The 144,179-nt window shown below is 38.5% G+C and overlaps 1 pseudogene; it reads right to left on the bottom strand.

The window, feature by feature from the left end:
• Window positions 1-31,892: 31,892 nt before the first annotated feature.
• On the bottom strand, window positions 31,893-98,669 carry LOC143381532 (signal peptidase complex subunit 2 pseudogene; annotated as a pseudogene).
• Between the last annotated feature and the right edge of the window lie 45,510 nt (window positions 98,670-144,179).

Genomic DNA, 144,179 nt, shown 5'->3' on the forward strand with positions numbered 1-144,179 from the left:
AAGGGCCTTGAGGTGCATCATTAAGTTGTTTATTTGGGATCACTATTCTCATTTGAGTGTAAGAATATTTAAATTTTTCTCCTGATTTTTTCTACCACCCATTCATCATTTAAATGTGTATTGTTCAATCTTGATGTGTTCATATAATTTTTATAGTTTTTTTCATGTTTACTTCCATTATGAGCTGATAAGATGCAAGAAATTACATCATTTTTTTTAATTGGTAAGAGTTGTTCTGTTACTTAAAATATGGCCTATTTTGGAGAATGTTCCATTAGCCACTGAGAAAAAGTGTATTCAGCTATTGTTGGATGAAATTGTTGGATGAAGTATTCTTTTATGTTTATTCAGTTAATTTGATTAATATTATTTTTCAGATTCAAAGAGACGTCACAGAGTTTATGTCTGTGTAATCAAACTGTGAGAGAGCTGTTTTGAAATCACCCAGTATTATATGGGGCTCTATCTGAGGCTTTAATTTGAGTTGAGTCTCTTTTATGTAATTATTTGTGCCAACATTTGGTGCATAAATATTTATTATTGTTATGTCTTCTTGTTGGATTGTTGTCATTACCAATATGAAATGACCTTTTTTGTCTCTTCTGATTAATTTTGGTTTGAAATGTCCTTTGCTAGGTATGAGAGTAGCTATTTCTGCTTGGTTTTAGGCTCCATTCACATGGTATATCAATTTCCGTTCTTTCACTTTCAGCCTGTGGCTACCTTTTCCTATAAGGTGAGCCTCTTGCAAACAACATATAGTTGGATATTATTTTTAAATTCATTTTGCCAGCCTACATCTTTTAATTGGAGGGTTGAAACTACTTACTTCAATGTTATTGTAGAGAGATCTTTATTAATTCATAATTTTTTTCCAAATATAAAATTTATTTGTTGGTACCATTTTTGTTGTTACTTGTTTTCCAAAGAGCATTGCAGTTTAAAGGAAAAAAAGTGAAGAAACTTTAGGAAAAGACATAACACCTTCAACTCCAGCTTACAGTGCAAGTTTCAATAGTCAACTTGTCACACATTTTAGAAAAGTTTTAGGCAGGTTATTTCTAACCCATGCTACATGGAACAAAAATCAGAAGAGATTAAGGTTCTCTAATAAAATAACTGTAAAGGAGACCAGCCTAAATGAATAGAATATCAATTTTATAGAAGGTCTTAAAGTGAATTTCATTTCCTGAACCAGAGTTATATATGCATACAATTAATGGCTAATGAATTCTGAAAAATAGAGGTCCTTCCAGACTGAATTTAATATAGGGAACAGGAGTATTTATGAAGGAACATACCATATAAAATTTGGTTGAACAAAATGCTTAAATAGATTAAACTTGTGTGATTAAACCTGTAGATTAAATTTGTGTGCACTCAATACATATCATAAGAGTAAGAGGCAGTTCAACCTAAGTCTGATTTCATGCACTTTCTGAATTTGTGGGGTTGAAATTGATGAGACTTTATTGAATTGAACACAAGTATTTGATCCTTCTGAGGCTGCAAGCAGAGACCTGAGTATAACATGAAATTATGTATCTTAAAAATTCCTGGAGGGTAAGTTAAGGGTAAGTTAACAGAATAAGATCTTTAAATAATACCTGACCTCAAAGGTTTGAAGAAGAAATTCTCAAAGTGGTAGAGACTTACCTATTTACTCTTTATATATAACATCCAATCTATACTAAAAGAATAAATAAATAAATTATTGAATGAATGAATCAGTGAATGGAAAACAGAAAGGCAATTCTAGTATTGATACCTGTTTTCCCCTCAAAGACTAAATAAAGTTTTATCAATAATAAAAAACCTTACTAGGACTATATTAAAACAGTTACTTTCAATTCTGGATATACATCTCAGGACAATTAGAGTGAGTCTGTATTATTGCATTCTGTAATCTGGTTGGGCTGGGGTAGGAGGGTAACTAGAATCCCTGTGGGATTTGACAAAGTGCTCCCTGATGGTTCTTAGATGCTAGTCACTATCAACTCTGGATGTAGATGCACTGCTTTAAATTTGAACATGATAAGTTATGATATGCAGTTCGATTGGAAAATTAAATAACAAATCCATAACTTTTTGATTTTCAAATGAGATTTGTTTATTTGTGAGCTCTAACATACCTCCTCAATTCCAATGATTTTTAAATTTGTTCTTTTAATTTTGTCTCAGAGTTCTTGTATCATATTTACTCTTTTTTTCTTTAAAACTGAATGTTTAAGGCTGGGCACTTTGTCTATCAGCTCTGAGAGTCTGTCTTCAGCATGGTCTACTTTATTAGAGAGCCTTTAAACTGAACATTTTATTTGATTTATTGTGTCTTTCATTTCTAAGATTTCCATTTGGTTCTTTTTTAGTATCTCTATCTCCTTATTGATCTTTTTACTAAGTTCAGGCTGCTTCTCTGACCTCAGGTTTTTCCATACCAAATCTGTCCATTGTGTTTCTCTCTGCTATCCCCCACTCTGTGGTAGACCAGCACCGCCATTGCTGCCGTTGCAGCCACTGGCTTGGCTCCAAAGTTTTCTTTCTTCTTTGTTCAGTGTAGGGTAGGCTGGGGTAGGAGGGTAACTAGAATCTCTGTGAAAATGAGTTTCTAAGACACTCTGACTCTCCAGTATTGAATTTTAGTAAAATATCCCTTTTATGCATCTTGCTGAGAAGCAGTACTTTCCACTACTTGAATCCCCCAGCCAAAGAGCAATAGATGGCAGCCTTTGTCTAAACTGCCATCTAGAATCTCTTCATCCATTTATTTGATATATGTAATTTTATTTTTTTCCCAATAATGTGGTTATATGAATTGATTTTTTGGTATTGATGTAGCCTTGCTTCCATGGAATAAGTCCATATTCTTTCTATATATTGATGGATTCTATTTGCTAAAAAAAATTTTAAGGGGTTCTGCAACAGCAAAAAGGATAAAAGCTATACTCAGAATGAAGCCTTCATCTGAACTGTAGATAAAACCAAGACTGTCTGAAGTTTCTGGCTGTCTGAGCCTTGTCAAGCCAGATCCTACTAAGGAACCCCACTGTGTCACTGTGCCCAAAAGGCTGCACCACACAATGAAAGAAAACATAGACAGAACACACATAATGAAGAAGACAAACTGGAGCATTCTCCTGTGGGCCATTCCATTCTTGTAAAAACAAATAAACAAAAAAGTTCAAGGCCTGGTGTGATTCTAAGGGAAAGGTCTTGGCCAGAGTGCTGGGGCTGCATTCCATGCTGGATACCAAGAAAGACCCACAGAAAAACCAATAAGTCCAAATAAGTATCAAAATAAAAAATTCCAGTAATTTTCATTGAACAGAGATGAAACTCTCTGTGGTCATTCAATCCCCTCAGTGATCAGTGTTTGCCCTATGTCCCTCAAGCCCACCATGACCAACCTGTAAGGACCAAGTATGCTAGAAGCTCTGTGACTGTCTCCAATCTTGGGGGAGAAGATCTCTAGGGGCCCTGGGTAGGGGACTAGGAAGACCTTTTTTCCATGTCTGGCTAAGCATACATCTTGCCTTCCTGGGCAACACAGGCATTGCTGTGTACGTAGGGCTTAACTCCACATGCTGACCCTTATAGTAGTAGCCTCACTATTAATAATCTAAGGTGACCATATCATTTATCTTCCCTAACCAAGTAAACGCTATTTTTGAAAGTGGTTGTTCCATAACAACAGGCCTAAACTTGAACTGTTTTAGACAAACTGGAACATAAATATTTTGAGCAAACTTGAACATACATATTTCAGTTTTTCTGGAACTGAGCTTTTGATTATTCTCTCCAGTCTTTATTTCCAACCATGGTGAGCATAAAAGTTTTACCTGCACCCTTTTTAAGCCATGTCCCTTCTCCTGTCTTCCAGAAGCCCCTACTGCTATCTTGCTCTGGGTCTCTAATAATTGATTGTCTGACCCTTGAACTGCACTGTGAGATCTTGATGGACTACACAGAACTCAATTTCTTGACTAGACTGTGACCTTTTGGTACCTGTCCTTTGACTTCTGTCTCAGGTGGCCTCTAGTGTCATTTTGGATTTCACTTCAATATGTTCTCTCCACTCCCAGTGACGACTCTCACTTGGCACCTCCAGGCACACACTCTTGGAAATTATTCCATCCTATTGGTGGTGGAATGAATGAGCCTCCATGGGTTTGAAAGCCAAGGAGTTTGAGCAAACCAATGTGTGGCTTTACCAGTCTCTCTACTATTTACACTGGTTGTAGTATGATTTCCCTTTTATGACTTTGATCATGTGTTAGAGAGGTTAAGGAAATGAGCTCCTATAACCCCTTGGAAGTGTTCTCAGACTGAGAAACTAGGTATAACTAGGGCGTTACTGGGTCTTCATTGCCAAGAAGACTATTAAAAATGTTTTGGACATGTCAGATACCTGTATAACAGTATACATAGAGGGTACAAACAACCCAGTGCCCATTGATGGATGAACCAATAAAACTCAGTGCATCTATAAAATGGAATATTATTCAGCCTTAAAAGGAAGAACATTTTGACACTTTCTACAACATCCATGAATCTTGATGACACTACGCTAAGTGAAATAAGCTAGAGACAAAATTACAAATATTGCACAACTGCACTTAATACCTAGAGGAGCCAAATTCATAGAGTCAGAAAGTAGAACATTGGTCTCAGGGTCTGCGGTTACATGAGATTCAAAGTTAATATTTAATGGGTACAGAGTTCTGGAGATGGATGGAGGTGATGACTGGACAACAATGTGGCTACACTTATTGTTCCTGAAATGTACACTTAAAAATGGTTAAGATGGTGAACTTATTAAAAAATAAGAAGAAATTTAAAAATAAACAATTTAAAATTTAAAAATAAACAATTTAAAAATAAAATAAGAAGAAAGTTCTGGGGCATTCTCCTTCATGTGTCACCATCTTGTTTGTCTGTTATGGACATTTCCACCCTATCCCTTCCCCCTTCTTCCCTTTCTGCCTGGAAGCCCTTACCTTCTGACCTCAAGGTGATGATCAACTGCACTTGCTGATAAAAAGCTACTCTGGTCTCTGGGGACTCCTTGGAAGTACCCAGCTGGTTGTGACAGTGCACGAAAGTCATGGTGCATTTCCTCTAAGGAGCCATACCAAGCCTCTAGAAGGCTGGAGTCGGGGATTGCTCTCAATCTTAGAAAGCTGGGAAAGGCCTGGCAGAAGGGATGCATTTTTCAATTAAGGTTTCGAGACACCATGTACTCTCTTCCTGTCCAGTTGTATAATGCTAATGATGTTCATTTCCTGCAGCAGATCTGGAGTCCAGGGACAGGCTATTTCTCTGAGAAATATTTGTCTGAGGGCTCTTCCTGTTGCTGCAGTGAATCAAGGAAGGCAGAAGATAGATAAGCACAGCACCGTGGGGCTTATGGATCCACCGCCTCTGTGTACAAGGAGAAAATGAAGCCACTGTCTTCGAGGTATCTGCACAGATGCCGAGAACTTTGGCCAGAAGTGGACCCAGCTCTCCTGATGTCATGTCCTGGATGTTGAGTGCAACTGGAGGGTTCTTGAGCAGCTAGCTCCGGGAAACAACTCAGTATTTCATGACTAGTTGAAGCATTTTGTATGAAGGCTATGTTAAAATTCTTGTCAGATTATTCTAACACCTGTATCATCTTGGGGGTTGACATCGATTGGATGACCTTCGCATTCTCCTTGAGTTTTTATTTGCTATTGGGATGATAAGTGGATTTTTAAAATTGAAATCTGGACTTTTGGGTTATTTTTAGACAATAGTCCTTATCTAAATTATGTGTTTTGGTAGGCTTCCTTTGAAATCTCTCTGGTGGATAGAGGGGGAGGTGCTGCCTCTTTATTGCCTGCCAGGGATGGAAGGCAGGTCCTTCCTTTGACTTGCTTTGGCACCTGGGTTGGGGAAGGGGATCTTTGTTGCTACTGGAAAGTAGTGGCATTCAAACTCCCTGCATGGTCTCCACTGGCAGGACAGGACAGGAGACTTGTTACTGCCCCAATAAGAATGTCAGTCATGGCTCTCAATTCAGCCTTCATTAACAGCACCTGGCAAGGGTGTTGGAATGCCACAGGTCTGCATAGAAAGAACAGAGTCTAGGTTCCCTTTTTGGTGTGAAAGGAAGTGGGGCCATAGGTTTTTGGTCTGAAAGGAGGTGGGGCCACAGGTTTTTCTGTAGAATAGAGGAGATTTATTCTAAAACTCTTCTACCTTGCTGGGTTTCCCCTTTTCTGACTTTTTGGCTAAAAGGTGCTGTTACGGTTTGATTGTGGGGTGTCCTCCAAAAGCTCACATGCGGGACAATGCAAGAAAGTTTAGAGGAGAAATGAGTGGGTTATGAGAGCCTTAACTCAATCAGTGAATTAATAACCTGATGGGTTAATTGAGTGCTAATTGAAGGCAGGTGGGGTGTGGCTGGAGGAGGTGGGGTATTGGGGGGCATGCCTTTATGGTATATATTTGTATCCGGCAAAGTATATATTTGTATATATATTTGGTATATATTTGTATCTCTCTCTGCTTTCTGACCATCACGTGAATTCCTTCCCTCTGCCACACTCTTCTGCTGTTAGTGTTCTGCCTCACCTCAAGGCCCCAGGCATGGAGCCATCTGTCTTATGGACGTAGACCTATAATATCGTAAGCCCCTAAATAAACTTTTCCTCTTCTATAGTTGTTCTGAGGTCCTTGGATCCTTCAGTCACAGTGGCAAAAAATCTGACTAAAACAGGTGCAGACTTTTCTTTTTTTTGTCTCCACTCGTTGGTGTTTCTAGGTTGCAGGTTTTTCCAGTACCCAATCTGGGATATATACGGCAGTAAGAAAACAGGAAATTCACAGCTGTGTCATTCCTTGAGTCTCGAGTTCCCTGGTTAATCTGCCTTCTTTTCTCTGATTTTTAGATTTTTAACTTTGCTCTACTTTGCAACAGGAATAGGGAAATGTTTATTTACTTCATCTTCTTTGAAAATTAAAGTTTTATCTCACAGACTTTTAGAGTTAGGATGGACTCATACCCAGGGGGAGTCCCATCCCATGTGATTCTTAGGTCTTCCCTAATGAATGTGGAATGTTCTAATTTGTGTTACCATGGGAGTCAACCCTGTAGGGACCCTCAGACCAATCCTTTGTCTTTGTGCATGTTCCTTTTTTGACCTTAAAAAGTGTTTCCTTTGGACAAGCCCCTGTTCACCCCATATCTGCAGAGTGTGTTGTCAGAATGCCTCCCAGGTACTAGTGTGGCCCCCTACAGCATAGCACTGTATTTCAGGAACTCTGACAAAAGATGCAGGGCAGTTTAAAACCCTTCTGGAATTGCTTAAACACTCAGAAAACTCTGTCATTTTCTTATATACTTGTTCACCCCTTAGCTGATTTCTCACGGTCCAAGTAAGAGGATCAGGGTTTTGCTCAGCAGAAGACAGCTTAGTGTGATTGGGAATTTTTATGTCTTAAGAAATGAACTTTCATGTTAAAAAGATTTAACATGTTACCAAAATTACAGGAAGCCCCAGGTGGGAAAAAATAAGGTAACATGCAATGTGTTTTGTTTCTTGGTCCTCCAGGACCATATCATGAGCAGTGGAATCTTCAGAATCAGCTTTCCTGACATCAGCATTACACTTGGGTGAGGTCTTTGGGAAATATGAGCTGGATTTTCACATAATTAGATTTCCTGTATCACGGGCCAAATAAAATCAGTTCCCAACATCTCTCTTGGTCCCATGCCTAGTGCTCATCCTGTGAAGAACTTTTGACAAATTCTCAAACCTGTGAGCCTCAGGTATGGGGAGGAAGGAGCAAAGCATGTGCTGCCCTAGGGATTGTCAGCTGCGTCATGGATTCCCCGATTCCTGCCTTGTGCCGATGGGTCTAGCAATCCTATAGCCCAAGTTGAACTCTACAGACTGTAGCTGTCCCTGGGCTTCCAGCAATGTTTCCTGGCAAGGGAAGCCTGCCCCCATTGACTCCCTTATCCAATTCTACCTCCTCTCTCCCTTCCTTGTGAAAGGCTCAAATAAGCAGGCCAGTCCATAGGCATGCAAAGAAATTCCCTTGTCTTAGTTTTCTGTTACTAAAAAAAAATAAATGCCCTAGGTGCCCCAGGCAGGAAATGTTTCATATATGTGTGTGTGTGTACACACACACACACACACACACACACACACATACACACATATGCATATATATTATATGAATATATATTATATAATATACATACTAAAAAAGGAGGTTTATTTGGAGAATTCTGGTGGCTGGAGGGTCCAAACAGCATTGTACTGGACTCCTATTCAAGGTTTCCCCAGACTGCATCACAACATAGCAGATGGAATCATGCGTGGAAAAGATCACACATAAGACCGGAAGCCAGAGAGATTAAGGGGCCAGGCTTATTAAAACAACCTGCTTTCATAGAACTATCTGGAGTCTCATGGGAACTACATTAATCTCTTCTGAGTCATGTACTTAATGATATACTCACCTTCTACTAGGCCCCACCTCTTAAAGGCTCTATTGCCTTTTAATACTGCCTCATTGGATACCATGCTTATAGTACATGAACTTTGAAGAGCATACTTAAACAGTATTCAAACCATAGCAGCTTCCCAATCTGTGGAGCAGAATTAGCACTCCTTCAAGGGCAAAAGGAGGATGGATCCTCAGGCTTTGCTTTATTTTTCCTCACTTAAACCCCCTGAATCTCAGAAGGACCACTTTAGACATCATACTCCAATTATATAGCAAGAGCTGGGTTGGAGGAGCTGAGTTCTATGACAGGCTTTTACTTCAGGATGGGTAGGTTCCTGGCAACAGGCCTGAAGTGTCTAGGAGGATGTAGGAAGATAGGAGAGGTACAGAACTGGAGGTAGCCAGTTGCTTTTCCAGGCCACCAAAATCAAATATGTGTGCCCTGAATTAAAAATGGTTTAGAAAGTGTAGAGCAGTTTGCCTGTGTTGGTCATGTGCTTATGGGTCGGTGAGCTGGGTAAAGAGTCGGGGAGGACATTAACACCTCATAAGAGCAGTCTTCTTCTTGTTTTTGTCTTTACCAAAATCCTCAGAGAAATTGGAGGGGAAGTTTTACCCCAATCCTTTATCAGAGAAATCTGAAAATCAGAGCCATTAAACAACCAGCTATCGAAATGTTAAGCCAAGGGTTCCCGGGTTCTGACCAATGAAAAGTTTGACTGGGTTCTTTCTCCTTAGCAGACCTATCCATTTAGGCTGTGACATGAACACCTGGGTGAGATGGGGGAGGACCAATATTTCATTGATTTCCCAAAATGCCTTCTGGACTGTGCAGAGTTGGCCATCTACAGAGGTTCTTGAAAATAGGCAATGCTTAGGAAACTGCATGGAGAGGAAAGCAGGCTTCTGAGGGCAGCACTCAGATACACACAACCCTCCCTGACTCCAGGATCCATTACCGGCTGCACCATTCTCAACCACACAGTCTAGAAGAATGACTTCTGCAATCCTGTCCTTATCATTTGTATAATGGGCACAGGGAGTGCTTATCTCATGGGAATGCTGCAAAGAAGACTGAATTGAAATAATCAACAGGGCATGCAGTCAAGTTTATAAAGTGCTACGAAGAACAAATATAGAAGTAAATACAGAAACACACATCCTTTTTTTTTTCCAGGAAATTGGTTGTTTTGGAGGTTAAGAAAGAATGAAGTCAGTGAAGGCTTTTGACCACAGGCTGCCTGACTGAAGGGCATGTCCCTAGTGCGGCCTTCATTTACAAACCTTTCTTCCAGGGTTTGCACACTGAAGAGGTCAGCCGAAACCCGTGGTAGTTAAATGTCCCAACAGAGCTCATTGCAATCCCCCCCCTTTATATTGTGCTCAAATTTTAATTCCCTTTGACCTATGGGCCATTTTATCCCTTCTGGTTTTAATTATGTCTGTCTCTGATTAATCCCTTGGTGCTCTTCGCCTTCTCTGCTATCACTGGCAGAACATGCTGCAAAGGGCAAATGCATTTTGGTGTGTTTACTAGTTTAACTGATCCCAAATGTCAAGAAGGGACTCATCCTGGAGTTGAGAACTGGAATTTTCACCTAACCATTTGAATTTCACAAGTGCTTTTTTTTTTTTTTTTTCTCTCCCCCTGCCCACCCGTGTCTTCAATAAAGACTTTGGGGCTATACTTTGACATTGTGTTTTTTGTAATTAGGAGTTTCTCTATATTTTCTGTTGTTTTCTTAAACAAGAATTGGGATAAAAGTCAAAGGCTTCATCTGCTTTTCTTCTCATAAGGATTTTTGTTAATATCTGTGCCTCACAGTCTGATGCCGCTAAATAAATCAGCAGGCAGGTTCTGACTTTCTTGAAGTCTGAGTCATGTTTCCCTCCTTAACTATGGAATCTAGAAAGAATCTGCTGCACACAGGTTTGAGAACAAAGAATCGGCATGCAGGTCTGGTTTTATATGGGTGCTAATAAAGGACCTGGACTGAATTTAAAAATGCTTTGAATTGCCATATGTGTTTAAGCTCCTCAGAAGGCTGAGGCAGGAGGTTCATTGGAGCCCAGGAGTTCAAGGTCAGCTTGGGGAACTCAGTGAGACTCCGTTTAAAAAAAATTTTTGTATTTATTAAGACATTGCTTGACTCTCTGTGTTTCTGTTTCTCCCTTTTCTTTTTCTCTCTTTGTTCATACACACATGCATCCCCAACTCCCCCCATACACCTTTGGGAAACTGATATCAGAAGTTAAATTATCAATTGCTTTAGAGGTAAAATTTGTTATTATTTACAGTTAATATGCTTTAGGGATTTGATAATAATATTTATTTGATTTATATAGACCTACTTGAAAGTGAATTCATGTGAAAATTATATACCCACATTGCATCTGTCAATGACTATTGCACTACAAGAACTGTACCACAGGCATGAAATGATTTTTTTCATAATATTTATTTATCAAATAATTTTACTATCATTTACTGCTGATCACTCTAAAAATTTTCAAACACATTGCATATTCATGTGTCATGATATTGAGTTGCTTAATTTCTTTGCATAATTATATTTGGAAACCAGATGTCAGACTTCATAGTGTTTAACATACAATTTTCTATTAATCCTCTGAGTTCTTTTATTCCATTCAATCTTCATTCTTTTTCACAAGGATGTTATTAGGGTACCACAAAATAGTTCACTATAATGTCTTACATTATCTTAACCAAAATCAAGTAATTATGTTTAAAGTAAAAGAAATTAATTCATCTCAGCCTACTGTTCAGGAATCTAGGCTGGATCTTTGTTATAACCATTCTCTTTTCTATGTGTTAATGGGTAATTGGTATTTTAGAACATCAGTTTGGAATTCATTTTATGAAAATCATATAAGTGAAATTTAAAAAATTGGGGATTTTTAAATTGGTAAGAAACACCAATAGGAATTCATGATGTATTCTTTTCTCTAAAAGGAAAACACATTTTCTAGCTCTGTCACCTAAAAACACCTAGAAGCAATGAGAAATCCATCACAATTAGTATCCTTAGGATCCAGTTTGTAGCCTTAGGTATATTTTTTCAATAAAACAATTCTGGGTTTCTTGCAGAGACAGTTGATTCCAAATTTGGAAAGAGAAAATGTGAAAAATAAGCTTCCATGTGCTTTCAACTTGAAAGACTTCTAGTGGCTCAAGAAGAGCTGATTTGAGCACCAAAATAACAATGCTGCAATGGATTGAAATTCAATACTGAAGTTTAAAAATTTTATAAATTCTAATAATAGAAATAAATATTTAAGAAATCATGGGTCACTTTTCAATAATGTTAGATCACCAGAATATTATTCTAAAAATTTATAACTAAAACAAAGGAATAAAACATTTATTCTGAATTTTCTATACAAACTGTAACCAAATAATTGCTTTTTATAGATGATGCTTATTTGTGCAAGTGTAAGAAATAGAGAAATAGCCAGGCACGGTGGTGCATGCCTGTAGCTCCGGAGGCTGAAGTAGGAGGATAGCAAGTTCAAAGCCAGACTCAGCAATGGTGAGGCACTAAGCAACTCAGTGAGACCCTGTCTCCAAATGAAATACAAAATAGGGCTGGGGATATGGCTTAGTGGAAGAGTGTCCCTGAGTTCAATCCCTGGTCCCAAAATAAATAAATAAATAAATCAAAGAAACAGAAATCGCATCTTTGTAACACCTACTGAAATAATGGAGGTGTATCATCCTTTTAGCCAATGGTAATCCATGGGTGTTAAAATCTTCAAGTCAAGTTTTGCCACCAAAATTGTTATGCTAGATAAAAGTGACAGTACCTGAGCACATTAATCAATCCATACATCACAAAAGGAAAGGCAATCAGACATCCAGTTCTTCCTGGTATAATAGGAAGTAGATCTAAAATATTCTTCGCTCACACACATACCCACACAAACAAACAAACAAACAAAAAACACTTGAACCTCTACATGATTGCAACTAAATTTATCCAGGAAATCAGAAATTGGAGTAATGAGTTAAATGACACTACAAGGAGGTCACATCTAGAGTATGGGAAAGTTTATAGAACAATTGACCTGCATTTTCTAATAAACTAGTGGTAAGAAAAAAAATTAGAGGTAAGTAAAAGATAAAAAGGGGAGAGGGTGGGACTTAAATGGAAATTTCAATGAACATAATGACCAAATGTAATGTATGAACCTCATTTGGATCATAACTTATCTAAGTCTACTGTAGAAAAGAAATTTAGAGACAGAAAACTGCACACTGCCTGGGAATTTTATGATATAAAGTTATTGATTATTTTGTTAAGTGAGAAAAGACTGCATTTATTAAAGTACTAATCTATAGGACATTAAAAAACCCTGAAGTGGGAAAAATGAGGAAAAATGCTACCTAGGGGTTGTTTTCAAATGTTCCACTGCATAGTGGGAATAATAATAAATATATGTGAGGTATATATCATTTACCATCCTATTTGGGAAAACTTGAGAATAATATGGGTACTAGTCATAATTATTCAGGCATAAACAGGCATCTACAGGCCTTGGCCATGTTTGTATGTCTGCGCAGACACGTAGAACTCTGGTCTAGACATGTACATTCAAGTCCTCATTGGAGCATCTCATGGGATGTTCCAAGAAACCTTGCTCCCAACTGGTGCTCCAACAGCCACTAGAGGCTTGATTGCAGCTGAGATGGCCCCCAGGCAAAGGAAAGGCTCTGTGTGGTTTTCAGATCTCCAAGCTTGTCTTCTTCCTTCTGTCTGCTTAGCTCAAATAGAGAACACCTTGTCTTAGTCGGGAAGACCTATGAAGAAAGATATTCATGTTCTCTCAAGTTGGTGGGATACTGGTCATGGCCACTGGCCATTATTAACAAATAATGATAGAAATTGAGGGTACCTGATGAAGGGATAGGAAGAATAGGACAATGATGAAATATCTCCAGAGTTGATCTGTGATATGAAGTTTTCCCACAAAGTACCCTAGCATTATCTCTCTCAGTATTGTTATATTTATTCCACAAATATGTATTTTTTTATTTTATTTTATTTTATTTTTTAAAGAGAGAGAGAGAGAGAGAGAGAGAGAGAGAATTTTAATATTTATTTTTTAGTATTTGGCAGATACAACATCTTTGTTGTATGTGGTGCTGAGGATTGAACCCAGGCTGCACGCATGCCAAGCGAGTGTGCTACCGCTTGAGCCACATCCCCAGCCCCACAGAAATATTTATTGAATCTTCATTTACATGTTGGGTTTTGACCTAGGGTATAGAAAGACTGAAATAAGAGACACATTCCCTATTTCCAAAGAGCTTGTGATCTAATGAGGCAGGTGGAAAAATATACAGATTATTTCCTGCAGAAAAGTATAAGCTCAGAGACATACATTGCATTAGTTCTTCCAAAGATATCTATGAGAATGTGTATCTCTGAAAGGTCGGGCATCATTTTACGCACAGGAGAAATAGTCCTGAGCTAGACAGCCACTCCTCTTCCCTGAGGGAAGATTAACATCAGGCTTGCATGGTCAGGAAGGGCTTCAGAGATATGAAAATGTTGGCCAAATCATTAAAGGAGAAAACCTGGGAAAGTAAATAAGGGCCAGAAATTCCAATCAGAGGGAATAACCCAGTCCAAAAGACAGAGGCAGAGAAAAGCTCATGCAAATGTCAGAGGGGGGAAACGTTAAATTCTCACCCTTAGGTGGATTCTGGACTTTCAGCTAATGGCCAAATGTGCTAATTGATTGTTTTATGAGCTGATTATTCCATGGACACAAGCTTCTTTCATTGAGTTGAGCAGAAGCTCAGCTTCCATCTCTGCTGAAGTTCACATCCAACCCCCGAGCCTGGGAAAGAAGTCAGAATAAATAAGACATGCCCAGGCATCACTAGACTTTCCATGAGGTTGGGCCAAGCCCTTTGGTTAGTATTGTCTTCAAGGGGGTTGCTGGGCATCAGGAAAATCTCAACATCTTTACAGGAAAGGGATTCCTTCAAATGATAAAGGAGTTATTGTCAGTAGCATAGTTTTAGTTACCTCAATTTAGCCCAAACAATCAGGAGACTCCCTAGCTAGGTTTCCAGTTTTATAAGTATTGTTTAAAGCATGCCTACTAAATCAGGGTATAGGGGCTTGGATTTAGTCACTAATTCTGTGGGTCACTAGGGATGATCAACACTGAATAAATGGTCCCACCAGAATCCATCACTTCTATCACATTTCTCCTATAACTATTTTTTTAAACATTTATTTTTTTTTTAGTTGTAGGTAGACACAATACCTTTATTTTATTTTTTATGTGGTGCTGAGGATTGAATTCAGTGCCTCATGCATGCTAGGCAAGCACTCTACCTGTTAGCTACAATCCCAGCCCATATGAACTATTTTTATAAAGCATGCTCTCTGATAAACTGGAAATGATAAAGCAAGTGGCATAAACTGAACATTTAAGCCTATGGTAAGAACAAATAGAGAGAAATAACCATTTGCATAAATTAAAGTCCAAGTAACTCTTAATGGAAGTGTAGAAAAAGCTGGTCATTGTAGTGAAACTTGTAATCCCAAAAACTCTGGAGTCTAAGGAAGGAGGATTATAAATTTGAGGTCAACCTTGGCAACTTAGGAAGAACCTGTCTCAAAACAAAATTTAAAACAGGGGCTGAGGATATAGCTCAGTGGTAGGGTGCACCTAGGTTCGATCTCAATTACTTAAGAAAGAAAAGAAAATGTAGAAAAAAATACAAAAACATGATTATATTGCAAAATTTTGCCTACCATTTACTTAGGGGATTATGAAGAATGGACAGGTTTTGGCTTCTGCCCTGACTGTGTGGAAGTCATCATGTCCATACTCACAACAAGAAAAAATAAATAAAAAAACCTGAACAACCAAAATCAACATCTCTTTTCATATTCAACAAAGAACTAAGGGCACAGGGAAAAATGACACCTATCTTCCAAATTGGAGAGAAGTGAATACAGATAATTATAGCAGAAGTTGCTGGATTCAGGTTCAGGGATCTTATATGCTAACAGTAGGCTAACAGGAAAATCTCAACATCTTTACAGGAAAGGGATTCTTACAAATGATAAAGGAGTTATTGTCAATAGCATAGTTTTAGTTACCACAATTTATCCCAAACAACCAGGAGACTCCCTAGCTAGGTTTCCAGTTTTATAAGTATTGTTTAAAGCATGCCTACTAAATCAGGGTATAGGGGCTTGGATTTAGTCACTAATTCTGTGGGTCACTAGGGATGATCAACAGAGATGTAATTCTCTGTTTCTATGACTTTGTTTTAGAAGGACTGTCTAGGGAAACTCAAAGACAACAAAGAAAATAAAAATAAAGACTCTAAAGGAAATTGAAGCCTGAGACATCTGCAGCTAAAGCAAAAGTAAACAAGGACACAATACATTCTAAATAAGTTTTTTTTAAAAAGATAAACCCTTACTCCAATTCTCATTGATCTCAGTTCCTATTATGAAATACACAATGAAACAGGTAAAATTTGATAAAAATTGCAAAGTATGCAAAAAGGCAAGAAAGAATTGAATACATTATGAAGAGATGAATCAAAGAACAGGGTCAGATTCAGGTATAATTCAGATTTTGGAAACATCGGAGCAAGAATTTAAAATAGCAATGACTGCCAGGAACAGTGGTGCATGTCTGTAATTCCAGTGACTCTGGAGATTGAAGAAGGAAGATCACAAGTTCAAGGCCAGCCTGGGCAATTTATTGAGACCCTATCTCAAAATAATAATTAAAAAGGTCTGGAGGTGTAGCTGAGTTGTAAAGTACCACAACTGAATCCAATCCCCAGCACCACAAAAGTTAATAAATAAATAAAATAACCATGGCTAATAATGATCTAGTGGCTCTAGTGGAAAAGTGCACAATATACAAGAGTTGGATAATAAAAGCAGAGAAATGAAAAGTCGGGCATGATGACATACAGAGGCTCAGGAGGGTGGGACTAGAGGGTTGTGAGTTCAAAGCCAGCCTCAACAATGATGAGGCACTAAGTAATTCAGTGAGACCCTATCTCTAAACAAAATACAAAATAGGGCTGGGGATATGGCTCAGTGGTGAAGTACCCTTGAGTTCAATCCCTGATACCCATCCCCCCAAAAAAGAAAGAATATAAAAGAATTCACAGGATATTCTGGAAATGAGAAATATTATAATAGAAAGAATGCCTTTTATGGTCTCACTAGTACATTGGCACAGCAGAAGAAAGAGTGAGCTTGAAAATTTATCAATAGAAACTGAGTGCAGAGGAAAAAAATAATAAAAATATTTAGAATACTTAAGAAAAATGAGACAATTACAAAAGGTTTTAATATATGCATAACAGAATTTTAGAAAAAGAGAAAGAACAGAAAAAATATTTGAATGAACAATAGCTGAGAATTTTCCAAAATCAGTGACATACTCCAAACTACATGTTCAAGAAACTCCAAGAACACAAAGATAAATATCACACCTAGGAATATTGTATTCAAGCTGCAGATAACCAAAGACAAAGATAAAATCTTAAAGGAAGTCAAAAGAAAAAAAACTCATAAGAGGAGCAAGATAAGTAATCAGATTTTCTTGTAGAAACCACATAAACAAGAAGAGAATGAAATGAAATACATGAAGTGTTGAAAGGAAAAACAAAACAAGACTCCATCAACCAGGAATTTTGTATTTAGCAAAATTATCCTTCAAAAGTGAAATTAAAATACTTTTATATTCCAAAAAAAAAGACAGAATTTGTTTTTGTAAACTTGGCTTGAATGGATTATCAAAAGAATTCTTCAGAGAGAGGAAAAAATGATATAGGTCAAAAATTTGGACATACATAAAGAAAGGGTGAGTGCTAATTAAGGAAAGCAATTAAAATAAAATTTAAACCATTTTACTTGTCTTATTCTTAATTGCTATGAAGAATAACTATTCATTCAAAAATAATGGTAATAATATACTGGGTGTTTATAGCATATGAATAAATGAAATGAATGGCAGCAATGTTATGAGATGTTATGAGGCATGGAAGGAATAATTGGGAATATTTTTGCTATAAGGTACCTGTGAAATGGGGCAAAGTGTTATTTGAATGGACTTAGTTTTAAATATATACAGCAAACTCAAGGGCAATTACCCAAAATAGGATGTACTAGAAGGATAAAGTGGAATTATATAAAATCTCTCTTAAAAGTAAAGAAGTTATAAACTACAACAACACAAAAGAGAAAGAATGAGGGCAACAAATAGAACTAAAAACAAACATGTGAGAGGTTAGTCCAACTATATCAACCATCACTTTAAGCATCAATGATCTAAATACATCAGTTGGAAAAGAGAAATGAGCAGAAGGGATAAAATATAAGAACAAAGTACATGTTTTCCACAAGAAAACCACTTTAAATAGAGACACAGAGAGATTAAGATTAAAGTTGGAGAAAGTACATGATGCTAACACAAGTCTAAAGAAAGCTAGAATAGCTTTATTTATTTCAGAACGATGAAAGTTATCAGGGATAAAGATGGACATTACATAGTGACAAAGAGTCGATTCTCCAAGAAGACATAGTACCTAACCTGTATGCACTTAACAGCAAAATGTCAAGATACAGGAGGAAAATACTGATAGAAGGGGAGGGAGAAATAGATGAATCCATTATTATAACTTGATATTTAATAACCTTCTATCAGCATTGACAAATCCAACAGGCAGAAAATCAGTAAGTCATAGCTTAACTGAATAGCACCATCAATTAACTGGACTGAACTGAAATTTATAAAATATTTCATCCAATGATTGCTGTAGAATACACATTTTTTCCAAGTTCTCAAGGAACATTTATCAAGATAGATCCCTTTCTGGGCCATAAAATGCATTAAAGAAATTTCAAAGAATATAATTCATACAAAATATGCTCTCAGACCACAGTTGAATTATATAGAAATAAGTAACAGAAGGATAGCTGGGAAATCACCAAATATTTAGAGATTCAACAACACACTTATTAATAACACATGAGTCAGAGAAGAAATCTCAAATGAAGTTAAAAATATTTTGAAGTAAAGTGAAATAAAAGACACCACATCAGAATTTGTGAAATACAGCAAAAAGAGTACTTAGAGGGAAATTTGTAGCGTTTAATGCATATAACAGAAAAGAAGAAATAAATAAATACCTTCTACCTTGGGAAACTAGAGCAAGAGCAATATAAACTCAAAGAAAAGAAACAACAGAAATTAAAGCAGAAATAAATGAAATTGAAAAAGGAAAATAATAAACATATCAACAAAAACTGAATTTTGAAAAGATCAATAAAATTGATAACTTCTAGCTGGGCTCCAAGGAAACAAGTGAGAGATACAAAGTGTTAGATGAAATGAAAGAGGAATGATCACTACTGATCATGTGGACACAAAAAGGATAATAAAGGAGTACTGTGAAAAACTCTCAGACCACAAGTTTGATAACTTAAATGAAATGGACCGATTCTTTACAAAGAATGCAGAAGACAACAGGTGAGGAAATGATTATTTAAATGCAAAAAAGCATAAAATAAAACTAAGATACAAATACTAATATAATAAAAACATTTCAGTACATAATTAGTTTCTTATCATTTACAATAAAATGTAATTATTTTTGATGATTACAAAGAGAATCATGAGCTCAATAAGAGTAAATAATGCTAGGATATCTCCAGTTATTTTAAAATACTATGTAACTATACAAGGGAAAAATAAGAATGCTTTGGACTATATGTCTTAATTTTGTGACAATAATCTCCTAGGAAATGCTAGAGAACAATATAATGAAATATGTTCTTTTTAATACTACTCATGGAAAAATATGTAACCGGTTTATCAACCGTGCCCCAAAATAACATTTGATAGCTTAGTCTTATCACAGTCTCAACACTGTAGTATCATGTTTGGACTTTCTTATTCAAAATTCTTATCGAAAATGAAATTAAAATCAAGAAGAAATATATATGAAATATATATAATATATTAAGATATATATATAATTTTAAATCCTCTCTCTATATTGAGAGAGAGAAGATTTGAAATGATCATACCAGGAGTAAGTTTAACAGGAACAAACAACATATTACACACCCAGTGTTGGGGGTCCCCAAAGCCACCCCTGGGTTCAGTGGTTTCCTAGGAGGCTCAGAGGAATCAGCATATAGTCATATTATAGAAATGACTTATTGCAGTGCAAGGACGCAAAGCAAAATCAGCAAAAAAGAAAAAAAAAAGAAGGCCATATGATACAAAATCTAGAAGAAACCAGGCATTATCTTCTAATTGTCCTCTCCAATGGAAATCACACAGGACTAACTCAAGTCCTCCAGCAATTTTTTCTTTCTTTCTTTCTTTCTTTCTTTCTTTCTTTCTTTCTTTCTTTCTTTCTTTCTTTCTTTCTTTCTTTTTTTTTTTGTGACAACATGTCTTCCAAATCTACCAGGAAATTCCCAGTGCTTTTGATATGAAGAGGTCATGTAGGTATCCCTCTGCCTAACATGTACCAAAACTCTACACACCAGAAAGTAAAGGACGTATTTAGCATAAACCTGTTTGGAACAAACAGGCAATGTGAGCCATTCTTACAAAAGAATGGTGGTAACCCTCATGAAATCGAAGTACCCAGAAATTTGGTCCCCACTGAGGGCCAACCTTGCAAATAAGTCTTTCTAAAGATATAAATCTCAGGCCTAATGTATTGTTTTCTGCACAGCCCATATTAAGAAGAATTCTTTGTATTAGTAGAAAGTGTGGACAAAGTATCTATTTGAATGAAGCAGATCTGATGGTTTCAGTTGACCTCAACCATGGAGCTTAGAGTATAAACGAAAAGCATGGAGTCAAAGATATATAAGCTCAAATGCCAATTTGATCACTGTCTAAACCTGAGGTATTTTCCAAGTTACTTAAAATGAGTTTCAGCTTCCTTGTCTGTACAATGGGTTATTATTAATGATAATTAATTTTGAGAATCATGGTAGAAATTATAAGTTATCTAAAGAATCTGGTACTTAACATTTGCTAGTGCTGTTAGGCTTATTATTAACCAAAATTGAAATGTAACTGGTAAAAATTAACTCACTTTGGGGCTTACTATTGGGAGTGGTGAGCAGATTTTAATCAACATTTAGAAACTATTTCCAACACTTGAGACATTAAACTATTTGATGGTAAAATATATATAAAGAGGAATCCTCTGGTAGCAAGTGAAGTTCCAGAGATCTGTGGAGTCCATTGAAGCTGAAACTAATATCCTCAATTTGAGGTGGATATTTTATCATAAATCTTCAAAAGGTGCTGGGAAGGTGGAGCATGTAATACCAAAAACATTAAAATTTGTCTTCACTCTATGCTTCATACCTTCACAAAATAAAATTTTATTTTAAATGTATCAAGCACCCTTTGGGAAAGATGAGATTATAATTTTATTTTGTGAAGGTATGAAGGCTAGAGTGAAGACAATTCTTTAGAAATTACAGGAAGATTCAGACTGACTGAAATAAAGAATGATTTGTCTGATAACTAGCTCTGTCTAACATTGGAATGGAAGGTAACTGGTAGTAATGAGTTCTTCATTCTGGGATATTCTCAAAGGGAAACCAGATGAAACATCTTGAGGAGAATATTGAAGAAGCTATTCCTCTACTTGGGAAAATGAGGTCACTCATTCTTGAGGAAAACTTTTAGGAATGCTGTAGACAAAATTAAGAATTTCCCCCTCTTGTCCTCCTGTCTTCTGTTAATAACACTCAGATTTTCTAACCCCATGTCCTCTCTATGAAATTTAATGGCATAACTCAACCCTCAGCTTTGAGGAACCATGTGACTCAGAACTGACTACCCAGAATGCTTGCATCCTGCTGGATTGAGGGGTTCAGAATTAGGAACATCCAGCAGGACAGGCCAAGAAGACCCCCCTTGAGGTCAGGCTGGACCCTCTGGGATTTCCAAAGAGGTGGCCTACAAATGGCCCTTTCTAGGATCAGCTTTTCACCTGATAGAAGAACCTACTGAGAGAATCACAAGCACAGAGGAAAGAAAAGCGACAGAGATAGGGAATGAGAGAGACAGCCTTGATAACATCTTTTAAGACCAGAGATCCAGCCATTCATCCCAGTTTTATGAGCCAATAAAAATCCTCCCACCTTTGTGTTTAAAGGAGTTTGAATCGGGTTTCTGTAAAATGCAGCCAGTGAGCCCTAATAATGTATATGTTCTTTTAGCTGTTAAACAGATACAGATATTTTAATACAGGGCAGAGTCAGCACCCTGTATCTGCTGTTGTACATCTTCAGATTCAACCAATTCAGGATTGAAAATATTAGAACAAAAATTGGATCTGTACTGAATATGAACAGACTTTTTTTTTCTTGTCACAGTCTCCTAAACAATAGAGTACCATAATTATTTAAACAACATTTACATTGTATTAAGTATTATATATAAATAATCTAGAGTTTATTTAAAGTAAATAGGAGAATGTGCATAAGTTAAATGCAAATGCTAGGCCATTTTTATATAAAGGACTTCAGCTTCCAAGGAATTTGGTATCTGCGGGTGTTCTTGAATCAATCTCCCATGGATACCAAGGGCTAACTGTACGTGTGCAAACCTATCCTCAATTCAGAGTTTGGATGCCACTTACAAATATTATAGGACAGCCTAAGTTTGGTACTCAAAAAGATATTCCAGAAAGCCCTGCACATTTGCTATAGCTGGATTGCACATTTACCTATAAGTTTCTAAGGATTAACAGAAATACATTAAGATCATCTATTACAGGACCAGCAAAAGAGGATTGCTTTTGGTGTTCACAGCACTAATGTTAGAAGTTTCTCCTGTGGGTAGTGATGAGGAGGAGATCACATACTCACAAACTCTCTATAACAAGATTAACTAACAAATGAGGTCTTCATAGTAATCTTCAGCACAGACTATGAGAGCCATAGAAAAGCTAAGGGCAAGCAATGCCCATGTATAAAACATCAAGCAACTTTGTACATTTTAATTTCTAATTCATAAGGGATGGTCAAGATGATAAATCTTGTTATATATGTTTTACTTCTTTTTCTCATATTTGGTGGGTTTTTAAAAATTTATTTATTTATTCTAATTTTTTACATACCTCCCCAAGCTATGCTTTTGTGGAACTGTGTCTACCCAGAGCTTTCTCTTGTCCAATTCGTGCAAATGTGTCTTGTAAGATAGCAGTGGGCCAGGGAATCTGTCTCATGATGAGATTTTGAACAAACTTAGGATAACAGGTTGAAGTTATAATATAGAAAGACTGGGAACAAAGTTAAGAGTCATGATGATTGGACTTCATAAAGATCAGAATTGATCTAATTTAGAAGGCCGAATCACGCAGATGTCCCTCAGGCAGTATTTGGTGAGTGGCAGGGCCTCCATATCTGACTGTTCAGACAGGTTCCCTTAAAGTGGTTTCTCAGGAGAGGGACCTGAACTGCTCAATGTCCAGCATGCTCTGGCTTAAAGGCTGCATCCCAGAGAGAAGAAATACCTTTTCCTCATTTGAAGAACAGCCATGAAGAACAAAGTTGGAAGTCTTATGCTTCCTATTTCAAAACTTATTACAAAGCAACAATAATCAAAATGGTGTGGTACTGATTATAAAGACACACATATAGACCATGGGCTAGTATAGAAAGCTAGGAAATGAATCCTCAAATATTTGGTTAAGTAATTTGGACAAGAGAGCCAAGACCATTCACTGTGAGAAAGAAGAGTATTCCCAAGAATGGTGTTGGGAATGCATACCTACATACAAAGGACTGAAGTTAAACCCTCATCCTATATACTACACACAGATTAACTCAAAATGGATCAGAGGCCTAAACTCAAGCTAAAACAAAAAACTCAAAGAATAAAAGAGAGTAAAAATATCAAGACATTGGGTCTAATGATGATCTCTTGGACAAGACAGCAAAAGGATAGGCAATAAAAGCAAAGATAGGTTAATTGGACTATATCAAAATTGAAAATGCATTAAAGGACCTACTTAACAGAGTGAAAAAGAAACCCATGAAATGGAAGAAAGTATTTGTAAATAATATATCTAATAAGGGGTTGATATAAAGAATATATAAACAACTTTTATAACTCAATGGTAAAAAAGCAAACAACTTGATTTTTTAAAGAAAATGTGCAAAGAACTTGAATGGACATTTCTCCAAAGAAGACATAAAATGATCAACAAGCATATGAAAAAGTGTTCAACAGTACTAATACTTAGCAAAATGCCAAAAAAACACAATGAAATATTACCTCACACTCATTAGGATGCCAGCTTTATAAACAACAACAGCAACAACAACCAGAAAATAAGAAGTTGGCAGGGATGTGGAGACATTGGAACCCTTGTGCTCTGAATGTAAAATGGTATAGCCACCGTAAAAAAACACCACTATGGTTCATCAGAACATTAAAAGTACAAATACCATGTAATCTAGAAATAACACTTCTGGGCATGTAGCTAAAATACTAGAAAGCAGCATCTCAAGGAGATATTTGTATATCCATATCCATAGCAGCATTATTCACAACTGCAAAAGGTGGAAGCAATAAGTAGATAAATAGAAAAAAAATGTGATATGTCCATTCACACAAAAGAATATTATCCATTCTTTCAAAGGAAGAAAATTTGACACATGCTAAAATATGCATGAATCTGAAAACCATTGTGCTAAGTTAAGTAAGATAATCCATAAAAAAGACAAGTACTATGTGATTTGTGTACTCATGTGCAGTATCTAAAGTCAAATTCACAGAAAGTAGAGTGATGGTTTCCAGAGGCTGAGGAGAGAGGAAAGTGAGTTGTTTAACAGGTACTGTTTGAGTTTTGTAAGATGAAAAAATTGGAGATTGGCTGTACAAACACGTAATTCTATTAAACTACTGAACTGTATACTTTAAAGTCATTAAGATGATAAATCTTGTTATATATATTTTACATCTTTTTCTCATATTTGGTAGGTTTTTAAAATTTTATTTATTTATTCTAATTTTCTACACATGTCTCCAAGCTATGCTTTTGTGGAACTGTGTCTATCCAGAGCTTTCTCTTGTCCAATTCATGCAAATGTGTCTTATAAGATAGCAGTGGGCCAGGGAATCTGTCTCATGATGAGATTTTGAACAAACTTAGGAGAACAGTTTGAAATTACAATATAGAAAGACTGGGAGCAAAATTAATGTTTGTTGCAAAGGAGATCAGACCCAAATGTGCAAAAGCACAAATGGTGGTTGACCTATTTTAAGGAAAATTGCAGCATCTGAACAGACTTGTTTCTGAAAAGAAGGCCATTTATTTTTTTACATAAATGGAACAAAGGGTCATATTTGAGCAGGATTAAAAAGAAGTACTGATATGCTTGAAGCACAGAACAAATAGGGGCCAAGGCCACAGAGTTCTGAATCATAAAGCGTACCTGCAATGATTCAGAAAATGTTCTGAGTGAGTATTTACAGTCTCCCACCATGACCATGAAACCTTCCAATAGTTCACCCAGAAAAATGATTAATTTTAAGCAATATCATTTCCTAATGAAACTTCAAGATAAATTAGTTGCAAAAATGTACATTCAGGTACTAAATGAGTTGACCTACAGAGCACAAATGTTAGATCTAAGTCAATTAAATGATGGCAGGTGGCTGATTTATAGTGTAGAGAAGTTGTTCTTAATACATTCTTTTGGACTGAAATTAGACACAGGGGACAGTGGTCTCTTGGGGTCACTCCAAATTTATGACTATTAATGAGAGAATAGTTCCAGTTTACCTAAAGGGGCTTAGGTAAAAGTTAAATAGAATGTAGTACAAAACACATTTTTCTTTTACCACTATATAAGATAATGTCTCACTGATAACATTCCTATAAGACCACATTTGTTTCAGTGACATTGAAAGATATTTTTATATACAAGCATCAATGTTTAAGGTCATGCTATTAAATGCCTTAAGGAAAAGACATTATGCAAGATGTTGAGTCTCCTTATTTTTCTATATATTTAAAGAGATTCAGTAAAATACCACATGACTACTGTTTCCTGAGTGTCAGGCATGGGATATTGGGGTTCAGACCCAGGGCTTCATGCATGCTATGCAAGTTCTATACCACTGAGATGCACCAATTGTACTTTTCTAAAGCTTAAGGGGAAAAAAAACCCAAAGACACAATTATAACCAGCTAAGAAAGTATAATATAAAAGTAATGGGGGATAATTTTATTAACAAATGTGAAACATTATGTAGTATATTGACAGGGTTTACTAGAGAATAAAGTTGGGTGAGAGAGAAAAGATAGCTTCATCATTTAGAAACCAAGTTTGAACTGGATGATCATTTAGAAAAAAAATAGATGTAGGTTGCTATCCCATGTTAAATTTAATTCAAAGTTGATTCAAGTTTTAAATATAAAACACAAAATATTAGTTACCTTGTGTTAATCATTTTTCCATCACTGTGACAAAATGCCTCAGAAAATCAACTTAAAAGCAGGAAAAGTTTATTTTGTCTTCATTTTCAGAGATCTCAGTCCATAGTCACTTGGCCTTATTGTTTGGGGCCTGTAGCTGTCCAGTGAATTATGGTAAGAGCTTGAAGCAGAGAATGCTCCCACGGATGCTAGGAAGCAGACAGAGAAACAGGGAGGGTCTGGGGTACCAATATCTCTTATGAGGCACACCTCCAGTTACCTAACTTCCTTCCACTTGGTTCCCCAAAGTGCCACAGTCTAGGCACCAATCCTTCAACCCATGCATCTTTGAGGGATGCTTCCATACAATAGCAGTCCTTAAACAATGTAATGAGTCTTCACATAATGTTGAGGGGATGGTGTTTCTAAATATGGCCACAAAAGCAGAATTCTCAAAGGGAGGACTTTGAAAGTTATTAGTCATGAAATATACTGATTAGTACACATTCTTTTCAAATACTCCAGAGAAGTTATAAAACAGACTATGAATAGCACACAAATGACATCTTCATAAATCCCCAACTATCCTTTGACAACAAGTGTATATTTCTAGGAAAAAAATATATTTTCACTCCCAACTCCTCATTCTCACCCAAAACAAACAAAAATTTCCAATACTTAATACTTAGAAATGTAAAGTAACTTTATGAAATGTTTGGCTTAAAACAAAATTGAAACAGAAGTTGAGAAATGATCAATAATTATGGCACTGAACAGCTACACTTATGAGAATGCATTACTTCAGGGATATTTCACAACTTTCAAAGATTTCTGTTAGTCATGACAATAAATGGAAGCCAGAGCACATTTTTTCTCCTCCCCTGCACTTCATTAATGAATTCTGAAAGAGGACACATCATCCAAAGTGAAGAGAATAAAATGAAACTATCCAAGGAAGGTCATCAGCTGATGTGGAATTTCAGAAAATTTTCAGGTGAAGAAAAAGAAAAGAAGAAGTTTAAGAATATGAAAAAGATAAAAAGCCACAACCTTAGAATCAGGTCACAAGAGGGGACACAGAGGAGGTGGGCACCCTTCCTCCTGATAGTTCTCTGGAAACCTCAAGCTCTCAGCACCCTTACCCTCTATAGGTGCCAGGTCAGTAACCTGCCCCTCACACACAATTTATTTCCCCCTCCACCTCCAATCACAGAATGAACAGCTCTATAGTATTTATGTCAATGCTAGCCAATAAAACCAAAAGACAAAACCTGAGTTCTTTTGAAGAAAATGTAAACAGTGAGCCTGATCCATTATAATATGGGTATCAACATCCCAAATCAAAGCCATCTTCATTGAGGGACTCCTCTGTGCGTATCTCACTCCTACTCTCAGTTGTTATCTCTGGGAATGAAGAAGGGGGAAGCTACTAAGCTGTACCTTTCCCTCTCAACTCTATAAAAACTGCTTGAATTAAAGATTGAATCAACCTTAAATTAGTTAGAACAAGTAGAGGATTGTTTGCCCCACTCACCAGCAGCAGAGGCTTATGAAGAGCAGTTCAGTTGGAGTCCAACTCGGGACTTGTAGTGTGAGGTCAGGAGGGAGTGTGAAGCATCTCAACCCATCTAGTAGCCTCCTTTCCTCTCTATACCTGCACAAAGGCTTTTGAGGAGCCACCTCCACAGACTGGTGTCCCTAATAACTTATATCTTTCAGTCTCTAGAAAACACATGAAAGCTGTCTGGCTTGCCAGTTTTTCCTTCTTTCCAGCTTTATTGGACAGTTCTCTCTGCTCCCAGGGATCAAATGGTCACCACACTTGATTCCACGGCTACCACCTTTGAACCATGGTTGCTAACCTTTAATCCATGGTCACCAACCTTTCTGTTCTATGATGACATCATCAATTGTCTTCTCATTCTTTAAGATCCTGACTTATGTAGGAACAACAATTTTTGCCCAATCTCCTTTCAATGTCCCTTTTCTACATTTAGATCCATGAAATTTTTTCAGTGGTCAGGAGTTACTACAAGGCCCTGGTACATTCCAGTTGATTAAGCACTGGGCTAAGAAAGGTAGATAAAATTAGGGAAGGGCCAAAAGCCAGCCCAGATAGACTGCACTGTAAGTGGAGACAGTCCATGTGGAGTTCTGAGACTTATCTCCAAGACTGCGTCCATCTAATTAGATTGCTTCTGAATGACACTGGAGAACAGAGAAAGTGGAGAATATGTTTTCCAGTTGGCCTCAAAGATCAAGTAGAGGCCAGAGCTCCAGAAATCCATCTTCAGAGATGCGTGCAACCCGCAACCTGCATAAAACTTCTGCTCTCTTGTATTTTCATTTGTCAGAAGACTGGTTGTTTACTTCTTTCTGTTTCTCTTTGTGTGACCTGGTATGACCAATTCCTAGCAGGATTTGGGTGTGGTCACTCTGTTCACACAGATAGATTGACTGCTCTGGAATTTCAGCCAGGGAATGAAATACAGAGGTTCCATCCATCCATCCATCCATCCATCCATCCATTCATACATACATACATTCCTCCATACATCCCTGAGCAGTTACTTCTTCATATACATGTAAAATAAACAACTTTAAAATTTTCTTTCTACAAAAAGAAGTTCATTTATGGAATAAAAAGAGTGATTGAAGGCAGGATAGAGTAGAAAAGAAATCGTGTCTTTCTAGGAGGTGTTTTCCAGGAGGAAAGGTGAAGGGGACACATGGAGCCACAGTAGGAGTGGGAGGCACCTGCAGCCTCAGGAAGCACCATTTTAGCCTTGCTGCATATCCAGAAAGATTAACAGATCTCACGGTATTGAGCCTCCAGCTTCTTTGTCTTCCAGAAGGCTTTGGGTAAACTGTGCTCCTGGAGGTTTCTGGAATGACACATTTGTTCAGATCATTTTCTTATATTTTTAATTTGAAAGAGTAATGTCATTAAAATCAAGAGCCTTGGCTACCCGGTGGAAATTATGCCTAAGAGAACAGAACAGATCATCAATGGCAGCAATCAAGGCTGTTTATAGAGCAATTAATGAAAGCAGTAGACCCACACCATAGAGGAAGCAGTTCCTGGAGGATGGAGAAGCCAAGGAGGTAGACCAGGGACTCTTTGAACCCCAGGAGAAAGGATCCTGCAGGGTCCTGGAAGTAAAGGTGAGTCAAGCCCTTACCATCTTTCTTAAAAGTAAAATATTCTTCTGGGTTGTTGGAAATGTCTGTGTCCACATTGTCTAACATAATACCTAGTAGTTAAGTGTAGCTGGTGAGTACGTAAAATATGACTAGTGAGACAGGAAAATTGGATTTTTAACTTAATTTCATTCTATTTAAAATGAAATAGCTACCTATAAGTAGCTACCTATAAGTGGCCACCAATAAGATAGGTCTAAAAGTCTTTGTGAATGTTAAAATGAATAGGAGCTTATTTTCATGAGTAAGAGGGAATTTTAAAATGTTGGTGTTTGTTTGTTGATATGCAACCCACAAACTCTTTCATTGGCAAACAAAACAAAGCAAAACAAAATACCAGTGCAATTACATAAGTGTCTACAAAGGCCCATGTGTTAAAGGCTTGGTACCCAAGTCTGTGGCACTGTTGGGAGACTGTGGACCTTTAGGAGGATGAACCTACTGAGGTGAAGTCAGTTATTGAAAGTGTTCATTTGAAGGGGATATTGGGACTCTTGCCCTTTTGTTTCTCATTGCTTTCTGCTCACAATGAGGTAAGCAGCTTCCTCCATTATGTGTTCCTTTCTATGACGAACTACCTTGTCACAGGACCAAAGGCAAAGGGGCCAAGCAATATAAACAGAAACCTCTGAAACTGTGAGCTAAAATGAATTTTTCATCATTTTAAGTTGATTAACTCAGGTATTTTGTTAAAGTAAAGGGAAGCTAATATATGCTCTTTGGTCTTCCAACATTATATCCTTTCCTAATCATTAAGGTGACACCTTGGATTACCTTAATGCATTGGGAGCACAGAAAACCTAGGGGGCAGTAGCCTTTCATGTATTGAAAGTCAACTTGGAAATACATGGCTTCAGAGTATTCTCTAATTCAACAGGACAAAAAAGAGCAAAGAGATAAGATCATCAGGTCTAGTGCTGCTAACATGGGAGACTGAAGATGGTAAGAGAAAGGCAGGAAGGAAGGTAGGAGGTTCTTTGGAGTTTCCAGACTGAATATCAGAAGTTTCCTTTATCTTATTCCATTGATACTTAGGGGAATACACTAACATTGTGTGAGTCCAGGGGCTAGGAATAAAGGGGTGAAATGAAGAGAGAATTCTTGCCCTTGATAAACAACCAGGGGGGAAGACAGAGTTAAATAAACCCTCATCCTAAGAGTGAATTCAGCAGGATTGTATCAGAAGCTATGAAAACACGTGATGCTGACGTAGTGGGGACGGAGAGAAGGGTAGAGTCACACGGAGGCCTCGTTTCCGAAACCATATTTTAGCTGCTACCTGAAATATGTAGGAGTTTTCCAGAAGACAGAGAGTAGGATACCTGGAAAGGACATCACCTATAGTGCTATGGTTCAAATGTCCCCTCTACAATTCATGTTGGAATTTAAATGCTGACATAACAGTGTTGAAAGGTGGAGCCTTTAAGGGGTGATTAGTCATGAGAGAGCTTTGCCATCATGATAGATGAACACCATTATTGAAGGAGTACATTAATTATCTGAAGAGTGGGTTATTCTAAAAGCGACTTTGGCTTCTTCATTATTTTCTTCCTTCTGCCTCCTCTCTCTTGAGTGTTTCCTTGCCATGTGGTATCTTCTACTCAACAAGATGGCCCTTCAATCTTAGACTTACCAGCCTCTGGGACTAATCCATTTCTTTTCTTTATAAATCACTCCGTCTGTATTTTGTTATAGCAGCAGAAAACAGACTAAGAGATATGGGAAGTCTGAGGCTCCTGTAGAGATCTGAAAGATCAGTGTGGTAGGCGGAAGGACAGGGCTACACAGTATGTGGCATGTCCTGGGATTTTGTCACCTTATTCTAAGGGATTTTCACTGTCCTTTGTCCTGAGAACATGCCTGTGTTTAGAGGGATTGCAGAGCTGTCTAGGAGGAGCACATCCTCTTCTTCAGCTACTGCCTCACAGAGGGGATGAGGGAGAGCCCAGCAGGATTGTGACACAGCACACTAGGACAGCAGTGGTGTGTCCTGGTCAACTTTGTTTGACAGAAAAAATGAATTTTGAGTCGACACGGCCCACTTTAGGGTTGCAGCAAATTTGTCCACCCTATGGCTTCCATCTTGGAGGGTTTCTTCAGGGGAAGATGGAGGACAAAAGAACATGAGTCTATAAAGGAGACTTTGCCACAGAAAACCTGGTCTCCACACTCTAACTGAACAGAAGTAAGTTGTCAATTTAGTGTCATCCAAACCTCTAATTTCTCTGGTATTGACCTAATTCTTCATGGTAGAATCACAATACTGAAATCTTCCATGATTTGATTTCCACATTCATTCTGATTTTTGTGAAGAAATGTTAGAATCTACTCAGTTATTTAGAACTGGCATAGAGGGAGTTTTATGCATTTTAATCCATACTCATTGGATTAAATTTTTATGCATTTTAATCCATACTCATTGCATTGAATTATCCAAAATGCAAATTAACTGCCAGTTAATTTGCATTTCGGATAAATAATAAACTATGTTGGAGCTTAATAATTTCCCAGGATGAGGAAATACTTCATGAGAAACATTTATACCAACAAAATCATTATTTTTTTGTTTCTCTAAAAAAATTTAGCTGGACATTCTATGTTTTGTCAATCTTATGTGTGGGTGACATTTTAAGGTCATAAATGGAAGTGGAAAAGGCTTCTGGGAAATGTTTAAAAAGGATGTTATACAGCCGGGGGATACCTTGGATGACCACAGACTTCTTTAATCAGGTGGATCTGAGATGTAACTCTAAGAAAAGACAATGTCAAAATATCAGGATGCAGATATTCTGGGATATCAATGTCAGGATGTGGAGGTGTGGAAAGAACAGGATGTAGGGGGCAACCAAAGTAGTTCTGCACTTTAGTTTTGTTGTTGTTTGATCTTATGCAAATTCCTAGATTTCTCTGAGACACAGGCCTCTTATTTTTGAATGAAGACTAATAATGTCTGTTTATCAGAGTTTAAGTAAAGATTAAAGATCATTCATGCCAGGGATGTGGCACCTTATAAATACATGAATTGAAAAAAGAAAATACCATAAAACTGGCCATAAGTATCCCATACAAAGTTTAACATGATTGAGATAATAGGCCTAATTAGAAAATTAAAGACCAGATGAAGTCAACAAGAAAGGCAGGTGTGAGGAAAACTGGGGTGGAGTAGGGTTTCAGCGGGAGGGTTCTAGGTACAGTCTCACCTTATCCAGGGGCTTTGCATCTTGTCTGTAGCTCTGGATCTTCATTGTCAGGCTGCCTGTATCTCTCAGGACATTGAAGATGCTTTTGCACTAAAATGAAGAAATTTGAAAGAGATTATATTGAAACAAATTAACAAATTGTTTGCCTGATTTTGAAAGAATTTAGGAGAGTTAATGCCATCAGCCTATTATTTGCTTTGATTTAACATAAAATTGGAACCAAAAGAGTTACTATATTTGTAGAAATAAGATAAGGTTCACCAAACACATCTCAGTCAATGAATATTCAGGAGTTTTTTTCTTGGTGCAAACCATGTACTGAGAGAGTCCCAAGATGAGCGTGTCAGGGGAGGGAGCATTCCCAAAGTTGGGCACTGTGTTTCTTCTGCATCTATGCAGTGTTTTACAGAATGTATATACATTTTTGATACTTATTCTCCTTTCCTTGAATGAAATTCTCCTTTTCTTAAAAGATAGACTGATTTGATGACTTGATTTAAAGAAACAAATTTGGGAAGAAGTGATAGTGTGTGACTTCTATAGAAACACTTGCTCCTGGAGGAGTCAGAGACCACATTGTAAGAACACGCCATCCGCCCCCCAGTGAAGCTAACAGTATGAGATACTGAGGCTTCCTGCCAACAATGGCCATGTGAGTGATTGCACCATTTTGGAAGCAGATCCTTTGGTCCAAGTCAAGACTTCAAGAGACTGCAGCCCTGGCCAGCATCTTGACTGCAGCCTCTTGAGAGACCTGGAATTGATAAATGCTTGTTTGAAGCCGATAAACTGTGTGATAATTTGTTATGGAGCAATACAAATGAATATGAACAATACATAAAATGCGTTGAGTTCTAAATATGTGTCAAGAACCTAAGTAATTTATACATATTGATTATTATTTTCTTTACTTCACAGATGAATAAACTGAGGTACTTGGAGAGACTACACAATTTTCTCAGGGTAAATGATACTTTGTGATCCACACATAGCAAGATTCTCCTTCTATATGTGTACTCTTTCATGTATATTTATACTGTCTTTTTTTTTTTTTTTTTTTTTTTTGCTTAAGTATAAATACAAGACAGGGAAAGATATTCTACCCAAATCATCAGAATCTACCAAGAATGCTTAGAACACAATAATCTTGAAATAAATATTTAGATAAATTGAATAAATAGATAATGAGGAAGTAAAATCAAGAGTCATTAAACAACAATTCTTTGCCCATGAGGTTTGAGTTTTGGCTTAACCCAGAGCCACATGTGGGAACTTCATTCTTGGGTGATAATAGTGGTCTTTCATTCAGAATCTGAAAAATTGGACCTCATTTTGTTGCCAACATTAGAGGCCCAGATTAGGGCTAGATTGAGCCCAGAAACCCAATGTTTTACCACTTTGCATTTAAATCCAAGGAATATTGGAAATAACCTAAATGCCCAACATTGGAGTTTAATAAATCATGGCACTTCAGTGCAATGAAATTTTATGCAACCACTTAGTTATGAATTTATGTTGAATCAAGAAAAATGTTTCAAACATTTAACTGAAAATAGAAAAAACAAAGTACATTTTAGACAAGTTCATTGTATGTGTATTATATAGTTATTATAAGTAATTAAGCATCTTTATTTCATCTCCATGGATGGAGAGATCTCAAAGACATTTTTCTAAGTTCTAATTTGAGTACATATGGATAGTGTTGTGCAAAATAATATTTGCACTAAAAATATAAAGAGTTCTTTCTAAAAATGGCCCCTACACTAAATGATAATTCACAAGAAGCCTGACTCTCATATGTAAATTTTGGAGCAAGCTGGCTTGTCGGTGGATGTGGTACTTCATGTACATGGCATGACATGTTGATGAGCACATAACCCAGTATAAAGAAAATGAACTGTATTACCAGATGTGAACTATTAGACCTGGATCAAGGGTGCCTGAGACAGTAGAGAAGAGTCTTAAATATTTTCCCATCAAGTCCCTTACTTTACAGATGTGGAAACTGAGGCACAGATAGGTGCAGGGTTGAATCCTAGGCCAAACTGCTAATAATTAGTGCAGAAGGCAAAACAAAACTCAGGTCACTGTAATTCCATTTGAAGGCTGCACATTCTGTAGCTGTCTTACATATCTCGTGTACATCATATGATGATATTATACTTATCACATGTGTTTTACAGATGGTAAAATTGAGATGGAGAGAGTTTAAATAATAATTTGTTGGTCCAAATGTGAATTTGTTGGATTCACATGTTTAAGTGCTGATGTTCAACTCTTTCTCATACATTTAACAAATATGCAGATTGGTAGAGTTGTTTAGTTTCTTTAAGACTTGGGGTTATCAGTGAGCCTAGTTGCAAAATAAAGGAAGGTACTCATAAAACATCTGAAGAAAACCACCTGTGCAGTGGGCATGCAACCTATTCTATATATTTCCCTGGCTTGTAGGCATGGTTTAGCCCTTCAGTGTAAGGAGTGAATAATAAACTATCCCAAGTATCTCTGCTAAAAAATAGACTTAAAGTTATCTATGAAGTAGAAGCAAAAATAGCTTTACATTATGGGATTGTTTTGAGAATCAAATGAGAAATTTTACCTAGAGCTCCTGGCAGAGAACCTACCCAACATTATAATTTAATTAAAATTAATGTGTTTTTTTGGGTTTATATATAAATGGAGAAGATTTAGAGCTGGGATTTCAAATTGATTCTATGGCCCCAACCTCAAAATTCTTTTGGTAATAACTTAGCTGTATCTGATACTAAGGCTGCCATAAATAAGGGATGTGACCTTCCATGATTTTGTTTTCCTCTGAGGGTCTTTCTTCCCTGCACAATGGGCTGTGGATACCTGTGGCTGTACTTGATGAACTCTGAGATTGCTTCTAGCTCTACAATACCATTCATTCATTTGTTTATTTACTTCCCGGTGCATTCCTTCCCGAATGTCCAGTATGTAAAATGAATGGCATGGAGGCCATACAGGACACAGAAATGGTCCAATTGTATCTTAGAAAAGATGTGTGAAGGGCACCATTACAGGAACAGGTAGAAAATAAAATCTGCTATTAGAGGGAGAGAAGGAGAGACAAGTGTGGTACTTTGCAACTTCAGAAGGGGGTACTTCACTTTCAGCATTAATTAAGGGAGGTTAATTGGAAAAGACAACTTTCAGGAAAGACCTTGAAAAGTAAGTGGACTTGGGTACATGGAATTTCAGACAGAAGGCTTTCCATCCATGAAAGAACAGAAATCCATAGAAACCCTTGGCTCTTGTGGGAAGAACAATGGAGAATGAACCTGGAAAGGAAGCAAGTCCTACATCGTGAAGATTCAAATGCAGGTAAGGTAGAATTGCATGAAGTGATGCCGAGAAGGGGTGGACTGTCTAGAGCTGCCAGGCCCGGGCTAATATAGATCTGTAAGAAGGGAGGATGAGGAGAAAAAAGAAAGAAGAAAAATTCAGAGAGACTCTTTTCTTCTGACTGGGAAGCCTGGGGCTCGGGAATGTGCTAACACTGTTTGTGAGCCCCAAGGAGGAGCAGACCTGAGAAAAAAGGCACAGTTCTGCCAAGAACCTATTAGCTGTGGGTGTCCATGGGACATAAGGCTGGTAATGAACAGGAGCAGAACAGGTAAAATGAACTGAATCACTCCAGGGAGGCCCTGGCCTTCCTCAAAATTCAGATTTTAATTAATGCATGTTTAGATTCATAAAACTATTGTGGGGATAATTCAGAAATTTTCCATATACTCTACAACCACTTTTCCCCAATATTAACCTCATACATTAATGTGATCCATTGCCACAACCAATGATGTACTGTTGATTCATCATTGTAAACTAAAGTCCATATTTTATTAATTTTTCCTTGATTTATACCAATATCCTTTTCCTGTTAAGGGCCTCTTCCAGGGCATTGCATGATGTTTAGGCTTCATGTTTCCTTAGTCTCCTCTTGGCTGTGACATTTTCTCAGGCTTTCCTTGTTTTTGATGATCTTGACCATATTGAGAAGTAGCAGCCAGGTATTTTGTAGACTGGTCCTCTTTTGGTATTTGTATGGTGTTTTTCTCATGATTAGATTGTGGTTATGGGTTTAGATAAAAGGGCTAAGGGTCATTTTCATCATATCTTATCAAGGGTACAAACTGTCAACATGACTTGTCACTGTTGATGTTGACCTTGACCACCTGGCTCAAGTAATATTGATCAGATTTCTCTGATGTGAAGTTACTGATTTTTCGTCCTTTCATACTATAGTTTTTGGAAGAATTTCACTATGTACAGCCCACAGTTAAGGAATGAGAATTATGCTTCACCTCCTTGAGAGTCAAATATCTACATAATTTATTTGAATTCTGCAAAGAAAATTTGTTTCTTCTCCACCATATGTTTATTTATTCAATCATTTATTTACATCAGTATGAACTCATGCATGTTTACTTTATACTTTGAGTTATAATCTGGTACTATTTTATTTATTTTTGTTGTTCACATTGTTACAACTTTGGCCATCAGGAATTCTTTCAGATGGCTCCTGTGCCCCTTTGACATACCCTCATCATTGTAGTTTTGTTATAACATTTTTCTCATTTTCTGGAATTAAAAATACTCTAGGCTTATCTTGTATGTTTTCCCAGTCTTTAAACCAGTTATTTCTCCAAGGAACCTTGAATATACTTGTTGATTTGTTGGAGAATATTTTCAGAAAACAAGTTGTGGATACTAGGTATGCTCACTCACACCGGGATATCCTTGTTTCCAGTCCCTTTTAGCTGAAAGCACAAGAAAGTATATATTTGTTTACTAATATGTTATCTCTCTCTCTCTCTCTCTCTCTCTCTCTCTCTCTCTCTCTTCTCTCTCTCTCTCTCTCTCTCTCTCTCTCTCTCTCTCTCTCACACACACACACACACACACACACACACCCCTATGAATAATAAATTGTGAATATAAATATAAAACCTAGATAGGGAAGAGGGATGAAAAGGAAAGGGGGAGCAGGGGGTTAGCAAGGATGGTGGAATGTGATGGACATCATTATCCAAAGTACATGTATGAAGACACAAATTGGGTGTCAACCTACTTTATATATAAACAGAGATATGAAAAGCTGTAGTATATATGTGTAATAAGAATTGTAATGCAAAAAAAAGCAAAAACAAAGTACATGTATAAAGACATAAATTGCATATTTTATATACAAAGATAGGAAAAATTGTGCTCTATATATGTAATAAGAATTGTAATGCATTCTACTGTCGTGTATTTTAAAAAATCAATAAAAAAATCAATCAATAAATATAAAACCTATAAATAGTAGGCTGTAGATTATTCTTATGTATCTCTGTATATCTATATTAAACTAAATATTAATTCAAAGTATTTCCCCAACTCTAGTCTATTACCACATGGATCATTTTAGCCTCCTCCCTTTTTTTACCTGTAAACTCCCACTCTAATTGTGAGGAATCTGGCTCTTACCATCTACATTCAGCAAAATTATCCTTCAAAAGTTAAGCAGAAAACAAAACCTTCACAAATAAATCTAAAGAAATCAATCACTGTTAGATATATCCTACAAAAAAATGTTAAAAATATTTTATAGGTGGAAGGGAAATGATATAAACAGGAAACCAGGGTATACATTAAAAAGAGAGTTGAGGAAGGAATGCATGAAGGTAAAATACAACTTTTTTTTTTATTCTTACTTGATCTAAAGGATAACTCTTTAAAATAATAACAGTAATAATTTTTGGGTTGTTTTAGCAAGCAAATAAGTGAAATAAATGCCTAGTAGAGTAATCTCATATAAAGGACTGGATTTGGAGCACCTATTCTCCACGGAGAGTGGTCTCTATGGTAATATTAGCACCATCTGATAAACTCTGGGGCCACAGGCACAGGGACTTTCCACTGCTGGATTTCTTCCCAGTGCACACCATAATTTTTCCAGGACCACTTTCTGAATTCACCTCAGCTGTGATTCTCCTGGTATCCTCAGTTGAATGAGTGACTTAGAGTACAACACTTCAAGTTCTTTTACATATAAGAGCTGAAGCCATGTAAATCTAATTTAGCTCAGTTAAAGGATGGAAATGGTTGGCCCCAAGGATGTTCTACTAGAGAAGTTGAAGAAGAAACGGGTCTAACCTCACTCAATCCATATCATACCATGTGTTCCTATTGGTGAGTAGATAAAGAAATGGCCACAAAGAACCCATGCAGCTATTTGGAGCAAATTTCGTTGTACGGACTTTTACTTCTGACAAAACACTGAGGACTAGGATGAAATATCTCAGGAACCTGAAAACAAATATCTCTTCTGAGATTCACATGTCATAAATTGAAGAAATGCTTTCTTTTTTAGGCAGTTGTTACAAGAATTTTTTACTCAGAAGGGACTTGGCTTTTGGGGGGGTGGGGAATTAGTTTTATAAGCCCACTGAGGCGATAGATTCAAGCTTCCAGGACTTGGGTTTTGGGCTGGTGCCTAGTTTCCATGAGGAAGAGAAAAACTTCTCTGCTTAATAAATAGAAGTGGGGGGATTTGATGTTCCTCCAGAGAAAAATCCAGGAGGCTAAGTGAGGGAGCAAGAATGATCAAGTCTCATGGGAAGGATGACTGAGAACAAAAGGCTGCTCTGGAGTAACAGCAAATCAAAAAAGGGCAAAGGGTGTTTGTTTTGTGGGTCTGGTGAGTTTTTTTGTTGTTATGTTTTTTTTTTTTTTTTTTTGTGTGTGTGTGTGTGTGTATGTGTGTGTATGTATTGGGTTTTCTTTTTATCATGATGTGGTTGGATGATGAGGCCCGCCATTGTCTTGACAGAATTTCTTCTGCTTTGGGGTTTTAGACATCAGGCTGCACCTGGGCCACTGATGAGCTAGGCTCTCTGCAGATGTCCATAGGAGGACCAGCTGGTTTGTCTTTTGTTTCTTAATAAAGGCAAGATGGTTCGTGAAGCCTAAAAGACCTTTTAGTCTTGACTGAATGTGAAAAACAGCTGCAACCATTATGAACTTACCGATGTGATCCTAAGTATAAAAATTCAAGCAGTACCAGCATGTTTCTCAGTGCTTATGAGAGGTTAATAAATTTTCTCTTACATCAGGGAAATATGTGATTGGCCAATTTATCCATTGTGGATGTCTGTTTTCATGTCCCTGTAAATAAAATAGGCTCACCCAGAAAAGGAGAGGTGAGAGCCAGAGAAAGCCATGATTTCAGAATGGAATGGTCTCATTTGAAGCGGTTTCCATAACAATTGAAGGTTAAATAATTTTTCCTTTATCTTTCAAGGAGTTGGACCTTTAATAGAAATATCACCTGAAATTTATTGTCAATGCCAATTACTCACCACCAACCTGAACCTACTGAATCAAAAACTCTAGGAATAAGGTCCAGAAATCTGTGGTATAACAAGCCCCTCTATTATAAGTTAGTGTTTGAGAACAGATGCTCGAAAGAAGTGACTCTTAAATTGGTTCCATAGATTTAGGAATCTGAAGGGAAATGTATATACCATTTTTTTAACTAACATTTAATTGAAAGTTAGCATTCCCTTCTGTTGCAAATATGTAGGTAGTCCTCTACTTATGATAGTTGGACTTTAAAGTTTTCAACCATTTGATGAATTTGTTGGAGCATTAAATGAATTGTTTGGCTTATAATGTTTTCAATTTATGATAGGTTTATCAGGATGTAACCCATGATAAGTTGAGGTGCATCTGTAGCCTAAAAGCACTAAAGTGCTATGGTATTAACAGCACCTGGGATTATTAATTTTTTCAGAACTGAGGATTGAAGTCAGGGGTGGCCTGCCTCTGAGCTTCATCTCCAGCCATTTTTATTTTTATATTTAGAGGCAGGATCTTACTAGGTTGCAGAGGTTGGTGTTAAATTTGTGATTTTCCTGCCTCAGCCTCCTGAGTTGTAATTATAGGCCTGAATCACCATGCTTTGATGATTATGTCAGGATATATCCTGGTGCTGTTTATAACTAAAAAGAATATATAATATATAGTGAACAATCTAAACATAGCAATTAAAAAAAACAGAGATTTTTCAGAATGAATAAACATATGACCAAACTATATTCTACCTACAATAATGATATAAATACAGTATAAAGAAAAAGATGGAAAATATAGACCACTGAATGGCTATATTTACATTAATATCAAAGCAGACTTCAGAATAAAGAAATTACCAGGAGCAAAGAGGGACATTACTTAATAAGAGTCAATTTACCAAGAAAACATAAGAATCCAAATAATATTGGACAAATTATATTGTTATACTGGGTGCACATATGAACATGTAACAGTAAATTCCACCATTATCTACAACTATAATGAACCGATAAAAATATGAGGAAAATAGCTAAAAACAGAGCTTTGCAAAAACACCAATCAAAGTTGGAAACTTCAACATTCTGTCAATAATAAATACAACTAATAGAAAGAAAGTCAGTAAGGATATAGAAGACCTGAAGATAACGTCAACCAAATAGAACTAATTGACATTTGCAAAAATTTCCAAACACAGCCAAATAGGCATTTAAAGGGAACAATTTTGAACTGAACAAAAATGAAAGTACGATATATCCAATGTGTGTAATGTAGATAAAAGAGTGCGAGAGGGAAATTTTGAGAATGAAATGCTTACATTGGAAAAGAAGAAAAACCTTGAATAAACTGTCTAATCTTCCATCTTAAAATGTTTGGAAGAATGAAATAATCCCAGAGGACCTAGAAGGAAAGAAATTAAAAGGCCGGACCAGAAATCAATGAAATTTAAAACAGGTAACAGAAAGAAATCAATAAAACCTGGAGATTGTTCTTTAAGATAAACTTCTAGAAAGACTACAAAAATGAAAGGAGAGAAGATACACATTATCAATCTCAGAAGAAAGGGGTTATCACTTTAGGTAGACACTGTGTGCATTATAAGAATAAAAAGGGAATATCATGAACAAGTTTATCCTCATAAATTTGACAATTTAAAAGAAATACATCAATTCCTTGAAAACCAGAAATTACCAAAACTCACCTAAAATTAAATAATCTGTATAAAAACAAGCTGACTTTGTATATAAACCCTTCTGAAAAAAGAATTTCTCAGATTTATTTATTTATTATTTGTTCTTTTTTAGACATGGCAGTAGAATATATTTTGACATACTGTACATACATGGAGTATAATGTCCCATTCTTGTGGTTGTACCAGATGTGGAGTTACATGGGTAGTGTGTTCATATATGAACATAGAAAAGTTATGTCTAATTCTTTCTACTGTCTTTCTCATTCCCATCCCCAACCCTTTACAGCTATTTCTTCCTTGTACAATCCCCCAAAACTGCCTTTGAGAGAGAACATTTGGCCTTTGATTTTTTGGGGATTGACTTATTTCACTTAGCATGATAGTCTCTGGTTCAAAAGGCAAATGCCATAATTTCATTCTTTTTTATGGTTGAGTAATATCCCAATGTGCATATATATCATACTTTTTATCCTGTCATATATAATTGCCCATGTTTAAATGGTTTCTAATAAGCATTTAAAGAAGAAATAACACCAAGTTTACACACTGTCTTTCAGGAAACAGAAGAAGAAGAACATTTCCAAACTTATTTTATAAATGGTATTATCACCAGAACCCAAGGTTGTCCCTGGGGAATAGGACAGGACAAGAATTTTTTTTTTCCATTTTGAGTCTTTTTTTTTGTGTGTGGGGAGGAGGATTTGATTTTAATTGTGTACATACATTACTTTAATTATACTTGTAATTACATATAAGCATCTTGGTTATAAGCCAAAGAAACACCCAGCACAGACCTATGGGTTGTATTATCCGGGACTCTACCCTAGGAAACCAGCTAATCTTGCTATCATTTTCACCTTTGAAAATCTTTTTTTCTTTGCAACACCAGAGCTATTCCAGGGTACTTTCAATTGAAGGTCACCTGGCAAGTCTCATCTCAGGTTTTATTAATTTATTAAGTTCCTCCAAAAGAGGTCCTTGATCCACCAAAATAGGGTGAGTTCAGAGTTTCTTCTACAATCCGCCTCAGGAGAACAATCAATAAAGATTTCAGAAAAGAATGTGCTTTGAGGAAACCCCCTTTGAGCTGACTGTCCATGAACTCTAGTTCTGCTTGTGGTTTTGTGTTTGCCAAGCACCCAGTATATATCAGGGGAATCAGAGATAACATGCGGATTGCTCATGGGAGGTCATGACACCATGAATTGGGAAATGCACTGGCTGGCTGTGTGCTTGACCTTGGGAAAAATCAGTTTCAGGTAGGTGAGAGGACCCTGGCCATGCTATGTGTCCCACTTGGGAGAATGATGATAGCATGGGGGCAGGATGGAGTTAAAGGTTCTTAGGGCATGAAATAATCCCATGGCTCTTGCACAATTTGGATGGAGCCTGGGATAAAGAAGTCAGAGCCACATAAGCATGGACCTAGGGGTTTTAAAGGGAGGGGCATTGGTTGGCAAAAGTCTAGTCTTTGTCAAGAACAAGATGTTTTGAAAAACATTCTGAGCCTTTTTGTTCAGGCCAGATGTCTCTGGACACAGCTCAGTTATATTTCTCACTAGCCTTTTTGCAGAGGCTTATGGGACCTTTCCCAGGTTTTGACTGTTTTTCTGATTATCTGAAATATGTAGTGGCGGTTGTAGGAGGCAGGGGTGTATGATGGTTTCACAACTTGAAACTGATCTCTCCCATGTCTTGTCCCAAAGTTGACTGTTGGACATGATCCGAGGCCCTTGGGCATCTCTCTGTGAGAACCCAACACCAGCCACACCACCAATAGCCTGGTGAGCATAGAATGACTCTTGGCATTCACACCATTTTATGGTGTAAGTCCCTGTCTCTTCTGCCCAGGAGCATCCAGAAGGCACAGCACAAAGAGCCACAGCAGAGCAAAACTTCTCTCTGAGGGACTTTTCTTTCTCAGACACCTCAGTGGATAAAGAGCTATCACATCTGAGAAAACAGTGGACAGGCTCTGACAGAGCAGCAAAAGCCTGCAGAACCAACAACCATCCTCCTCTTCTGCAGCATAGACAAGTTTACAATATAGAAAATTCACAATTGTAGTAGCAAATATATATAAGCTGTGTGTACCCTAAACTGTGAACTTTGGAACTCTCACAACCCTATGAATTGTTACTATCACCATCTGTTAGATGTGAAAACTAAAGAACACAGGAGTTCACCTTGCCAGTAAAATCCCTCAACGAATGAGTGCATAGCCAGAGTCAAAACATGTATAGGCTGACATCCATGTTTACAGAAGCTCAAATCCTAATAGCCAAGCTATAGAAACAACCTAGGTGTCCTTCAATAAATGAATGAATAAAGAAAATGTGGTATATTATACAGTAGAATATTAATAAGCCATAAAGAGGAATGAAATTATGACATCCCAAGTGAAATGAGCCAGTCCCATAAGACTAAAGGCTGAGTGTTCTCTCTGATTTGTGGATGCTAACCCAAAATAAGGGAGGTTGTGGAGGGGAACAATAGAAATCCATTGGCTTAGATAAAGGGAAGTGAAGGAAAGGGACGGGAGGAGAGGAATAGGAAAGACAGTAGAAGTAATTAGTCATAACTTTCCTAGCCTTGTATTTGCATACACAACCAGGGTAACTCCACATCATGTATGACCACAAGGGTGGAAACCTAAATAGATGAATTATAAATAGAATAAGTTATATTTTATGTATGTATATTCTGTATACATTCTACTGTCATGTATAACTAAAAATAAAAAGATTAAAAAAAATTGAATGGGCCGGTCCCAGAGTCTGCATACCACGCCTGGTCTAAATGTCCTCTCTCCAGTTCCCTCTAGGATGTTCAATAGCTCCTCTCCACTAACACCATTTGTGTGTGTGTGTGTGTGTGTGTGTGTGTAGAATAATCACACTGTAACTTGAGCGGTGTGGTAGTACTTGAGAGAATACTTTCACTCAAAATTATTGTTCCCTGGTGATGCTCAGGCATATATGAGCAAACCTTTAATCTCAAGTGGAATTTAGCACTATCGCTGCACCCTCAAGACTTGCCGTATATGTTTTTAAGTCTTGCCTCTTTCTGTCCCTCCATCAGAGGGCTGGGTTGGAAGTAAGGTCATGGGACAGGATTCCAGGGCTTAAGTGTTCTTGGGAAAAGCTCCGATCCTTGTGGGTGTAAGTCAGGGCAGATGTGAATGCCTGAGTGGAAATACAGAGGCAAGAGCATAACTGGGAGAGCAACGAGTGCCAAGCTTACAGCAGAAACACATGCCCAGAGCTGGGAGGAAGAAGGGACAGACAATAAACCAATCAATAGCAACTCAGAAGTCCAGGAAATGAGGAGCGAGTTGCAAACCAACGAGATGGCTGGTTCTCAGTGTCAAGTCAGTCCAGGCAGGGCTCAGAGTGGCCTGCCCAAGGCCACCTTCCTTACATTCTGTGGCGAGTTAGACTCCGCCACAGCAAACACAAACAAAATTTAAATGATGCCACCTTCTTTTACATAATGATCTTTAGCTTTTCTCCCCACCCAGTTGATTCTCCTTTTCTCTCTCTCCCTCTCACTTTCTTTTTCTCTCCCTCACTCTTTCACTTCAAGTGCACAACATTATTTTTGTTTCATTACATTATCATCATTGGTCAGTGAGTGACCCTCTTTATTCATGTTTTTGTATTTAGTTTCATATTTTTTATAATTTATATAAATTTATATGATTTTATAACACCCATTAGATACTATCTAACATAAAAATCAGGACCTCTTCAATAGCCTACATCTGCTATCCACCCCTTCCTTTTTACTCAGTACTTCATCCAGACTTTGGTAGACTATTAGCACTTTGTTTTGGTGAGTTCCTTCCACTGTTAAAAATTATATGTGTGCATATAACAATATGTAATAATTTCAAGATAATATATATAATATGTGTGGATACACATAAAGTTATATTTTACAACTGCATTGTTATAAAGATTCATAAAGGGAGTAGGGATGTAGCACACTAATAGAGTGCTTGCCTAGTATGTATGAGAGGTTCTAAGTTCATTTCTGAGCATTGCCCTAAAATATAAAGTTTAAAACATAAAGTTTAAAAATTAGTAAATTCAAGCTGAGTTCATTATCATGTACTTTTCTTCCTTCTGATCTTAAAAGAAAGTGAAAACATTTTCATGGGATCCTAATATTATTATGGGTTCTATTGTGCTTATTGAGTTTGATGAAGAAGTTCACCCTGTTTCTACTTCTTTTAACCATCTTCCTATCTCTGGTTTAATTATTAATTTCTTGTGTTCCTTTTTAAAAAATATTTATTTGTTGATGAACATTTATTTATTTATTTATTTGTAGTGCTGAGAATCAAATCCAGTGCCTCACACATGCTAGGCAAACACTCTACCACTGAGCTATGATCCCAGCCTGCCTTGCTTTCCTTTTAATTTAACTTTATTTACCTATTTGAATGTGTGTGTGTGTGTGTGTGTGAATATTATGGATAAAGGGAGCATGTGAAATGTCTGATAGGTACAAATGTTTGGAAATTATCTCCGCTCTCCTGATGACAAGAAGAAAGCTGAACAAATTGAAAATTAACAATATTTCTTGAATGTATTAGAGAACTGAAGACACAGAGAAAACTGTCACTCTGAAATCTGGAGGGTCCAGAAAGTACAGAGTCACAGCTAAGATTCGCCATACACTGGTAGGCACATGTCAAGGATAATTTTGATCAAATTCTGGAAATTGAATGGGGACTAGTGTGAGAAACTCCTAAGGGCACCGTCTCGAGAGGGGTTGTCGCAGTGGTTTTGTTGACTTTACCTCTTGTAACCTTACCAAGTCTCATAGTGAAGGGGCAGGAAAGCTATGCTAGCTATGGCAGAGGAAGGGAAAGAGGAATCATGTAAAAGAAATCCCAGAGAATTCTCCAAAAGAAAGGTCTTCTCTAGGGTAAAAGACTATCAGAGCCTAATCACACACACGGGCAGAGGATGCTTCTCCAACCCCAGTTTCTCCAGCTTTTCTGTTTCACATGTGGGCAGTGGATAAGTAACACTCCTGAGGTTTTAAACCAGGGACACCAGCCCAAAAGAGACCAAGGTTTAGTCACAGGACTTTAGAATGCTTCAGCCCTCCTACCACACATACCTCACCCCACACCAATGGGCTGTGGTATAACAGCTGAAAGAACTGCAAGGCTCCAGCTCCACCTGAGAAGCAGATCTTAGAGGACCCAGAAGACAGTAGGAAGTACAAAAGCAAAGATCCCAGAGGAATTATCAGTCCCTGGCACCTATAGCTATAGAAACCATTAAACCCAATCTCACTCCTAGCCAGATTAACACAAAATCTCAAACTAAAAACTTATTCATCTCAGCTCCTATTATCTAATACGACATCACCATCTTTCAACCAAAAATTACAAGGCATACTGAAAGACAAGAAGATGTCTAAAGAAATAAATTATCAGAACCAGACACAGACATGACACAAATTCAGATAGAGAATTTAAAATTACTGTGATTTGGGGATGTGGCTCAGTGACAGAGCACTTTCCTAGCATGCACAGGTCCTGGGTTGTCCCTTAGCACTGCACACATGCATACACATGTGCATGCACACACACATACACAAGAAAACTGTGATTAACATGTCAAGACCCATGGTGGAAGTGTAAACAACATGAAAGAATAGATGGGTAATGTAAACAGAGATGGGAACTCGAAATAAAGAAAAGAAATGCTTTTCCCAAGGACATTTGAAGTTCCAGTGCATAACTGTATCCATAACTGGACCAAGAGTAAACGTTAAAGCATCCAGTGTGCATAAATGAGGTCTACAGAGGTTTCCGTCCTTACCCTTATGAAGTTAACAGCCAGGAAGAGAAATTGAGGAATATTTGAGGAGAAAATCCAAGGGATGTGGGGAACTGACATCATAAATCAGTTTATGGAGAGAGGGGCCCAATAGGCATTTTTGAACACAGGATTAACTCAGGGCTGTGTGATATTGGAGGATAAGGTTTAAAGGAGAAATGTAGTGACACTGTAAGAGAGAATAAATTGAAGCTGGTTTGGTGGTAAAATGAAACTGACTGTCCAGAATTGCAAGTTGAATTCCTGGTTACATACAGGAGGGAGGTCTTGCCACTGGATCTAATATTTTAGGCCTAACTTTTCTAGAGCCTAGGATGTAATCAATGTTCATCAGAAACTTCCTACTTTCCTTAATTCAATCATCTTTGAAGACATAGAGCTATGTACCCTTATACCCTCATATGCCATCTGTCATAGCAACCCAAATGTATGTCTTCTTTGCTCAATATTAGATTGTAAGGGGACATTGTGATTAACCCAGAGCCATGGCACTTAAAATAACTTGCAAAGGAACACCCACCATCTCTTGTGTCACCTGGTGAAGGACATTTGAATTCTAACTCTGGGTAGTGTGGCTAATGTTTCCATTCTGTTCTTGGACTGGGTTGATTCACAAACATGAACTAATTGTGACTCTGTTTAGAACAACATCCTGAATATTGTAGATGTTGGTTAATTGTAAGCATAAAATAAAAACTCTGGCCTGAGCAAATAAGTTATTCCAGTGGTTTAAACACATTTTTCAGTAGTGACTAACTTTTTAAACACAACTTTAGGGGAAATCCCATTATTATCATAAGAACTAATATATTTTGCACACTAACTCTATGCCAAGGGTATGATAAGAAGTATTTTCACTAATCAATTAATTTCATCTTTACAACAATCCCATGAAATAGATTACTACTGTCATTCCCAAATTAGAGTTGTGGAAACTGAGGCCACAATAAGTAAACTGGCATGCCTTAGGATGCCTAGACAGTCAGTCTGAGACAGAGGCGTGATGTTTCCCAAGCCAGCACTAATAATCATCATACACTACTCTCTGTCATTTACTAGGTGTATTAGTCAGAATTGTCCAGAGAAGTACAGCCAATTGGAGAGACAGAGAGAGAGAGAGAGAGAGAGAGAGAGAGAGACCTGTATATAATATTTAAATTAGGTATAGGTCTTATTTTTTCTATTAAAAATTGAGGAATGAGTATACACACACACATACACACACACACACACACATACACACACACATCCCGATAAGACTTTCATAAATTGAAAATTATAAATTGAAAATGCATTTAAGATACCTAAACTGGGGAAGGTCATTAGCCTCACCTACCTCCTTTTACATTCTTAGAACAATTATATTAGCCTACAGTTGGATAAAATCCTCTAATTTTATAAACAGTATGTTTATTTATTTATTTATTTATTTATTAAATACTCTATTGAAAATGAAAAACAGCAAGATACATGACTGCTCACCATGAACGTACAGAGCAAATGACACAGGTAGGTGTTTTGTGGACATAATGGGACATGAAAAGAAAACAACAACAGCAACAACAACAAAAAACCCCAGAATGTCCAAAAATCTGGCATGCTGCCACTCTTCACCATCATGAGAACATTGTACAACATATTGGTAAACTAGGAAAAGATCAAAATTCAATGTATGGTTTTTACTGGTATATTGATTTTGCTACCATTTTAAAGTTAAAAAAAACATTAGCCAAACCATCAATCTGGGGACCATGCTTGTGTGTGTGAGTGTGTGTGTGTGTGTGTGCGCGCGCGCATGCACATTTATTACAAGGAATTGTTCCATGCAATTATGGAGGTTGACAAGTGCAAAATCTGCAGTGTGGACTGGCAGGCTGGAAACTCAAGAGACTCTGGAAAAGATGTCCAAAGGCCATCTAATGGAGAATTCCCTCTTGCTTGAGTAGGAAAGTCTTTTCATACTGTTCAGATCTTCAACTGTTGGATGAGTACTACTGACATTGCAGAGGTTAATGGGCTTTACCCCAAACTCACCAATTTATAAGTTAATCTCATACAAATATACCTTCTAAGTTGACAAAAATTAGCAATCACACCAGCTTAAAGTGATAAAGGGGTTCCATAGGTGGTTCAAGTTCTATTAAATAAAATATATTTCTCTATATACAGAAACCTAGAACCACCCTGACTGGAATGGAGGTGCTATTTCTCTTCCTTTCCTTCTACTCCCATCAGTCTCACTTTCCATTCTGAATGTCTTTGTCTTAATCTTTTACAGTGCTTGCTTTTCTGGGCTGGGCTGCCAAGGTCATTTAGATCCATGGCTTCCAAACTTTCTGGTCTCTCAACGATATCACTAAAAAAACAGTTTGGAACATACACTCCTACTATTTCTAAATATATAAAAAATACTCCCTCCAAATGTCATAAAGCGTTCATTAAATAGAAAATAATGAAGAAAGAAACAGTCTTTTTAAATATCCAATTCTGAAGGTCTTCTCTCAAGCTCAATACAAAATTGGCTAGAGGGTCACTGTTAATGAGGGTGTATTTTAATCATATTTCAGTTTGACTTCTTGATGAATTTAAACAAATTTTGGTTAACTATATGTCATATATGATTATATCTTTATTGTTTTACTTCTAAATATGGCTGATAACGAGCTCGTCTGAGAAGTATAAGAAATGACAGCTCTGACATTTTCTTGTTTGGTTGGCATTTTCAGTCCACAGGGTCTTTATCCTTGTAAGTGTTAGTTCATTTAAAACTGGATGATTTTTATCTGTAATTCTACTTGTCAGGATAAATTGTGAAAGACTTTGCAATGGGCAAAAAAAAAAAAAAAAAAAAAAAAAAAAAATTACTGGATATCCTGACTAGTGCAACATTTCATTACCATTGTACTTTTTTACATCTCTGAGTTGTAAAATCCTGGTAAGTACACATATGGTTCTCTTCTACAGAAATGCAAATGTTATGTCCAATAACAAGCACTTGATTATCAACCTAAAGATGTGAGTCACATCTAGTTGTAAAATTTGTTTCAGAAAATTTTTCTGATGGCCTATGTATGTGTCTTTTGAATTCTTCTTTGAAGAACTTTGAAAGACCGTAGGTAGAAGGGAAAATAGTTTGGTACCCAGGCTGGGGGAGTGGCTCTGCACGGGATATCTGTACTCGTCACCTGACAAAGGAAGCATTCCTAGACCAACAATGGGCCATTCTTCTCCCAGATCAACTGGACTTCCTACAGCCATAGCAGGTAAGCATGACATTGCTAGCAAAAGTTAACCATGTGGAGCCCCGCCATAAATCAGCACCCCTCTTATTTCCCACACCTTTCTACCAGACATACTGAGGCTGCTGGAGAGCTGAGCAGGCCTGAGAGACCTGGCTACCCCAGGCAGTCTGCTCAGTAGGCCCCTAAGTCCCATGGGAGGAGACTCCCTTCCCACCTAGAGATACTGTGTGGATTAACTGAACTGGAGGAAGATACCTAGGTACAGCAAGCACCCAGTCCAGGAGATCTTTTGAACTCTGAGGACCTGAGACTTTCAACCTTACACATTACACATCGTGAGACATCAGACCAGACAGGAGAAGAACCCAGAGCAGGTAGGTAGAGGTCCAAGAAACCTCTTGGTTCCTGCAGGCCTGAGACTCTCTTCCTCCCTGCTGCAAGTTGTGGGGACTATGATAAGACATCCTACCACACTTCTTCCCACCAAAAAAATTCCTAAGTCCTGGCCTGAGGAAATCACATCTACTTTCTGAAGCAGGAACCTGGGAACAACAGATAAAAAAAAAACAACAACAACAACAACAAAAAAAAAAAAAAAACAAAAAAAACTAACAAACAGAAGAAGACAACACTAAGAGATTCTGAAAATGAAATTGCATTTGGAACTGCAGCCCAGATGTTAACCTAAACAAGATGATGACACACTAATAAGATTTAACCAGGATTCAGAATCCCCTAACATAACAGATAAAACTCCAGAGTATCTATCAATATTTATCTCTCTATATTTATCATTACCCTTCATGCCAAGATGTAAGAAACTCATAACTTGAAGAAGAAGAGACATCTGTCATGGAGATAAACCATATGTTGGCATTTATATGACAAGGATTTTAAAGCAATGGTCAAAAAAATGCTGCAATAATCAATGAAAATTTTTCTTGAAATGAAATGGTATGAAATCTCAACGAAGAAATAAAAGTTACAATAATAAATAAAATTATTATGCTGAAAAGCCTAATAACATGTTTTAATTGTTGAATTGGCTCAGAAATACAATGGAGATGTTAGAATATGGAATCAGTGTATTTGAGGTCATGATATAAACTTTATCTAATTTGAACAACAGAGAAAATGAATAGGCCGAAAAATGTGAACAGAACCTCAGGGATCTGTGGGACATGTGATGAATGATTTGACATCTATATCATTGCTGTGTAAGAAGAAAAGACAGTAGGGCTGAAAGAGTAACCAGAAAAATAGTGGCTAAAATTTTCACCAAATTTGGTAAAGGCAAAGTCTCAGACCAGAGCTTGCAAATTTAAAATCAGGCAAACTCAAAACTATGCCAGAACACATCATAACAAAACTTTTGAAAACTAAACATAAAGAAAACGTCTTGAAAGCAGCCAAAGGGGTGGGGGAAGAAAATACATTACATATAGGGAAACAACAGAGTTCAGAAGGAAGTGCCAACTATTTCCCAAGTTCTGAAAGAAAAGAAATATCAACCATAAAATCTATTTATAGCAAAACTGCCCTTCAGAAATCAAGTGGGAAGACACATTCTCATATTGAAGAACACTAACAGAACTTCTTACTGGCAGATCTATCTATAAAGATGGGCCAAAGGAAGCTCTTCAAATAGAAAGAAGATAATAAAAGGGGAGATCTTGGAATATCAGGAAGGAAGGAAAAAAAATCACAGAAAAGCAGAAATAAGTCAAAATGGACTATCTCCTCAAGAGATTTACACAAATCATATTTGATGAAAAACAAAAATCTTGACATCTTCTGAAGCCCAAGATATGGTGGGAAGACAAAGGAATGTAAGTGGACGGAAAGGCTCCACATTTAATCTGGGGTGATAAGATTGTGATAACAACAGGGTGCTGTGGGCCCCATCTGAAGCTTCTAATTCTCAGAGAAACCACTATATAAGGGTGCAAAAACACTGAAAATCCCTGCGAACATATCCAAGGGGAATCCTAGAAAATGTTCAAGAAACCCAAAGAAAGGCAAAAAGGGAATTGAGAACTTGAGGAAACAGATTGAAAACAAAAATAAAATTGTCCCAGACTTAAGTGTCCATGTCTCAGTAATTATCTTAAATGTAAATGATTTAAAAACACCAATCAAAAGACAGATTTCACCTGAACGGGTCAGAAAACATCAACTAATTATGTGCTACTTAAAAGAAACTCACTTAAAATTCAATGAAATAAGTATGTTGAAAATAAAAGAATAAATGAAATATACCCTGAAGACATTTTTTTACAAAAGAATCAATTACACTGATACTTAATAAAATTGTCTTCAGAGAGAAAAAATACTAGAAAGAGGGATATCACATAATGATAAAACACACATAATGATAGACACAATCCCAAATGTGCGTGCTAAAAGAAGCCTCAATATATATGAAACAAAAACTGATAGACCTAAAAGGAGAGGTAAACCAAATCATACTTGTGTTGAGTATATAACATCTCCCTCCAGGCAAGATGGGAAATCAGCAAGTATAGAGAAGTGCTGAATAACTCAATCAAAAGAATTCAGTTGATGTATGTAGGACACTCCATCCAACAGCAGCAGCATGCATATTTTCTTCAAGGGCCTGTGAAATGATCACCAAGATACACCATGGTCCACAATACAAGCCCCAGTAAATTTAATGGAAGCAAAACCACACAGAGTGTCTTGTCTTAGAACAATAGACTCAAGTTAGTATTAAATAAAGCAATAGGAAATTCTCTAAACATGGATGTTAAATAACACATTACTATATAATCATATGGGTCAAAGAGGAAGTCTAAAAGGAAATTTTAAAACATACATAACTGAATGAAAATGAAAAAGTAACATGGCAAAATATTGGAGATGTAGCAGGGCTGCTGTGAGGGAAATTTATAACACTAAATGCTTCTATTAGAAATAAAGAAAATGCCATTCGTAGGTTTCTATCTCAAAACACCAGAAAAAGAAGAGCAAAATAGGTCCAAACCAAGTAGAAAAAGGAAAATAGTAAAAAATCAGAAAAATAAACAATTAAAAGAGATCATTAGTGAAACAAGAAGCTGTTCCTTCAAACATATCAATAAAATAAATAGCCTTCCAGCAATACTGACAGAAATAAAGACAAAAAAAAATCATCAATATCAGGAAAAAAATTAAGATTATCCTCATGGAACATTTAGTCATTGAAAAAAACAGTTACACTTTTTAAAAAAATTATTTTATTTGTCAATGGATTTTTATTTTATTTATTTATATGTGATGTTGAGAATTGAAACCAGTGCCTCACACACGTTAGGCAGGCACTCTACCACTGAGCCACCACCCCAGCCCCTAAAGTTACATGTTTGCACGCACAAATATGATAACTTATTAGAAGTAAAGAAATTCTTAAAAAATGTCACACTATAAAGCATGTAAAGAAGATTTTTTACCATGACTATTATGGTTTTGATGTAGTGTCCCCCAAAAGTTCATGTGTGAAACAAGGCAAGAAGGTTTGGAGGAGAAATGATTGGGTTAGAACCTTAGCCTAATCAGTGAATTAATCCCTGATGAGATCAGCTGAGTGGTAACTGAGGCAGGTGGGGCATGGCTGGAGGAAGTGGTTTGTTAGGGGTGTGGCTGTGGGGTATATATTTTGTATCTGGCAGGTGGAGTCTCTCTCTGCTTCCTGATGACCACGTGAGCTAGCAACACGCTTCCTCCATGATGCCCTGCCTTGCCTCAAGCCCTGAGGACTAAAGCTTCCTGTCTATGGATTGAGACCTCCGTAAAAGTAAGCTCCCAAATAAACTTTTCCTTCTTTACAATTGTTCTGGTTGGGTCCTTTTAGTCAGCAGTGAAAAAGCTGACTAAAGCAATGACCAAATGGGAATATACCTCAAAATGTTTGACATTAAAAAAACAATATAATTAATCATGTCAATAAATTAAAGCAGAAAACTCATGTGATCAGATCAATTACATGATTTGCCTCATTAGATGATTTTGAGAATGAAATAAATTTGTGAATATATCTAATAAATGTTAGCAGTTATTATTTACCTTTTAGTACCACTCTTAAATGGGCCTGATGGTGTTCTCCAGAAAGGAAGAATTGATTAAAAAGAGATTGAAGCAATGCTTTTGTGCAGAAATCTCCAAGAAGGGAAAGGGAAAATTATCTCCAAACTCCCAGTTCTCACCAAATTCTTAGGCCATCCAGAGAGCACACAGCCAACTGGCCCATCTGTAGTCTACCAGTAAAATGCAGGGATAGAATATAGTATGAAAAACTAAAAGCTTCACCTTACCAAAGGGCCTGTAGATTGGGAGGAGATAAAAATTGTGATCTTGGTATAATCATTTAACACCATCCAGCTTTTCAGGGGTGACATATGCATTTGTAGTCTTTGGACCCTGGAGATAGACCTCAACAAAGATATTAGGAATTGTCCAACAGAGTAAAAATACCAATTGCTATGTTGGCACCAAGGCAATGTGGTAAGACCACATCTCAGAACTTCCCAGGGATTTTTAGAATTGGGTTCAAGGATTGTACAGTTGGAGGTGGTAACCAGAGGCAGAAAAAAATGCTTCGGTTTTGTAAATGCAGCCCCAGTTCTACCTTAGATAGACCTGAACTGCAGAATTGCAAGTGACGCTTGGCATTTGCAGTCAAAACTAACCTGACCACCTCTGTTTCTGTTAGCTTCTCTTCTTACAGGCCTCCTTCATTTCCTCTTTTCTTCATATATATTTTTCAATAGGATCAATTGAATTATTTTCTTCATTTCGAGACTTTCCATTGTGTGTAGGTAGAAATCAATTGATTTTTGTATTCTGATCTCATATCTTGCAAAACTTGGCTGAATTTATCTACAAATTCTAATCATTTTTATGTACAATTCTTAAGATCATACCAATGGCAAAGGTTGATACTTTTACTTCTTCTTTTCCAATTTGAACACATCTTATTTCAATTTCATGCCTAATTGCCCTGGTTGGAACCTCCATTACAATCTTATAGAAGTAGTAAGAGTGAAGATCCGTGTCTTATTCCTGATCTTAGTAAAAAGCATCCATTAGGCATGATATTATCTGTGCATTTTGCAAACTTCCTTCATCAGGAGGAACTATCCTCCCATTCTCAGTTTACTGAGTGTTTTTGTCATGAAAGGGCATTTGATTTTGTGAAATGTTTTTTCTGTGTCTATGACATAAATTATTTGGGTTTTATGCTTTAATCTATTCATATGGTTCCTTATGTTCAGTTTTATTTGTTAAAAATAACTTGAAGTTCATGGATAAGCCCCACTTGATCATGGTGTACTGAAATGGAAAAACAAAACAAAACAAAAAACCAAAAACCAGAGTAATACCGTTTTGTTCTGACCTGACTCCATTTTAGCTTGCTTAAGTGTTTTCTTTATGTTGACAGTACAGTACGACCTTCCTGACTATGGCCCTGATGTATAGTAAAATGACTCTAAAATGCATAATCAAAATAATTCTCTCATGTAATCAAAATATCTGTCTCAACAGGGTCTTTCTGACCTACATGTGTCTCAATTGTTCTTGTGGGTTTTGCCTTTATAAACTCTGTACTTGTAAGATTCAGGTGCTGGGAGTTCTTTGAGGTGCTAGCCTGCTCCCAGCCACTTGCCTGGCTTGCTCATTAAAAGATCTTTTCCCCTTTCAATTTGGCTCAATGAGCATGGTGGTCTGTAACTCTTGCGCTCTCTGTGACAGTGCAATTCTTTTTATATGTTGCTGAATTTGGTTAGCTTGTAATTTGGTGAGGATTGTTGTGCCTATATTCATAAGACATATTAACCAACAATTTTCTCTTTTTTTAATATCTTTGTTTGATTCTTCTATCAAGATAATATTGGCCTCATAAGTTAGAAAGTGTCTACTCCTCCAATTTTGGAAGAGATTGTGAAGGATTGATTATCAATTCTCCTTCAGATGTTTTGTAAAATTCCCCAGTGAAGTTTTTTTTTTTTTTAGGGGGGGAGGGGTGGTGAAGTTGATAAATTGCTAATTCCATTTCTTTATGTGTTACAGGGCAATTTTGATTTCCCATTTTTTCTTGAGTCATTTTCAGTAGTGCATATCTTGCTAGGATTTTGCCTTGTTATCAAGATTGTCTCATCTTTTTGGCATAAAGCTGTTATAGGATTTCTTCGTGATCTTTTTTTATAAGTTTGTTAGTCGTTACGTTTGCATTCCTAATATTAGTAAATTGAGTCCTCTCTTTTTTAGTTTTGGTTAATGTAACTAAATATTTTTCAATTTTATTAATCTTTTGAAAGAATCTGATTTTGATTTAATTGATGTTTTCTAAACATTTTCTATTTTGTTTATTTCTATCCTAATCTTCATTATTTTCATTCTTTAGAATTCTGGCTTAGTATACTTGTCTTTTCTAATTTTTAAGGTGGAAGTTTATGTTATTGGTTGGAGACTTCTGATGTTTGATTTAGCTTTATCCCACCATTTTTAATGCACTGTATTTTCATTTTCACTCATCTCAACCTATTTTCTAACTTCCTTGTGAGTCTTTTTCTGATCCATTGTTTATTTAGGAGAGTGTCACTTAATTACCACATTATTAACGATTTCCCACTTCTTCTGTTATCAGTTTCTGATTCTATTTTATTTTGATTTTATAATCTACTTTGTATGATTCATCCCTTAGTAATTACTGAGTGTTTTTTTTATGACTGGATAGATTCTCTACCCTGGAGGATATTTCATGTGCATTTGAGAAGTACATACAACCTACATTTCTTGAGTAGAGTGATTTATAGAGACCTGCTATGTCTAGTGGCTTATAATGTTGTTGAAGTCTTCTTTTTCCTTTTTTGCTGTACTGGTCATTTAAAAAGACATGTTAGTGCTTCTAACTATTGACCATGCTTGAATTATCTATTTATCTTTTTAGTTTCCTTAGGTTTTGTTTTATGTATTGGGAGATTCTGTTGTTAGGTACCTGTATATTTATAGTTTTGTTTCTTCTTGATAAATTGACATTTGTATGATAAAATGTTCTTCTTTACTCTAGTAACATTTATTTTATTGAAATCTATTTTGTCTGTTATTTGTGAAACCACTTCCACTCTCTTTTGGTTACTATTTACGTAATATAATTTCTGCATACTTTTATTTTCAACCTATATATTTGTTTGTTGTTGGTTATTGAACATAAACATGTTTCTTCTAGGGAATTCCTAGTTGTCTTATGTGTTTTTAAAAATCGATTTTGTCAACCTCTGCATTTTATTTATTTTTTCCCACATTTTTTAATTGGTGCATTATAGTTTTACATAATGATGGGATTTGTTGTTACATGTTCCTACATGAACACAATATAACAATACAATTTGGCCAATATCACTCCCCAGCACTTCCTACCCACCTTCTCCCTCTCACACCTTGGTCTCTTTCCTCTACTGATCCAATCTCTACTTTTTAACTGAAACATTACAATTATTTATGTTTATTTGCTTACAATGTCTCTTTTTATTCCTATATTCCTCCATTATTACCTTCTTCTGTGCCAAATATACTTTTCCATTATGTTATCTTAATCTTCTTGTATTTTATTTTATTATGTATTATTGAGTTATTTTCTTAGTGGTTATCCTGGGGATTAAAATTAACAGGATAACTTGAAACAATATAGTTTGAGTTTACAAAGATGAAGAAATAAGGGAAAATTTAATGGATGGTAGTAGTAGTTGTATATGATGCAAATGCATTTAATCCCACTCAACTAATTTGAATTAATGTGACTTTGCAGATTAGATCAAAACCCCTTCCTGGGTGTGTAGCAAACAGCCTTCTGATGTTATTGATGCTATTGGTTAAGTGACTTTTTCATAAAGTCTCTATTCCACATGTGGAGACTGAAATCTCTACTCAGTTGATATCTTAGGCAGCTAAAATTTAGAAGTAGAGTTCTTTAAATGTTTCAATCAATCAAGTGTTCAACCTTTTGCCAAAGTATGTTGGGGCATGCCTTCAAAGCTCCAGCATCTAATGGCACCTTCACTTTCTGATTGCACAGCTCATCAAGGTCAGCCAAAGGTGAGAGATAGGTCCTTCTCAGGTCTTTCCTGGGCATGCAGGCAGCTATGCCCAGGCACAGGCCTTCTAAGTTCCCAGGAATGTGTCAGAGCTTTCCAAAGCCACTTATGGGTATCTTATGCAACAGATTTTCTTTTGAAAATTTTTAGCTAGCTTTGCATTTGTCACAGCTATTATTCCTACATTACGTTTCTTGGTTGCTAAACAATTGCAATTAATTTTTTTTCAACAAATACCCTGCGGGATTGGATTCTATTCACTGAGTTAACCCTGAATTGGGCCAAATAAAGTAAAACTTTGTTATTGGAACTTTGTCAGAGAGCCATCGGATCAAATAGTAAGAGTTTTCTCAGACAGTTTTTGGGGAGCTCCAAAACCATTTTTCCTTCATGTGTTTAAGCACCTGTTTTCCACATGTACCATGACCCCATATCTTCTGGCTTTCAAGGCTGCAGTGGACTTTAATTCAGAAGGATAGGAACAGGGCAAATTACAATGCTCCAAAGCTTGCTGTTTTGATTGAGCTTCAGACATTTTTAAAATAAATAAAAATCTAATTGGCTAATTTCCAAAGTTCTGAAAAATGTTAATTTTGACATATTTTGCAAATATTCTAGTCTATCTTAGTAGAAACATATTTTAGGTGATCTTTCTACATCATTTTGGATATGTTTTATGAAGAATATTTATAATAATAAAAATATTAATTTATTAGGAAGAAACTTTAGTCATTAATATGAGTTTCAAGATACAAGAAACAAAACTGAATCAATTAAAAGAGTAATGGAAAAAATCACAATAATATTTGAGGTTTTTCAACACTGTACTTTCAGCAATTAATAAAGCAATGAGGAAAAATACAGTCAATACACTTGATTGGATGGATTTTCCTAGTCTAATTCATCCAACAGTTGCTGAATACATTTTTAAAAGCACACACAGGACGTTTATCAAGAGAGACCATCTGTTGGATCCCAAGTATTACTAAGTTTATAAAAATTAAAATACAAAATATCCAACCACAACAGGATTAATTAGATAGAAAAAACTTTGGAAAGCCTCTCAATAGTTGACAATTAAACAACAGCTTAAAAGAATTTGTAATTGGAGAAGTGAATTTATAATATGCTTGCACTTTTATAACAATGAAAATATAATGTATCAACATTTGTGGATGCAGCAAAAGCAAGGAGTTGAGCAGAATGTGTAGCTTTGGATGACTATGCTACAGAAGTAGAAAGATACAAAATTAATTCTCTTTTACTTTAAAAAGTCAGAAAGGGAGAAGAGCCAAGTAAAGCCAAAAGTAGTAGGCAGAGTGAAATAATAAAGAACAGGAATCCATGAAACAGAAAATAAGCACACCGTAGAGAAAACAAAGTCAACATTCGTCCTTTGACAATATTAATAAAATTAGGAAGTTTCTGGCAAGACCAGAAAGAAAAAGAGAGTCAGTACAAATTGCCAATATCAGGCATAATAAAGAGACTATCAGTATAAATCCTAAAAACATCAAAAAGATAATAAGAAAATGTAATGAATAATATTACACTATTAAATTTGATAACTTGATGAAATGGGCAAATTATGTAGAAAATACAACTTGCCAAAAGCAACAAGAGATAAAATAGGAAATCTAAATATATTCATATATACTTTTAAAATTGAATTAATCATCAAAAAGATGATTTCCCATTGAGAAATTTGAGTCTAGATAGATTCACTGATAAGTTCTATCAAACATACAAAAAAAAAAAACTTAAACTCTGATAAAAAATGAATGTGAGAACACTTCCCAAGTGTTGAAGCCAGTGTAATACTGATACCAAAACCAAGACATTAAAGAGAAGGAAATTACCAGGTACCTTATAACACAGACACAAAATTCTTAGCAAAACTGAAAGAAATTAATCCAACAATATGTAAAAAATATAACCACAATTAGTGGCACTACCCCAGGATTTGGGATTGGCTTAATACTTAAAAATCAATCCATGTAATTCATCACATTAACAGAATAAAAGAACATTATCCTTGAAGATTCAGGAAAACATTTGGCACAATTCAGCTGTCACTTATGATTTAAAATTGGACTCAGAAAAATAGAAAAATAGGTAAGTGCATCAATATGAAAAAAAAAAAAGGCTAATGTGATATTTGATGGTGAAATTTCCCGGTTCCTGTAAATGGTTCAGAAGGATCTATCATGAACAATAAGACAATTAAAAGAAATGCTTAGCAAAAAGAATGGATAAGGAAGGAAAATATAGTGATCCATCATTATTCAGGATAGTAAATGGATATTGCCTTAAAAACTAGAGAATCAGATATTGTTCTTATGAAGAGTAATTTGGGATACTATAAAAATTTAAATGTACTTTGACTTTATTATTTATTTTAAAAATTATTTATTTTTAAAATTGATATGTAAAAATGGTACAAATTTATGGAGTATCGTGTGATGTTTCAATAAAAATTTCACTTCTAAAAGTTTTTCCCAAAGATATACTTGGCACACACGGGAAATGCTGTATGTATAATAATACCATTGTTCTTTCTCTAACTCCAGCTCTTTAAATCTAGCAAATCTTTGGAAACAAGCTAAATATTCATTGCCCTGGAACTGTCTAAAATATATTGGGAGATAATCTGCAGCTGTATAAAGAATAGCAATAGGCACCTCAATGTGTTCTGATATGGAACAATCTGAGAGACATTTTTATGGCTTAAAAAAATCCAGTTGCAAAATAGTGAGTAGATTCTGGCTCACTTCTCATTGAACTATGCATATCTAGTCCAATTTCACATCAAGACTAAGACTTAGTAGAAACATATCCTCTCTCCATCCTTGTTCTCTTCCCCATATGTTGTTATGCATACCTAATAGGTGAATGAATGAATGCTATAAATCCTATTTTATTCCTTCTCCCACAGGGTTCTGGAATGTTTTTGCTTCATTGTTCACAATCAGCTAGCAACTATACTTTCTCTACTTTACAGCTGACGGCAACAAATGCTGTGCAAAGGCAGTGTGACGACCTGCCAGAGGGCAAAATGCTCTTCTGTTTTTGGCTTGAGTACAACATGGAAATGTGGTGTTCTTTTCTGTGCTTTTGTTCACACATCTGCTCAATGGGTGAAATGACACCACAGGGATAAAATATAGAAGCCAGTGAAAGTCATCCCCAATGATTCAGAAATGCTCTTAGGAGAAACAAAGCATTACTTCTCAGTTTTTTGGGCTGATTAATCCACTTTTTAAATTAGATGTGGCTTTCTTTATTGCTTAGGGTTTTATTGCAAAACACAAGTGAATCAACTTCCCTTAGCATTGAAAACTCACCCCATATTCATTTCAATGAAGCTAGTATCTGGAGGCATTGACTGTGTATTACTTTTAGGTGAAATGTTGGGCTTGTTACTATAGGAATGTCAAGGTAAGTGAGGAAGATATAGGCTCAGTTTACAAAAAACTCTTAGTAAGAGAGAGGCCCATGACCTAAATAAAAGCAGGGTCTGTCAGCTGTAAGAGCAGTAAGAGGTACAAGAAGTCTCCATGCTGAGGTGAAGGGAGGGATTTGAACTCCACTGAGGGGAAGTTCAGATACTGGGTGGAGGACCTAAGCTCATCCTTGTAGTCAGACAGGCTTCAGGAGAGCAGCTTAGCACTATGGCAACAAGGAACATATCACAGATGGGAAATCAGAAAGTGTATTCAAGGAGCACCAGGGATTGAACCACTGATCTACATTCCCAGCCCATTTTTAATTTTTTTTATTTGAGACATGGTCTCCCCAAGTTGCTTAGGGTCTCACTATTGCTGAGGCAGGCCTTGAACTTATGATCCTCATGCCTCAGACTCCCAAACTGCTGGGATTACAGGCATGCAACACTGTGCCCAACATGTGGAACACTTTAACAGATGACCAGAGCATGTGTGTGTGAGGGGGAAATGAAAGATAAAACTAAGATGGACAGGGTTTTAGATGGAGACTTCTGTCAACTTTATGAAAAGCATTTGATTAGATCTATTGACATCCAAAAGTAGGAAAAAAAAAGAGAACAGTTTTCCAATGATTAACCATATTTGCTACATTTTCTACCATATCACCAGTACCTTTAAGGCTCCAAAGGGAGAGAAAATAAAATACCTCCTATGATCATCATTGTGCACAGTTGGCATTTAACAAATATTTGTGAAATAAACCATTAAAAAAATAGAAACAAAAATCGAGAGAAACAAAAATCAAGAGAGAGAGAGAGAGAGAGAGAGAGAGAGAGAGAGAGAGAGATAGATAGATATCTGCTCCTTAGTGTCATACTGCGACACTGAACAAGGCTACCACTGCTGGAATCCATGGTTCTCCCAAAAGTGAGCAAAGACAGGATGAGTGGCAGAGCCAATTTTAAAGGGAAAAGTTTGATCATAACATATTTAGTCTTCAAATACAATACTGTAGCAGAGAGTCTGTTTGAGAGGAAATACACTGAGCATCCTGGAGCTCTCTGGATTGTTTTGCCAATGTCACTCTAGAAGTTGGAAATGAATAGAAGGAGGCCAGAGGAGCTCCATGCTCTCCTGTTTTCCACATCCTGGTAAAAAGGAAGCAAATGATTGATTGCTTCATTGAGTACAGTCATCCTTCATATCTTCAGGGGATTGTTCCAGGATCCCCACAGATACCAAAAATCTGCAGATGCTCAAGTTGCTTATAGAAAGTGGTTTAGTGTTTTTATATAACCTATTACTTTAAATCATCTCTAGATTACTTATAATACCCAATACAATGTAAATGTTTTGCATATAGTTATTCAATGTATTTTTAGGGAATAATAAAAAAAATATCTGTACATGTTCAGTCCAGAGTGTACAGATATGGAAGGCTAACTATATTATTTTTTCCAGTTAAAATAAACACTTTAGTATCTCTCATATCACTAGAGCTTTGTGGCTTTTAAAAGTTCTTTTCTAATATTATTTCATGAATTTTCACAATCCACTATTTGTGGTAACACGGGGAGGAATTGTTTTCATTTGGTTTGACAATGCAGAAGCTGAGGCCTAAAGGAATTTCATGACTTTTCTATAATATAGTTGCCAGATAGAGAAAGTGAGATTCATCCTGGGTTTTTATTTATTTACTAGCCAAAAGAAAACTGTTTCTTCTACATTAAAGGCATCTGTAAGAGACTGGATGTACTGCATGTCCTGATTCAAAGACTCAGAGGCCAGTGGGAAGATTCTAGTTCATGAAACTGGAGGACAGAGGTAACGTTTTGGATATTTCCAGTCATACATGCAGAAAAATATTAGATTAAAAAAAGCAAAATAAAGTTGGGTTTTTTTTTTTTTTTTTTTTTTTTTTTTTTTTGCAGACACATAGCCTAGCCTTGTGAAAGAAAGAAAATTCCCCATATGACAGGAATGAAAAAGAATCTAAAACTAGAAAAGTAAACTTGGGGTCAGATGCTTCATTTGGCAGGGAAGTAAAATCTGGATGCAGGTTCTAGCAGCCAAAGATAGGAATCAGATGCCTTTGTTGGGTGGAAGATGGGGTGGAATATCTGCAGAAAGATGAAGACTGGAATGGAGATGTCCCATCCAGAGCCTGAAAATCTGAAAAGACTGATGTCCTTCCATAAAGGTAAAAATCAGAGCATAGAGGTGACAAAGAAGCTCATTGTCAACCTAGGGCTCTCAAAGGAAAAAAAAAAAGAAAAAAGTATACATCTTGCATGACATCAAAACATCAGACCTATACCATGTACACGGGTGGCATGGAGTTCAAGTGCATGGTATGGGAATCCCCTAGAAATGAGCATGAACTGGACCTGTGCAGGTGCCCTGCACTAGTGAAAGCCAAGCCACCTCTATGAAACTTTCCATAGTCCAGCGTTCCTGGAGAATCCACAGATAAAGAAATCATGTACAAGATGAAGTTTTAAACAGAATTATGATTACACAAGAAAACTTTCAACTATTAGTAAGAATCAGCAGATAGAACCACCAAAAAATAATAGTATGCATGACCTTGAGAGAGTCAAGTATCTGAAAAAGAATAAAAGTAAGCATATTTCAATGCATTAAAGAGTGAAGAAAGGACTGGAAGTCTAAATGGAGTAATAAATGTAGAAAAATAAAACCAATAACTGAAAGTTAAGTAAACTGATTTTCCAGAAATAAAAAGCTAGTAATCAAGATAATGAAAAGACAATGTACCAACAGGCTAGATTTAACTGAAGAAAGAATGAATGTTTGAGTGATTGAACGAGGAATATATTCAGAGATAGAAAACAGGAACCAACACGTGAGACATATGGAGTGGAGAATGAGAAGATCCAAAATACACCTAACAGGAGTTCTGAGTATAGACAAGATCTAGAATACGGGAGGGGCCATATGAAAATTGTTATACCTGAGAACTTTCCCGACATCATAAATCCTTAGTTGACTATGTATCCCAAATCTTGAGGATAATGAACACAAATCCACACAGCAATGTGATAGAAATACCATAAAACGCTACAGCCTTCCAGATGTGAAGAGGAGATAGATAATTAAAGGATGAGTAGATAACGAGGTACATGGTTAACCCTCAAAGGAAGGAGAGAGCAACCTCCGGGGGGTTTTCAGGAACAAGCTGTCAGGTTTCCATTACTGTAACAAAGTGATTGAGGTGATCAACTTAAAAATGTATAAAATTTATTATAACTCATGGTTCTGGAGGTTTCAGGACAAAATCAGGTGGATCTATTGTTTTGGGGTTCTGGCAGGGATGGGAAATAAGAGGGGAGCATGTGGCACAGGAAAGCAGAGGGAACAAACAGAAACAGGAGAGGATGAGGTCCTACAGTCCCCTTTGAGGGCAACCTCCAATGACCTAAGGACCTCTCACTAAGCCCCTCCTCCTAAAGGTTCTACTACATCTCAGTAGTACTGCCCCAGGGAACAGATCTTTCTCAAAGGCACCCTAGGCAGCTTTAGGGGATACTCATCCAAACTGAAGTCTGGGCTCAGTGAGATGGATACTCTAAAAGCACACGGGAGCAATGTGGAAGCCCATAGAGCAGGGAGTTAGTCATGGATGAGCATGACAGGCTTAGAAGAAATGCAACCTGTCGGCATGCATGTGTGACAGAAGTGTCCATGCCAGGAAAGAAAGCTGTAGGGGGAGGTGGGACTCACCATGGGACATCATCTCTTCCTCTAAAACAAGGAGAGTCACCTTTTAAGCAGAACAGGACAGGGTAACATTCACATTTTAAAACTAATCTGGCTGCTCTGTGGAGGATGGACAGCAAATGGATAAAGATGGCAGCAGGGGCATGAGGGGAAAACGTTACCACAATTCAAGACGAGGTGGATGCTAAGGGTCAGAATACAGTTAGCAGCTGTGGGGGAGGGGGCGTGAAGAAAAGGAGCCAATCCTGGAAGGGGTTGGTGGACATGCAACATGTAGGATGCAGAGCATGTGGGGAGAGGGGACAGGGGCCAAAGAATGACTTCCATGTGTCTGGCTGGGGAGCAGGATGCCTGGTCCCCTGCACAGATCACACAAACTTCTGATCTTCACAGACATGAGTTTTATATGTTACTGCCTCATCACTATTTCATTATTTTTCTTTTTAATACCCAATGCCGAATATTATTGTCATATTGATTGACAAATGATTAATGCACTATCATGAATCATCTAGAAATAAAATCCATGTTTAGTTTGACTCTGATGTTCTTTTTAGGTAATGTTACATGAACAGTTAGCAGCAGAATGTTTAAACTGTTTATTCACTACGTAGGGATACCTCTTTAAGATGGAAAAAAATAATAATTCTTATAAATATGCAGAATCCCAGAACAGGAAAGCAATGGTATTTGTGGTGGAGAGGTGTGGGGAAGATGATGTTTATAATCATAGCTATTTCTTAGCATCCTTAGGATTTGGCTGAAATCTCATCTGTTCTTATCAGAGCGTGGAGGCACTGCATTGGCCCTGTCCATTCTCTCCTGGCTTCCTGATGGGCTCATGGCAGAGGCTGGGTTCTTAGTCCAGGAGTAAGAGAAAAAACTAGTCTTTTAGCTGTGAGAAGTTGCAATGTCAGAGGTGGACAGCACTGCTGAACTCCCACGATGTATTAGAGATTCTTCATGTACAAGTCTAACGGAACTACATTCAAAGATCATTTTAAAGATGAGGAAATGGGATTCAGAAAAGAACCTTGGCCAGACCCCTGAGTGGGGAGAGATGCTTTGAAGGCAGGAATGTGGAGTTCCTGCTAGGACCCTACTCTGAGTCGAGTGCCCTGGCATTGGCAGTGTGGCGTGTGGCCCTCCAGCCAGCCAGCACTTCTTCATGAGTGAACTCACGGACATGGTCAGTGGAGTTCAGGGCAGAGGCCAGGCCTGGCTCCTCCATACCCTCATTGTGTGGTCTCCAAAAATCAGTTAACCTCTTGCTGCCTTGTCCTCCTCATCTGTGAAATGGGGATCAAATTACTTCACTGCAGGTCCCTCTGCCCAGTTTTGATGATTAATGATATAATGGAAGGGATGTGTCAGCCTCAGGGCAGACCCATTTATTATAGAGCAGAGTCCACTTTTCTTCTTTCCTTCACACTCTGTTTAAGACGTTAAAAAAAGTAAAATAAGCTAAGGGGGAAATTTTCCAGAATCTCATTGCATAAAATTTAATAATTACAAACTAATTTAATCTAAAAACCATTATCTTAGTTAATAATGTCAGATTACTCTGAGAAAAACTGACTTGGTTTTGGCGCTAGCATGATTGTCAAGAGCTTAACCAGACTTAGTTCTTTTTATTCCCTAAATAAAAGGGATTATGTGCAAAGTGACATTTCAGATTACCATAGTTTCAAAACACCTATGGGGCTCTGAGGTTTAGTCATTTCTCTAGGGAACGTGCGGGGAATAACTTAAACAATTCCAAACCAACTTCAGCTTGCTATGACATTTTCCATACATTAAGTCTGCATGAATTTGTATGTTTCCCTTAAAAGTTAAAGCTAAGAGTTAAGCACAGAGCAGTGTTATCAATCATTAAAAATATTAACAAATACTCACAAGAATCATTAAATTGGATACTTAGTCATTGTTCTATGTGAGGTGAGGTAAATGCTATCTTTCTGAGGTTAGTTCAGAACCTAGGGGGACATATATGCATAGGTCCCCATTAACGTCTATAGGGGTGTTTTTCTAGACCTCAGCCAAAATACCAAAATCTGAGGATTTTGATGTAATATTTGAAAATAACCTACATACATCCTTCCATATACTTTAAATCATCTCTAAATTATTTGTAACACTAAATACAATGCAAATGCTATGATGAAAGTTAAATGTATACTTTTAGGAAGTAATTTAGGGAGAAAAAAATGTCTGTACATATCAGAACAGATGCCCTTTTTTTCCCAATGTTTTCCATCCTAGTTGATTAAATCCGCAGACATAGAATTTATAGACATTTAGTGTTGACAGTAGACAGATCATATCAATCTAAGGTGTATGGTGCCCCAAGGACAACTCTGCTTTAAGAGGACAACATGAGGTTAGAAATCAGGGGGGCTCCTTTGTGTGTGATTTTGGTCTGAGAACCTATTTTTGCAAATAGTATCTGATACTTTCCTGGATACCACAGATTCTCTCAAACATTTAACACACTCAACGGAAGCCTAACTGTGTGCCAGGGCTGGTTGTAGAGATCAATAAGGCACTGGACTTGCAGAAATCCCAGAAGCCTGCAGGTGGGATGATTGGTGGGGGCTGGGCAGGGGCACTTCTTATAAAGAGGACAGCCCGTTTCTGTGCTGGCAACACCACAACCAAAGTGAGAAGTGCTTTTGAGAGATTGCGAAAGTTTGAAGTTTTCTATGAAGCGACCCAATTTTCAAATATGGGTAATAGATAGCAAAAACATAATTCTTTCAACACCGTGCACTGTGTTGGGCTAACTCAAGCTAGTTAGTGACTTCTGGATGTTATTCCTGCCTGCAAAAGCTCTACTTCCATCAGAAGCTCCCATCATTACTCACCAGCAGCCATTGGGCCTCTGGGTAGAGATGCTGCACGTGCATCTGAACAAGTGATAACTCAATCATGGTATTATTTGATGACATAGGTGCATTATTTCTTAAAAAGAACAATTCTGTTATTAAGTAAGAGAAGTCATTCTAATCTGAACATAGTATTTGAGGGAACCAAATTCAAAATGAATATATTTCAGGAATCCAGCCAATATATTCCTGTGCAATATCTTTAGTTTTTCCTTCTTCCTGCCACAGAAGCCCATAATGCATTATTTAATCTCTCAATCTCTTCATTCTAAGAGCTTTTTCTTTAAAACAAAATGGAGAGAAGGGAGTTTGGAGTCATTATTGGAAGATGGTTTCCTGTGCATTTCTGTGTTATTTCCCTCTGTAATAGACAAATGGAGAGGCAGAGTCCCCATCAGCAAGTCCATGTCCAGAATGAGACATATGTCCCCTAAATGGCAGTCTGACCCACTGTGGTAATCCTGGTATTCTGATGGTCTTGGCTTACCATCTGTCAGTGACTGTGCCTGCTCCAGTGTGGCCAAAGCAGACAAATATGCTGAAGGACATTGCACACATCTTCACAGTATCCAGTTAGGCCAATTTGTAAGTTTTGTGTTGGGGATGCAGAGAAGCAAAAGATTTAGTGATGCTATCAGAATATATATATATTTTTTTCTCATTCTTGTGTTTATTTAGATACACTGGGCTGGATACCCTGGGAGGGCATAGCAATCTTCCTACAGCTCATAAGCTAATAAATAGTAAATGCACTTGAAGAACTCTTATGCATATTCACAAAGGAAAGTCTAGATGAGGCAGAGAAAAACAGAAGGCATTGACTGTGTCTCCTTTGAGATGGAAGACCACCTGTCTCATGGAAACACAGCTGGTCAAGATCTCTGGCTTGTCTCCTGATGGGTGTCTAAGTTTGAGGTGAGGAAGAGCAATTTGCAAGATGGCAGCAGCTTAATGTTAGCAATTCTTTTGAGGGAGAATATTTGTTGAATTGATGCTGTCTTTCTTTTTGAGTAACACCATCTCCTGCTTTGAGAAGCTGTGGGTATAAACAAGAGTTCAGAAATATTTCAAAGCAGTGAGAGTTTATTTGCTTGTTAGTGAAACACAAGAATATATATTCATATTTGAGAACCACAAACCTGATTAGCCTTATTTTGAAGTCATTTGGGCACTCACTATATAACCACTGCAACTGAATATAGATATTGACAGAGACCTCTGAGAAACCAAGGCTATCTGCCCCAAATACATTCCATGACTTAATGAGAACTAATGGGAACTTAGATCAGCAGAAATTACTCATGGTTTAACCAGTTTCTCCAGGAAATAGGTTTACTTAATAGGAGCTCTAGACAGTTACTTATTTTCTCTGTCACTCAGACATCTTTTTTCTTTTAGTTTTAGCAGGAAAAAGCCAATGATATTGATATTGCATTTACCAAATACCGTTAGCTCTATTATAGAGAATCAATAGCAGATTAAATCACAAACCAGACTATTATCAGTCTTTGCTTAAGTAATGGACTTTGCATAAAATCAAGCTACTCATTCATATGTCAACCTTTACTAGCAATATATATATATAAATAAAATGGATTTTAAGGTCTTTGGAGGATTAATGCAGGGACAGAAAGATATGTGCTTATTTATGGTATTTCTGAGTATGCTTTTAAGAGCGAATGCCCAATCTTTGGCAAAATCCCTTACTTGGGGGATTTTAATATCTTGTGGTTTCAATCTCTCACATTCTACTTGCTTAAGTCCTCGTTAGGGTCTCAAGTTTCTCAGTCACCACACAGCTACTGCAGCTCAGATTTAATCAGCAGCAGATGCCCATGAGGAGGAAGGAAGGGCCATCCCTGCCCTCTGGTAGCCCTCCCATTAATGAAATATTCACCAAGAAAACAGTGTCTGAATGCAAACAAATAGCATGGACCAAATCCTTGCTCCACTTCTAACCTCCTGTGATCTTTGGCTTCTGTTCAGTAATTGCATTTATTTTTACTTCATTAAAAAATGTGAGAGATGGAATTTCATTTAGGTCTAAAGTTCAAAGATTTACAGCCCTGATACAGCAGGGAGAGTTGTCTTGCCATTTGTATCAGTTTGGGGTTAGAAGCCCTGGTCTATTTAAGATGTATTCTTGCAAAGGAGCTAGCAACTTCTCCTCATATTTTGTCAGCAATTTACCAACAATTTAGAACATTCTGTCACAATCATTTTTCTCACTTGATCTTTTCAATCACTCTGAGTTAACTGTGGTAATTTTCATTTTATAGATTTCAAGTCACCTCATTTTCCCAAACTTTGTAAGATTAAAGATAAAGTGCTTCTAAGGCATCCCAGATTGAAATAAGCAGCTATTTCCATTCATAGGTGTCTATAAACTAAGAGTGCCCCTTCCTTGTACCAAGTCCTTCATGCTGAGCTGACAAATACAAATATTTAAAGCCTGAAGCCCAAACAGTGTTATTTATAACGGACACATCAAAAAAGAGGCAAGATATTAACAATTTTACTATTACACATTAAATTGAAAATCCACTTTGAATATAATATTTTACAAGTTTAAATTGTTAGATATATTTTAAAAACTATAATATATATTTGTGAATTATTATTTTCAAGATGAGAATTACCCTTGCCAGATATCTCCCATTCTATGTCCCCCTATTTTTACATGTAATGGAGCAATGCTCTATCACTAAATGGGGGAATGTATCAACAAAAGGGAACCAGACAGTTGCCCCTAACACTATGGCATTCTGAAGAAATTACTGTATCATAAAATCATGTAAAATATTTACCAAAATCCCAAATAGAGATGACAAAACTTGATTTAGAAAGATTAAGTATCTAAACCAATTTAAGATTACTATATATGACAGAAATGTAGGGGTATTTAGATTAGCTTGATGAGTAACAGACTTGATGGATGAGTCAAGAGCACAAGAGAAAACCACTGAAAACTACTCTAAGATAATATCTCACTCTAGTCAGAATGGCAGCTATTATGGAGACAAGCAACAATAAGTGTTGGCGAGGATGTGGGGGAAAAGGCACACTCATACTTTGCTGGTGGGACTGCAAGTTGGTACAGCCAATATGGAAAGCAGTATGGAGATTCCTTGGAAATCTGGGAATGAAACCAACATTTGACCCAGCTATCCCTCTCCTTGGACTTACCCAAAGGACTTTTAAAAAGCATTCTACAGGGACACAGCCACATCAATGTTTATAGAAGCACAATTCACAATAGCTAAACTATGGAGCCAAACTAGATGCCCTTCAGTGGATGAATGGATAACAAATGTGGCATATATACAGAATAGAATTTTACTCAGCAATAAAAGAGAATAAAATCATAACATTTACAGGTAAAATGAATGGCGCTGGAGAAAATAATGCTAAGGGAAGTTAGCCAATCGGTAAAAAACAAATGTGAATGTTTTCTCTGATATAAGGGGTAAGGAGGAGGAGCATGGGAGGATTAGATGAATTCTAGATAGGGAAGAGGGGAGGGAGGGAAAGGGAAAGGGCAGGGGATTAGCAAGGGCGGTGGAATGTGATGGACATCATTATCCAAAGTACATGTATGAAGACTCAAATTGGGTGTCAACAAACTTTATATATAAATGGAGATATGAAAAATTGTGGTATATGTGTAATAGAATTGTAATGCAAAAAGAAAACCAAAGTACATGTATAAAGGCACGGATTGATGTGAACATACTCTATATACAAAGATATGAAAAATTGTACTCTATATGTGTAATAAGAATTGTAATGCATTCTGTTGTCATGTATTTAAAAAAAGCAATAAAACTGAACTAAATAAATAATTAATTTTTTATAAAGAATTGTAAAAAAAAAGAAAAAGAAAAAGAAAACCACTGAAATTAGACTTGAGATGTGTTCTGGGGACAAGAAATAGGCAAGTGCTAACCACGGCAGATGCAGACTGAAGACACTGAGTGCAACGAATATGTATTGCAAATATGTATTGTTTTATTGCAACAAGTGTGAGACACTTGTTAAGAAAAGAAGGATGCTGCACCATGCAAGAAGTACATTTTGTGAGCTTGTATTTTAAGCATCTTGATGTCCTCAGCTGCCAACGGAGTGTCTGGCTCAGAAGGGCATTGATAACAAAGGCCATGAATTCTAGGTCAGCTGAATGGCCAGGACATCTGAGTCAGAATTCCTTCTCAGTACAAGTAATACATGTGCTTTTAGATCTTTTCCCATTATGGTCATGAGACTGACACACTCGATGATCGTTTTATCATACTGAAATTATTATTATTATTACCAACTATTCTCTCCTTAAAATGTTTACCTTTTCCTTTCACTCTGAGTTGAAAGCAAATTCTCTATCAATCTTAACATTTTTTTCTTGTTAATTGTTTATATGGCTTCCAAGAGTGGCTCTGAAATTCAATATGAAAGTGACTGTTTTTCATTTCCTCTCCTTATTTTTATGAGATGACAATTAAAAAAAAACTTGTCCTTACTTGTCCAGATTGAACAAAATTGTTCAGATCAGGCCTAGTATTGGCACCAATTTATGGCTTCATATTAATGTGTGCCACATTTAGGATGACAAATTTCTTTGAAATTCAGGACTGTGTGAGACATAAATAATGGTGTCATTGGTAACTTGTGGAGATTGTCAACGTCTCACCCCACGAAGCTTCACAAGGTTGAACTTATTGAGACTCCAGCCAGAGGGAACTGGCCTCGTTATTTCTTTTCTCTTCACATGGACAACTCTTTCACCATTTCTCCCACAGTAGAACTTTGTAATGAGTTGAAAGCATAAACATAAAAGCTGGCACTTTAGGAAAAAAAATCACAATTATATGAACATACTTGGCTAATATAAAAGAAGAAATAGGGGGAATAAATCTAAAAAACTAAGAATGTGAAAGAATATTAACCATATAGAGACCTCACAATTAAAAAAAAGAAGAAATACAAATTAACATGTTTTAAAATATTTGTGAAGGGAGCTATTTCCCAGGAAAAGAGAAATGACTAAGATTAGCTAAAGAAACATAAAACTTGAAAGAATTATAGTAATAGAGATAAGAGTGACAAGAACATGGTAAGAATGTCTCTCTGGTAGCAATATTGATAATTTAAAAAAATACTGGCAATGTTTACATTTTATTAACTGTTCCAGAGAATATAGAAATGTGTAAATTTTCCCAAATTACCTTTCATGTTAGCATAACTGTGGTATGTAAATCTGAAAAACTAAAACAAATGAGAAAACCTCAGGCATACTTCAGTTATAAATGGCAAAGCACAAATTTTACATTGAAGACTAGCAAATAGCATTCAGCAACAGATTTCCAAAATAACACTCATGTCTAGGTTTCCCTCAGGAATGCATTGCTGACATATGAAAAATAAATCCATTAGTAGACTACTTACTGTAAACTGGCCGAAAGGGAAATTATACAAGTTCATTCGAAAAACTATCAAGGGTCATTCAATAAATTTCAACATATATTCATATGAAAACTGTGGGAAAATCAGCAATGTGAATGCAAAGCAATATGTAATGAAATTCTACATTATAATGGGAAATTCTTGAGGCATTGCTTTTAAAATCAAATGCAAGGAAGAATGTCTATTATTATTTACTGTCCTTCTGGAAGTTCCAGACACAATGTGGAGACATGCAGACAAAATAAGAGATACAGCAATCACAACGTTGGTAAAGGTGAAAGTGTTTGCATGGGTTAGCTCATGGATCACAGTGGCTCTGTGGTTGTCATGGTCTGTTTTCCACTGCTATAACTGAACACTAGAGAGTGGATAATTCATAAAGAATAGAGTGTATTTAGCTCATGCTTCTGAATGCTGGAATGCAAAAGCAGGCAACTTTATTTGGGGGATCCTTCTTGCTGGAGGGACTTTGCTGAGTTCCAAGGTGGCACAAGACATCAGATGGAAGTTAAGTGTAAGTGCTTGGGTCTCTCTCTCTCTCATTTTTTCATCTTATAAAGTCACTACTTGCAATCATGGGGCTGCAGCCCCATGACCTCAGCTGATTCTAATTCCCTCCTAAGGGTCCCACCTCCAAATACTGCTAACATATGACTTGGATTCACTTGGATTAAGTTTCTAATACATGGAAGTTGAGGGGCACATTTAAGCCATAGCAATAGTATGAACAATTATATATATATATATATATATGTGTGTGTGTGTGTGTGTGTGTGTGTGTGTGTATACACACACACATATGATATTTCACATCCGTATGTGAAGCTGGTCATCAAGTGATGTCAAACTCCTGTTTACCTTTTGTAATGATCTAAATTGTGTTTTCCCCAGATTTATATATTAAAGACCTAATGCCTAGTACCTTGGAATATGATTGTATTTTGAGAAGGGAGTCTTAAAAGAAGTAATTAAGTAGAGGTGGGATTATTACAGGGGGTCCTAACCCAACACGAGTGGACACAGACATACACAGAGGGGAGGCCATGTGAAGACACAGGGAGAAGACATCATCTGGTAGCTGAGGAGAGGGGCCTCAGGAGGAACCAACCCTGCTACGCCTTGAATTGGACCTCCAGCCTCCAGAACTGTGAGCAATAAGGTTGTTGTCTTCAACCCCGTCTGTAGGGCTTTGTATGGCAGCCCAAGCACGTGAGTCTCTCCATTTCCCTCAGTGTGCTTATGTGTTGTCCATAGGTGGTGTTCAGTATCTGTGACCCAGTGTGCTGCACAGACATTTGGTGGCAGAGCCGTGAGATGCTCTGAAGCTCAGTGATCACCAGCTGGCCCAATAAGTCCAGGTTCAGAACTGCTGCCACAAATCTATTGAGTGGTGTTGATGCTATTTTGTTGTGTCACAACCACGATTCCAATGAGAGGAGAGAAACAGGCTCTTCCTTTCCGAATTCACACTGCCCTCTGTAATTCCAAATTTTCTGTCAGAGCCATTTATCTGGGATGACTCACATGTTGTGGCAAGCATCTGGTGGCTGCAGTGTGGTGGGTTTCTCCCTCCTAAAGTCCACGTGGGTTAGTCCTTTGGATGAGTGTCTTGTCAAGCTCCACAGGTTCTGTCTACTCCCTGACCCCATAAAGTGGGTTCTGTCAGTATCTCAAGGTCCTGAAAGCTCCTGGTGTTTCTGGAATATCTCTGACACTGATGGTGTTAAAAAAAAAAAAAAAAGTATCTTTAAGTTCTGACTAATGCACTGAAAACCCCTCCCCAAATGAGAGATAATGTGGTCCTAATGAGGAACAGATGAAGGGCACAAATGTTTTAGCGAAAACTCCGAGAAAGTTGAGAAAGAGGAAAATACCAATATTGCCAAATCTTTTTGAGCTACAAGTTCAAAAACAGGTTTCATTCAGCTATTGGTTTACATTTGGTAATTCAATAAGAATAGCATGCTTTTATAATTATGTCAAAATGAATTCTACTCTCATGTATAACTAAAAAGAACCAATTAAAAAAAATAGCATTGCCCCATTGAGGAGTGCTGAATCATGTAGAGTCGAGACAGAATTTAATCAAGAAACTACCACTCAGATACATTGAGGAGAAGGCATCTTCATTTTTTCATGGAGCTTAAGGTTCACTCTTAGAAAAACTGCAGTAATCCAGATGAAAACCTGTGACTAATCACCATGTTTTAGCTGGGTGGGAAAAATGCAGTGTAGCAGCGAGACGCCAACTGAGAGTGTGATGTCTTTGTTCAGACAATGTCATACATAATTGCTTTGCCATAAGAGCTCTGAGCTGTGTAGGATGCTCCAAATAGACACACAACAATAGATCCCTTCATGTCTCTCTTCATTTGCTTAGCTTTGCCCAGCCGCCAATCCTTGTTAGCGCTTTTCCCTGTGAAAGTGTAAAGCATTGTTGCTCGGGGGGTTCTGATGACAACAACAACAAAATAACAAAAGCTGTGAAGTTTCTTCTCTCAGCTCTTGTGCAGGATCACAAAGACATGTACATAAATCTCTATAATGCAAAACCCAATCGTTGGATAGTCAACAACAATACTGGTTTTCATCAAATGACAGAAGAGGAAGTGGTATCAGAGATGTAGGTTTAGGGATGAGCATGTGGCTCAGTGGTACAGCACTTGCCCAGCACTGCAAAATAAATAAATAAGATAAGATAAAAGGGAGGATGGGGGGGGCAGGCCCAGATTTGCCTTTTTTTTTTTAAACCTAATCCCACCTCTCTTTTTCACCAGTCTCTCTACCTCAATTCTCACCCTGAATTTTGAAAAATGTTTCCAGAAGCTATAAACATTGACTTAAAATGAATTTAAAATATTTTAATACGTTTATTTTATTTATTTATATGTGGTGCTGAGGATCAAACCCAGGGTCTCACAAGTGCTAGGCGAGCGCTCTATCACTGAGCCACAACTCCAGCCCATTGAAAATATTTTTTAAAGAAAATGTTTTTCAAACATTTCTTAATGATCCAGATCCTTTCCCCTTGTAGTATATATTTTTTTTTATTTTTTAACTAATATGAAAAGAAATCAAGTTCATTAAGAAAATGAGAAAAATATAGAACAGCAAATGAACAAGAGTAAACAATCCTATAGTCTCACTCAGGTGGCTGACATCCACTAGGACTCACATTGTATATGTCCATACACAATTTTCTTATTAAAATTAAATTACATAGATTGGATTATTTGAGAAGAATGTCCCAGAAAATGTACTGAGGGACATCATTTGTTCTAGCTATTCACTACTTAAAGTTTCTACACAGCAGAGAGAGTAAGCTAAAATGTAATTATAGACATCAGGAAAAGTTTCTGAAAAATCAGCAAAACTCTTTAGAGATTTTGATAGTATATAATATGTATATTTGGTCTTCATCTCAGTTTCCTGGCATACAACTCCTAAAATCTTCAGACATACGTTACTTTTATATGCTAATGATAGACTGATGGCTGGCAGCCCTTAGGTAGCTTTAAGATGTGGCTGGTCACCAGAAAGATTAGTAGGATTAGAGAGCTGGGACTTTCAGCCCTGCTCCCAGACTCAGAAAGAAAACAGTGACTGAAAGGTCAATTGATCACCAATGGCCAATGATTAATCAATCTTGCCTTTCTAATGAAGTCTTCATAAATCTGGAAAAGGACAGGGATCAGAGAGGGTAGCACCCAGAAAAGGTGGGAAAGTTCTGCCCCTTCCCACATCACCTTGCCTTATGCACCTCTCCATCATGTGATATTCTTTATTTCTTGTATTTGCTAGTAAATTAGTCAAATTGGAGGGGGATTACAGGAATGCCTATTTATAGTGAATAAGTCAAAAGCATAGTTAAAACAACCTGGGACTTGTGATTGGCATCTGAACTGTGTTGAGGCTATTGTTGGAAGCTGAGCCCTCAATGGGTGAGTTCTGATGTTATCTTCAAGTAGGGCAGTGTCAGAACTGAATTGAATTAGAGGACACATACCTGGTGTCTGCTGTGGAGTGTGTGTGGGGGAAACCTCCATGTATCTGAGGCCTCACAAGTATGGGAGAGACTGAGTTGGGTATTTCTATATTCTCAGAGTGATGGATCAAGATTTATAAAACTACCTACCAGGATGCATCCAAAACGACCCAGTAGTTAGATGTTTGTTTCTGACCCAGGGGTTGTTTGACTAAATTGTGTTTCTAACTTGAATAAAGCTGGTTTGTTAGGCCAACCCACCTAAAACTGAGCTAGTGTTGCCAAAATTGTGTGCAACACATCCAAGAGGCTTTCTCAATTTTTATCTTAATATTCTTTTCTAGAAAATTTGATCTCCTTTGTCACTGTCTTCTCCTTGGCCCCATGGGAACATCCCCTGATTCTTCACCTGGCTTTCTGTTTCAATTTATGTGTCTTCAAAGTCCCTGCTCTGAGAAACTCAAATCTGTTGGAGAGAAACCTAGGGATGTTTGTGAAGTGTGTAGTACTAGTAAGTACCAACCAACACCCCCCTACACACACACAAAAAAAAAAAAAAAAAACCAGGATGTACCTACTATTATTTCCTTAGTCTCTTTTTCAAGGATACATATAAGGTACTTTAAAAATCTCTTTTAGAATTTAAGAATCATGATTTGTAAGCTCCTTTTCCTCACATAAGAATTGAGGATACCAAGATGAAGAGGGTGCATGTGATTTGCCTGTGTACAGAGGTAGATTTGAAATAGGTCTAACTATTAGAAAGTTATTTTCTGTACAGAGCTGGTTGCGCTATTAGGATATGGCAGGCGGTTTTTGTAAGACAATGAAGGAAATTTTAAAAACTAGGCATAAGGTTAAAATCTCGCTGAGTTTTCAAATTCAACTATGGCAAGTTCTTTCATAAACCTTAAATTTACAAATGTAAATAACATTCCTCTGGGTACTGCAGAGCTATTATTTAGTAGTTAAGAAAACAGACTTCCAGAGGAGCAATTGTTTTTGTGAACTTGGTTGGCACAACAGTATGTGTTTTGTAAAAAGTCAGAGAAACATTATTTACAGGGGGCCTGTTGCACAATGTGGCTTCACATGTGTGTTCACACAGTTGAGGTTCAAAGGCCAGGGAGAAAGTGCTCAGATCAGGATTGGAAGGGACCAAAGTGCCTCTTGTTGGATCTGAGCTAATAGATAGTAATCAATGGTAATCAATCTGAGGGGCTGTTATTACTGGGTGCACTTCCCCTTCATTTAATCCTCAAAACAAAACTGTAGTACACATCTTTTGGAGATGGAAAGATTGAGGCACAGAAAGAATAAGGACCCAGCCCAAGATCACCAGCTAATCCATGGAGCTGAGCCCAGGCAACCTGGTTTAGAGTCATTCTAAGACATTGCTTTTTCTGTGGTCCAGTGTTCTGAGATCCAAGGCCAAGAGTATTGGTCCAGAAAAGCAGTCCCTCTAGTTCTTATAAATAAAAGAAAATGATTTTGGCTAAAAGAGAGGAGGGAAACATACTGTACTCATTTCATGTCCATGTGAATTCAGGGGCAAGTCCCAAGCACCCTCTTCCAACTGCATGGTCAATAGAAGGGAGAATGGCCCTCAATTGAATCCACAAGTGTGGCCCCTTGGCCTATCTACATCATCAGATCCACACCCTCAGTCTCTGCATTTTCTGACCTGTACCTGCCTCTTCTTACTCCTCTCACACAGGAGCCCCCTTCCATACCCAGAGTATGGTTTCACTTGTTTATAGAATCCGAACAGAAAATGCTGGGAATACCACTGTGGTTCCAGGAGGAAGCCCCACCTTCTGCTGCCTGAAGAAGGTGACTTGGTCCTTGAATGCAGGTATGATATCCATCAGGGAGCAGAGAGCAAGGAAAGATTTACTTTAGGAAGAGCAAAAAAAAAAACAAAAAAAACTCATGAGCAGAAATCCCAGCTCTGAAAGATTGGCACAGTCAGATTGGCACAGATGCATGAGAGCTCCCAGGAGCCCAGGAGGGTAGGAAAGGGCTCACTGAGAACAGTGGAGCCAAGAGTGATGTGGTTTTCAACCCGTCTGTCTTCTGCATCCTGTCCTCTCCAAACCTACATAAAGCATGTGCTTACATGCTCTGTTATGGAGGGATCCTTATCTGCTATCCCCTTCTAAAAAGGTGATGAGGTTAGGAAGGCACACAGTGGAAGAACCCAAATGCCAGTCTAAAAAGTTTGAAGATCTTATAATAGGAGCAGCATGTGTGTGGCAGGGGGACTCTATAAAGCCCTTTGTCCCAAAGAGTGATACGATATAGGCAGGTATTAGTAGACCTGAGGCATGTCAAATAAATGGAAAATGGAGGAAGGAAGAAGAGGAAGAGAGGGAGAGATAAAGGGAGACAGTAAAGGAGGGAAGGCAGGATGAAAGGGATAGGAAGAAAGAAGACAGTGAGGAAAGGTAGAGAGGAAGGGAAGAAATAAGAAAGGAAGAAAGCCAGGAAGGAGAAAGGAAAGAAAGGGAGGAGGGAAGAAGGATAAAAGGAGACAGGAGCCCTGTGCAGAGGCAAAGGTCATATTCAGGCAGTGGAGAGAAAATGGAAGGCACCAGAATCTTCTGGATGCTTCTCTCTAAACAGCTCATCCCTTGTGGAAATTTTACTGTCCCGGGTCACCCACTCCACCTCCATGTTCCTCTCCACATCTCACAGGGGGAAAGGGGAAATTCGATATTTTGCAAAAGAATAAATGATCTCATAGGAGGAAGGCCAAAATAAGTGTTGAAATTGGTGAAAGATGGGTCGTCAAGCAAATGCTTGAGAAAAAAAAAAAAGAGATTATGTTCCATCACGAATACAATGAATTCAAATCCTCTGTGGTTATTCACTATTTTCATTGTCTTGAAATGTAAAACAAACACCAAAAAAATCCGATTCATATCCTTAAACTCTGTCTTGCCCCAGCTTTGTGCATATGTTATACTAGGCATGACTGAAAACACAGTGATGAATAAGATGCAGGCCCTTGATTCATGTAAAAATGGGGAAGGGTGCTCATAAGTGGTGGGAGAATGAACCTCTCAAAGTCCAAACACTGTCAATACCCACTGAATTCATTCCCTCATGTGCAGTGTGGTTTTGTTGTGGGTAGGGATAGAGAACATTTTGAAATATTTATATAAGACAGTCTGCAGCTTTGCAACCTTCACCTACATGTTTGCCAATGTTGGTCTGATCCTTGTGTTAAGCTAACTGCACATGAAGGCCTCTGGCGAGACATTCCAGATCCAATGTCAACCGCTGGCAACAGTACAAATGTTGGAGAAAAACCCCAGCACAAACATGGTCCTTTTCTGTCCATGGGAAGAGGCCTTTTCAGAGAATTGGAGGGGACAATGATTCTGGCCAAACTATGGAAATATGTTGCAAGACAGGAAAGAGTCTGCAATTCCAGCTGGAGATCCCACCACCTTAACCCAGGATTATGCTGGTTTCCCATTTCAAATGCTGGCTCCAGGTTTGTGGCTTTTGAATTTTAATAAGCATGTCAGAGCCTAGAGTATTGTTTGTTCAATGCAAAGCCCAGTGTCCCAGGCTGGGTAGATCTGCTCAGGAAATGGACATCACCTTGCAGAGGCTCTTCCAACTTACCTGGAAGAGGAGGTACAGAGTGGGCCTTGCCTCTTGTGCATGAAGCATCATTTATTTAAAAAATTTTAAAAATAAATTTAAAAAATTTTTTAAAATTCCCCTTCTACATTCACATTATAAAGGGAAATGTTGACTTTGATTTCTTTAAGAAGGAAAGTCTGACTGCAACCAATTCAGTAACCCATTGTGAAGTTGTTTCTTCAAACAAAGGCAATGGTGATCTTTGTACATCTCAAGGTCGTGGGCTCACTTAGGCAGTCCTTTGGCCAGTGGGCCTTTCTTCTTTGTTAGAAATTGAATAAAGGAGGGCTGGGGATATGGCTCAAGCGGTAGCACGCTCACCTGGCATGCGTGCGGCCCGGGTTGGATCCTCAGCACCACATACAGACAAAGATGTTGTGTCCGCCAAATACTAAAAAAATAAATATTAAAATTCTCTCTCTCTCCCTCTTTCTCACTCTCTCTCGCTCAAAAAAAAAAAAAAAAAAAAAAAGAATAAAGGAAGCCCACACCCATAAACAGACTGAGTTGTTTGCTATTTGTCAGTTTCTTGGATTTCATGAGAATCCTCCAGTACCACCCATAAACCCCTCCTACTACCCATCTTACGGCATCATGGTGTCTGGAAAGCAAGTTAGCTTAAGGCCAGAGGCAAAAGCACCATTAGGGGCTCTCTACCTGCATCACCCATCACCAGAGGCTTTATTTTGAAAGGAATCTTAGGGAAATGGCAAGGGTAGGGATGCTGATTGGCTTCCCAGAGAAGGATGGTTTGTGCAAAGGATGGCAAGGCCTGACACTTTCAAAGAGGCTCCACAACCTCATAGAGTCACCTTTCCCATGGAACACTTGGTCTCCATGATCTGGGTACCACAGATCTGGGTATCCCCTCTAATTAAGGGCATTCTGAGGCCCTGTTGCTAGTAGGGACAGGGTCACTGGGCAAGATCCCCTCAGACATTTCCTACTGCAACCCCAGCTGAGCACCTGGTATCTTTATAGTGGGCACTGGCTTTACCAGTTCAGCCAGAAGGTTTCCTTTCTATTTTAGGACTTTTTATCACTCTGCCACAAAGAGATATATAAACTGACTTACCCAATAGCGGACTACTTGTTCCTCCCTAAATCTATACAGAGCATCACGGTGCATCAACTACTAAATCTCCCTCAGGAAAACATGGATAATCTGAATCTAGAGGAATTGAATATGTGGTGAAAACCTTTCCACAAAGAAAACTCTGGTTCCAGAAAGCTTCCCTGGTGAATTCCATCAAGGAAAAACTAATACCCGTTCTGTAAAAACCACTTTCAGATAATGGAAGAGGATGTAGTTCTTCACTCAAACTCTGAGGTCAATGGTGATTCCAATCCAAACAAAGGCATGACAAAAAAGAAAATAAATCTGCATATCAATATTCCCCAAGAAATAAGATACAGGGATTCTAAACAAAATGTCAGCAAACAAAATCAAAGATATACAAAAAAGATATACATAGTAGTCAAGTAAATTAAGGTTCATCTCAGGAAAGCTGTGTTGGTTAGTGTTTGAAATCTATCAGTGTAATTCACTATACCAACAAGCAGAAAAGAAAAACCATATGATCATTGAAATAGATTTTGTTACAATTTCTTACCCTTCTTCCTGATAAACTCTCAACACACGAGAATAGAAGGGAATTTCTCAGTTTTATAAAGAACATCTACAAACCTCATGCTCTTATTATACTAATTAGTGAAAAATAAAATGAGCTTCTTCTGAAATAAGGATAGGAAGCCCTGTCTCACGAGTGCCACTGAGAGCCGTACGGAAGTTTCTAGCCTGTGCATCCATGTTGAAAAGGAAGAAGCACAATCATTTGGTTTTGTTTAGTTTAACAATTTTACACACAATTTGACTGCTTAAGTAGAAAATCTAAGTAGTAGGAATCTACTCAAAGCTACTAGAACTAATAAGTGAGGTTAAGAATATTTGTTTAAAACAAGATAACATACCAATTGTAAAAATCTAAAATATTTCTATATACTACCATGAATAATCAAAAAAAATTTAAAAAAATTTAAAAACAGCACTGTTATACTACAGTAATGCAGCCACATTCATGTTTATAGCAGCACAAGTCACAATAGCTAAGCTACGGAGCCAACCTAGGTGCCCTTCAACAGATAAATGAATAAAGAAAATATAGTATATATACCCAATGGCATATTACTCAGCCATAAAGAAGAATGGCTTTATGACATTTACCAGTAAATGGATGGATCTGGAGACTATCATGCTAAGTGAAATGAACCAATCCCTCAAAACCAAAGGTTCAATGTTTTTTCCCATATGTGGATGCTGACCCAAAATACGGAGGCAGGGAGAATAGAAGTTCAGTAGATTAGACAAAAAGGAATGAAGGGAAGGGAGGAGGGATAGGAAAAGGAAAGATAGGGGAATAAATCTGACATAACTTTCCTATGTACATATATGAATACACCACAGTGAAACTCACTATTGGGTCCATCTGCAAGAATAGGGTCCTAGTTAGAATAAGATATATTCCATACTTGTATAATTATATCAAAATGGAGTCTACTGTCATGTATTACTAAAAAGAATCATAAAAAAATATTCTGTATTCTAAAGATTCTACATTCTAAATTCTATATTAATTTTAAAAAACAACACTCTTTATAAGGGCATTGAATAATGCCAGTGATAAATCTAACAAAATATATGAGAAATCTATACACTGAAAATTGTGGAGAGGTGTAATTTGTTCATATTAGAAGGTTCTATATTGTTATAATTTCAGTTCTTCCCAAAATTGATTCATAGATTCAAAGTAATTCCAATAATAATCCCAGAAGTTTCTATTTTTTAAAACTTTACAAACTAATTCTCACAAACTTATGGTAACATACAGGATCTAAGATTTTTCAAACACAAAAACACAGGTGGCTTGCCAATGAAAATTAATTTGAAGACTCATTACAGAGGTAGGGTAATCAAAACAGTGTAGTATTAAAAAAAATATAGAAAAGTAGTTCAAATGTAACAGAATAGAGTTCAGAGACAGACTGAAAACTATAGAAACAACTGATTTTTGACATAATGTGTAATGTCAATTTGGAAGAGCAAAGATCACCTCCTACAAATGGTGCTAGAATGAGTGGAACCATATAATGCAAACAACTTTGATCCATATACAAAAACTAACTCAAAATGGGTCATAGATCTAAATGTAAAACTCCACATTAAAAAACTTAGAAAAAAAAAAAAGAAAATTTTTGTGAAGTTGCATTTTGTAAAGCTTTCTTAGGTATAACAGCAAAACCCCACCCCATTAATAAAAAGAAAGATAAATTAACTCCCTTAATATTAAAAGTTCTGCTATTCAAAAGAAGAGAATGAAAAGACATACTATTACTGGGTGAACGTACTTGCAGAGCAAATATCTGATGAAGGAATATACACAGTATATAAAGGACTCTCAAAAGTTAATCATAAGTATGCAAAGAACCCAGTGAAAGGATAGGTAGAAGATTTGAATAGATTCTTCGCCAAAGATCAAATAACACAAGAAAAGATGCTGGACATAGCCATTTGGAAAATACAAACTGAAGTTATTAAAATCCACCATAGGCAGAGTAGATGACTCATAGAAAAGAGTGACTGCACCAAGTGCTGGGTACATGGGCATAGGCCAGGGCTTTTCACACACTGCTAGGTGTGAGATGATGAGACTTGAGAAAACAGTTCCAGTTTCATACAAAGCTAAAGCTACCAAATGATTCAACCATTTTATGCCTAGTATTTGCTAAACAGAAATGAAAGCATATTTCTATAGGAAGATGTGGATAGAGCTTTATTTGTAGCAGATAAACTACAAACAATTCAACTCTCTATCAACATGTCAGTGGATAAGCACATTATGGTATATCTGCTGGGTAATAACTACATTGCAGTAAAAAGGAACCAACTATTTACCTGCAACAACATGGGTGAGTTACAAAATATGCTCTTTGCACCTATAGTTATTTTTAAAAATATTTTTATTAGTTGTTGATGAATTTTTAAATTTTATTTATTTGTGGGATGTGATGCTGAGAATCGAACCCAGTGCCTCACACATGCTAGGCAAGTGTTCTACCACTGAGCCACAATTCTGGCCCTGCACCTGTAGTTCTTATGCCTGGAGTACCCTCTTCAACATTTTTAATTCTTTCTAGGTCAATAGGTCAAAGGTATATATTATGGATATGAGAGCCTTTCCTTTCTCCACTCCCAGGCTGCATTTGATTGCTTGACATCAGCCATAGACTCCAGTTTCTGATTCAATGCTAATTTGAAATCACAGTGCTACTTAAAAACAGAAGATGAAACTTGGCCTTTTCATTTCATCTCATTTGCAAAACCACCCCAAAGTGTCGTGGAGGTCTTTGAGTAAAAGCCAATACCAACCTGCATGGCTGCCTGACCCTGTTTTGCATCAGGCCCCAGCTACCCTTAAAAATAACACAGTGAACACAAACTTGCAGCAAATTACCTGCCCTGCATGGTTGTGACCTCCAGGGCAAGGAATTCCCTAGATCCTCCTGACTTGCTGGGTTCATAACCAGGTTGCTGCCCATTGCATTATAATGAAATGAGTTACTGTAATTTTGAAATCTGAGTGCAAAGAGCAGCAACTTCAACAGTGAAACCTGAACTCAACACAATTCCCCTTGGAGGCTTGTGGGTTCTTCTCTAAAATCCACGAGCTCAGCTTCCCGGCTTTGCCTTGAGTCTGTCTATAAATTACTTTTATAGGAATGTTATCACATTATTGAAAATAATAAAAATCCTCCTAGACATGTAGTTCTTCTGTTTTTGTAGTCTTGCTGTGGATGAAAGCCTATGTGTTGTCTCTCCGGTCCTCATCCAATCTTCTCAAGCCTTTTAAAACCTCCTTCTATATCTTTCCCATAGTCACCTTTTAGCTAAAGAACATAAAGTATGCTCCAAATGAAATAATATTACCACCAGATTATTTCTATATCTCAATATCTATATAGGGAGCTAACAGCTGGATCAAAGAATGCAATAACATGTGGATTTTATTTGAGAGTGGATTCTTATCAACAGGGAAGTTGCTACCCTCTTTGAGTTGCTATAAAATGGGTTTCAAATGCTTGAGGTCTCCAGGGCTCTTCCAACTTTGCACACTGCTTTTCTTTTTCCTTCTGAGAGTTAGAGAGTCATCCCAGGGCTGGGCTCACCCCATTCCTAGGAGCTGGGCAAGTTCCCTGAGAGTGTGGTTGCAGAACCCACCTCTGCATGTCCTCCCCTGGACTCTTTAACCTACTACTCTGGGAAGCAATCTGGAATTGGAAAGGGCAACATGGCATGTGGTCATCACAGACACCTACAGCATTATTTGTGACTGGGACCATTGGAACTACCTCCCCTGAGGCATGCACTTTGAGTCTGCACACAAAAATCCAAGTCTCTCTTGCCAGAATGAACGGCCCCACACTAAATCTGACCATGTCACTCCATATCTAATATCCTCAGAACACTTGCTACTTGCAGGATAAAATCCCACATCCTTCTCTGGGAAGCCAGATGCATCAAGACCTGGCTCTGCCCACTTCTCACCTGACTCCTGACCCACCCAGGCTGTGAGGCTTCTGGTGACCCCCAGCCCCTGCCAGGCTGACAGTGCCCCAAGTGAAACACACACACAAATTATATCTATATAATATATATATAATTTTCTGTAATATATCTTATGTATTTTCTGAAATATATCTTATATATCTCCTATTATATATATATAATTTTTTCACATTAGAAGAGAATAGAAATCCATCCAGGTGAAAATGAGGCTGAGTGGGTGGGAGTCTTGGGCAGTGGAGAGACCTGGAGGCCCAGGAGCATTCCCACTCACACCTCCTGCTGTGTCATTTGGGGTGTGTGAGTCTGCCATGACCATGGCAGCAGCGTGCCATACACTGGGTGGCCTTAACATCACAAATTTATTTTTTCACAATTCTATAGTCTGGGAGGGCCAAGATTAAGGTGTCAGCAGGGTTGGCTTTTCCCAAGGCCTCTCTTCTTTAATTATGGATGGTGTTTTCTTGTGTCTTCACATGGTCTTCCCTCTGTATGTATCTGTGTCCTGGTCTCCTCTTATAAGGGCACCAGTCATGTTGGCTTAGGGCCCACCCATAGGACCTCATTTTACCTTAGTCCTCTCCAAATCCAGTTACATCCTGAGGTTCTAGGGCTTCAACCTAGGAGTTTTGTTGTTAGTGGTATTAGGGGCAGTGGGCACAGTTCTGCCCATAATGACCGAATGTACGTGTGTGGGTCCTTTCTTCTCTCTAGTTTCAATTAAATCTCTTCATCTATAACATGGAGGAGACAAATATACAGGAAATCTTGTGGGTCTTTTACATCTTTAGATTTTTCTGGATTAAAAATCAAACAATGTGAAATAGAAGTTTACATATTTAGATTCTTGTGTGTTAGAAAACAAGCCAGGTGTTTCAGATCAAGTTACTTATGTAGATGCTTAAATTGTCCTTCTTTTCATGCTGTGTAGTTTTCCTGTTCATATGGAGAGAGGGAGAGGGAGAGGGAGAGGGAGAGGGAGAGGGAGAGGGAGAGGGAGAGGGAGAGAGAGAGGGACAGGGAGAGGGAGAGGGAGAGGGAAACAGAAGGTGAAAGGGCAAATGCTTAGATTTGCAGGTGATCCACAAGCAGGAGAGCCATCCTTTTTTAACCAGTGAATGGCTAAGCGATACAGAGCAAGGAAAGGAAAGAAAGTAACAGTGCTAGCAGTGTCCATGTCCCAAAGGGACCACAAAATGCCATTTGAGATCCACAGTGGCTGGAGAAATAAGTGGCCACTCAAGAGGGGCCATAGTCATTTCCTTCCCCTCTCCAGTATTTTGGGATTGCTCCAACATATTCCTCTGTCAACAGTAGAGAGATCCTCCGTCACTGCAGGAGATGTCCCTCTGGAGTGCCTGAGGTTGCAGGGCATGGGCTGGGGAAAATCTCTTTTTGGATTTCTCTGAGTCATCCTGGCAAGGTATCTGCCTTGGAGAATGTGAGGCATGGAGCCCAGGGGCTGGGGTGTGCACTTTGGGATGAGAAACACCTAACTCTGCTTTTTTAAAAATTTCTGGTGTATTTACTTTGGAAACTACTTTGTAGTCTATCCTAGAGGGTTGGCAATAACTTGCTGGTTTTGAAAACAGGTAGTACTCTGCTTCCACTTCAGGTCTAACTATAGAAACATGTTTCTTACAAGGGCCAAGGGATGATGGATTCTGGATTCTGTCATGAATAGTATTGATATGGCCACAGTCACATAGATGCCCATTATTAATTCTCCTCTGTTCAAGCCCATATGTGAACTAAGCATAGAATATTCTGCTAAGGTTATACAAAGGAAAGGCTAGCCTGGTACCTCCTGAGGTTTCCTCTTGGGGGAAACTCTTTGACCCTTCCCCCAGCTTGGACAAGCCTCTTTGCCTCTTGTGTTCCTTTCTGAAATCTCCATGTATAGTAGTGGGGACTGTGCACATAGCACAGTCCACATACATGTATCAGAAATATGTACTATAAATGACTTGTTTTTTATGGATGCAAGTTACATGTCTGTGACTGGGGCAGGGGCAATTAATTCTAACCAAAGTTATTTATAGACTGCCTATAGGGCTGAGTACCTGATGACGTGCCAGTCTCCTTATGGACTGTGAGCCCAGCAAGCATCAGCTACCTGTGCAAGAGTCATGGTGAGGTCCCAGCTTGAACAAAGGGCCTTTGATGAAACAAAGAGAATGACAGGGATCTGAGTAAGAGTTCCTGAAGTGAGTGCAGGAGAGGGAGTAAGTGGGGCTCCCAGAGTTGGTATGAAAGCAGAGGACAGAAGGCCTAACAGGGTGCTTGAAAGCATGGGACAGATGTGTGACTTCCAGCAACATCTTCACCCTTGGTGTCCTTGTGTTCCCTCGTTTAAGAAAAAAGTACAGGAATAGAAACTTTGACAAGAGGGTCTATAGGACAATCAATTGAGCTCATAGTTTTTTTATTCACTGCTCATTTTTCTGAAATTAACAGTATGTATTAATTGTGTACAACACGATGATTTGAAGCATACAAATTGTAGAATGACAATAGTAACATATGTATTATTTCACATAGTTATGATTTTTATAGTGAGAATACTTTGCATTTTTCAAGAACACAATATTGTATGTTGTTATTAATTGTAGTCACTGTGTTGTTCAACATTTCTCTTGAGCTTATTCCTTCTGTCTAACTGAAAGTTTGTATCCTTGGATCAAGTTTTTCCCAGTCCCATTCCTTATAACCACCCTACTACTTGACAAATGAGGTCATTTCTTTAAGATTCCACATATGAGTTAATATTTCTAAAGTGCACAAAATACCACTTGGCATAGAGATGGCAGTATACAAGTGTTGAATAAACAAATAAAAGAAAAAGAACAATAGCCTTGACAATGTAAAGTTAAGCAAGAGCTAATATGGAACTGGAAGGTAGTATGGAGTGGGGAGTTTAAGAGAGAGGGAGGTGGAGATGCAGCTTGCCCAGAAGGGCCTTTGAGGAGACCCCAGTGATGGACTTAGCTTTCCTGGGGATTCATAGCCTCCAGAATGGATGTCAGTCTTCTGTGCATAGGCATTACCACTACTTCCCTTACTGGGGCAGGTGCTAGCTAAATAAACTTTTTTCCAGTTGCATTTAGGTAAGAAACTTAAGGCTATCTGACTGTAAAAGGCCACTTATCTCCCTGAGTCTCCTGGTGTGAGCATAGCTACTACCTCCTCCCTTCCTGTGGTCTTCTTCCTGACCACTGATATCCCTCATGTGACTTCTGGGTTTTCCGTGTAAAGAATCTTGTAGCGAGCCTACCCCTGAACAAACCAAATTGCTAGGTCCGAAGGCCAAAATTCATATAGCTTATGAGGACTGAATTTTCTAGTTTTGCAAGAGGTAGATAAGAGGCAGATGCAGATGTGCCAGGAAAATTGTGAGAACCAGCAACTGTGGCCAATCAACCTCCTTTTTCTGCCCCCCAGGAGGCTGGGACCCTTGCATGACCCTGCAGGATGCAGCCAGAATGTCATGAAAGCAGGGCATCACAGCGGTCTTCGGTTCTCTCCTTGAGGATATGTATCATGTTAACCAGGAAGTCTCCCTCCGTCTCCTTCTGTCTCAGACACTCCATGGGTTCTCACTCTAGAACTTCCTCTAAAGAGAACAGTGTCTGACTTTCATAGTTGAGGAGACTCACCCTTTCTGAATGCAGTCGTTTCGTCTTATAAGGCAGCATAGGAGAGAGGTATCCTCTGACCATACGACTGTGGGGCCCAGGCTCAGGGCAGGCCAGAAGCTGGGGCTCTGAAGAGAAGATTTGGCCTCGGATCATACAGGGTGTCTGCTTAAACTTTTAGAGAGTTCCTGGGTCCATGAAGGGAGGAGGTCATGCTAGAGTTTGAATATGGGTTGTCCCCTCCAAAAGTCATACTGAAGTTTAATTCCCATAAGAGAGAGTAAGAGGTGGGTCTTTCAAGAGGCGTTTAGCCCACTCGTATGATTAACAGATCGATAGGTCAGTGGGTCATCTTGAGAGTGGTTTTGCTATAAAAACCAGTTTGGCTAGGTCCCTGTGTGATTCCTGCCTCTTGCCCTGATGCCCTGTGTTGCCTCAGGACTCTGCTAGCACCAATGCCATCACCACATGTGACTCTTTGACCTTGAACTAGAAACAAGAGCCCAAAATAAACCTCTTCTCTTTATAATGTACCCAATCTGTGGTATTGTGTCAATAGCAAGAGGAAATAGGCTAAGAGAGGTTGAAAGGGGCTTTGTATACCCACAACCATAACCTGTTTTTGAAATATCGAAGTTGTTTTAAAAACTTACATTGGGGAAAAAATGATAGGAATACTATAAAAAAATACCCAGGGGATTGTCAAAATAAAAAAATAAAACCCATGCTAAAGCCTGGTTCCTTCAGTTCTGTACCGTGCTGCCTCACTGTCATAGCTGAATACAGCTGCGTGGGTGAGTGGGAAGGGTTGTGTCACACAGACTGAATAGGCCAGAAAGTCCCCACTCATCTTGCAGGAAATGTAAGAGACAAGTAGCTTCCAATATCACAAAAAAAGCATAGTCTGTGAGACGGGACAGCTGGGTCCTGGGTTTAGCAGTGGAAAGCACTCACTAGCCCTGGAGCTCTTAGCCAGGAATGTTGTCCCTGGGCTCCAAGCCTGTGCCTTCTTGCTTAGGGGAGGCTGGGGACACGGGGCTTTTGCCAACCTTTGAGCCTGTTGTTAATGATAAGAGTATAATATTCTGTCTGACCAATACCCTGCTTCTTCCTTGCACTTCCTCTAGAGCAGTCTGGAGGTCTTCCTACTTCATAAGTGGTGATACGCAGGACTCCTCAGGGATTCTGTTCTGGCCTTATTTGACCTTCCCCAAAGAAAGTGCCCACCATGGCTTACCTTTCCTTCTGTCTCACCCAGTGAGCGTGCAAACAGTCCTTGGTGAAGAGTGCAGATGTGTGCATATGTGGGTAGTGACCTTGGTTATCTCCTGATGGCTCTCTCTCTTCTCCCAAAGGTAGGATAACAGAGAACAGGAAGGGAAGAAGGACACCTTAGCAGAGCTAAGGCAGATCTTCTGTTTTCAGTCTTGAACTCAAGAAATCCCTTTACATCTCTTTAGATAGTACATGGATAATGAGGACATTATCCATGTACTTTTATGGGAATGGGATTCAAACAAGGGACATAAAAGATCCCCTCTTCCATCCTGGATTAGTTCCCTGACCCCCTCGCCTTTGGCAACTCAGCCCAGAACCAAATGAACTTTGAGACAGGACCATTTTCATAAAAATAGTGGCTTTTCTGTACTTAGAAAATTCACCCACTGTCTGGTGGATACAGAGCTGGCTGGTACTGGGTGAGTAGGTGTGCTGGGGGTTGAAGTCATTACTCTAGGTGACTCTGAGAGGGCTGGAGCAAGGCCTTGAAAGAGGGTCTTTTGTATTAATTTGTCTGTGAACAACTTTATCTTGACCATGAGTTCTCTATTCTAAGTGAGCATCTCCACTCCAAGAAGGGTAGCCCTCCTCTTGGAGTGTTCCCATGGTACCTGGTTGGGGAACTTCATGGCAGAAAAAAGGGCTACCCACCCATCAATAGTAATAGTGTTTGTGGTGCAATGATGTGGGCCCTGGGGAAAATGAGACAGAGAATGAGTTAAAGTCAGGTGGTAGAAAAGAGGGAAGAGGCACCAGCAGATGAGAAGAAATGGGATAACCCCATCATGACATGCAACCTTCTCCACACCCTAATCCATCCTTAAGCAGGTGCCCTCCTGGCTCAAGCATGCATGGTTTTGAGTATAAGGACAATATACAAATGGATTTTGGTGGTGGTAGCTTTGCTGAATTTGGGGGAGGTGATCTTGGTGCCCTCTTGCAGTCGTGCTTGATGACAACATACAAGATCTCGTCCTTGATATAGTTTGCCCAGTGGGGTTGGGTCTCTATCTCATAATATTCACTACTCTGGAGAAGCCTGTAGCAGATGAGGCCTTAGGTATGTTTTTGATCATGTGCTAAGTGCTCCTGGGCTTTCCCTGGTCTTTACTCAGCTCATTGGATTTGGCCCAGACATTGGCAACTCCCTCTGTTAGTCCAAGGTGGTGGCTGCTTACAAAGAAGGTCCTACAGAAGTTGGAGCCACTAAAAAATGAGGCAAAGGTGCATGTGAATTCCTCTGATGGGAACACAACCCTTGAACTGAATGCATTCAAGCTCTTCTACCTCTTGGTTCAAGGCAGTCAGTAGCTCTGCCAGAGTCAGGTGGGCTGATACAGTGAGAAAAACCTGCAGTTCACAGAAGGAGTTCTGTTCTTCATCATCTAATCCTACGACACATCCATGTATAACATAAGTTGTGTTTTCCCAAATTGAAGTTTAGAGGAATCTAGTCAATCAGTAGGTAAAACAAAAATCAGGGTTTGAGATGTTGGAAGATGCAATTCTCAGAATTCATCAATTCTCAGTGATGTTTTCTTCTGAGATTCAAGACTTCACATTATGAATAGGTGATGGCTGCAAAGGGTGGAGGGGCAGAAAAAATCACAGAAAAAATCATTCCTGGATTTTAGGTTTTTCTTATTTCCAGAGACCTAGAGCCTGAGACAATGAAACAGTATTAACACACAAGGGCAATATTAAGGGTGACATTGCATCCTCCCTCCAAATTTATATGTCAAAGTTCTAATCCACACTACTTCAGAAGACAGGGTCTTTACAGAAGCAATTAAGTCAAAATGAGGTCATTAGGGTATACCCTAATTCAATATGACTCTTCATAAACAGGTGAACTTGGACATAGAGACAGATGTACACAGAGGGAAGATATCTCCAGTTCTTAAATGGTTTTTAGCAAATAGCCTTTATTATTGTTATTTGAATCCCCCTCTTGTAGAACTGAGTAGTTCACAAGGTTCAGGACAATATGCGTAGAGTTCATCAGAATGATCTGGAAAATAGCTCTCTCTGCCACACTGGATCATATCCTTCCTCCAAGTTGTCATGGTCTACTCACCATTCATATGAAATGGAAATAAACCTGCAGATGCAGTCATTTAAGTGTGAATCAAAAAACGTTTTAAACAGGCTTAGCCTACCAAGTTGGAGCTATTATTATTATCTCTATTGCAAAAATGGAATTCAATACCCACAATAAGAAGAAACAAAAAATGTTGTTAGAAGTAGAATGTGTAGAGATCATAGGACTCAGTGCCCTTGGATAAGGAAAAAAGTGAAGTCTGAAGGTAAGACAAAGCAATTCCCAAACCTTGTGTATTTGTTTATTTCTTTGCACAAAAATAACTTTATTTGGACTTTATGCAAAGTATACATGAATTGAAACATCACATGTACCCCATAAATATGTATAATTTTTATGTATCAATGTTTTTAAAAAGTAAGCACATAAGGAGATGGATGTGTTAATTAGCTCAATTTTGGTAATCACTTTACAGTGTATGCATGTATCAAAATATCATGCTATATGCTATAAACATATACCATATTTATTTGTCCATTATACATTAATAAAGTCAGAAAATAAAATTTTAAAAATAGCAGTAACCGTTTATTAGTTCTCATCCATGTGCCAGGCTCTCTCTTAGGAATTCCTCCATAGTTTATACTTAACCTTTACATGATGCCAGAAGGAAAATGTTATTATTAACATCTTGCAAGTGAAGAAAAGCACGGCTTACAGAAGTCACAAGATTTGTCCAAAGCCACAATTAGTAAGTTGTGGATCCTGGATTACTGTGGCCCTAAAACACATCTGTTTTTCTTCACACCCTTCAATAAATGCTTGCAGAACAAGTTCCCCTAATTCCAGATGGCAGAGTGAGAAACAACGGCCACTCTTGCTAGAATCTAAGAATTGCTACACAGGAGTTTTAGCTTGAGGAATCTGCAATTCAAGCAGAACCTGTGTCCCTGTGGATTGTGACAGTGAAGACAGTTCAGTATAAAGTCAGGCAGAGAGCACAGAATTTACAGAAGAGGGTCACTGAAGCTCAAACAACACAAGACTTTGGGAGACTGCCACTTTGCTGAGAATCCTAGCGTGGTACCACTGCCTGAATTGCATAGGGCCAACAGGGACATCAGAAAGAGCCTGGCCAGCATAAGCAGCTCTTATTTTTTTAGAAGCTAATGTTTCAGTGGGCCTCAACAAATGTGATGAGCCTTGTGTGCAGTCCACACCTCTGTCCCTGTATTTAAAGTGCTAGGTACTAGCCAGGTGCAGTGGTGCACACCTGTAATCCTAGCAGCTCGGGAGCCTAAGGAAGGAGAATTGTGACTTCAAAATTGGCCTCAGCAAAAGCAAGACACTAAGAAAATCAGTGAGACCCTGTCTCTAAATAAAATACAAAACAGGACAGGGATGTGGCTCAGAGGTTGGATGCTCCTGAGTTCAATCTCAGGTACCCGGCCCAAAATAAAAATAAATAAATAAATAATAAAGTGCTAGGTACTTTAAAATATGGGAGGGAGAAAAGTTTAGGAGCCTGGAGTACTCAGGCCTCTGAAAAGATTTAATGCTGATACTGGAAAATTCAAAGGGGGTGCAGTTAGTGCCCTATAGTTAAAAAGAACGTCTCATGTCACATATTTCAGCATATAGCATCTTCAATCCCTGTTGAAATGCTGAATCACAAGCTGAAAGGTGAGACTCAGAAATATTTCAGTAGTTTTCTCAAAGTTCCATGGGCTGTCCGTGCTTGGTAGAGAATAGCAGTTTCTCAAATATGATATCAAACTGTAAATTGGGCACAGCTAAGGAATTTCTCCTGCCACTGGGGGGTACCCCCTCAGAAAAAAACTAGCTATTGGAATGAACCAGTTAAGCTTACTTTTTCTTATTTTGAGTCATAAAAGATGTAGTGAATCTGGGGTAGAATATGGGACAAGCCCTGTGTCTGGGGCTCAGCATCAAAGATAATGGAGTCCTGTAAACTCCGTGAAGAAGACTAGCAAACTGTGAGCTCAGGGTTGTTGTGAGGAGAGTAGGGCTTCTGGGATGGGCCAAAGGTGGGAATGTCAGCTCTGCAGTGTTCCAGGCTGCAGGGGTAATATAAGCAAATGCATGACCTCCAGCAAATTCTTAAACCTCTTTATGCCATTTCCTTCTTGTAATTGAGAATTATTATTTATTCCTGATTTGTGTATGGGAAGATTTAAATGAATTACCTTATACTAATATAAGTAAACTAATATAGTAACATGTAAATTTATATATGAGCTGACAACCCTAACTTTTAGGCCCTACAGTGGTGAGAGGTGGTGGAGATGGGACTTGAACCCTGGAAGTTCAACTCCATAGTCTGTGCTCTTTGCTTCTATTTGTTCTGCCCTAGGCCCAGGCTTTCCCTTTCTGTGTCAGAATGAGCCAAAGATGGGCAGAAGAAAGTGTCCCAGAGGCTTGCATTGCAGCTGACCATTGACCACAGTTGGCATATTTGAGGAATTAGGCAGTGTGGAATGGGGAAGGGAAGGCCATGTCCCTTGACCTACGTATGCAGCTAGAATTCTCATCTGCTGCTACCTAGCATAGAACTTGAGTGAGTGTGGAGTATCTCTACAACTCAGTCTACACCTGTCAAGCATGCTGATATCCAACCTAAAAGGTCCCTGATAAGATGAAGGGAATGAGTGTACAAAGTAGTAGTTACTCCTGACATGTGACAGGTGCTTAGTGAATTCCCAAGGAGCTAGCTGCCTCACTTCTTCTTTTTCTTCTTCCACATCTTTTTTTTTTTTTTTAAGAGAGAGTGAGAGAGGAGAGTGAGAGAGGAGAGAGAGAGAATTTTAATATTTATTTTTTAGTTATTGGCGGATACAACATCTTTGTTTGTATGTGGTGCTGAGGATCGAACCCGGGCCGCACGCATGCCAGGCGAGCGCGCTACCGCTTGAGCCACATCCCCAGCCCCATCTTCTTCCACATCTTTTTTCCTTTTATTTAAAATTTTAGAAAATGGCAGTTAATAAAGGGTACAAACAAATCAACAGAGATATAGTAGTGGAAAATAGACAATATAAAACTAAAAATGCCACTGGCTTCTTCAATTGATTAAGAACCAAAAATGTAAGAGGCAGGCCTGCTTTAAACAAAGTTAAAAGCTGTATTTTGTGTGTGTGTGTGTGTGTGTGTGTGTATGATTTCACCCAAATCAGATATACACACCCCCACAACAATGGTGTGCGAAGGAAAGCTCTCATACACAAGAAGTTGTATCCTAAATTCTTCAGGGAAACAGTTGTTGAAACAGAAATTAACATAAAGTCAGCAACAGGTTACACAATTTTAAAAACTGAATTTTCAAATGCTGCATGGCACAAAGCTATACGACAGAAAGTACTACTAAGTACAAAAGAAAAAAAAATCTTGTACAGCTTTCAGCAAGAATGCTTTTCCAATGCATGTTAAAACAACATAATCTGCAGACCAAGGAAGCTACAGCTAGACAAAAGAACTAAAATATCTCATATCTGTGCTAGAAAATCCTATTTTTCCAGAATAGATGACAATTTCAGGCCATAAAAAGGACATTTTAAACATTTTTCATTTTACCCATTTTAAGTTCTGTTTCTTTTCCCACCCATACAGTAATATAGCATGATCCAGCAGAGACTGCTTTTAGAATTGGCTGCTTTATTTTTCTTTCTGTGGCAAGACTGTCATGGAGCCTGGATATTTCAGGCTTTTATGCATTCATGACCAGTGTCCTGCTGTGGTCAAAAAAAAAAAACTTAGCAATGAACTTGGTGAATTCAACTTCCTGCTGCTGCTTTGTTCTTCCACTGATGAAGGTCACCTTCAGGGTGTATTTGTCATCAAACCCTTTGAGACTGGAGCATAGTTGCCAAATATCATCAGGATCCATCCCAGTAGGATCCTTCCTGTGAGCCACAAGAAAGGTACTCTTCTCCTTATATGAGGTATAAATGGTCAGAATCCCCATCATCGCAAAATAGGATATTACTGCATAGAGCCAAACTGGCTTGGACTCAGAAAAGGGGTGCATATAATCTCCAGTCAAAACCACTATGGCAAAGAAACAGTAGATGGTACAGATGGTGAGGCCACTGTCAGAAATTCTCCACATACTTGTACCTTTTTGTAGAATCATCCAAAGAGTTTTCACAGCTGATCTACCCATGTGTCAATTTTTTTCAGGCTTATCATCAATCTTCCACTTATCTAACAAGCTGCTACGGCTGCTGCCTGTTCTGCAGCTGGGGCCACCACCAGCCACACTACTATCTTCGCCACCACCCCCTCCTGTCTTCTGCATCTCCCTCCCTGCCTCACCTCTTCCCAGCATCCCTGCTCCCTATTCACTATGAGCATGGGATTTTCTGCCAATTATCTTTGCTCACTTCTGCCCAGGAAATTTCTTCAGTGTTCCCACCCCCCTCATTTGCTCTCCTCATTCGCTTGCTTCCCTCATCTCTTTCTCAAGCAATGTTTGCAGGCTCTTTCTCTTCTGTTCTTTCTGAACACTGGGGTTTCTCTGTGTTCCACCATTGGTCATCTTCTCTAGTCCCGTCCTTAACGCATTACGAGGGGTCATAATCTGCATATCTGTATCCTGACGGCTCCTAATCCTACACACTCAGCCCGACTGTCTTCCTGAAAGCCTTACCCATATTTCCCATGGCCATTGCTACTCTCATATCCTCTTTGTTATGTCGGAATGGAGACCCTCTTTTTAAACCCCTGTATTAGCGAAGGTTCTCCAGGGATAGAACCATAATAGGGGACAGACAGACGTATCGATAGATAGATGGAAAATGAAAGGTTATTTATTAAAGGAATTGGTTCACTTGGTTATGGAAGCTGGGGAATCTCACAGTACGTCACCTGAAAGCTGGAGAGACCGGGAAGGTGGTAGCCTGGCTCAATGATGGGAAGCAGGTAGTAGAACTTTCAGGTCAAGACTGATGGTCTGAGAACCAGAAGGACAGTAGTGCATGTCTCTGGTCTAAAGGTCAGAGAATCTGCAGTTCTGGTGTCTAACAAAGGGAAGGCTCCAAGAGATAGCAGGCAGTGTGCACTGTGGACCTGCTGGACTGGCAGCTGGGGCCTCTGGAGGGCAGAGAAGCGCTGCACGAGGCAGAGTCTGGAGGCTTCCCTGGGCATTTCACTGTCTGATTAGATAATATCTCTGTTACCTTATTACATTTTATGAGTAATAAAATGCTTTAAAGGAAAGTTTTTATAGATTTTTGTTTTTTAACTGCATGTCTTTTCCTGGTTTTTGGACAGGGGAGACCTCCTTTTTCATGTTGCTCTTGGCCCCACAAATAATGTAGCTAACTTACTGTCTAGACTTGAGAGAGTGATTTAAATTTAAAACAACTTTTTAAAAACCAGCAAAGAATTAGAAAGTGATATGAAAATGTGGAGTGACTTTGCAAGGATTGAATAGAATAAAGGAAAAAAAATTATACTGTGTGAGAAAGATAGGCTGTTTCCAAAAAATGGTTATTGATAAAATTTTAGCAGTGAGTGATAAAGAGACAGTTTTTAGAACTGCAGGATCAGCAAAGAGCCTATGAAATAATAGAAGATACTGATTTTAAAAACAGCCTAGTGTGTAACCTTGGATGTTGGAAAATAAATTTTTTAAGTTGATTTCACCAAACTGAATGATACCTGAGAGATAGGAAGAATGAGTTGTTAATAGATTATTTCAAAAAGGAGAGAAACTTGGGGAAGGAAGAAGTAAGGGAGATACATACACACACACACACACATACATACACACACACACACACACACATATTGTACTCTGTACTGTATTTACTGTATCAATCTGTACTCTGGTTGATTACAAAGGGAAAAAGAAAAAGAAACTAATATTTACTGCATAGTCAACATTTGAATGTGTATTTACTTAAGCATTAAAATATATCTGTAAAGATTCAGATAGGTAAAGATACAAAAAATATTTATAAACATAAAGATATTTATGTATATATATATATATATATAGAGAGAGAGAGAGATATTTATAAATATCTTTATATATTTAATGCATACACATTTGTCTATGTACATACATGAATATATGACTCAAGATTAAATAGATAAGATATATTTAAAATTATAAAATTGATAAATAAATGTATGATTTATACATAAGATATATGAATCTATTTGAGAAATCTATATAAATTTGCCCATGTATAAATAATAAAATGGAACAAAAATTTATTATTTAATAAACTGCCCTATATGACCCACAGAAACTGGAGATGAACTCAGGATTCTCTGGTTCAGAATTCTGCAATTTCTGGTAATCTAGCTCCTTTGACTCTGCCACAGAAACCTGATAGTTTGACTTCATTGTTTTATTTTTTGTGTTCAGACAAAACTTTATTTTATCAGTTAACACTGAGCTCATACATTGTTTTAGAAGAGATGATTTTAATATTTTGGAAAGTTTCAATAAACAGATGATTTAAAAAATCGCCTAATTTATCTCAAGTAACCTGAAATATTAAAATACAATGCAATTTAGAGTTAAAAACTGAGAACTCGAAAACAAAGATAATACTAGTTATACCTCCAGGCACAAGAAAAGGAGAGGAGCTGATGAATGAACAGCCAAAGGAAGGGCTCAGGGGAAAAGATGAAGCAAAGACACACTGTGGCTGAGCCTGGGGAGCTTGATGGTTAATGGGCTGGAAAGGCCCAGACCTCCAGAAGCACTCTGCTGAGACTTCCTAAGCATAGTCCCACTTCCTGCCCTCTCCACATGACTAAACTTGAAAAAGATTTCTGCCTTTCTTTTTTTTTTTCTACTCTTCAGTTCCCCATTATTGGCCACACAAACCTGCTGAAACTGTTCTTGTCAAGGTTTCCAGTGATTTTCATATTCCCAAATCCAATGGTTAAGTTTTTTTGCCCTCATCTTATGCTGTGGCTTAGCAGTATTTGACAGAGCTGGCTACCTCCATGTTCCGGAAATGCTCTCCTTTCACAGACTGTGGATGCCACATTACACACTTTTCACCTGTTCTTTTTGGAATCTTTTCTACTTAATCCTGTTTTCATAAAGGATCCATCCATCTCCATGACATTAACCAGTTTGTGTGTGTCAATTTTATAGCTGTAATTCCTTCATATTAATAATCATTTTTGTAGAATCACATTGGTTATGCAGTCACATGTACAATCAGAAAAATGAGAAATCATACCCCATCTATGTATGATATATCAAAGTGCATAAATGTATTCTACTGCCATGTTTAACTAATTAAAACAAATTTAATTTTTTTTTTAAATCATATTTTCTAATTTGTTTGTTTATTCTTATTACTTATCTTTTTCTCCATGAAAATATCAGCTCCAACAATAATTTGACTGTAAACTTGGTAACTCAGAGGTAAAATAAACAGGTTCAAGTTCTTAAAATTAGTAAGTGGCTGAGCCAGAAATGGATCACAAATCTTCTTAACTCTAGGGTTATTGCTGTATTTTACTCTGCCACTTGTAAAACAAAAATTAGAGGGGATTTCTGTGTTTGACCATACAGAGTAGCTTAAAGTAGACCACTACTTCTGCCAAGAAAAATTTAAAAATCCAGATACAATGCAAAATAAACAGCTGTTGAATGCATTGAAGGGATGCCAACATAGCAAAGAATTAAGTGGGAAAAATCCCTGAGAGAAGGAAACCACATAAAATAAGCTCAACACTTGGTGGTTTTCCCCTTAAGGTATCTGCTGAAATCTTAAGCTGTACAAGTCAAGAGAGTATGAAGCAAAGCAGAAACAATTGGATAACAGAGAAAAAAATGAGCACTGATATTGGACTAAGGAAGCATAAAATGTAGTTCAGTACTTACCATAGATGAAGAGTTCTGGAAACACCTAGTCTCTTTGTTGAGACAAATGGAAGGCTACCAAGGAAAGGTGGGAAACAAATAGATTTGACAATGACTGCAACTCTGTCTCATGATAGCTATTCTATGGTTGAACTAAATTATTGCATCCTCCTCTAGTTGCCTGTCTGAGGAAAGGGTGATTCATTATCTCTGGGAGAAAATGGCACCATTCAGAATATCTTTAGTGTTTTATATTAAATGTTTTTTATTTAACCAGATTGTCAGAGATATCAAGAAATAAGACCAATAAAAAACACAATTAATACAGTTCCCAAAGTGTTAGAAACATTGGAGTTAACACAGATTTTAACATACTTGTGATTAGCACATTCTAAATAAATAGATTGTAAGTTGGGAAATGCCACTAGACAACTGAAAGTTGTACTTAAAAAATGTGAAATGGCAAGTCAAAATAAGATAAATTAAAATTAAACCCTTAATGGAAATAAAAGCAGATTTGACACAGTTGAAGAAAATATTAGTGAACTGGAAGATAGATTAACAGAAAAATGCTGGTAGAGAGATCCTGAATTTAATAGAAGAAAAAAAAATTTAATAGAAGAAAAAATCCCATCATGTGGGATTAGGCTTAAACTTCCTTAAGAAGACTCCTGTGGTGCAAGAATTAAAATAAAGAATAAAATAGACATTATTATTGCTGTATGCATATAGGGGACTGTGTGACCAATGTGATTCTGCAACCTGTACAATCAGAAAAATGAGAAATTATACCTCATTTGATTTAAATGTATGAATTGTCAAGATCATTGTACTGTCATGTGTAACTATAAAAAATAAAGAATCAATAAATGGGATGGACTCAAACTAAAAAGTTTCTTCTCAGCAAAAGAAAAAATCTGTGAAGTGAATAGAGAGCCTATATCTTGGAAGCAATATTTACCCCTCACCCATCAGATAGAGCACTAATCTCTAGGGTATATAAAGAACTCAAAAATCTAAGCACCCCAAAACCAAAAAAACCCAATCAATAAATGGGCCAAGAACTTGAACAGATACCTCTCAGAAGATGATATACAATGAATCAACAAATAGTTTTAAAAAATGTTCATCATTGCTAGCAATCAGAGAAATGCAAATCAAAAATACTCTAAGATTTCATCTTACTCCAATCAGAATGCCAGCTATCAAGAATACAAACAACAATAAGTGTCGGCGAGGATGTGGAGAAAAAAGGCACACTCAAACACTTCTGGTGGGGCTGCAAATTGGTGCAGCCGATATGGAAAGCAGTGTGGAGAGATTTCTTGGAAAATTGGGAATGGAACCACCATTTGACTCAACTATCCTTCTCCTCTGTCTAAACCTAAAGGACTTCAAAACAGCATACTACAGGGACAAAGCCACATCAATGTTTATAGGAGCACAATTCACAATAGCTAAACTGTGGAACCAACCTAGATGCCCTTCAATAGATGAATAGATAAAAAATGTGGCATATATATACACAATGGAATATTAGTCAGCAATAAAAGAGAATAAAATCATGGAATTTGCAGGTAAATGGATGGAGTTAGAGAAGATAATGCTAAGAGAAGTTAGCCAATCCCACCCAAAAAAATGCCAAATGTTTTCTCTGATATAAGGAGGCTGATTCATAGTGGGGTAGGGAGGGCGAGCGTGGGAGAAATTGACGAACTCTAGATAGGGCAAAGGGGTGGGAGGGGAAGGGAAGGGGTATGGGATTAGAAATGATGGTGGAATGTAATGGACATTTTTATCCAAAGTACATGTATCAAGACATGAATTGGTGTGAATATACTTTGAATACAATTAGAGATATGAAAAATTGTGCTCTATATGTTTAATAAGAATTGAAATGAGTTCTGCTATCATATATAAATTTTTAAATAATTAAAAGAAGAAAAATGATGGTAGTATGAAGCAAACTAGATGTGAAACACATAAATATTCAAAATATACATGTGGACTCAATATAAAATTTGGACCAGTGGTGTGTTCACTGGCCCAAAGAAGTTGGTGAAAACCAACTGGTGATTTTTATGAATTTGGTGAATGTCTTATTAAATTGTTGATATCTTGAAATCAGAATGGAGTATATGTAGCCAATGTTACTAATTATAATCTTTTTTTTCTTTCAAGAAGATCATCTGATATTGCTTATTGGTAAAGCACTTGGCTAACATTCCAAGGTCCTGAGTTTGACCTCTAGCACTCTCCCCACCAAAAATGTAATACCAAAAGCAGAAATAAAGTAAAATTATCTCATGTGAAAACATATAAATGGAGGAAGGTATGAAAAGTAATGTAAGGGGTAGGTAGACATATGGGCAAATACAAATGAAAATTGAGTATATAAGAAAACAAAATAAATAATGAAAACACAAAAAAGCAAGTAGAGTGCAAATGAAAAAAAGTGATCTAAATTCTAGCATTGTTGGCAAGTGAGAAAATTTTGTTACATATATGAGAATCATGTTAAAGGTGTATGTGTTTTAATTTGTAGAATAATCGCTAAAACAATAATGAAAGGATGCATAGCAAAAAAATTAATAGAAGGAAAAATAATCTGAGCATAAACTAAGTAGAACAAATAATAAAAATAATAGATAATTAACGTAAACCCAAATGTATTAGTAATGATGATTAATGTTAATAGTTTAAATAGTACATTTAGAAGACAAAAGATTCACCCTGGTGTCATGGCATACACCTGTAATGCCAGCTATTGGAAGGCTGAGGAAAGAGGATCAAAAGTTTGAAGCCAGGTTGGGCAATCTAGTGAGATCCTGTCTCAAAATAAAATCACGAAGGACCAGGGTTGTATATCAGAGGCAGAGCACATGCCTAGCATGTGCAAGGCTGAGAGATGATAGGTTTAAAAAATCTGTGTGCTACAAAATTGAACTATATCATATAAAATAAAAATAAAGTTTGAATCTTATTTTATGTATAGGAAGTTCATCAATGTTAGATTAAGTTGTAACTCTAAATCATTATAACTTATAGAAGAAAATTAAATCAACTCTTCATAAAACTGGATTGAGAAGCATGTCCTAAAACAGTATTCACTGGTAAAAGTAAAAGTAAATGCTGAATTGATCTGTGAAATATGATTAAGAATTTATGACTAGAATATACCATTAGCCACGGGTATTTCTTTTTTCTTTGCTTGTTTGCCAGTTTTTGTGCTGGGGATTGAACCTAGAGTCTTGTGCATGTGAGGCAAGCACTCTACCAACTGAGCTATATCCCCAGCCCAAAGCCACAGTTTTAAGAACATTTTCACTATCTATTTATGTATCTGACAAAACTTTCATATCCAAAATACATAATGAACTCATATTTAGTAAGAAAAAAGAATCTAAAATTTATAAAATGGTTAAAAGTCTTAAAAAGAAGAGCTTCACACACAACAATTAAATGGCCAATAGACATATGAAAATGCACTTAGCTTTATTAAAATAATAATATCACTTCTAGGTGTAGCAGAATTACATATGCATGCATATGTATCTTAAGGATATTTATTGCAACATAATTTACAATAGTATGAAATTATAAACAAAAACTATAAACTAAAAAACTATAAACTAAACCATCAGTAGCAGAATAGATAAATAAAATGTGATAAAAATCATACAAAGAAACACTAGGTAGCAATAAGAAAGACTGAAATTTTGCTACATGCACCAATATGCTTGCATCTCAAAGATACAATGTTTGAGTGAAGGCAGCCAGACCCCAAACAATATGACCAATATGATTTCATTTTACATAATGGAGAAGACAGTAACTGGAACTCACCTCAGGGCTTTTAGGGTCCTAGCAATGTTTTTTTTTCCCCTTTATCTTGGTAGTGGTTATACAAATGCATTCATTTTGTGAAAATTCAATAAATTGAACATCTGTGACTTATACATTTGTAATTGTGATATTCTTCAATGAAAATTATTTCTATAAGTGTAGAAAGAATTAGAAAAAATATGGAGTCACAACATTTTTTCCAAAACCTGGAATCCTGGTGGGCAAAAGGCAAAATAATTCCATACAGGTGCATACATTCAGCATATGCATTTCTCCATTTATAGAAGCAAAGGCATAAATAATGAGCATCTCTGAAAACATGAGTTGAATTCTGCACATGAGCATTTTGATCTTTTAAGTTTTAGCTCTGCTGCATATTTCATATATGCCTTGCCTTTGTCAGAGCAGGAAAAAAAACTCAGGCTTCATCAGGTAACCTTTTTTCTTATCAACGTCACAGAGAAGAACTGGTGCTCAATTACTTACTTGTCTTTTTTCTCTTGAGATACACAGAAGGAGGGCAGGGTTTCTCCCTTTGGAGGTCACACTACCATTAACACCCACCAACACTATGCCAAGTGTGCAAATGAAAATGCTTATCTCAAGTCAATTTTCTGAAAGTCTAGGTTAAAAACAATCTTTCTGGTAATGAGTATTGGGGCTGAAAAGGTGAGAGGAGAAAATTGGATAGAGGAGGTTAACTGGTAGAGGAAATGCAGTTATATAGAAGGAATAAGCTTTAAGGTTCATAGTACAGTAACTCCGATTGATAACTTTTAATTATGTAATTCAAAATAGCTAGTTGTTATGGTTTGGATATGAAGTTTCCCCAGTTCCCCGCAAAGATTCATGTGTTGAAGGCTTAGACTCCAATGAGCAATGTCCAGAGGTCAAGTTTTGGGGAAGTGATTAGATCAATAGGTCTCATCCACAGCCTTATCAGTGGATTAATTAATTAATTAATTAATCCATATTATCAGTGGATTAATGCATATAGCTGAATGAACTACTGGGAGGTGGTGGAGGCTGTGGGAGATGGAACCTGGCTGAGTTGGTCACTGGGGTGCATGCCCTGGAAAGGTATTTCTTGTCCCTGACCTCTTTTGTTTCCAGGATGCCAGGAGAGAGTTTTCCTATATCGTGTCTTTGCACCAAGATATTCTGCCTCACCTTAGGAGCCAGCCAAACATGGACTGAAACCTTTGAAACTGAGCCAAATAAATCTTTTCTTTAAGTTGTTTTTCTCAGGTGTTTGTCCCAGTGACAAAAAACTCAATAACACATGAATAGAAAGGAGTTTGAATGTTTCCAATATAAAGAAATGATACGTGTTTTGAGGTGACAGGAGTACCATTACCATAATGAGCTGATCATTGCACATTTCATACATGTATTAAAATATCACACCATACCACATCATGTGCGTGTTATGCAATTGCACATAATGTGCAATTGTTATGTGTTAATTTAAAAAAATTTAAAAGAAAAAAAAACAACCTTTTCCACCATTTGTTCTCATGGTTAGGGCCTTTGAGACATTATCAGGTTAAACTACATGCCAAAATTCATGTAGGTTTTTGGGAGTTGGAGACAGTGCCAGACAAGAGGTCCTGCTGTTACTCAAGTGTTGGGTATTTGGCAGGTCAGACCAAAGTTGAAGCTCTTGATCCTCAAAGATGGTGGGGATGACCCTGGGGGGCGGGGGTGGGCATCTTTCACTCAGCTGTTTCTCACGACGTGTTGTAATTGTTCACGCGTTCAGGTCTGAAACCACCCGCAGTCCTGACTGTCCTGGACTGAGCAACTTCAGTTGGTCTGGTTAATGTGATGATCCATGTTTGGCCTGGGTTTTGCTTGTTTGTGACTTCTATGTCATGTCGGAAACTTGCTGTCAAAAAAGGTCCTGGTATGACCCAGGTTGCTCTCAGATTTATTGTTAATGAAAACATTATCCTAATGTCTACTCCCCAGTTTGTATCTGGGTCCTTAAACTCATTGTCCTTATCCCAACTGGTAGATTTGGGTGCTCTTAATCTGGCAAGTTTGAATAGTAGACTTTATGAAGAGGAAAAACTGGGGAAATTATCTACCTACCATATGCTGAGCGCTTTGTGTAGGGATTGGCTATTTCAACCTTTAGCATTTTCTGTATATCATACATGTTATTAGCCCCAAATTACAAAGAGGGAAAAACTTTACAGTGGATGAGTAGAATAGCTAGGAGATGCTAGCTGGGATTTGAGCCCAGACCTGGGTAAATCGAAAGCCAGTTTCTCTACTGCACTGCCTTGCTATGCCACTAAGAGGAAAATCTGCTGACAGTTGAGGCCTTAGCTGAGGCTTCCTCTCCCTCCTTCCCATCATATTTTCTGCATTCCTTAGAAAGACTGCTCTATGAAGAGAATTAAGCTATCATGAAGATCTCATCTTTGCCTTAAAAAACCTGTGGTGCTGCTTGGAAGATTCATAATATTGCTGAGGTTTGAGAGTGGCCTCTCCTACAGCCCATAGGTAAGGCTTAGGTCTGGCGTTAATAAGTACTGGGATTTAAAACACATGGTGAATGGGGTCAAGGCTACACCATCATCCCAGCCAGAAACATTGCAAAATGTTCTTCCAACAATCATGCTGACTCTGAAAACTTGACAGCAAAATAGCTCTGGGAGTCTGCTCTACTTGGGTTGGTCAATACCATCACTTTCATGCTCTAAAAGCAAGCACAGCCTTGTTGCAGGACTTTCTCATCAGGACTAGGCAGAGAAGGATTGAATCCCAGAGGAGGTTTGCCTGCCTCTATCCCAGATGATGACCCTGGGGAATCCACTCTGACAGTTGAGGGAATGCATCTCAGCCCAGATTCCTAACATCTGTCCAGCTGTGTGGTCACAAGGGCCTTGAGCTGCCAGTCACATGGGAACTTCAAAGCCTGGGTGACCCTCAGATAAACAAAGCAAGAGTTGAGGTAAGAACAAAAATCAGGCAAATATTTGCCATAGGAACTGCTTCTGAACTTTGCCCTGTTGTGTAGGTCCTAGTTTGCCAGCACAACCTGACCTCAGCAACCTCACTCTCTGCTCCGTATTTTGAGATAATTTGTATTATTCCAGAGGTTTTCCACAGGCTTAGTCTGAATCAACAAGTGATGTTTTGACCCTAAAGCATGCCATTTGGAGATCCTCTACAGGGAGTACAGTAGCTCCTGAGCAGATTGGTAATGGTTTTGTCTTTTTTGCTAAAACTTGAGCTCTTATACGTTACGAAGGTTATAATAAACTAAAAAATGTCCCAAGGAATTTTTTGAATTATAAAGTGGCTCAAATGAATAAACTAATATAAAATACAAACTATCTTCATTAATTCTTGGTTCTTACACTGCGGCTCTTAATTAATTTATTAATTAATGTCTGATAGAAAAGAATCTTGATCCTTAAAAGGTGTGGGTTTATTATGAATACCATCATTAAGAAGAAGGAGGGCCGGGAGTGTAGCTCAGTGGTAGAGCACTTGCCTAGTACGTGTGAGACCCTGGGTTCCATCCCCAGCACTGCAAAAAACCAAACCAAACCAAACAACAACAAACTAAAAGCAAAACAAATCCCAGAAGAAGAAGATTAGGAAGATGAAGAAGGAAGGGTGAGGAGGAGAGAAAGACATGAAAAAGGAGTAGGAGACCTTTTTTGACAGCAAGTTTCAGACATGACATAGAAGTCACAAACAAGCAAGAAGTAGCAGGAAGGAGGTGGAGGAGGAGAATGGGAAAAAGACAACAGAAAGAGGAGGAGCAAGAGGAAGGTGAGGAAGAAGAGAACAATTATTTACTAAGTGCTCCATCATCAAAACAGTCTTATGAGTTAACACTAGTATTTCAGTTTTTCAGATGAGAAATTCAGTCCTAGAGAGGTTTGATAACTTCCCCAGGCCAGGCATGCAGGGGTGCGGGGCCCGGAGATGCAAAACAGGATGCTGTGAGTCCAGAGCTGCACCCCTGCCCTGTGCTCTTTCTGGCATCTCCCTCTACACAGGATGGCACTGTAGGAGCAAGATCACCCCTTACAGGGGGAAATTAACAAAGGGGCACACAGACCCCCATAATTATTAGCTGGGTAAAAATGAAAAGTAGACCCACCAAGAGATGGAGGGGAGCCACAGAGAAGTGGAAGGATGAGGAGATTGTGTTATTGCAGAGATCAGAGAGGATATTTCCCAAAGGCTGAAGGCAGGGGGGACATTTTACTAATCTATGAACCAACAGCTATGAGGACCTCTCTCTCACATCCTTTCTCCTGAGTAAAGCCTACTGAGCTCTCAGCGACAAAGTTTGAATAGTTTCAGTGAAATGGATCTGAAAAATACCATAAGAAATTGTTATGTGTGTTAAAACTGCTCACCAGAGCCGTAGAGCTGGATGTAGCACAAGTTCCTCTGCAGCCAGATAAGGTCTTCCAAGGCAGGCAGGGACTCCTCTTAGGAAGGAGGCTTTGGGGACCTTGGACTCCTGCTCTCCCCTCTACCTTGAGTATCCTTGAGGTCGCCAGTTCTGACTTCCTGAATGACCAGGGTTGCTTAACTTTAAGAGAAATTGAGTAAATAGAACAAAACAAAACAATGGATAAGAAGCCTTGTGAGATCATCAGGTTTGTGATGACAATTACTTGTTGGCCATCTGTTTGGCACACTTTAGGCGCATAAGGTGGAGATTTCTACTTTTCAAAGGCAAGAACCCAAGTCATGGTGCTTGTGAGTGAAGTTAGAATCCAGGTGAAGTTGTCTGTATAATGGGCCCACCCTTCTGATCCACCATGCTGTGACTCAGAAGTGTACAGGCTGTGCTGAAAATCAAGCTGTGGTTCCTAAGTGATAGGTAAAGATATTGAGGTGTGCCTGGGTCAATTCATTTCTATAACCATGCCTTGAGCCCCTCTAGCCAGGCATGTTGACATGTGATCAGCAATATGGACACAGAGGATAACTCAGGTGAGTCACCTTCTGGATGACAAAGACAGTAAGTTAATGGGCAAATGATTTCAGAATGTGATAAGTGCTATGAAACAAATAAGGTGAGGTGATGCAAAGTGACCAGATCAAAGGGCTATTAAAGACTGAGCTGTTCAAGAAAGTCTCTTCTTGGACCTTAGCCAGAACAAGACATAAAAAATTTACCTGAAAGATAATCTTTTAGACTAAAGAGGCCCAAGTTCTAGGAATCCACCCTGATGCTCCAGCATCTTGGAGCTTCCTCCAGGCTGTTGACTTGTTCTGATTCATTAATGCCGCATTCTGATGCTAAGCCCTAGCAGGAGTGTTAATGCCTGGCCAGGGACCTGGGGGTCTTCTCACCTGTAATATTTACCACAGGGACTAAGTGGATTTCATTTCTAAATCAAGGTAAATACTGCAACAGTCAAACAGAGATGACCTATAATTAAGAAGAGGTAAATTTATAATAAAAACAATAGAATGTGTTGGCTTATCCTTAATGATTTCCAAGGTCTTTACACCAAGAGAACTTTCAAAAACATCTTACTTCTAAGACATTGACTAGAACAAGACATTACACTTTTATTTTAAATTCAGTCTTGGAGACTAAAGAGACCCTGTGACTATACAGTGCCTTTTAAGCAGAGATGGCATCTGTAAGAGAAACCGTGTCTCTGACAAAAATCCATATGCAGAGGCCAAAGCTGAGATGATACCTCAGCTAAATCAAGAAAGCCCAGTGGGTTGGAGTAGGGGTAGGAATGATGTGTAAGGAAAGAGGGGAGATAATGATTTCAGATAGCAGATCCTTCTGCAGAGCTCAGTGCAAATAGAGTATTTTCCCTCCCGAGTTTCATGGAGAAGAAAATATAAAGAAGGGAGATGAGAAGAGAGGAGAGTAGAGGAGAAGAGAGGAGAGGAGAGGAGAGGCGAATGAATTCTCAGCAGGTCAGAGATGGCAGGATGGGGAAAATTCTGACTTTAATGGAATGAGCTCTGAGAACTGCAGTGATTACTGGGAGAGGCAGGGATTTGAGGGAGAGCCTTGTGCTTGCTGATGAGGAAATCGGGACTCACACACACTTGGCCCTTGAAGGAAGCTCAGCAGGTATCTCCTCTGTGGATGAGTCTCCTAGGCACTCAAGTCCCTGGAAAGAGCCATCATTTCTTTGGAATTGGAGATGTCCTGGCAGGACTCAGGCCTGAGGTAGTGGGGAGGGAACTCTTGGTCCAGCCTGGCCAAGGGCAAGGGTCATCTGTTGGAGGCGGAAGACACTGGATAGGCAGGATTTGAAGACTAACCCAAGTTCAGGTCTCCTTATCCCCCTAAGAAAATCCCCTCCTAAAAGAATTGTCTCTCCTGAAGTGGAATTCTATTCTTTCTTCAGATAGCATGTATCTGTCCTGGCACAGGTGAAGAGATGTTTCCCAGGACTTGAGGGTGTAAGTCATTGCAGTTAGAGGAAGTGAACAGAGTGAGCAGGCTCTCAGTGCTGTGGGAATGCATGGAGAGGATGATGTTAACTCTTCCCTTCCAGGCCTGGCGGGTTTCCTGGAAGAGGGGCGGGTAAAACAGTGACAGGGTCCCTGGACTCTGCTCTTAGATCTGCTTTTCTGGGGACTGTATCTGGGGACTGTATCTACCTGTTGAGGGAGCACCTGGAAGGAAGAGGTCCCACTGCCTCATGTGGACGTTTCAGGCCTGGCACAGAGAGGTATGTTAAAGCAATCACAGGCTCAGAAAGTCCAGGGATGTCCTGACTCAGCCCCACTGGCTCAAGCAAGGTCTCACCTCCATCTCTCCATCTAGAGTTGGACTCATGGTTTTGTCATGGCGGTAATTCATTGCTAAATGGTCCTACCTATGCCTGACCCAGGAAGTGCTCACAAATGGAACACGTATAGCTGCATCCTCCCTGTCCCCACCTGGAAGTTTGGATGGAAAGTTGTGTGTTTCTCTCTGCCATCTGACTAGTGGTCTTGCTCACCTTTCCTCTCCCACGCTTTCTCCCTGACTCCTCAGACCCTTGTTCTCTAACCTCACTAACCTTGCAGGGGCCACTCAGGTGTTCCACTGATGCCTCACAGCCTCCCAAGTAGGCTCTTGGGTGTCAGCCAGTCTCCAATTTCTGAGGTTCTGACCACCATCTCTAACTTTTTACCTCACAGTCTGCTTGTACTGGAAGAGGTCTTTTCCTCAGTCGTGGTGGGTGACTGAATGTGTCCCTGCTGGCCTTCCTCCTGGTTGACTCCCCCCTGAGATCTTTCCTTAAAGTCTTACAGTTGGTTCTACTGGGTTATTAATTTAACATTTAACCGACACTTGCCTTTTCTCCTTCCTTAAATAGAACCCTCTTGAGATTAGGGTCAATGATCTCATCTTTAAGTCATCAGCTGATTGCCCACAAGACACATCTATGGCATTATGTCAAGAGAAGGATCCCAATGAATGTGACAATCCCCAGGAGAAAGAAAACAATGTGTTCTAGAAAGTTTTAAGTTAACAAATGAAGATTCATATTAGGAAGTTAGGAATATTTGCAGAACAGAAGTTAATGAAATAGAAAAATATACCCTAGAGAAGATAAGTAGAACCAAGGTTGTTTTGAAAATACTAAGAAAAATGATGCATGCCCGCAAGATCGACCAAGGGATCAGTGAGCATCTATTGATGGTTCTTCAACCAAATGCCATCCAGATGCTGGGCTTAATTTGTCAAAACAAGTCTGAAATCCCTGAAAGACATTCCAATGGGAACCTGCTGGTTCATTAACATTTACTTTGCACTCCTCTCCAAACATCATCCTAGTGCCCCAGGGTCTCAGGCTCACAAATCCAGTGTGCTGAGGAGGAGGGGTAGGAAAAGGAGGGGTGGGGGGAGAGGAGAAGAAAGAAGGGGATGAGGAGGAGGAGAAGAAGAGGAATAACAGGCTGAGCTCTGGAGCCTATTAAGCTCTAACCTTTCCTGGTTTCAGAGATCTTAAGCAACTTGGAAGATAGAAATCCATCCCCAAGTCCCTGAATGACTACAGGTCATGAGAGATTAGAGAGGAGCCAAACAACTTTAAAACAGAGAATGTAACTCAACCCCACACTTGAACACAAATGCATGCAGGCAGGCATATGAGGAGGTGACATGCTGAAATGCTCCAAGAAGACAACACTGCCTTGGAAAGAGGAAACCAAGATCAGAGTTCCAGCCTGCCACCAAACTGAATAATGAGCTCCCACTGGCTGAGCTATGGAAGCAAAATTTCGTAGCTCTTCATTCTAAACAGATAACTTGCATTAGAGAGACATTTGCAAGTTTTGCTAAACATTTATTGACATACTGTTAGCATCTACTCCAGGACTAATGGAGATGTTTCTTAATTGGTTAAAAGTAAAATAAAGACTATCATCTGGAAAGAACAACTCTAGTAAGCTTCTTGGAAGTAGGTAATGTGAGAGTTAAACCAAATGAGACCCTTCCCTTCCGCTTGGGAAACTGTCTACCCAGTCAAAGAGACCCTGAAGTCCCCTTTCTCCCCACCATACACAGAAAGCACAGAGGAAAGGAATTTCTGAGTGTTCAACACTAATTCCTGACTTTCAGCTGAAACTAGGACATCCTGCAGTTCAGCTGGGGGCTGGGGACACTAGATGAAGGAGGTGTAAGTCTTGCCCTTGAGCAACCATGGTTCATCTGGGAAAACAGTCATCTTAACACAAATGTAGGGCTCAGGGTAGAAGAACACAGGTGTCCTTTATGAGTGAGTAAATGAAGGAATAATGAATGGATGAAGATTCTGGCACAATGTGCTTTTCAGAGCCAGAAGACAGATTATCTTCATTTCTTCTCCTACCAAGACATATTGGATAAAGTGAGCATAAAAATTAACTCCCACAACACTCTTAAGAGCAAATGGAGACCTGTAAATTATTTCCGAGGACAACAGGAGTGAAAGTGGAAATACAGAAATACAGGAGAACATAACATAGAAAGATTCTCTCTCTCACTCTCTTTCTCTCTTCTCCACCCTGCCCCCTCTCTTTGAAGCGCCAAGGATCTAACCCAGAGCCTAAAGCATTCTAGGCAAGTATTTATACCACAAAGCTATATACTCTCAGCCCTATTTTTAATTTTTTGAAAGTTTTAATTGGTAAAACATATATAATGTAAAATTTGCCATCATAACCATTGTTAGAGGCATTCATTGTTCAGTTGTGCTAGGTACATTCACATTGTTGTACGTCCAGTCTCCAAAATGATAATTTGCAAAACTACACCTCTATATCCCCATTTCCTCTTCCTCCCAGACCCTGGCATTCACCATTCTATTTTGTTTCTATGACTTTGACTACTGTAAAAATCTTATTCCAATGTAATCATACAGTATTTTTGTGTGTATGTGTGTGTGTCTGGTTTATTTCACTTAGTGTCATGTCCTCAAGGTACTTCTACTGATTCTTGATAAGTATTAGCACAGCATCAAGTTCACAAATGCCATGACATCACTGAGAACTAAATACTGAAAGTGATTGCATCATTGTTATTCTCAACTGATTAGATTTGGTTTGAGCTTTCTTTACTTTTATTTGTTTCCAGTGGGCTATCTATGTTTCAGGAATTCCTAGACTCTTAGGGTACAAGTTCCATTGTGGAAAAATTCAAGTTGTACAAAGCTCTAAATATATCATTGTCTAGGAACTACTTAAAGAAAGACCAATCAATGCTCGGGGCCTGACATGCTGGACCCATGGACATGCTCTGGTTTTGATGATAATTAGTATGTGGGAGATTTTGTTTGTTCAGAGACTCCTAAAATTTAGGGCTCATGGCTATTTTTATAAGTCTATGTAATCCTTTACTTTACTATGGATTATATGACTCTGTTTTATTTGAAAGTATAATGTTTCAAAGAGCAAGTTACAGAAATAGTATATAAAACATGTAGATAGATAAATAGTATGATTGAATATATATTTATAGGTCTGTAAAGTTACAATCTAAGCTATAATAGTACCTAACTCTAGGGAGTTGAGGATTTTTTTGAACTCCATATCATTTTATACTGTTTTATGAATAACTATATATTTTAAATGGAAAAGTCTATACAAGGCAGTCATTTAGAGCCCAGGATACACTTATACCATTCACTCACTCATCCAATCAGCCAACAAACGCTACGTGCCAAAGTCTACTCCAGATATCAAAATGTGACAGCAGAAAAATAAACAAACAAACTTGCCATGGAAGAACTGACATTTAAAGAGTGGGATTAGATATAACATTTTCTTAAAAATCAATAATATTTTTCACTTAAAAAAAGTTTTTCACTTAAAAATAATAGCCAATGTTTTCTTCCAGAATATTGAAAAAATAAAATTAATTGATAAGGATCCTTCATTAGAATTTTTATTACAGAAATAATAAAGTTTCAAAATCTGAATAGAAGAATAGTAAGTTAAATCTTTTGAGAAAATAGAGAAGATTTTTGAATTTATATTCTGTTGAGTAAATTGTAGTTAAGACCTGTGCTTTTCACAAGTATCATATAGCAAATTTTCAAAAACAGAGCTGTCTTAATTTTAATAATAGTATTTAAAATTTCCTACCCCAATCAGTATAAAAAAGATTTCATAGTAAATTAATTCTGCACAGAATCATTAAGAAGAACTATATAGTTATTTAAAAAAATCTTAATAAATACTGATTCATTCATGAACTGGTAAGTATTAATTGCCGCACTTAGAAAAATTCTCATTAGCCACTATGTAATATTTTTATCAATCAGCATTCATTACACATTCCAAATTTTCATATATAACTAGTTTGTTTGAAGTAACACAGGGGATAGGTAATAAAGTAAAGCTATTTAAAAATATGTTTTAAAATTTAACTTACAAGAGTGATAAATGCTCTTCTGACAATAAAACAACTTAATGTAGTGCAAAGTAGCTGGGAGTTGAATACAGGGAAAGAATCCTTTGGAGAGTGTTAGAAAATAATTTTCTGAAGATGTGAATGAAGAAGTTAGTATATATCATCATTATACAAAATACCTTAAGATGTGAATTTGGTATCAACATACTTTATATATAATCAGAGATATGATGAATTATGGTATATGGTGTATTAAGAGTTGTAATGAAAAAACAAACAAACAAACAAATAAATAAATAAATAAATAAATAAATAAATAAATAAATAAATAAATAGAAGTTAGTATATGAAGACCCAGACAAAGAACATTCCAGGCAGGCAAAATGGTGTGCCTAATGTTTTCGAAGTTAGAAAAAATTGGCATGGGCTAGGACAAGTAAGGGAGAATCTGGTGAGTAATGAGTGGGTCCCTGAGGGAGATGGAGTTTGTCTGAGGGATTTATAAGGAAGACAAGGACTAGGGATCACAGAGAAGTGGTGGTTTAAGGATCCAAGTCAGTGGTGTCCTGGATGGTGGCCTGAAATGGGATGGGGAGGCAGGGGAAGGACAACTTCATGGTCCTCCAGTAGTCAACACTGGAAACATCAGCATTTGTGCATTTTTCGTGTCCATGAGTATTTAGTTTCCAAGCTTGCTGTGTTGCTCTGTTACCTAGTTTTTTCTTTAACTTGAAGGTGCCCGTACATGAAGCACACCAGCTGCCCAGTCCTGGAAGGCATACTGATTCCACTGAGCTGAGGATGTGATCTCCTGAGAGCTTGGGGCTTGGGAGGGGAGGTGGAAAGTGGATGTAATGTGAAGAATACTGGGCATGGGTTTGAATCCTGGCTTTGGGAAGTCACCAATCATATCTGTTTTCTCATTTATGAAATGGGAGTGATCATTATGTACAATTTACAGGGTGATGGTGAGTTTTAAGTGAGCCAATGTGTCTGCAGTGCAGATCACACACTCAGCAACCAAATTCTGATGCTAAGGCTTATTTCTCAGGAGAATAACTAAGCTGTGGGTTCAGAGTGATGGTCAAACTGAGGAAGTTTGCTGAACAAATGTGAGGAGACTAAGCTGTTCTGTTCTGTTCTGTTCATGTTGCTTTGTTCATATTTGTAAAACTTCAACAGGACTTCCCTGCCCTGGGAAATAAAACCAAATAGCCATATAGAGGTCACTAGAAACCTGGTACTGGAGAAATCTGGCTTGTAGCCATGAGTATTGCAGATTAACTAAAGTGACAGATTTGACTTCAAACTTCTATGTTAATTTTGTTTTTTAACAAACATTTTTTAACATTCACCCTGGCTCCTATGTTGCCTCAGTATGTCTGTATTCTGTCTGCATTTGGGATCATGAAAAAGCTGTCTGCTAAGAGAAAAAGAGACAGGGGTTCTGGTTGTCTTCTGTGTGCACGGAAAATGGAGGCAGGCAAAGGAAAAGTCCATGGATGAGTGAATATTCATAGAAGAGATGTGTCCATAGAGAGGTGACTGTCCACAGGAAAGCATAACTAGGAATAAATTCAGTGCAGAAATTACATTCATAAGAACAATTATTTTGGCTCTTCTAACTTATTGGTTTGTGTCTTAATTGAGTTAATTAACAGCATGGGCCTTGGTTTCCAAAGCTTTAAATGGATAGCACCTTAATATATTGTCATTGTGAGAGTTCCTGGATAATTATCTCACAGTTCTTATCAGAGTGCTGGCACTCCAGTAAAAGTCCTGCTATCCAAAACTCTGCCCATTTCATACCATGGTTACATGGACACTCTTTTCTTTGCTTTATATGCGAGCAAAGAGAGGTAAGCTTAAGTAACTTTCTAACATAGAAAGCTGCCAGGTGGCAGAAGCAGGTCTTTAGCCAGAACTGTCCCCAGTCCTATGTTCTTTATGTGGGTCATGTCTCTCAAACTTGAATTTAAGCACTAAAAGAGAGGGAAAAAAAATGTGTTTTAAGGTGATATGATGAAGTGCTTCAGATGTTGTGAAGCCCTAAGCATAAGTAGGAGGTAGGCATTGCTTCTAATCCCTACCAGTACAAGGTTCTTCCTGGAAACAGAAGAAGGACCTCCTGTTGATAGATGGACATGAAGTTTACATACAATCTCTAATGCTGCTTCACTGTGAAAAATACCAAGTGGGGAAATTTTCTCCCATCAGGTTGTCCTGACCTCACCAGTTTCCAGGACCGTGTGGATCAGGGGCTTGCTCTCCATATGGGAACTAGAGTATTCATTACTCTAATAGCCTTTGCTTCTCTATGACCTGACCCTGAAATCTTAATGCTGCTAACACAACTCAGGGTCTTACTCTGTAGCCAGCCATAGCTGATGGAACTTTGCTCTCCCCCAGGACCACTTCCCCAACCAGCAGCCTCCCAACTGTCTAGCACACACATTCAATATTTCTTGTTCTCAGAGTGATTCGATTTGCCCACTTATATTCTTTTAAAGCTAGACCTTGTGCTTAAAAAGTTCTTCCCATCCAGTGGGTATGGGCTCTGTGGTTGGTTTGTTAATCAAATAATCAATTAAGAAAAAAACACACAAAAATAATATTTGGGTATCATAAATATTTTATTTTACTTGAAAATATATACATGAACTTTTGTTCGGTGTTCTTTCGACATCAAACCAAAGCTTCTTCTTAGTCTATGGTCCCTGGTGAGGATCTCAGGGTGTTTTTCTCACATAAATTGTATCTATAATGTATCCTGGCAAATTCTATTGTTGATTTATTTAGAAAAGGCTTAGAGATTTAAAACTGGTGCAACATATTTTGATGTGGAATCTTAGAGGCTTTTTACTACTTTATTTTCTTAATAGTTTATAACCACTCAGAAACCATTCAATTCAGTAGCATTATTTTTTCACTGGTTCAACATCAGCATCTCTTTGCAAAACTGACAAATGAATTTTCACAGAAATATCAACTCTTTTTGTGTCCATGATTCATCAGTTTGAATAAATTCACTTAAATAACTTTAATAACCAATATGACAGTTATAAACAGATTTGAGGAAAATGTAAGACTGGTCCTTGACAAGCATCCCGCTTAGATTAGGGAAGATGGAGTGAGTACTGCCTATGAGCAGTGGCTCTCCATATGCCTTCTTCATGTTTGCAGTGGGAGTGGGTAGGGTGTCCATGGATCCAGAGATTGGGTCAAGTGTCAGGTAAGAAAAAAGCTCCTAGTGTCCATGCTGATCCTTTTCTTAGAATATACCCCACATTGATGTTCTAATCTACTGTTTATTCTTTGGTTTATACAACATCTCTGTTAAATCTTTCCTCCTCTTCTGCCAGGACTGTTTGTTCTAGATACATCAGTTGCACCCAGAACTTTCCATTATCATAGAACTTAAGACACCATTTGCAATTGTTTTTCCATTTGCTATCTCCACTACTAAATTAGAATTTTCTTCAGGTCATGACCTTAGAATATTTTTTATCATTTTTTACATGGAGTCCAGCACAGTGTCAATTTCCAGCAAATATAAAGGTTAATTGAAAGAATAAACAAATCTAAAATAGTGGGGTCTTACTCAGCTCTGGGAACACATACACAAACACACACACACACACACACACACACACACACACACATACACCTTAAACTAAGCTCAAAAAATTGATACATCTGACTTGCCCAAATACATGTACTCTATAATCAATATATGAAATGTATTCAGTGACAGTGTTTCTGGTGATCTTACACAAGTATCCCTGAAGCAAGCCCATGTTTTGTGATATCTTTCCAAGGTGGGGCTGCTTAATAGAAGTTTCTCTTAATTCTGAAAACCAAAGTCCTAGAGGATCAAATAGGAGTTTCAAAATTTCCTATCTCGAGTCTACCAAAAGATTGAAGAACTTTTTTGCTAAAAAGTCTTATCTCCTATCCTATTATTTCAGGGTTCTTATGATGGAGTTTCAGATCCTCATTGTAAGTGGATACTGCAGTTAATATTTTCCACAAATGGATCAGTCAGGTAACTATGAATATATTGTGATTAGGTTATGCAGAAATAATTCCATGTAGCAGATATCAAAGCCTAGGCAATCACATTTTGTACAATCCAGGTGTTTAAATTTGACGAACATAAACCGCAACCTAATACCTCTCATATTCCCAATAGGCAACTTTCCTTCTAATTACCCACAGGCTTGTGTATATTATTGAGTTCTCCATGTCCATCACATAGCATGTCTAATTTGTGTTACTCTTGATTTCTTAGATTGGTTGCTTTTGGTTAGGATGTTGGCCTTGAGGCAGTTATAAATATCTTGTAATATAATCAGGTGTGAACATCTGGAAAATATTTTCCATTTTTAATTGTCAGTGGTTATGCAAATAATTCTAGGTTAAAACACTCAAGCCAAGATTCCCATTCTCATTTGCATTCTGTTTATATTTCACAGCAACCTAGTAACACTCAATCTGAGAAGTTTTGCCCTGAGCAAGGGAGAAAGGACAACCCTCAGCAAAGGAACTAAGCCCTGGGTACCTCTCCAAAAGGGAAAGCGTGTCTGATCTTCCAGATTTCTGCTTGTCACATTTATAATCCCAAACAAAAACAGAATGAAAATGAGCAACACACATGCGCACACACAGAGACAACTGTAACAACAGCCTCCATGAGGGAAAGCCATGCCTCAGTGAGCAGGTTTGTGAACCTTGGACTAGACAGAAGCCTGGTCTTCAGTCAATCATTGTCTCTCTTGTACCCTCAAGATAGCTGTGAGCAGAAAATTTCACTCACATGGCATCCTCAGGCCCAGCACAGCACCACTGTAACAATAAGGGCCCTGCCACATGTGCACAACTACCGACAAATGACATCTGGGGAAGAACAGGTTTCCTTGAGTAGTGGAGAACTTGGGGTAACAGAGGGACTGGCACAGAGTCAGAAGCACCACTAGGACCTCTTCTGGAGGTGTTGACTGGCCTAGGTCCATGAGCATCTCCTAAAGACCATGAGATCTGCTTAAAATTATTATACTGATAAAACATGAATAAGGGTTAACAAGATAGACCACATACTTCCCTTAAAAGAGGAAAGATCAATTTTTAATTTTTTAAGTCTACAATAGAAAAAAAGCTTCCACATCAATAAACAAAAGATTTTTTTGATTTTTTTTTTTAGTTGTTTATATTATTTACTCATCTCTATGTTCCTGTCCATTATTAGAAGCAGTTATACTGGTCAAAGCCCAAGCTATTTTTCCCTGTAAGGTTCACAGGACTGGTTACTAGCTGGACAGATGGGTGTGGCCCTGGTCTACGTCATCTCCCTCCGTGGAGCTGGAGCTAGGCCTTGTGCCCTGTGGGAGAAGGGTACTGTGTGGATATTCCTCAGCCTCTGGAGAGCTCCTCCTGCAGATTTGCTCTCACTCCTCACTTTCCCAGCTCCCACTCAGTACACAGTTCTCTTTTAAGACCCCCCAGCAATGTCAAGCCTAGCCCCTCCCCAAGGTTTCCTGTGTTGAAATGCTAGACTCAGCATTCACCTGTGGCCACATGTGCTCATTGTTCACAGTTGGCCTCTCTCCTGGTCCCATAGAAGGAGGCTGGGCCTCAGGTCTGCAGCATGGAGTATTGAGAAGAGGGGCAGACAGGTAGGTTTGAATCCTGAGACCCCCAGGATGGGACAGAGCGGAGAAGAAAGAAGCTCTCATTTCCTGGGCTTCAGCTGCTCATTTATTACATTAACTTAAATTAAGCACACTTCATACTGTAACACTTTTTAAACTTTTAATGTATTTTTAGGTTTACATGCAATTGTAAAAAATACAGAGAGATCCCTAATCATCCAGATGCTAACATCTTGCATAAGAATAGTGCACTGTTGCAACCAGAAAATTTACATTGATGTAATAATCATGGACCTTATTCTGATTTTACTATATTTCAGGGTGTGTGTGTGTGTGTGTGTGTGTGTGTGTGTTTATGCACTTCTTTTACATGTTTTTTTTTTTTTTTCTGTGACTACTACAAGTGGAGATGCAGAGCAGTTCCATTGCCACAAGGGCTCTTTGTGTCACTGTTTAAATAGGGCTTTTTTCAGCGAGACACGCGCTGGTGAGACCTGAGAAGTGCTGTGTGTCACGGTGTCATGGTAAAATGTCAGCTAATACATGGACCAAAAGTTTATGTCTCCTCAAAATTCATAGGTCCAAATTCTCACTTCCCCAAGGAGATGGTGTTAGGAAGTAGGGTCTTTGGTAAGTGATTAGGTCATGAGAATGGAGTCCTCGTGGATGGAATTAGTGTCCTTATAGAAAGAAACCCAGAACACAGAGAAAAGATACCATCTGTGAATCAGGAAGCAGGCCCTTGACAGCAAGTCTGCCAGTGCCTTTACCTTGGACTTTCTAGCCTCCAGAATTGTGAAAAATAAGTGTCTGTTGTTTGTAAGCTACCCAATTTACTTTCTGTTACCACAGTCCAAGTGGACCTAGATAGCGCATGATATTTCCTCTCTTCCTCTGAAGGAGCTTCCTCAGGGGCTGAGGAAGAAATCAAACAGTAACCCTTCCTTTCAATATTAGCCTACAAGAGGGCACAGGTGAAAGGCAAAATCAGTTGTCAGGATGTCAGAGTCTTCCCTTTTGCCACAATATGTCATTTGCTTATGGAAAGTCACATAACTTCCCAGACTGTTTCCCTACCTCTAAAATAGGCATAAGACCATACCCTATTGCAGAACATGGAGCTTCTGGGGATAGCTGGCACCATGGGGCAAGCAGGGGAACTCATTCTACCTTCCAGAATGACTCATCCAGCCTCCCGAGAGGCCTCCTATAGGTTCCCGGTTGCCTCTGCTTTCTTTCTGTGTCCTGACTGAAAACCAGAGTGCTTCAACCAGTCTGTAACCCAGTTATATGCAGATTTTTCCTTCAGGCTTGAGCTCAAACTAGGACCTTGAACATTCCTGAGCACTGATTAAAGTATTTAGATTGTTAATGAAAACCCTGAAAGAAAACTGGGACCATCCCTAAGCCCCAATTCCACAAATCTTCCCATAAACTCCATACCCAAACCTCACTGGGGACATGCCTAGGTAGAACATCATTGTGTCTCGCTGTTCTTTGTGAGGATGAGCTGCAGCACTCTATAGCTTCCTCTAATAAATTTCTTGGCATTTAGTGTTTCTTTGGAATCCCATCCAGCCCCAGCCTGAGACATTTTGGGGTGTGCCCTTGTGGGAAGTCCCTGCTACCATTTTTTAGTTGACTGTAGCTCCAGGTTTGGCAGGATGAACCACATCTCTAGCAGATAGGCTTTGAGCCTCTAACCCATCACCACCATGCACTGGAGCATATTCACTTGGTAACAACCATGTACCATCCAACATGGAGACAGAGGGCTTTTCATGGAGGTCTTTTTATGTTAACTCAAGGCTTCCCCAAGACTTTCAAAGACCAGTTCTCAGAGACCTTGGAGAAGGAGGTGGGTGGGGCAGGTAGCCAGAAGGTTTTCCCCAAATGCAGGACCTCCTTAATATGAATTTTGTAGGAACTATTCTAAAAGGTCCCAGCTCATGATGCTGAGTGAGCTCCTGCTCACTGGTATATTGTGATCCCCACAATGACTGCCTTACCATACCACAGGCTCAATGCTCTTTACAGCTGGAAGCAAGCAAATACCACCCCCTGGCATAAAGAGGTCAGATATTTAGTTTTTTATAAATGCCTTACAAGGTTTGATCTTTCTAAATTTTGGAAAGGTGCCAAAAAGTGACATGGCTATCCACTCTCCAGGCTCAGATGGAAGTTATTTCAAACACATACTGACTCATGGTAAAGTAACAATGATTGTTTTTCACCTGGGCAAGTCCTGGCCAAGTCCCCACTTTCCCATGGGGTATTTAATTGAGCCCAAGTTACATAATTTAGAGATGTTCATTCCTTTCTCAGAATTGTCTTTAAAAACTCAGATGCTTGGTTATACCCTTGAAGCTCTTTGGGGAACAAACAAACGCAAACCTCTTTGGAGCCTGAGTCACACTCTTATGGGACGCCAAGAAGTTTTGGGTAGAGAAGATTCCATTAGCTACCATAGTTAAACAGTGGCAACCATCTCTTAATTCTGCCACCCATCCCTCACAGCTTCTGTAGTTTTGCTCTGGCCACTTCTCTTAGTATTATATTCTGTTCACCCAGAGTATCAGTAGCCTTCTGACACCCAAACTACACCTTGGTGTATTACCTATCTGAGCCTGCATAATGAGGAAAATGCAGAGCTGTCTTCTTGCTTAGCTGGAATATAAAAATGTTAGGAAGCTGCCATGAGAGCCAAGGTTCTTTTCCTTGTTATATTTTTGGGAGATAAGCTATCACTATTTGAGGTACAGTATCCCACAAAGGTTCCTTGGATTACATTTCCTTTCTATGTTGACTAATTTCCATACACAGTCTTTACATCCATTCTCTTCTGATATATTTATCTTTGTTAGGTTTATTCGGGTGCTGGCCAAAAAGAAAAATACATGGTCAGAACAGCAGCCAAGGATGGTGTGAATGATCCCATCAAGGCAAGAAGCTGCCAAGATGCCAGCTCTGAGCACATATGTGTTCATCCACTGGTATGTTCATGTGTAGGTATATGAATGCACACATATGTGTGCACATACATCTTTGCATGTAGATGCAGGACTCAGTCATAATCAGTGTTAATTCTAAATCCAATCTGTAATCCACATTCCTCTAGAACTCCACTGCCCAATATGGTAGCCACTAGCTACATGTGACTACAAACATTTAACCCTGAACTAGTTAACAACAAAATTTAAAAATTTGGCTATACTATGAGTATTTCTAATCTTCTAGTCACACGTGGCTAGTGGCTATACATCAGGTACTGCAGGTTGAGAATAATTCAACACTACAGAAAGTAGTTTTTTGTATAGCACTGCTATAGAAAGTTCTAAATAGATACAGGTGTGACCTTCTTGCCTTTAAACATTTTCATCTAAGGTCCATGAGAGAAAATTTGTGTGCTTATTGGCTTTTGAGTCTTGCTTTTTCTCTTAGTGTCTTTATTGTCAGTTTTCACTAATCTTTGAATCTATACTGTACAGTCTATGGTGCTGACATCCACTCACCTTGGTCACTCAGGTGATATTACAATTGCAAATGCGTAAGTTTATCCCTACCAAGCTGCATCTTTAAAGGAACGTTAGGGTATGAAGTGGCCAGCAGTGAACCCAGCTCTTGATTCAGCATTAGGCTATGTAATCCCAAGAATAAAAAAAGAACAGAAGGGAAATGCATTTAGGCTTTAGGAAGGCCTAAGTCCAAGTACAAAGTAAGCATCTCCTCTAGAAAAACCACTCCTAATTCTTGATGTTACTTCAGAGAACACCCTGTGGAGCCCCAGGCCCCTGAGAATTTGGCCTCCTGAAATACTTGCAGCTGAGCTATAGGGGCACAAAGAGCACCTCACCTTTTCTTTTCATATGGTTCCCAATCCTCTTCCTCAGTCTGGGGCCCACAGTGCCTTCTTGTGGCCTTGTCTCTGTAGTTTCTCCCTGTGACCCCAATGCCAGAGTGGCTGGAACATCTGTTGACCTTCAGGCTGGGACCCACAGAATGCTGTTGGCTCCATGCTCTTCAGCCATCATTCCCTCCCCTGCCCTCTCCTAAGCCCAGAACCCCCAAGGCCAGCACTGCTCTTTTTTCTTGAAAACAATTCTGCTAGTTGGCAATATTGTCCTTCATCTCTGATTCATCCATATAACCTGCATCCTAGATTATTTATGTAGAACCAGACTGCGTTCTAAGCTGTGTCTGTGTATTCTCTCAAATCCTAATGAGGTAGATGCTTTCATTATCCACATTGTGCAGACAGGGAACACTTAGGCACAGAGAAGTGAAGCAAGTGATCCTAATTATAGAACTAATTGTGAGTGGAGCCAGGATTCAAACCCAAAGAGTTTGACCCAGATTATGTTGCTCAGTTATGTTACAGCAATGGTTATTAGTTGCTTCAGATTCTCATTCAAAATTATGTGTAAGATACATGCTTTTTTCTTTCTCCCACTGACAACATCTTAGCCTATGTGTCACAATTTTGAGAGAAAACTAAATGAGCCAAAAGATTTTATCACCCTCCAACTGCACATCTCAGCACAGGGCAAGGCCCTGGAGGGCAGCCCCACACAGAATTCAGTGAAGAATCCTAAATGAGCATTCAGATTGCTCCCGGAGTGTGTGTACTTAGCCCAGAAGCAAACAGACACATGTTCTCATTGGAATTTCTGTACCTCCTTCCTAAAAACCCAAGCCAGGACTTGTAGCCTGCCCAGAGCCAAGCCTGCTCAAGTTGAGCTCTGAGATGGTTAGGGTTCTGCAGCTGCCTGAAGAGGAAGTACATGTTCATGTGAGACCTCAATCTGCTGCCTTTTAGCCAGGAGGTCTGCTCTGATTTTGCTCCTAACAGGGTATCTATCCATGCCCTGAGGAAAAGGCTCCCTGCTGCTGACAAGTCAACTCAAAACCTCAAAACTGACACATCCAATAACGCTGAGATGTGCTCAGAGAGGGGCTTCCATGGCCAGAGCTGATGAGCTCAGAGAGGGGCTTCCATGGCGAGAGCTGATGAGCTCAGGTGGGTTGAATGGAACAGTAATAGTCTGGGCTAAAAGTAGCCCTGAAGCAGATAGACAGCCTTCAGGGGCAGAAGGAAAGTCATGGGGTAAGTTTCTGACTCTCCAAACAGGTCCAGAGTGTGTACACTGGTCAGAGAAAATTGAATGTGGGTGGGGAAAAAGTGGGGTGGCTCAAGCAGGGTCTCAGGTCTCTCCTAGTGACCTCTGTCAGTCTGCTTCCCTCTTTCTAGATGCCACAGAGGACTCCCATTCTGTCTCAGAAATGTGGGAAGCAACAGCTGTGTTGACTGTGCCTTGGAGCCTTCATCCTCTCACCCTCTTGATGGGGTATTTTACCCCTCTCAGCACTCCACTTCTGCACCAGGGATGAGGTGAGTAATGAGTAGGGAAGGCTTCATGAGCTGGAGAATCTGATCTCTGAGTTGTTCCCACAGACCCCAATAGGTGCATCATCCCAGCTGGTGGTGGCGCCAGGGAACACATGCATCTTGCTTGCCACACACCTGGGAGGGTAGGAAGAATAAGATCCCCAGCTACAAGGTTCAGACAATTTCAGAGCCTTCTTCTTTTAAGGGCTAGAACCTACGCAGAATTCCATTGGCTAAACCAAGTAATTGAGTTCAGGATAGATTAAATCCAGACACATGTCCTGTTTAGTGCCAATTATTCACCCAGGCAGGGGCGGGTAAGGGGTCTGGACTATGTCACGTCATGCCTTCTAGCGACTGACAGGTCCTTTGAGCTCAAGGTGAGCTGACCTAAAATAATAATAGTCATGGTCTTAGCTTTGTTTCCCCAGGAGCTGGCACTTTGCTTGGATCTGCTACTGCTCAGGAGGACAGTTTCTCCTTACCTTGTTTACAATGGATGACAGAACATGCAGGACCATTTGTCCCTGCCTCTGTGCTCTGGTTCAGCAAGAGAAGTGGGAAGTAAGGAGTGGAGGAACTCTACCCCATCCTCCTCCTTCACCCAGGCACACAGCACAGGCTGGGTGTCTGGCCTCCTGTGTGCCCTTGGGATTCCCCATCACCGTCACTGTCTGGAGATTGTTGTGTGGATATAAGCTTGGGAGGGCAGGAGGATGCAAAGATGCTGTGATTTGTCATCTAGTGCTGAGTTCAGAGCTTCGGAGGACAACAACCCAGGCTTAAAACTCTGCTTCCCACTGTGAAATGACTTAAATTAAGCCATGGCTTTCAGCCCAGGGCTGGGAAGCCCCAGCTGCACCCTCCTCAGGACCACCTGACCTTAGTCTTCATATCAACCTCAATTTACATTCTTCACTCAAAAGCTCAAGAAGGAACAAAGCCAGTGAGAAAAAAAGCAAGGAGTCCTGAAAAGAGCACTTGGGGTGGTGAGCTCGGTATTTAGAGTGCATCAAAACACGAGTCAGAACCTGGAAAGACATTGGGGAGAACCTCAGAATGAACCAGGAAGTGGCAGGGCTCCAGGCAATGAATCTGGCTGTTTGGAAACATGGCTTGTCACCCACAGAGAGGAAAAGGATTCATTGGTGACCACAGGATAATTGAGACTGTGACAAAGGACCAGAAGAGAATCCTGTTTTTGAGCACAGGCAGGAAGGATAGCACTTTTCCTGGAATTTTTCTTCTGTTTCAATGCAGCATTTTCTCACTGTTATTAATTGTTCTCTTAGCAAATGTGTTAATTATTTATTGCTGTGTAACCAATTGCTGTAAACTAACTCAAACATCAATCAACAGACATTTATTTTATCACATAGATTTCCAGGGTTAGGGATCTGAAAGTAGCTTGGTTGTGTGGTGGTGGCTCAGGTCGGTGGAGAAGTTACAGTGAGGATGAAACCAGGGCTGCAGCATCATTGGAAAGCTTGACTGGAACTAAAGGTCTTGCTCTCAGGAGGTTGTCTGCTTGGAAGCCTTGGGTCCTGGCTGACTGCTGACAAGAGACCTCATTACCACCCACGAGGACTTCCCCACAAGACGCTCGAATGTCCTTGTTATATGGGAACTGGCTTTCTCCAGAGTAGGAGGTCTCGATGACTTAGGGTGATAATAATTCTGAGGTGATCTCCTTGATTCTAAGAGAGAGAGTATCCTTCTTGGTCCGCCCTATTCAGGTGATCTCTTAATATAGACTAGAGCTATTTGAAACCATGAATGTTTTTGTTGGTCTTAAAGGAGAAAAGTACCATATTGTGGATGAAGCCCAGGTGTCAGACCCCACGTACAGCCTCTTTGGTGGAGTTCAGATGACAGCCTCTAAAAGCTAAGAGTATTCACAGTCAAAAAGATCTCATCCCTATAACACTAGGACTTCAATTCTACCAAGAACCTGCATGAGTTTGGAAGAGGACCCCAAACTTCATTAGAGGTCTCAGTCCTGGCCAGTGCCTGCATTTCGGCCTTATGAGATTCTGAGAAGAAGACTCAGTCACCCAATGCCTAGACTTCTGGCCCACAGAACCATGAGATAATCAATTTGTGTAATTTAGGATAAGTTCATGGTAATTCGTTATGCAGCAATAGAAAATTAATATGCTCAATTTCTGAAGTTGCACCCATCACTGATGCCTTTATTCTATTTGTGCAGTGAGTCATTATGTCCACCCATACTTAAGGGGAGGGGTTCACTTTTAAAGGGAGTGTTTAAGACTTTTCAGACTTATTTTGACCTGGCACAGACTAGCAATGAGTGCCACAGGGCCATGTTGATACACCCATCACAGAGAAGAAGCCCATGCTTCTAACATCCAAAGCGAATTCACACGAGTTGACTTAACAGGCTTAGGTAAGGCAAGGGAGAGCTTTCTTTAAGGGAGTGACAATCCCAGCTAAAGTGTGGGAGGTTGGTGCTCATTTCCCCCCTTTTTGATGTTCCCTTGTGAGCAATCTACAGAGTAATTGTGTAGAAGCAGGACGAGGATGAAGCATTCCTGTCTTTAATTTGAAAGTTACAACGTGTTAATCAGCCCCAGTCTGAACCTTGCAGGAGTGCTAAATTTGGGAATTATTAGCATCTTCCAGATGGGATGGTGTGAGGGGGGACTAGGGTGGAGTTCAGATGACAGGCCACAGACAAAATATTTTGGGACATTTTTAGCAGAACCAAAGCTCACTGCCCTCAAAGCTACATTCTATTTCTTTGGTCTAAAATAACTTGTGTCTTTTTGACAACCCAATCTCTAGTGCTTGTTATCAAGTCAGTCCTTGAAGCAACTGGTGTTTTCTGAATCAGCACGGACCATGAGAGATCATCCTGAAAAAGCACAAATGCTACTAGGAAATTCCTTTAATTTCCACAAAATTTTCTATTTTATAGCTACCCTCTGCTCTGCTTTCTGTGCTCCTACAGGGTAAATACATCTGAGGGCTGAATTGAGATGTTCCCTGTGGTGGGTGACAGTGGCCTAGAAAAGCCATTACCTTGTGAACAGACAGGGTCCACAAGCCTGAGGCTTTATCTTCCCAAGCAGCAGAGAAGGAAAGCAAAACTGAATAACTTAAGAATGTGTCAGCAATTTGGCAAGTCAGAGAAGTCAAAAAGCCATATGAGTTCATAAATAAGCCACAGACCCTGGCTGGAGTTAAGTCAAAATCCCCAAAGTCTTTGCCTATTGACACCAGTTTAGTTTGGTTTTATTTCATTTTTAGCTGTGGCTGGCAGCCTGCATAGAGCTGTGGGGGCAGAAGGGTGAACTCATGCAGACTGCTGTAGGCAGGGGTAAGAATGGAGACCCTCGAAGGGCCTCAGATCTGTAGGTGGGAATCAAGAGGCACTAGACCACCTCTTGGGGCTGGGCCTGGCCTGGAGTCTTAATGAGGCTGCATTATTGTTGATGATGATGGTGATGGAGCAAGAATCCAAAACAAAGAGGCCCAGGGGCCCAGGGCATGGGCTTTAATTATTTGATCCAAGCCCCACAAAAAGCCATTCCTACTGGTATACCTATCCTTCAGATCTTGGAGCAGAACAGAGTGCTGATGCCCCCACAGTGCCCTTCTCTGGTCTGTTCTTGCACATGTCTTAGTATCTTCATTTATTACAGACCCAGGAAACATGGAGAGGAAATCATCTTGCACCATGAGGCATCTATCTATCTGTCAGAGGCAAGTTTCTTGATATCAGCATAGAGAGACTTCTGATTTTTGCCACTTTCTCAAATTGGGCAGGGGAAGGTAGGTGGTGCCAGTTGAGTAGTCCCCAGAACTTCCTGAACCAAGTTGGAAAACAGTGGAGAGCTGAGGCTTGACCTAGACTGCTCTATTGACAGCAGGTGTCAGGATAACCAGCAGCCTGTCCTTCTCCTGTACCCTGACCTGAGCCGTTAATTCTCAGTCAGGGCTGGTGTACTGGAAAGTTGAGGTATTACATACATGCATTTTCTTGTTTAATCCTTGAAAAACAGTCTCAAGAGCTAAAGGTTCTTTTGTCCCCTTAGCAGGTTAGAATTCCAAGCAGTGAAAGTCTTGTCCAAGGAGGGAGGTCTAATAAGTAGCTGAAGCAGGACTTGAGCCAACCACATCTCACACAATAGCACCTTCATATCTACCCACTTCCCACAATAGGAGTATAGACTGTTGCCTGAGGAATCTCTGGGACGAAACCTGGCACACAGTTTTAAATTGGTCTAGCAGGCACCCACAGGAGCCAGGGCAGCATGGAAGAATTGAGTCTATGTGACAGAGAAATAGCTAATCTGGCTGCTGGTTCACTGCTGGACTTGCTTATCTTTAGAGAATTTGTATAGGTTGTATTTCTGCCCCCACCCTTTTTGAGCTACACCCCAGCCTGTGGATTGTATTTTTGACACCCTTTCAAAACTTGATATTTAACACTTGTCCCTCACTACATCAATACCATATGTGGTGCACTGGGGCAAACAGAACTCCCCTCCAAAGATATATCTGTGTCCAATTCCCATTCCCCAAAACCTGTGAATATCACATTATATGGCTAAAGACATGATTATATTAAGAACCTGGTGATGAGGAGTCTGTTCTGGGTCATCCAGGTGCCTAATGCTATCACGGGTGTTCTTAAAAGAGAGAAGCAGAGGAAGTTTTGTCTCAGGTCTACACAGGGAGAAACCCTTATGAAGATGGAGGTAGAACATTGGTGTGATGGGGCCACAGCCTAGGAATGCTACAGCAGCCACTGAAAATGGAAGAGGAAGGATTCTTCTCAAGAGTCTCCTGAGGGAGTATGGCCTTGCTAACACCTTGAGAGAATAAATGTCTGCTGTCCAAAGCTTCTGAGCTTGTGGTCATTTATTATAGCTATTCACAGAACTGGCAAAACGCACTTCTCTACTGAACACCCACCTGCTTTTAACTTGACCCAGGAAGGGAGATGTGCTGGCTGACTACTGCTTGCTTGCACGTGAGTGGAGAAGTGAGTGGAAAGAATCAGAAGTGGTTCTCTACGCCAGCTCTGAAGACTGCCAATCCCAGCCCAGAGTCAGAGCAAACTTCCCTGATAGACAGCTGCAGAAATTTCATGGAGGTGCTACCAGGACCTTGTTCCCAGTGTTTAGGAACCAAGATGCCCAGAAGTGGGGTTTGGGTGGAAACTAAGGAAATAGAATCCTTCAAAATATGCTGTCTTCCCAACTTTGTTTTAAAATTAACATTATATGTGGGACTATTTCCCACTCTAGAGCAGGATATGCTCTCATTCCTTGCATCAGCTGTATAGTATCTCATTGCAGGAAATCACAAGAAAGAGGAGAGGGAAGGTTCTGTTAAAGCTGATGTTAAAGTTAAAATTCAGATTCAAAGCTAGTGTTGACATGCGGAAATAGGCCTAAAATAATCTGAATGACAGCCTTTGTCCAAGAAGAGGGTGTATCTCATGAAAACTGGAGAGAACACATTCTGCCCAGAGAAATGCTAATTTAATCAATATGACATTGAACTGAATTAAAAAAAAAAAAAAAAAAAAAAAGGTGCACAAGAAGCCAAAGCCCCAGACCACACATGAAAAGGAGTTACTCAGGAGGGTATGGAGTTACTCCGGAGGGTATCAGGTGATGTGCCTAACTAAGAATGGCAGGAAAGGAATGTTTGCAAATTCACTAGGGATAAAAATGATTAGGATGTGAATTTGAAATAATCCTCACCCCTCAGGTACATAAGTGCCTGTACAGGAAACCAGAAAGGGAATGGGAAGCTTGAGACCATCAACGGGAATAAAGGTAAGCTCAAGCCTTGCTGAGACTGGTGGAGTGGGGGTGTCAACTGCAGAGGCAATGGCAGGGTTGAGAATCACAACCTGCACGTTGATGAAAGGTGGGGTTTTGTGGGTGAAAAGCCTGCATGAAGGAGTTGCCTCAAGGGCCCCTGGCAAACTTGTTCCACCTGCTGTGCTCCCTGAGCCCCATCAGACCTCCAAGATCCTCACCTCTGCCTGGAGCCCTGCACTTGTGCCTGCAAAGAGCCAGCAGTTTCTACAGCAGAGGAGGGAGGGCGGGGGGCTGTTCCCAGGTTCTGTGAGGTTTGCTAAACCCTGTCAGGCTTACTTTCTGACAGGGCTTCTGATGGACCCAGCCATTATGGGCCCCTCCCAGTCCTTCCTGTGTAAAAAGTCTGCTTTGGTCTCTTGCCCTTGTATCTTTGGTCCTTGAGGCTGGTCATGACCTATCTCTTGTTTGTGGTGTGTTGAAATGGACTTCTCCATGTTGTCCAGGAGGAAATCAGAGTTGTTTCTCAGTATCCATGTGGGATTGACTCCATGACCCCAAAACCGGTACCAGAATCTCAGGATGCTCAAGTCCCTTGTATAAAATGGCAAGATATTTGCAAATCACCTACCCACATCCTCCTGTATACTTAAAACATTTCTAGATTATTTATAATATCTACCACAACGTAAATGCTATGTAAATAATTGCCATACTATATTGTGTAGGAAACAATAACAAGGAGAAATTTATACACATTTATATACACATAATATTTTTTAATATTTTTGGTTCATGGTTAGTTTAACCTGTGGATTCAGAACCCAAGGATATGGAGAGTGGGTTGTAAAACAGGGTTTCTGTGCACTCCTGGGCTGTCCTTCCTCCTTAGAGGCAGAGCCAAGAGAACCCTTAGAACCTGCACGTATGATTAGTAAAACAATCATTCTGTACCCCCATTGTCCCGTTTGTTTGAACTGTGGTAATAAATCTTATGAAACTAATCAAAACATTATAAACACAAACTGAACATTTAGTCCAATTGCTTATCTTCCTTTTGTTAATTCATTACCTTCTCTCTCAGTTTTAGCCTTTCCCCATTCAAGCATATTTATTTTATCAAGAAAGGGATGTGATAAGGCAGGTAAAAAAGAAAGCAGATTTTTTTTTTTTCTGGACTTGGTCACAGTCCCAAAGAAGGCAGCTGAGCAGAGCTGAATGGAAAGGCCTTGATGAATGATATAGTTAGACACACCCCTTTAGAATGCATGAGGAAGGTGAAAATACCCTGTAATCTCATGTAAATTTTCTTAATTCCCAGAACCACCATTAGCATTTGGAACATGTTCTTTGAGACTGTATCTATACAAATAGTATGTTTTCTGAAGAAATATGTGTGGTACTAAAATTTAGTTTTCATTAAGATGTCAGTGATATTTTATCATGGCAATCCATATAATTCAATCCATTTTAGTGTTTTCATTGGCAATATTTAATTCCATATTATTCTTGCTTGATTGTAGGCATAATTTGTTGAACAAATCCCCTCTCATGGAAAGTTGTATTTTTGCAAACAAATTGTATGATATATCTCATGTACAGAGCATCTTCCACGTACAATTATTTGTGATTTTTCAATTTTACCATTGTGCAAAAAATGCAGTGTTCAATATATTACATGAGATATTATAAAATGAGCTTTGTGTTAGATGATTTTGCCCAACTGTGGGCTAATGTGAGTGTTCTGGGCACCATTAAGGTAGGTGAGGCCAAGCTATAGTGTTCAGTAGGTAAAGTGTAGTAAATGCAATTTGACTTTAGATGTTTTCAACTTAAAGTGGATTTATCAGGTCGTAACCTTATCATAAGTTAAGGAACATCTGTGTATATGTTTAAGTACCTGAGAACATGTTTCTATATTATAAATTCATAAAGTAGAACCTTAGTCACAGTATATTTTATTTTAATAGATTGATGACATTTCCCTCCATTAAGTTTGCATCAGTTTATAGCCCCGCTCCGTGTAGGTAAGAGTTTCAGACTGACCTTTTCAGAAGTTCAGAAAACCAAAACCAAGACTTAGGAACTTGCCCAATGCAGATGAAGCCATCAAAATCCTTGGATGACCCATGTGTGAGGGGATTTTCCTAAGGGGATTGTAAGATTTCAGGACTGAATAGAGACTGAGAAAAGTAAAGGGTGTAAGGATTGAGTGGCTCAGGCGAGAAACCTTTAGTTAGCTACTATGACAGAAGGAAAACATGCATGCGACTAAGTTAATTAAACCAAGCTGTATTATTTTTCTTGGCATTCTTTGCTTCCCCTTTATAACTAGTCTTTCTGGAAGGCAGCCTGTGCTCTGTCCCTTGTAAGAAGCTGATATGTCACCCAGGAAGGGGGCACAGGCTCCCCCTTTCCCCCTTGATGGTGGATTCACCCACCAGATTCCTTGATATTTTTGTAACTGGTTTTTAAATTTCATTTCACACATGCTACAGAGGGTTTTACTTTTTCATATGTCTTTTATTAAAACGATTTCTGGAAAACATGCTGAGCTGTGGCTTTTGGAAACAACAGGGGTGGAATGCCGCCTGCCTCATAAAAACATAACCAAAAGCATGTTGATGAGTAAAAGGCTGGGCTTCCAGGGCTGGCCAAGTGCATCTTTGGATTGGGTCCTTCAGAGCAACTGCAGGATCACTGTTATTGGCCAATGTGGTGTTGATGAAGCAACAGCAAAACTTGCATTTTTTTTTTTTTCACGCCTGACAGAACCAACTCTTTGACAATCATCTTTTATAAACCTGTGACCACATCAAGAACTCACTGGCAGAATTCATAATGTCTTGAAGGTTGTGCATTGTGCATGCTACCTGGACTTGGTAAGCACTTTCTATTCTATTTTCTTCCATGAAATATGTTGGTGATCAATGGACACAGCTAAATGCATCACAGAAACCCAGGCCAGGAGGGCCATGGGCCCTGGACTCTCCTTCACTGCTGGATACACAATACCTTGGATAAGGCCAAAACACATTGCCAAGGTTCCTGCTTGGCAGAGCCAAGAGAACCCTTAGATGATTTTCTGGACCTATGTTAAATAATCTAAAACATAGCAGGAGTGCCTGTCAGAGCTGCATTTCTGCAGGCTAAAGGAGAGGCCACTGGGTGGTGTCACAATGAAATGGAGAACCATTGGCAGAGCGGGGCTAAAAATCTACAAAGGAGGCAAAGCCAGGTGGGATGATGAGAGTGGGAAGAAGAGAGCAGGAAGAGAAGGAAGGAAACAATTAGCAGTACTTCATGCTGCCAATGGCAGAGATGAGAAGAAAGGAAAAGGTTTCCTCTGTGGTTAGCAATTAGGAGGTTACTTCGATTTTGCCAGGAGTGACCTCAGTTGGATGGTTATGGCAGCAGCCAGAGCCCTCTCTGCTACAGCTTGCTCCTCTATGTTTTTTGTGCCTTCTCCTGTTCCCCCACAGAGGCCTCCTGGAAATGATGCTGGTCTCTGGAAGAGCTTGGTTCATCAGCATGTACCACAGTGAGCTACTGAGGACACAGTTGCAGGGACCCCCATACCTTCCCTTTGCAGCTGACTGGGATGGTTATGGGGAAATAAGTGCTTCAGTATCTTGCCTTGGGGCCCTCTGTGCATAACAGGACTCTGATGGGGGCATGTCTCTGTTAAGAAGTGAGTTTGGAACTTCAGGCAGGGATGGCTATCCACTGCCCAGTTGTAACACACTGTTTCTCTCTCTCTCTTCTCTAGAGTGTGGGGACCAATCCTCTATACCCTTCTCTCTCACTTCTTTTCTCCACTTCCCTCTGGTCTTCCTGCCACAGAGAAGCATTTAGAGGAAGCTCCCCTCCCTTATCAAGTTTTAAACTCAGTCCAGAGACCTAGTTAAAGGACAACAGGCTCCCAGAAAACAGGATGGTGCTCTGAGGATGCTGCAGGGATGTGGAGGCAGGCCCTGCCTGTCAACACTCAGACCACATTCTGAGGCTCTGAGGGCCTCTGGAAGCCAGATCGGAAGCTGAGGACATTTGAGTTCATTGTCTGAGGGTCTTAGAGAGGAAACTACAGATGGTCTCTACTTATGGTTCAACTTAGGATGTTTCAACTTTATGACAGTGCAAAAGTGATAGGTATTTGACAGAAACGGCACTTTGAATTTTGATCTTTGCTTGGGAGTAGTGATGTGCAGTACAATATTCTCTCAAGATCTGGGCTAATGTAAGTGTTCTGAGCATGTGTAAGGTAGGCTAAGCTAAGCTGTGATGTTTGGTAGGTTAGCATATTAAATGCATTTTCAACTTGAGGTATTTTCAACTTATGCTGAGATTATCAGGATGCAAACTCATCATAAGTGGAAAAGCTTCCATGTGCATAATCGCTAAACTGATGCAGCACTTACTATTTACATGGTTCTAACTCTGTGTATGCATTCTTAAGTTAAACCTCACAAAGGATAGAGATTTATCTACTTTTGCCCACTTTAGTGATGAAGAAATTGAGGCACAAGTGTAAAATTGACTTGCCTGAGACCTTTAGCCAGTCAGAGGCTGGGCTGTATTCTTAGGTATTTCAGCCTGTGAAAGATCATGGAGATAGTAAAGTCTTTAAAGTTAAACAGAAATGGGTCTCTGCCTGGCCCCCATGACTGACAAATGTGTTATAATATATACGGGAAAGCCTTGTGTGATCGCACTTCACTTACTGCACTTTGAACATACTTTGATAGTGTTAGTCAGCATTTCGTCACTTTAACCAAAATAATCAATAATTTAGCAGAAGAAAATTTATTTTGAGATCACAGTTTCAGAGGATCCAGTCCATAGTTGGACAACTCTCTCTCTGGATCTGAGGTGAGGCAGAGCATCATGGCAGAAAGGCATGGAGGAGAAAAGCTACTCAGCTCATGGCAGCCAGGAAGTAGAGAGAGAAGGAGGAGTCAGGGTGGCAAGATTTAATTCCCCAGGGCACATCCCCAGTGACCTACTCCCTCCAGTCATGCCCCCACCAGCCTAGAGTTACCACAGAGTAAAATAGCCCTTTCAAATTATTAATCCCTCAAATGAATCCATCAATTGGATTATAAGGTCTTTTACCTCCTTCATTAACATAGGAATTTGGGCCCCCCCAAATTCAAACCATAAAGGTGATTTTTTTTTCAAATTGAATGTTTGTGGAAACCATGTTGATTGTTTATTAATGCCATTTTCTAACAGATAATCATTAGCATTTTTCATAATGAATTAATGTTTTTCAGTACTGGATTTGAATCCATGACCTCACAAGCTAGACTAATGCTCTACCACTAAGCCAAATCTCAGGTCTAATGAAATATTTTTTCATTAGGTCATGAACATATTTTTAGACATAATCCTATTGAACACTTAGTATACTATAATACAGTGTAAACATAACTTTTGCTGCGCAGGGAAAGAAAAAAATATTTATGTGACTCACTTTATTTGATAATCACTTTATTTTGGTGGTCTGGAATCATATCTGTAGTGTCTTTGAAGTGTGCCAGTATACACCTACACTATGTATATTAATGTATATTATAACATGTTTGTTACAACATGAAGTTTAATATATATATATATATATATATATATATATATATATGCTTAAGCATATATACATTTCCACATATGAATATCACATTTTAAATCTTTCCCATCTCCCTTAACATGGTACTGTAGTGAGACCTTTCAGGCGTGTGTATATCATGCACACGCATGCCAAGGACAGAGGAAAGCACAAAGCCCGGTTTCCCCATTCTATACCATTCTGTGTTGCTGAGAGTGAGTGCATCATACCCTCAAAGACAGCCTTAACGGAAAAAGCATCTGCAGGCCTCACATGCACCTCAGACACAGGTGACACAGAACTTGGCTTTGACTCCCAGGTTTCCTCTGTCCTTCCCAAAAGGGAGAAGCAGATGAGAGACATTAGACATGTTGATATAATCAAGTGATTTTCCATGCAAAACCAACTACTTTTCACTTTGTGGTTTGTGTCTTGGAGAAGCTAACTCCTCAGGGCAAAGAAAATAAACTCTGAACCATAGGCAGCCAGGAAGTCTACAAATGCCATCCCACTGGGCCAGCTTCCTTTCTCAGAGCTATGTCATGTCCTCTGGGGAACCCAGCCCTGCACACTGTCCAGCCTTTTGCCTTAAACACAGATCTCCTTGCCTGGTTGTGACTCCCATAACCTCCCTTGGAGGTTTGCTTCCTGGCGTCTTTGACTCTGGTAGCTTTGACTTTGCAAAGTTGCTGTGATGATGATAATGTAGTGTCACAAAAAACAAAGGAAGCAGAAGATTCCAAAGACCAGTGCCAGCTGCTAGGGAAGCCTTTGTTTCCCTGGGCCACAATCTCATCCAGGCCCAGAGAACAGGCAGGTTTAGCAGGAGACCCCTTCCTCCCTGCCTTAGCTCTGCCTACAGTGTGTTCTGTGACTTGACAAAAGTAATTTTTCTTCCAGACATGAGTTTCCCATCTGTAAAAGTGGAAACACAGGCTGCAGCATTCCTGTCCTGAATGCTGATGTTCTAGAACTTTGAGAGCCAGCGCCCGGGGGCAATATTACACACTTATGGCAAACAAAAACTTTTCTGTATGAATTCTAAATTAAAGGATGAAATCCTTGCTTAAATTTTGCCAGTTTTATATAGATTTTCCATGTAATAATGTAAAATATAAAGGAAGTAGCTTCATGCCCCCTGGGAATACATGTCCTTTCTTCATCTTCAGAAGCAGCTATAAATTGACTCATATTAATTAGATTTGCAACTGTATGCTAGCAAAGGATGGTCAGGTGGTTATCTTATCTCTTTACCCTGTGACCAGTTTCTGAAACACAAATTATAAAGTGGATATAGGAAGAAATTGGGGTTTTATAATTCTTTATTATCACTTTTTATCAAAGCAAATCATGAGTAGATCTAGATTATGAATAATCATTGTAACCTGGAAACATACTCAAGATTTTCTATGCATTTAATCTCATTTGTTCTTTATGCTAACCCTGTGAGGAAGACTCTATTATTCTAGTTTATTGGGATCTTCAGTTAAGTAAACTGAGGCATGACCAGGTTTGGGACCCTGCTCAAGGTCACACAGTTAAGAAGTGATGAAAATGTGCAGAAGTCGAGAGTAGATAGAGGGTACCAGATGGTGGGGAGGGTAAGGGAAAGTAAGGATGGAGAGAGATTGGTTAAGTGTACAAAAATATAACTAGATAGGAGGAATAAGTTCTGGTGTTTTATTACAAGGAACAGTGTGATTAACAGCATTACATTATATAATTATAATACAATATAATTAATAATATTATATTGTATATATCAAATTAGCTAGAATATTTAAAATAAAGATATAAATGTTCAAGATAATAAATCCAGAGTCAATTACTACATAATATACACATGTATCAAAATGTCTTACTGTACCCCATAAACATGTATATATGTCCATTAAAATAGATTAATTTTTTAAAAAGAAGTAATAGAGATGGACATCAATTCCAAGTCGGCTTGACTTCAGCTCAGTGGTTTTCACAGTGCATCCCCAATCAGAAGGGATAGCAGAATCTGGGAATTTGTTAGAAATTCATATTTGTGAGACCCACCCAGATCCCATGGAATCAGGAATGTTGCAGGGAACCAGCAGACTATTTCAACAAGTTCTCCAGGTGATTTGAGGGCATGCTGAAGTTTGAGAATTGCTGCTCTAGAATCAAGGCTTTTGCCATTAAACAAGTCACTTTCCCAGACACATACTCTGTGGAAATCAAATCATGCTTAGTTGTGCTTAGTGAGTCACTAAGCTTCTGCATCTCTGAGCAGATTGATGAGCTCATCATCCTGGGTGTGGGCTTCTTGTATCCAGATGCTTTGGTTTGGGTATGGTTTGTCTCCCTAGGTTTCATTGCTGGAAACTTGTACCCATTGTGGTTCATGTGGAGCATGATTAGGTCATGGGTACATCACCCTGAGAGGAGATTAATGGAGTTCTCACCAGGTGAATTTTCACAGGAGTGGGTTGTTATAAAGAGAAGCCACTTCACACTAGGTCCCTTATGCAAGCAGTTGTTTCTTTCCCTACTATGTTGTGATAGCCAGCAGCCCTTGTCAGAATGCTGGTGCTATATTGTTTGAAACCTCCAGCCACAAGGATCATGAGCTAATAAATCTCTTTGTTTTATGTTAACCAACCTCAGGTATTTTGTTATACTTACACTAAATTATCTAAGACACTAACCAAACAGGCAAATGAAACATCCTTCCCTTGCCCTTTGCCAATTACATTGACTTTCCTCAGTGTTAGCCATTTTCATTTGGCCAAATTTCATGGATAATTATGTGAATTCTACCTGACTTTGTCTGTGTATATAAGATCTATGTCCTTAAATCTACTTTAATTAGTAAATAGTTAAGAACCAGTCTCTAACTTAATGTGGCTGTCACACAGAACAAGCAACCTGAGAGCAAAGGAAGATTAGAAACAAATATTTATTGCTAACTGAAAATTTTCAGCAAAAGTAACCTGCTATATTCACAAAGCAATTAATCCACTATAGAAAAAATTCAGTAGCCCTAAGAAATTAATATGGAACACATCTTAAAGCAACAAACAGGAGAGAAAATAGAGATGGTATGGTGCACACCCTTTTACTTCCATTCCAAATCCTGAAAAATTCCAAGGTAAGCATTTTATAAAATCAATAATGCAGCTAGGAAAAAAAGCACAACAATAAAGTAGACTAAAAACAATGAAGAATCCTTAAAAGATGGAAAATAGATGGGATCAATTTGATGAAGGAAACTATCAGCCAAATTAACATAGGAAAAGACTTTTGCAAAATGTGGGTACAATACACCAGGTGTTGGAGCCCAAAAAGTAGCAAATGAGGAGGCAGGAAGGGATCCTTGGACATAGGCAGGGGGATATATTGGGGCAGCAAGTAGGGAAGCTGGGAGGACAGACCTGACTCCTGCTCCATTGCTGTAATTGGGTGGAGATAGCCAGTTGGGTATTTGGGCCCAAGATTTAGGTAGTGACCTAGCATCTGAATACCACCAGAAGGAGCTAGATTGCCTCTCCCACAGGAGCATAGTGTGTGAGCACCTGGCCATTGACCTACCTTGGACATCTGCTATATCATAGCAAATAGGTCTTACCATACAGTGAATGCAGAATTCAAAGGTGAGCTGATACCAAGAATCACCAAGCACTGAGGAATTCAGTACCAGTAACAGAGGAGCCAAGGTCAACAAGTAGGATGTTCAGGGCATTGTACCACAATAATTCACATTCCTCAGGGATCTGAGATGATATTGATCTCCATGAAGCAAGTACAGGCTACTATGAAAAAGAAATGATTATAGTTCTTGGAAACATGTATGTATGTAAGTACATGTAAATACGAACACACACCCATTATCATAATATACTAATATACTAAGTATACCACATTGTAAATTAACTTTAACTGAAGAAAAATAAGACTAAAAAATTCCTCCTGAAGAGACAAAAAAGAAAAAAAATGGACATAATAATTTGAAAGTTACAGAATGTAAATAGATGTCTAAGTTCTCAAATATGTCCAGAATTTCAAAACATGGAAAATAAAGAGCAGAGAATATTCAAATAAGTAATTGAAGAGCATTCTCCAAAGTTAGAGAGGAAAAATCACTTATGTTAAAAGATTTCAATAAATGCCCAGCTATAAAGAAAAAGTTGCTAACTTTAATAACATCAAATTTGTAATTTTAATATGACAAAAGCAACAAGAAAGCAAATCATAAACTGGGCAAAAATTGGGGCAGACTACATGAAGAAAGGAAAGCCAGATTGGCAAGAAATACAAAAGAAAATTCAGAATCTTCCACAACCAAGGAAAGGCAAATTGTAACAGCAGCAGCAGAACATTGTTTTGCCCATAAGATTTATAAAAATTAAAATAAAGTTGGCATTAGAAAGGATGCAATTGGTGGTAGTAACAAATAGCCTTTGAAGAGAAATTTGACATTATCTGTAAAATTTTAAATTTATTTTGACATTTTAAATTTTTGGTTGACATTTTAAATTTTAGCTAGAAAGTTTGGAGAAACGTTAACGTGTACACAAAGAGACATGCATAAAGATGTTCATTGCAGTATTGTTTAAAATAAGAATAAAAGAAAAAAAAAGAAGTTATCCTAGAATGAATTGGAGTTCTGTAGATACCCAAATCCATGGATGCTCAATCCCTTCTATATAAAAAGATGTCATACTTTCATATGCCCTATGCACATTCTCCTGTACTTTTAACTATTTCTAGATTACTTATGATACACAATACAATGAAAATGCTGAGTAGCTATTATACTATATTGTTCAGGAAATCATAACAAAAAGTCTGAATATATTCAATACAGAAGCAACTAT

The sequence above is a fragment of the Callospermophilus lateralis genome, chromosome 15 (assembly GCF_048772815.1).
Source record: "Callospermophilus lateralis isolate mCalLat2 chromosome 15, mCalLat2.hap1, whole genome shotgun sequence".
In the NCBI taxonomy this organism is placed as follows: Eukaryota; Metazoa; Chordata; class Mammalia; order Rodentia; family Sciuridae; genus Callospermophilus; species Callospermophilus lateralis.